General features: G+C 34.7%; 1 protein-coding gene across 1 annotated transcript; it reads right to left on the bottom strand.

The window, feature by feature from the left end:
• Positions 1-36,598: 36,598 nt before the first annotated feature.
• LOC149781475 (transmembrane protein 47-like) lies at positions 36,599-95,300 on the bottom strand. Its single transcript, XM_089935566.1, has 4 exons — positions 94,829-95,300; positions 43,440-43,511; positions 39,833-39,982; positions 36,599-38,014 (listed from the first exon to the last, which is right to left on the bottom strand). The coding sequence occupies exons 1-4, from the start codon at positions 95,025-95,027 to the stop codon at positions 37,776-37,778; spliced, it is 660 nt and encodes a 219-aa protein (XP_089791692.1). The 5' UTR covers positions 95,028-95,300; the 3' UTR covers positions 36,599-37,775.
• Positions 95,301-144,179: the final 48,879 nt, after the last annotated feature.

Genomic DNA, 144,179 nt, shown 5'->3' with positions numbered 1-144,179 from the left:
GATGAAATAGAACATGCCTGGTCATTGAAAATGAAAGGAAATAACCAAAAGTAAAGAGTCACTGGAAGTGAATTAAGATTTACCAAAATTGAACAAATTTCAAACAATAAAGAACATAAGGAAACTAAAAATGAAGTCAAAGGGACATAAAATGCATTATTACTGAAAATGATAATCGAAGTCTAATTCTTTTGCCTGTGAGGTATTGGGGGTGGGTGTGATATGGAAATACCAAAATTAATAAACTATAAAGGTAATTTATCTGGCGATAAAGTTAGTTGGAGCAGTCAGATTTTTGTTGTAAAATTGCTTATAATTTTGTGCATAGATTCTACCATCTGCCGATGCATGCCACCAACTAACAAAACTCTACCCAAATAGGCTTTTTACCATTTTGAGAATGACTGCTCAGCACCATTGTCGAAAGTATGTTTCATCTTTATAGAATGTCAGTTTATGTCTCTGTTCGAACAACATTTTGGAGTTTTTACATTTTTGTTGAAACTTAACTCTGTAAACCACTTCAACTCCTACGTCATGCTGAGTAAATTTATATAAAGTATCCTTTTATATTGAATTGCTTTAGATTAGACTGCATACCAAAGAATCAAGGCATTACTCGATGAGGTGTTGTTTTTTGTTCATTGACCATTTGTAATGTGTGAAGCCCTAATAAAGGAATACAAATTTACTCAAGAAATGTCACAAAGCATAAACAGTTTTACTCTTCATAGTTTGCAAATTCTGAGTTGTGTATGTAATAATTCCATGTAGGAGAATTTAGTTGTGTATGTAATAATTCCATGTAGGAGAATTTAGTTGTGTATGTAATAATTCCATGTAGGAGAATTTAGTTGTGTATGTAATAATTCCATGTAGGAGAATTTAGGTGTGTTTAAGATGGGCACTTAAAAATGATTTGACTGAATTTATGAATAATAACTCATTAATATAGCGCTGTGGCTGGTTAGAAATAACTAATTAAGGGTAATTTGTATTGGTGTTTTTCACAGTTAAATAGGTTATGGACAGTATGAATTGCTACAACAGACAGTGAAATAACAGACTGGAAATGTTTGAAGGATGATTACTTTTCAGCATACATGTATTGATTTTTGCTTGCGGCATTCCAGCATGTTTACTTGTATTGCTGATGTTTACTGTAATCTGTAGTCTAACAAATTCCTTATGTCCTGGGTATATATTTCTTAAATTTGATTTATCTTTATAAATTCTGAGTAGGCGATTTTGAAATGCGGGTAACCATATTCTCTCTCTCTCTCTCTCTCTCTCTCTGTCTCTCTCTCTCTCTCTCTCTCTCTCTCTCTCAGCTCTTCATTCCAAGTTTCTGAGAAAAATTGTATTAAATGCGGAAAGCAAAATATGCATTGTACCCATTTTCCTCACGACCCCTTCTACCCCAAAGAGTGACAATAGAACCATTCACTATGAATTATGAGCAACACCCACCCCCATGCCATAGCATTTATGTGAAGATTTACAGTCTTGTCTCTCATGTAATAAACAACTTTATATTTAATTGATTTAAGTATTTTTTCACATTGTCACAGAAATTAATGTTCATTGTATAAATCAACCATTTTGTCATTAAAACATAACACAGGCATTATGTTTTTTTTGCAACTTCTTAAATATATTGCACTTCCATTCCTAAATTGTAAAGTATTAGTGTGATGTTGTATTTGTTTGCTTTTGCAAGATACAGTCTCTTGGCTTCATATTGAATATCATGTCAAGTGCAAGATACAGTCTCTTGGCTTCATATTGAATATCATGTCAAGTGCAAGATACAGTCTCTTGGCTTCATATTGAATATTCATGTCAAGTGCAAGATACAGTCTCTTGGCTTCATATTGAATATTCATGTCAAGTGCAAGGTACAGTCTCTTGGCTTCATATTGAATATTCATGTCAAGTGCAAGATACAGTCTCTTGGCTTCATATTGAATATTCATGTCAAGTGCAAGATACAGTCTCTTGGCTTCATATTGAATATTCATGTCAAGTGCAAGGTACAGTCTCTTGGCTTCATATTGAATATTCATGTCAAGTGCAAGATACAGTCTCTTGGCTTCATATTGAATATCATGTCAAGTGCAAGATACAGTCTCTTGGCTTCATATTGAATATTCATGTCAAGTGCAAGATACAGTCTCTTGGCTTCATATTGACTATTCATTAAAAAAAAGCATGACAATTACAGTTCATATTTAAATTGGTTTACTTGAGAAATGCTACAAGCACAGTTTATCTCTTGACTACTGAGTTTTACATACATTAGTAAACCCAGATCATGTTTGTTCCATATTAAATAAAAAGAATACTACTGAATATGAGAAATGTCATTGTGACATCATTTTAAGATGAAGACCTAATGTCTGAGGCATCCAAAATACCGTAATGCAGTTTCGTTATTGGGGCTCTGGATGTCTGAGTAGCCTAAGGCACTTGCCGTTATAGAATCACTGACACATCACCTCTGTCTGTGTGGATTCAAGGTTTGGCTGAGTAGTCTAAGGTACTTACCTTTACAGAATCACTGACACATCACCTCTGTCTGTGTGGATTCAAGGTTTGACTGAGTAGTCTAAGGCACTTGCCATTACAGAATCACTGACACATCACCTCTGTCTGTATGGATTCAAGGTTTGGCTGAGTAGTCTAAGGCACATGCCTTTACAGAATCACTGACACATCACCTCTGTCTGTGTGGATTCAAGGTTTGGCTGAGTAGTCTAAGGCACTTGCCATTACAAAATCACTGACACGTCCCCTCTGTCTGTGTGGATTCAAGGTTTGGCTGAATAGTCTAAGGCACTTGCCGTTACAAAGTCACTGACACATCACCCCTGTCTGTGTGGATTCAAGGTTTGGCTGAGTAGTCTAAGGCACATGCCTTTACAGAATCGCTGACACGTCACCTCTGTCTGTGTGGATTCAGGGTTTGGCTGAGTAGTCTAAGGCACTTGCTGTTACATAATCACTGATACATCACCTCTGTCTGTGTGGATTCAAGGTTTGGCTGAATAGTCTAAGGCACTTGCCGTTACAAAGTCACTGACACATCACCCCTGTCTGTGTGGATTCAAGGTTTGGCTGAGTAGTCTAAGGCACTTGCCTTTACAGAATCGCTGACAGATCACCTCTGTCTGTGTGGATTCAAGGTTTGGCTGAGTAATCTAAGGCACTTGTGTTACAGAATCACTGACACATCACCTCTGTCTGTGTGGATTCAAGGTTTGGCTGAGTAGTTTAAGGCACTTGCCTTTACAAAATCACTGACACATCACCTCTGTTGGTGTGGATTCAAGGTTTGGCTGAGTAGTCTAAGGCACTTGCCGTTACAGAATCACTGACACATCACCTCTGTCTGTGTGGATTCAAGGTTTGGCTGAGTAGTCTAAGGCACTTGCCGTTACAGAATCACTGACACATCACCTCTGTCTGTGTGGATTCAAGGTTTGGCTCAGTTAACAGGGGTATGCAATAAAGCTTTCCAGTAGCTTCCTGTGGGTTGGTGGTTTTTCCTTGGGCTTTCCCAGATTGTTCCTCCACCAAATATACTGGCTGCCATTTATAGACTGTCATGGGCTGAAAATGGCATTAATCCTATTAAACAAACAATTTTATTATACTTCATAAAGGGTTGAACAAAAACAATTTAAGTCTCTATTCACCTTAGTTGAATCATAGCCCTGGTCCTGGGTATATGTTGTTTACAGTTTTATAACTTCAGTTTTTTGAAAGGTTTTTGTGGCATAAGACTGCTCCAGTGGCTTAGTGGTTAGAGCATCTGCTTGTGATGAAAGAAGTCATGGGTTCATACCCAGGCAGAGTCATACCTAAAGCTTATAAACTGGCACTAACAGATGCCTCACTTGGCACTCAACATTAAGAGGATTGTGTTAGGACTGGTCAGCCTGGTGTCAGGATAATGTGACTGGGTGGGACATGATGCTACTTGTCGGCAGCATGATGCCCCTGTGCTAGATATCACTATAAACTGCCACACTGCAGACATCGTAGCGATATGACTGAAATTATTTTCAAGTTAATTAAAAATCAAAATCACACACACTTTTTCTGTAGTGTAAAGATGTATCTATCATGACAGAATGCACAGTCAATGAATGCAAGATACAGTCTCTTGGCTTCATATTGAATATTTATGTCAAGTGCAAGATACAGTCTCTTGGCTTCATATTGAATATTCATGTCAAGTGCAAGGTACAGTCTCTTGGCTTCATATTGAATATTTATGTCAAGTGCAAGATACAGTCTCTTGGCTTCATATTGAATATTCATGTCAAGTGCAAGATACAGTCTCTTGGCTTCATATTGAATATTCATGTCAAGTGCAAGATACAGTCTCTTGGCTTCATATTGAATATCATGTCAAGTGCAATATACAGTCTCTTGGCTTCATATTGAATATCATGTCAAGTGCAAGATACAGTCTCTTGGCTTCATATTGAATATTCATGTCAAGTGCAAGATACAGTCTCTTGGCTTCATATTGAATATTCATGTCAAGTGCAAGATACAGTCTCTTGGCTTCATATTGAATATTCATGTCAAGTGCAAGGTACAGTCTCTTGGCTTCATATTGAATATTCATGTCAAGTGCAAGATACAGTCTCTTGGCTTCATATTGAATATTCATGTCAAGTGCAAGATACAGTCTCTTGGCTTTATATTGAATATTCATGTCAAGTGCAAGATACAGTCTCTTGGCTTCATATTGAATATTCATGTCAAGTGCAAGTACAATTTAAAATTGGAAGAAAAAAATGGGATCGAAAGACTAGTGGTTCCAAATACCATTATAGGTCATTATTCAAACCAAGTAAAATATGGTCATTTAAAGATTTTATTTAAATGTGAAATTCAACCAAACACCCACCTTTAATGTGGATATTTTATTCATTTGGATGAAAGTTAACTGGAAGGATAGGTAATTAACTTTACATAAACTTATTAATTATGGTAATTTAAAATGGTTCCAATTTAAAATCTTTCATAGAATAATTTTTTTTCAAAGGTTTGGGTAAGACAATATTATGTTTATTTTGTACTGAAGAAGACAAAATTGTATATTGGGTAAGACAATATTATATTTATTTTGTACTGAAGAAGACAAAATTGTATATTGGGTAAGACAATATTATGTTTATTTTTAACTGAAGAAGACAAAATTATATATTGGGTAAGACAGTATTATGTTTATTTTGTACTGAAGAAGACAAAATTGTATATTGGGTAAGACAATATTATGTTTATTTTGTACTGAAGAAGACAAAATTATATATTGGGTAAGACAGTATTATGTTTATTTTGTACTGAAGAAGACAAAATTGTATATTGGGTAAGACAATATTATGTTTATTTTGTACTGAAGAAGACAAAATTATATATTGGATAAGACAATATTATGTTTATTTTGTACTGCAGAAGACAAAATTGTATATTGATTTAGTGAAGATCTTAATGTTTTTATGGACAGTTTTGCTTCACTGCTTGAGATTACAGGTTTGAATTTATCTTTGGTGGTGGTATAAGCAATAGATAAATAAAAGACATGAATTTTGGAACAACTTTTATTACTCAGGGGATAAAGAGCATAAGTCATGTACGTAATTTTTTAAAACTCATTTTAGAAGTTGATGAAAAGGAGATATGCTATGGATAAATGGATAGAGATGTACATGGCTTATGCAAACAGTGATTGGGAATAATTTTATAGAGGATGAGAGGCATACAAATACATAATAATCTAATACAATTGAGACTTTTTATAACAATACTGTTTGGAGCCAGTAAGCCAATCATTGAGTTGCCCAGGACCTAAAAGTTACATTATTGAACAAGTAATGTTGATAACTCCATACTAGTACACAGATTCATCTAGATATGTTTATAATTGACCCATAAATGTAACATAAAAATTGATTACAACAACAATATGGTGACATTATAAACATTAAATGAAGTTAAATCCAAATTGATAGACATTCATAAAATGTGTTGAAAGCATGTACAAAACATTGTTCATTCCACTCTGTCATTTTGGAACACAAGTAGGTTATTTATTGCAGAGGTAATTGGAGTAAAGTGCCTTATCCAAGGACACACCACGGTAGCTGACCCAGGCTGGTTCAGTAGTAGGATTCAAATCTGCACCCTTTCCATCATGGGAGTGGCACACTGAGCCACCACACCTCCCTCCATCTAAAAGGTCCTGATTCCATTCAGGTTTATTTCCATTCACCCTCAGGTTTGATAGGCAAGGTAATTAGAAGAATTTGTGTCAGATGACTTTGCTATGTCAACATGACAATCATCAAGGGAACCATTATTAAATGCAGCATTGTAAAAACTCTTTTGCTGTTTTCATCACTATAACATAAGTGTCATTTGCTTGATTAGTATTTATTATTGTATCGAGTTGAATAAAATCATTCAGCAGTACCAGTAAACAAAAGACATTGGGGCCCCGAGTGGTCTAAAGCGCTCTCCATTATGGATCACTGCCATCTCACCTCTGTCTGTGCCGGTTTGAGTCTCGGATTCAGCCAGTATGGGTATGTGAGAAAGCTTGCTGGTAGCTTCTTGTGGGTCGGTGGTTCTTTCCAGGGTTTAACCGGGTTCTTCCTCCACCATTAATACTGGCCGCCATGTATAGCTATCATGTGTTGAAAAATGGCGTTAAACCCCAAAACAACAACAATAACAACAACAAAAGACATAAATCTATATATCTGATTTATGATCAGACGCTAATAGGTTTTAATATATATTCATATACAGTGTACACATAGAGTACATGCATGTAGTGTAGTTAATATCCAGTATACATGAATAAATTAATGTATGTGTAATGTAATTAATATACAGTATACATGTATATATTCATTTACATGTAGTGTAATTACTATACAGTATAAGATGTATATATTCATGTAGCATAGTTAGTATCCAGTATACATGTATTATATATGCAAATGATCGTCAAGTAAGGGATAAAGAAACATTTGTTTATCAAATGGAGATATAAAAGAAAGTCAGAAAACTTCAAATTTTTGGTAATTCCTTTTTTAACCCTTTTCTATTTCAAAGACCTAAAGACAAATTTGAGAGCCATGTATCAATATTAATGTTAGATGCTCCATTAAGCCATGTGCAGTGTATAGAGAGTGAGATTGGATACACTGTAAATGTGTATACATAGTGAGGTACTGGATACACTGTACACAAGTATATATAGTGAGATACTGGATACACTGTACACAGGTATTTATAGTGAGATATTGGATACACTGTACACATGTATATATAGTGAGATATTGGATACATTGTATACATGTATATATATAATGAGATAATGTTATACACCATACACATGTATATACAGTGAAATTTTGGATATACCATATCAGAGAACTGGGAATAAGAAGTCATTTGAGCGTTCCCACCATTTATGCAATATTTTAATAAAATAAAATTATAAATAGATTGATTAAAAATATACCCGTTGGTATGTATTTTTAACTCTTGGACATATGTAAAGTTTTAATACAGTGGGAAATAAAAGCAATGATGATATGTATGGAGAATATTTTTTTTAATTATAAGGAAAATGTATTTTCAAGGCAATGACAACATTGTTTAGTAACTGTTGTCTTTTGTTTGTGAGCTTCACATTTCTTGCTATTATCCCATACAATTTTGTAATATACATGTACTCAGTAATTATATTTATTTGCATTAAAGTATTAAATAATTTTATTCATGAATAAATTTTAACAATGTAAATAAATATTATGGCATAGTAGGGTAATTTGGGGCATTAATATTAAATGTACTCATCCATCAATCCTGTATTATCCATTTTGCATCCATCCATAATTGCTATTTTAAACTTCTTAAACACCACTGGACCATTGTCAGCCAGACTTGGCAAAGAGTGTCTTGGGATAAATGATGCTGATTTGCTATTGAATTTGACTGCTGTAATTATAATTATAACCTTACAATTTAAGTTTCTTTCTGAAATTTGGTGAGAAAGTTCACCAAATTTCGCAAAGCAAACATCCTGGTATAAGGTTTATCAATGATGTCAATCTGCCATCCATTATGGCTGCAATGCCTGAATCCTGGGTGAAACCTTTGCCTCCCAGAAAACATCAAAGTAACTCAAATTTCTTGGCCAACTGTCCTGTTGATTGGCTGTCAGCTACAAGTGAATGATCTCAGTCTCACTTGTGCCTCTTGTTACAGGGTGATGAAACATGATGAATGCATTCATCTTGGAGGTTACTGCCTGCAATTGTTCATAGACTGTGCATAACATGGGGATTGGAAACTCAAGAGAGCTGCCTGATATCACTCCCATTTTTCAACATGTGGTTCTCACCAATAGACTTTTTATGTGATCCAATTGGTCATAATTACAAATGGGGACTGCTCTGGTGGCCTAATTGGTTAGAGTGTCTGCCTTGGATGTGGGAGGTAGCGGGTTTGAACCCCAGCCAAGTCATAAGAAAGACTTATAGAAGTGCTACTAGCAGATGCCTTGCTTGGCACTCAGCATTAAGAGATTAGTATTAGGACTGGTCAGCCTGGTGTCAGAATAATATGACTGGGTGGGACATGATGCTGCATGTCTGCGTCATGATGCCCCAGTGCTAGACTTCACTATAAACTGCCATACTGCAGACATCATAGCACTATGGCTGGAACATTGTTAAAGCTACGTTAAAAATCAAAATCACAGACACACACTAATTGCAAATGGTGGGAATCTTATATCAGATATGGCAACCATGATTGCCATATTGTAAATCTCATCACTACTTCTGAATGAGTTGTCATATTGGCATAAGGTTTTCACCAAATGTCTTTGACATTGTCCTTTTGGTCTTAAATGAATATGGTCTTAGATCTATTATGGCCACCAGATTGTCTAAATTTGGCAATAAATATCGGAGAGATTCAACACTGATTAGTTGACAAGAAGACTTAGTCTTGTTTTGAATTCATGGAATTATATTTTGGACAATAGAATGTTAGTCCCTTTAAGGAACTCCTGAGAGTACTAACATACAAATTGTATTTATGTATTTTGCATAAAACAATTTTTGAAGAGGTTTTAAAAAAACCATGGTACATGTTTTCTTTGTAAATTAGAAATTCATTGTTCACCTCTCCTTTACCTAACAGTTTTGCATAAATGTCAGAATGAATGTATACATTCACCTTCACATCCTTTTGCCAATAACCTTTATTTCTATGTTAATGATAAAGTAAAGGAAGAATGCTCCATTTCAAGGTCTGGCCAGTATTATACAAATGCCAGTTAAACTATAAACCTACTGAACAAATAAAACTTAGGATCTTTTTGTACACCAGGAACCTCAAAGGTAGGGGACCCATGTGCTAGTCTTTAATTACGTTTTTGCATTAGCTCAGTTTTTATGTCACTTTTATGTTTGTTCATGAAATGTTTTAATGTATTAATGTTTTGTAGAGTTTCTGGTTATGGCACAACAGGGCAGATGAGATATAGAATTTTACAGCAATTCTTTTTACATATACTGTTAACATTTGATGCATTTGTGAAAATTTGAATTGTCATAGATATGTAGTCTGTCTAAGCTGTATCTGCATAGAGAATTTGCAGACGTCAGTCTGGGGAAATGGTATCCATCTAATACCAATAATCTGCATGGAGATTTTACTGTATTTAATACAGTAAATAAGATGGATTCCATCTCTTGAATTTAGCACTGACATAATTTAGATTTTGACATCATCATGCAGTGTACAACAGTTTTGATCTTAGATTTTTTTTTAGAATAACATGTGTGTTACATGTACTTACCTTAAAGGTGTAAATTGACATGATTGTTTTCATAATTAATTTAATTGAATTTTACTCAGTGTTGACAGTGCCATTTTACTATGTTGTTTTCCCCTGCCCCGGGTTTTCTTTTCCATAGAATATTAATGAAAGCCGCATGAGGATGGGTGACAGGGGTGAATTTATATGAAATCCGTTTTAGTATGATTGCATGAAGAACTCTTTCAACACTTTTGTAGTATGTTGCTGTAGTGTGGGGCATAGGTGTTGTGTACAAACACATTGTCTAATCTTAATATTTACATACAAAAACCCAGCTTGACAGAAGGAATTAAATTTCTTTTCTCTTAAACATGTTTCTTTTTACAGAATAGATTTGGTTAGTATTTTCATGGTTTATTGACAAATTTATTTAGTTGTGTCCCAGTCTGGAGTTAGTTGTTCACTTTGTCATTTGAATGCATTACTGGTACTTGCTATGTAAACATTTTAATTTACACACATGTATGACTTTCACATAAATAAGTATGCATGAATGACCTGTATAGATTTGTGCATTTGCTGTGCAGCTTTTTCATGATGTTAAGCCCATTTTGGGCTAAGAATTGTTTTTTTATATTAATGGAGCATACAGTGGAATTTGCTTTTGCACTGGTCTTTCTTTTCTAGGAAATAACATGTCTTATTCAATCAACTGGTCAAAGAGCTTATGGGATGGCCTTTTGTCTGTTGTCCATTTTCTGGCCATCCGTCCACAAGCACAAGGCTGTTTTCACCTAACTATTGGAAGATTGCCATGAAACTTTATGCATACATTCATTCCATGGTCTAGTTGGCCATAGATGAAAATGGTGCTGCTCAGACATCCAGTATGACTCCCATAGCAGCCATCTTGAAAATCTTTGTATCACTACACCTCCTGATTGGATGGTCATATCAACATGGTTTTTTCACTAAAAACACTTTCTATGATGTCTGGTTGGTGTTACAGAAGCCTTCTTGAGTCTTATTATCATTGCTCTTTCAAGATGTAAAGTCATGTTGAAATGGGGCTTTAACCAAAATATTTTTGATGATGTGTGGGTTGGTCCTGAGCAAAAATAGTGCCAATATGATGTCTAATATGGTAGCCATCTTGAACATCTTGAAATCACTGCTATTCCCGGAGAGAATGTCATGTGAACAGACTTTTTCACTTATAGACTTCTTATGATGTCTGGTTGGTCATAAATGGAAATGGTGCCAATCTGATTTGTGAAGAGACTGCCACAATCACATTCTTGAAAATCCTATTAAGACTACATTTCCCAGATGGCTAGTCATATCAGTATTGTACTTTAATCCAAAGGCTACTTTGTCCAGTTGATCCTAAAAGGAAATGGTGCCAAACTGATATCCAGGGTGGCCACCATGGCAACAATCTTGAAAATCTTGTCATTGTTACTTCACAACAATGGAAAGTCAAATCAACATGGGGTTTTCACCAGAATTTTTATGATGTTGTATTGGTCCTAAATGAAAATGGTGCCAGTCTGACATCCAGAGTAGGTAATTTGAAAATCTTGTTATTGCTTTAGACTGTCAGCCAGTAGAGCATCAGTCATTTCCAGGGACTCTTGTTTGTATGTATTGTATATACAGTGTATTGAGGACTTGTTCATATAGTAGCAAGTATTATTACTTGGCTGAGTTATTTTTTCAGGTTTGCTTGAGAAGACTTGTTGTTTTTGTTGATACTTTTACTCAGTTGCATCATCATGAAAGAGCTGTGTTAATTTAATTTAAAATAAATTTAAAGTATTACAGAAATCTGCTCTTTAATTTTGGAAAATCAGTTGTCTTTGTTACTGGAAATGTAAAACCAAAATTCATGCAAGTTGAATGTATAGTAAAACTGAATGCATGCAAGTCAAATGTAACAATTAAGTTCACTTTAAAAAATGTGTCAAATAAAGTAAAAGCCAGAATCATTTTTATTCACCAGCATATTTTAGATTTTAAAATGTTACTTTTGTAGACTCACATCTGACAGCAAAACCAGTTGTACAATCACATTTCATGTTGGAGAATTAACAGCTCTACCTTATTTTGCAACATTGAGCATTTAGTAAAAACAAAAGTATCATTTTTTTACAGATTATTAAGGGATCAATAAAATAGTGTGTAGAGACAACACAGATTGCATAATTATAACTTTTGTAAATGCTTACATTGGTTTGCTTCTTTGAGATTTGTAGTACTTTGTCATTCTTTTGTCTCACACACACACATAGATATATGTATCTATATATAAGTGTGACATGTATCTATATATAAGTGTGACATGTATCTATATATAAGTGTGACATGTATCTATATATAAGTGTGACATGTATCTATATATAAGTGTGACATGCAGATAATTATTGGTGAAATATTTTTTTATATTTTTTATTATTCCTTTATTTTCACTTGGGAAAATACAGAATATCCCATCATGCCATGGAACACTTGATTGTGTGTGCTAATAAACATTATATTTGCAGCAAGAAAAAAGAAACACTTTGTAAGCTTGAGCAATAAATAGAAACTGCATTACCAATCAGGCATGGAAATAATTTCTTTGTTAAAGATATATGACTTGTCACCATTTAGCTTATTTAGTTATATTCCATTTACTCACTTGCCAGCAGTGTGATAAACCTGGTATGTTGCATCACTTGCCAGCAGTGTGATAAACCTGGTATGTTGCATCACTTGCCAGCAGTGTGATAAACCTGGTATGTTGCATCACTTGATTTGTGGTCAAATAGGGTAAAATAGTTTTTTTTTTAAATATTGAAAATGTAACTTGCTGTTAGTTAATCCCCAAATAATAGTTCTCTCAAATTGTTGACATTTTTATTATCAGTCAATAAATGTTAATGAAATTGAGGTGAATTTATAAAATGTGGTGGGGAAAGTGTGCTGAAAATTAAGTCTAATCTCTGAAACTTGAATTCAGAAGTAAGTATGTTTATACTTAAAAATGCTGGATATTTTTCGTTTTTTAGTACAAAATATTTTTTTTAAATCGTGGCTTTGTCATTCATTAAAATGTCATCTTTTTTTTACTACATGATGAAGTAACTCTAGTACTAACATAGGAAAATCTCACGCTCCGATATGTATATATATATAGAGAGAGAGTAAGCCTGGTACTCCATGGTGTTAATTAATATTAAAATTCTAAATATATAGAAGCCATGAATTGCACAAAAATAGTAGGAAGGCACACCCTTCCAAACAAATGTAAAATTGAAGAGGTTACCCACATACTGTGTGCTTGCATGCATTCATTATCACATAGGTGCAGAAATGTGTATGGTGCCAATTAAATATAAAGTTTCAAATATATACTGCAAGAATAGTACAAAAAACCTAGTTAAATCCTTCCAAGCAAATGTAAAAATGAAGAGGGAAAAGGGTTTCCATTCTTCAACTTGCTGAATCTGAAAGTTCTTTGAGAGTGAATCATCTCTTGGAGGACTGTATTGACTGCCAAACAGTGTATCAGCTGTTGGAGTTCTGTGTATATACCACTAAATAGTGAATCGTCTGTTGGATGTCTATATATACCACTAAATAGTGAATCATCTGTTGGATGTCTATATATACCACTAAATAGTGAATCGTCTGTTGGAGGACTATATATACCACTAAATAGTGAATCATCTGTTGGAGGTCCATAAATACCACTGAATAATCATCTGTTGTAGGTCTGTATATACCAACAAATAGTGAATCATCTGTTGGATGTCTATATATACCAACAAATATTGAATCATCTGTTGGAGGACTATATATACCACCAAATAGTGAATCATGTGTTGGATGTCTATATATACCACCAAATAGTGAATCATGTGTTGGATGTCTATATATAAACGACCAAACAGTGAATCGTCTGTTGGAGGTCTGTATATACCACTAAATCATCATTTGTTGGAGGACTATATATGCCACCAAACAGTGTATCATGTGTTGGAAAACTATATATACCGGCAAATAGTGAATCATCTGTTGGAAAATAGTTTATCATGTGTTGGAGGTCTATATATACCACTAAATAGTGAATTATCTTTTGGAGGACTATTTATACTACCAAAGTGTATCATGTGTTGGAGTACTATATAATACCACCAAATAGTGAATAATCTGTTGGATGTCTATATATACCACCAAATAGTGAATTATCTTTTGGAGGACTATTTATACCACCAAAGTGTATCATGTGTTGGAGTACTATATAATACCACCAAATAGTGAATAATCTGTTGGATGTCTATATATACCACCAAATAGTGAATTATCTTTTGGAGGACTATTTATACCACCAAAGTGTATCATGTGTTGGAGTACTATATAATACCACCAAATAGTGAATAATCTGTTGGATGTCTATATATACTACCAAATAGTGAATTATCTTTTGGAGGACTATTTATACCACCAAAGTGTATCATGTGTTGGAGTACTATATAATACCACCAAATAGTGAATAATCTGTTGGATGTCTATATATACCACCAAATAGAGATTCATCTGTTGGAGGACTATATATACCACCAAATAGAGAATCATCTGTTGGAGAACTATATAGAGCGCTAAATAGTGAATTATCTGAATTGGGAGGGCCCAGAACACTAAACACGACCACATAGCTGGCATGGGAAAATAAATGAAAACTTTATTGTTCTTGATATGCTGGTGTCTTTGATCCATTTCACGGAGTTAGATACCTTTGTCCAGTAAATGCCACCTTGAAATATACTACTTTAAACATATGGTGGTGTAGGAGAGTGATATGTTTATATTTTAGGAGACCATAATTTGTCAAATTTACATCTGTAGAGTGTTCTGTGGGATAAAATACAACAACAACAAAAAAATAACAACAACACAACAACATGTTAAATGTTAGCGATGGTGAATTCACAAATCTAATTGGAAGCAGTAAGTAAGACAGTGACTTTACGACCGAGCACAGCGTACACAAAATCCGTAACACTTCTGTAGTAAAATAAAAGAAATTACATTTTTAGTGAAATACGTGAATCTAAAAATATAACTAGAATCAGCGACTGGCAGATACAATTAATAATTGTTTTAGTGATTCTAACTAGTGTAAATTTGTTAAAGCCGTGCAGGGAAAGTCTAAGAAAAATCGTGTGATTCATTGATTATCAACGGTAACAGATGGAGAGAAAGGTAAAATATTTAACTATTCTTCTGCGTACAGTCTAGAATACAAATTGATTTTATAAGACATAGTACCATCTTGCAGAACTAGATGTACTAAGATTGCACCACCCCACTCTATATCGCATCAACATTGGTGCAGTTTCAGCATTATTATTGGTTTAAATCAATCCATGGCGTGAAGGAAGTCCAGATTTATCGTATCCCAAGCTACTTAAAGGATTGCACATTCATTTGGGTATCCACCGTGTTCCATTTTCAATATTTTTTTTTAATAGCTCAAGATTTCCAGGTTCTTGGAAATTAGCAGAAGTGGTCTCAGCTTATAAAAAGGGATGTAGAACAAATGTCTTAAACTATCGCCCTTTATCACTCCATTTTATTTTGTCCAAGGTGTTTGAACAATGTGTCCACACATATTTGCATAATTATAGTATATAGCGTAATTTGATTTAACCTTATCCATCAGGCTTTACACCCGTTGACTCTACAAATGATCAGTTACTAGATATTTATGATGTCATTTGCTTAGCTCTAGACCAAGGAAAGAAAGTTAGAACTGTTTTCCTTTATATTTGTAAAACGTTTGATTTTGGCATTCATTGTTACACTCTCCTCCGCTTTAAATTATTCTAAAGCCGCTGCCATAAGTACAGGCCATCTATTTTCAAAAATCTTATGCAGGACGGCAACCTTGAGAAGAAACAAACTCTGGAACATCAGGGAACCATCCTGCAGCAACGGGGTGCGGTCCTTGACGACCCTACGCCATTCTGGTCTCTTCCGGACACGAAAATTAAAAAGTATGCTGTGTATTCGTCAAAGTGTATATGGTCGCTAAAGGTTACCCATCGACGAGAAATTATGCAGTACGCCGGGTTTACATTAACTAGTATCACATTGCGGATTGGACCGAACGCGAATTAAATGCAAGACAAGACTAGTCTTCCCACTAGCAACGCGGGTTGTTAACGAGCTGAGAGTCTTCAACTTGTCGTCCTAACCAGTCACAGTTTGATCTCCATTTGAATGACCTTGTAGTGGCTGACTTTATCGATCCTGACAGGACCAAGGAGCAGTCTAGGCGAAAGTTTGAACCGTCCCAACACCTGAGGCTGTGCCTGTTTAAGTTGTCGGAGGTTATACCTTCCCCCATTTGTGGGCTACTAATAAAATAACCTTAGCTGCATAAGGGTTTTCAATTTGCTCAAAAACAATTTTCGATTTAAAAAAAAAGAACCCGGTTAATACACAAATACTATCCATTAGTCAACCGTTCGAAACGATCACTCATATTTCCTAATTATGACTACAAAACATTAATGGGGCACACCGACCTGGTGTTGGATTATTGTCATTACAATAAATTCTAAAATTGCACTGAGTAGGAAATTACTTAACTGGTTAGCGTGATCCTAATCACAGTATGTGGCTTTTACACAATTGTTTTAGGGAACAACCTGAAATTAGATAACTGGGACGAATTTGATCTTCCATCTTTGGCGTTTCGGACGATTTCCGGTGCCTTTTGGGGACTCTAGCCGGATTTATCCTCCTTTTTTGAGTTCAAACATAACAATTAAGAAGTATGCTGTATATACAATAATGCGTGTATCACGATTCAGCTACGGTATTATAAACAATACTGCGGTACATATGCACATTCCGAGCTCCCAATCAGCAAAGCTGACATCCTTAATATATACAACAACTCAAGATTTAATACAGCTTTTATATTTTAAAAGATGTATAGAACTAAATAAATATGTTTGACATAAAGGCTTTCTTTTCTGTTTAACACAATAGGCATGGTAATTGACCTAGTTAGTCCAATTCTCACTGAACAATTCATCATTCGGAATTGTCCTATCTAAATGCGATACCATCACTATTCTATGCGATGTTCGTCCTACTCCTCTATTCATTTTTTCTCCCTCTGTCCTTCCGTTTCCACCTCCTCATCTTTCCACTCGTGACTTCTTCCTCTTTCATCCTTTTACTATTGTGCCGCATTGCGCGTGCTACCTGGAAGCTTCTTTCGGAGATTTTAAATTCCATTTCCCTTTTACGAGAGAATTTCGGAGTAGCCTTCCCTTAGAATTAACTTAACCACATAGTTCCATTTCTTGGACACTGTGACAAGAGTCAGACTCACGCCTCTTTACTGTTTTAAATTTAATAGCACACTGAAGTCATGTTGAATTTTTTCTTTCACAAATGATAGCTGTTCCCGCTTAAAATTTAGACAAGGCATTTCATTCTTTTTGAGCCCTCTAGTCAACAGTATTTGATTGGATCGTTTGAATTTAACTCTGCATCAAACGTCCAACTCTTGGCGGCTTCCAAGCGGGCGGTAAAAGAGCCGGTTATGCCTGAGGCCATAGTCGAATCTGATCAAAGGAATATGTTCTTTGGAAGTAATCTTCGTGCTTCCGTATTGCATACTGCCTACGTTGAACTTTCTTGTTCTCGGGTATGTGTGAATTAAAAATTCTACCACGAAAAGAGTTCGTTACAGCGTGAAATGGGCATCTCCCAGTCGATGAACAATTAAATCAATCCTCGAAGTGTGTGCTTTGCATGTAGCAAGTGTGTTGACTCGTCGAGTGAGTATTTGTTACCCACTCGAGGAATAATTAAGATGTACACTACAAGGCCGAATGGACATACACGATCATAATCATTTAAATCAAGCAAGTCGTGCCATTCATAACCAATCATGTTAGAATAAAGAAAAAAGAAGAGTGAAAACCTCAAAACATTTTCAACTAGGGAAGTTGATGAAAAAATAATAGTTTGATGGAGAGAGTGGAGTACCTCCTTGACGAGGTAAAAGAAATGGAATGTTACCCCAATCAAATTCTGCCTACAGGGAGTTGACTTCACTTACAACAGCCAAGAGGTTTGTAAGATAAGTAATGGAGAACGAAGTGTTGAGAATAAAGGTGACAAGGGAGGAGGAATGGAAATAAAAGATGCGCCAGAAAAGAGAACGGGACTTTCAGCACCTCAATACGAACTGGATGAAGATCCATTAAACAATTTGCCAGCGGGGGCATAAAAATGTATCCCTGATTATGAGAAGAAAGTAAAAAATCATACTTTTAACCTCCACTAGAACTTGGCGTAAACAATGTGCAGCCTTTCGATGTCAGACACGGGCGATGTACTGAGTTAGAGGAGTAGAAAAAAGCAATTCGCATCTTTCAGAACCATCTAGGTCTTGGTAAAATAGGGATAGTAATCCTATCTGGCAATTATTTTGTGTTTGTGTGTGTCTGTGTGTATTTGTTTATAATTTTGTGTATGTATGTGTGTATTTGTTTATATTTTTGTGTATGTCTATGTTCTTTAAAACTAAAACTTAAATAACCCGTTCCCTATATCTTAAATTTGTGTTTGTATTTGTGTGAGAGTATAATAGTGTGTCCATACACATTTCTTATCGTTGTGTGTGATATTATTTATAAACAGCCCTACCCTTTCTGTTGGAGTGCAGGGTGTTCCTGTTTGGATAGTAATTAAAAAGCGAGTGCTTGATTGTAAGGGTTTATGTTTAGAATGTGAACGTGTGTGTTGGATTGTAAATAAAAAAAAAATAACATTACCATTACATTTGTCCCTATAAACATTCGACCCTTCTATCCCTTAACACTTTTAACATTACCATTCCATTTGTCCCCATAAACATTCGACCCCTCTTTCAGTTGACACTTCTAACGTTACCATTCCACTTGACCCCATAAACGTTCGCCCCTTCTTTCTCTTAGCACGTTTAACATTACCATTACCGTTTGTCACTATAAACACTTTTGTCCCCATAATAATATTCCCATACTAAACATATGGAAAAATATAACAAAGGATTGTACGCTTTGCCTCTTATCTTCCCACCGATTTAAGTCTATGGGCAAATGTTGATTCCCGTATGTTCCCCAATATTCTCATATGACTACTCTAGCTACATACTAACAAGAAAATTAAAGTCTGGTTATATGCGAGTAAAAAGATATATAGGTTTGCAGGTTTTCAAAGGAGCAAATATTGTTTTAAAACACCCGATCATGAAAAAGTACAGTTAAAGTTCACATACAACCTGTAAAGCACATATGAGGGGAAAAGCTCAAATTAGATCACCCTTATGTTCTTGTGCCTAAAAATCGCTTCTGACATGTACAGCACAGGGCACATGAACAACACAGAACAAACGGAGACATTTTTCTGCTGAGGTACATTAATTTTGAAAACAGAATCAGAAATTCTAACACTTTTTCCCTAAAGACCCTTCACTTCTCAGAAATTCTAACACTTTTTCCCTAAAGACCCTTCACTTCTCAGAAATTCTAACACTTTTTCCCTAAAGACCCTTCACTTCTCAGAAATTCTAACACTTTTTCCCTAAAGACCCTTCACATCTCAGAAATTCTAACACTTTTTCCCTAAAGACCCTTCACTTCTCAGAAATTCTAACACTTTTTCCCTAAAGACCCTTCACATCTCAGAAATTCTAACACTTTTTCCTAAAGACCCTTCACTTCTCAGAAATATATTGGTCTAATGATTTGTTATTTAACGTTCAAGACAGCAATCAGATCAAAGCATCCCATGCAGGAAATGCAACCATGTTTGCAACCACGAGATGATAACAAGCATTAGCCAGGCACGTTGCTAATGATAGTTTTAACACCGATGTTGAATATTGATCTTATTCTTTTGTACAACTATATTGGCCAAAAAAGGTTTATGCAACTTAGAATGTTGAAATATACCAGTTAAGACCTACACCATTCTTGATTTTTTTGTCTCGAGTTCATGCTTTCCGATTATTTCGATAAAGAACTTAGTTTCTCAGATATGGATTTCCTATAGGTTTACACTGGTGTTTGTGAATAAAGTCGCAGACGCGTAAAACTCATTCAGAACCATAACGGAGACGGTGAAGATCTGAACGATATTGACAGAAATCTCCAAAAAGAATCAGACCATAAAGAAACCGTTTGCTAATTTAAGGACAAACCATTGTGCTGGCCAATTCAAATTTCGCCGTTAAACTCGGTTCTCAAGAAATGTTAGAGAAGAAATGTTTAGATCTTAATTTTGCTTTCCGATTACGTTCACTATTTGGTGCTGACAAATATCATTATCTGGGCAATAAAACGTGATTAACAGATCCTTCCGTCGATAATTAACATATCCTTCCGTCGATAATTCGATAAAAACATCAAAGTAAAATGTAAAAAATGATTGGGTTTTTTTTAAAGGGAGCAAAAATGAGCATTCAGACAAATTTCTATTGAACTTGTGACGAATCTCAGGGTGGTTTTGAATGGAAAAATAAAATGTACCTTGGCACAGTTGCCAGAAATTTACTAAATCTATAAGCAACGGTTGTCCCTTGGCGGAGTTTTCAGTTGTTAATTATTAAAATGAGTTTTTGAGGGGCTAGTTTTTTCATTAGCTAATAGATTCTTTGAGGAACTTGGAATTCTCTTGCAAACATGTAGTATAGGTAAGCTATGGGAAGGCTGCGTGTCTGCAATAAAAAAAACGGGTTTTGCAAGTACCTTCGTCAGAATAGAAACATTGACTAAAGAAATTACTTATGAACGATAACCCGAAATTCGTTGCTTAGTAAATTTTTTGTTGAATAAGGTAGTAGCGACTGTAAAGGAAATTTAATCACTGATTAGGAAATTTAATTTTCTGTCATCTTGTATTTAACAAGGAAATCGTTATAAATATGTTTTGGAATTTGTACAGGTATATCCATTTCAGTGGTACCGAGGGAAATCTTTAAATGGTGGTGTACAATTTTACCATCGTACAATCGGGTATATTCTTTTGAACTAGTACATGTATATCTATTTCAGTGGTAGCGAGGAAAGATTTGAGATGGTGGTAAACAGTTTTACCCTCGTACAATGAGGTATTAGTGATACCTTGGAACGTGGTATTTTAGCACGCATTGCTTCAAGGCTGTGATGATGGTTCAAAAGGCAGAATTTTTATTTTATGATTTCCCTGTTATTATCAGGGAAACACTCCCTATAATTTCCTTTTGAATTCCTTAGCAATAGTAATTCTCTAATTATATGGCCACTTATTGAGAGGGCACAAAATAGTCTTGCTTTCTAATAATGCAACATCTCCGAATGCTATTTATCAATGGCTGCTCCAGTAATGAATTTAATAACGCGTTTTTGCTGCCTTTTGTGACTTACAAATCAAGATTCACCATGTAGCGATTCATGACAACAGGCTACCGATCTCCTGTCAAGATGATATATTGATAGGCTTTTCAGAGAGGAGATTTTTTATAATAGTGAAAGACTATAACATGTAGCAAAGTTCCGAATCGGTCCAGGTTTCAAATAACTAGTAAATCCTCAAGTTGAATTTATTCTCAGCTACTGATTACCTAATGCTATATGACTTGAACTTTTTTTAAAGTAATTTCCTATTTCCATTTTCATTTGTACGTGTCTCTCACATCGTTTACAGTACATCTTTCATGATTTAACAGTGTACACATCAATGATATATGGCATACTAAACAAGAAGTAAAAAGAACAACAAAGAATGCCTTCGCAGAAAGAACTTCTAGAAGTTTAAAAGATCAGTGAAATTCTTTTACTGTAATTTCCGACTACCTTTTTGTTATGAAATGATTTGTATAAAACCTTTTCCTGATGACTTATAAATGTTATATGCTTTTAAACTCAGTCTCTTCCTAAAATCTTTTGATCCTCACACTCTTTTAGAAAATACATTTCTGGTACAAAACTGTTCCTCATAATGCAGTACGTATCACTATGAGGCTTTCCAATTCAAACATTTACTAGTACCTTTTCAGGTCAGCGCCATTAAATGTATCAAAGATCCCTAACTAGTTTTAAATACTTCGTGTGAAACAAAGTACCTGAAAATGTACTGTGCTACAGATAGGATAAAATTCTCAATGCTGTGTGAAATAAACTATGACAGAAAACACTGATCCATGCACATAGACTATAGACCTATACACTTCATAGCCTCCCAGCTCTCTTAAAAACTACGGAAAACTTAGTAACAGTGTTATGTCAAACATGCTTTATTCTAATTTTGTTAAGCATCTCCATTGTGACCCAGTTGAACCAAAAATATACCTACAATATTTAATGAAAAATAATGCACTTACCAGCCAGAAGGAATCATTTATCCGTCCACACATTAATCCACAAGCAAATTTCACTGTAGCACTTGCCATATTTCCAAGACAAAAAAAAATATTTTTTTTTTAAAGAATCCGTGAACTTGAAAGTGTAGCACATGGTATTCTGCTAGGAGGATCTTTTATACACGGAGATAATTTTACAATCACTGTTAAGGACAACACAAGTATGTTACAGAGTTTCACCTCCTCCAAAGAAAATGAGAGATTTATTCAATAGTGACACAGATCACTAATTTCCCATGAATAATCTAATGCAACATAATACTCTTCGTTACAGCTTGTACTAAGTATAACTACACTACAGCTGAATACCCGGTATCGTTTCATTATTTACAATTTAACTTTTCAAAATTAAAACTGATGTAAATGAAACAGTTTCTTGTAATAAATATTAATTATTTAATGTCAATTTTATATAACATCCATATATTAAATGTGACAATACCTCATTAATATGCCACGTTTTGTATTGTTTATTTTTCTTTGCTCTTGCGTATAACTGTATTTCGAATGCAATGGTCACACCACAGACATCATTAACAAATTTGTATTGAATTAGCCACATGTAAACATTTGCACGTGAACTATAGTACACTAGTGAAGAGTTCTTTTAATTTAAAGGAAAATATTGGGTGAGAAAAATAATACATGTTGGAGTTTGGACCGAGTCAAGGAAATCCCAGTCGTGGGGTTACATTATATCTCTCCCCAAGAGGCTTGCCTAGTGGGGAGACACATAATGTAACTCCGCAACCTGGATTTACTTGTCTCGGTCCAAACCCCAACATAAATTCTATATCACTCTGTGACATTTCATTTCCTGTTTGTGAGGAGTTATATATTTTTCATGCCAAGCAATTGTTATTTGTAATACGTTTCTCATTTGTTTTCTTAAGATATTTCAAAATTGACTCACTATGATCTCTTGGAGATATCTTTTCCATATTGGTGTTAGCTTAACATGACGTACATATGTTACAGTTATGCCATGTAAATCTTTCACTTTCCTTCATCTTTAATGCTGATATTCACATTATTCACAGTTCAAACGTTTCAAGTGTGCCTCAAAGCACAAATATTTTCTTCATGGTCGCTATCAGCACTAATTCTCTCTTTGACTTTGCTAATGTTCATTTGAAGGCTATGAAATCCATCTGGAAATAAACCTTTTTTGTATCGTTATTGTCTTTGATGTTGTATCTACTTGTATTTTATAGCTTAATTGAAATACTGTACTAATATTTACTATTAATGTTCTTTGAAATTTATATTTCGCTCTCAGGTTGTCTTCTGGGAGGATAAAATTCTACATTCAAACAGTCAAAATATTTGTTTATAGCATCTCATGTTACGTTGACCTCCATTATCATATTAGATTTCGAGTTAGACGTAAGCTTCTCCAAAATGTCTTTTTATTTTCGTATTTTCCTCTCTTCTATATTCTTTGTGTCTTACTTTCTTTTCACTTATTGCTTCTGCTCTACTCAGTGGCTATCAGAATAAATTCACCATGTCTTACTTTATTATCACATATTAATTGTGCCTTATTCATTGACTATCAGATTAAATTCATCATGTCTTACTTTATCACTTATTGCTTTACTCACCTTTCCGTCAATACTGCTTTACTTATTGCAGAAGTTTTAATCTCGTCGTGGGTTTAAATCTTTCTGCATACAAAGTTTTTTGAAAGCTTCAAAAATGAAACACACCCAGTAAAGTTATACACAACCATCTCAGTGCTAGAGGTTTAATAAATGCTTCTGCTATTCCTGTACTTCCTAAACCATCAGCTGCTATGCTCATCTCACCTGAAGTTGCTGCCAAGCGATCCTGTACCCTACTTAAAACATTTTATGCATGCTTATGCCTGACACTAATTTTCTATTTCTCTGTTTACGTACTTAAAACTTTGCTCTTGTAGCGTCATTTATGGTATTAAATAATCGATTGTAAAATGAGATTATTAAGTCGGAATAATTAATGTATAACTCCTTCAGTGTCCATGTTTGATAAAGAAGGTATGGACGTTTTAAACAGCTTTTGATGTAGGCAACTGTAAGAGTCTAATTTAATGCTGCGTGATAAATAGTGTGAATAAAGGTTTTTGTATCCTTAATTACTATTTATTACTAAGATAATCCAGCACGTTTCGGGAAACGGTTTTCTGTTTTCTTTGTATAATTATTTTGACTTACTTGTCTTTGTTATCATATTGTTTATCGGGTACAAAAGCGTTTCCTAAAAAAATAGCTCATTGAATATGCAATTGAAAGCATAAATTGTTAATGTAAGATAACTACACCATACAGGCTTCTTGTGTATTTCTTTCAGTTTTAACATGTCCTTGCTCGGGTTTTAATTTCTCTACTTGAGCCATGTTAAATTCTGGTAAACGTTAAACAAAATGATTTTTAAGTTCAGCTCCTTGTGGATTTTTGTTCTTTTGGAAAATATTTTTATCAGTTGTTCTATGAATTTAGCAATTTTTATTTTTTAAAATTTCTTTTGGCTCATCAACTGTTTATTTCTCACTCAACTACAGGTTTTTTGGCAAGAAAAGCGATCATAAATCATAGTTAATGTAAGGGGAATTTTGAAATTCGCCATAAGCTATACATCACCATCCCTTATCTATACTTATACTGATCTTAAAGAACATGTTAAATGACTATGTAGCAGCAAAATTTCATGAAGAAATGTCTAAAGTAAACGAAGATCAAGACAGCTCTACCCTCTTGTATTCTTTTTATTTATACCTTTGTATTGCAAATCTATTTTTATTGATAATTTTGGATCTATAGAAAACTTCTTCTCTTCTCACATGCTTATTTGTTATCCTCTATACAGCCCAATATTTTTCAAATTGTCTCGCACAATGAATTAAATTGGCGAAGCATAGTTTCGTAGTTCTGTTTATGACACAGATGATTAGGATAACCTTTACGATCATCTTGTAATAGATGAAATCATATTATAAAAAAAAGTTAATAAATGAGGGATTTGAAACTCATCAGCCAGATGGTGCTTCTATGGGTGTTGAAGAATATAAAGAATTTATTAAACATGACAGGCATAGATGACGCTACACACACACAAACACACACACACACACACACACACACACACACACACACATATATATATATATATATATATATATATATATATATATATATATATATATATATATATATATATATATATATATATATATATATATATATATATATGACAGGAAAACTGACAAACTGTTGTTTGTCAGTTTTTCTGTCTTCTGTCATATCTATTATTTTCCCTGACTAACGCAATCTTTTTGATCACACTTCAGCGCTACCTCTGCAGTTCACATCCGTTTAGAATCTGTAGCTCCAGTATATTTGAGACTCAGCCAGGTGGAGCAATTTTGTGTGAGATTTTCGAAAGACTCATTGCCAACGTGTATGTGTTTTAAAGATGCATTGAGGGAATTTTTGAATCGTTTCATTTGATCACAGTGAGATCGTTTTCCCTCCTTCTGTTCGCCATAGTAGCTCTTCTGGCATCCTGGTGACATGGCCTGCTCATCTAAAAAAAGATCTCGTTAGCAGAGAGTGGATACTTGGAATGCCTGCCCGTGTGAAAATCTTTGTGTCTGGGACCCTCTCCTTCCATCCTCTTCTCATCAGTTTTTCTGGACGCTCATGTTAAAATAGTTCAGCTTGTTGGTATGGCGTCTGTTAACTGTCCAGGTTTCCCAGGCATGCATCAAGGCTGGCAACACTGTGGATCTATAGACCTAAGTATATTGGTAGACGGATACTTCTCTACTCCCACATATTTGCACGTGTTGTGCCAAAGACCACACTTTCTTTAGCAGTTCTGGTATTGGTGTCATCTTCGATGTGGACTGCATGTGACAGTAAACCCTCCCTGCACTAAACTGAAACAGCAGTGGAACTTGGCAACCCCCCTGAGTTAATTAGCACCCCCTTTGAGGATCACACTGCTTACCTCCGTAACATCAGCAAAGGGTTAGAAAAGGTGTCCTAAACATTGACTGTTTCACCGTAACACACACTTCAGTGGACGGGAATCCATTCTGAACGGTCGAAAACTTAACAAGGACTCTAAAGTGACGCAACTCACCATCGGTGCCTGGAACGTATGCATACTTAATGATTGCACATCAACAGATATACCAGAGGTAAGAATAGATTTAGTTCATAGTAAACTGGCCAAATTCAAATTCCAGATAGCATATCTGAGTTAAGCTCTTCAGCCTGAGGAAGAACAAATCACCGAACTAGTACATCACAGCTAGGTAGCAAGCTCAAAAATCTCCCAAACAGCATGAATGACAGAATAATGCAAATGAAAATCCCAAGCTAATTTACAGGTTATGCAGATGCAGTAACAAAAATAATATCAATGAAGTCAGACAATGAAACGCATGACAAATATATTGAAGACATGACAATGGATATCATCTTAGAAGCAGATGCATCTTAAAAAATAAATTTGTAGAACTGTTCTATAATACTTAAAAAAGAACAGATAACTAGGCATTTAACAGATTTGGAAAACTGCTTATGAGAAAATTACAAAGAAATAAACCTATGAGTGACGGAAAAAGTGACCATTATGTGAGGGTTAAAATAATTTTTAAAGAAAAGAGCGAAGCCATTACAACTTTTGTTTTCCAAGCTATAGCGTTATAACGGCAACTCTTAGTATAACCAAGTACAATTTTGTGAAAGGTTTGACAAGTGGGTAGACGAACTGGTTCTGGTGGTTGTGGTGCTGGTGGTGACAGAGATAGTTCAAGCACATCCGTTGACACAAGTAATGAAAAGGTTTACTAATATTTCTTTGAATCAGCTGTACGAAATGCAGAATCATTGCCTGGTATTGTTGACGTTGTAATAAGCTGGCTTTTACAAATTAATTGAGTAAATTGTTTCTGTATTAGCTGATCCTATTGATTTGCTTATTGTAAAATTAATCGGCTTGTTATTGCCAGCTTAGATCAATGGCGTAGGCACATAAACGAAAAGGAGTTTTAAAAATAGCTTCTCATGTGAAAAATAACATAGCTAGCTAGTTAATATTTTACTGTAGATAGTAAGAAATACCAGCTTTTGCAATTGTTGTCCATTTTCACAATATTAACGCTTGCTTTTTCTGGGGTAGGAAGTTGGGGCATGGTGGTTTATTATTATATTTCTTTTAAAAAATACGCATGTTCGGCTGTATGAATTTAAAAAAACAAACATTCATCATTTATCTTTGTTCCCCGTATATTTTGTTCACATTCTCTTCTTTTCTATCGGTTACGTCGTGATTTTGCCATTTAAGAATTCTTACAAACTGTTTAATAGCTGTTGTATTTCTATTATTACCACGTATGTATTTATAGCAGCATTTGTTCCTATCTATAGCACTGTTTCATGGATTAAAATAATGATAATCAGGTAACAGTATTACGCACTCAGAAGTTTGATATCTAAATGTGAAATCTACGTACTGATTTTTAAAATTCCAGTGGTGGGTAGTACGATGTTTACTGTAGAAAAATGAAAATTTGGTGATTTGTAGATGGTTTAGAAAGAACGGCATTGAAAAATATAGTGGTCGGGTGTTGTTGTTGAAAAATATATGTGTCTTGTGGGTGGCTTGTTGTTATTCTTTCAAGGAAACGAAATTAAGGCTGTTTGGTGGTATGCTGTTGTAGACCAATGAGACCATCTTGCATGCACTATATCGCTAGGAACTCCACGCGTTACTCGTACCTCTGGGCAATGCTATCTTCCACGCATGAGTCAGCGATTCTGAAAAGGTCAACAGGCGATGACTACATAGATAACCTGTTCTGACAGGGATTACTACTAAAAGAGCGAGTGCTCTGAATCATTATATGCGATGGACCAAAAGAAGAGGTATGTTGTTTAACATCGGCATACCAAGGTCAGCCAAACTAATTAATAATTGCTAACGAGTGGCAGATAGTCGGAAAGTATTTCGGCGGTAAGATTAATTTCCAATAGTGCCCGCACAGATGGTTTCCATTAACCATTATTGTCAGAAAGAAAAAAAGAGACATCTTTTTGTTGGTCTAAATTGTTGGGATGAACACGTTTGTATTTGGGTCTACATTCCTAATGTTGCTTCTGTATTTGCTGTATTTACTCATTTTATTTAAAATCATATCTATTACGATCCATATTTAAATGAGGCAAGTATGCATCCGTAAGAATTCTTCATTTTTATGAACGATATTTCTGATCTTCGCATGAAAGTTACACCATATCCACTTTTCTCGACTATAATTAAGTTTTTTTTCCGGCAACCTTTGAAATATGAAATAATTTTTATTTATACATAAAACATATACAAATAATATTATTGATACGCTTCCTTTTCTTGTTATATGGGACATTGCTAGTCTAAGTTAATCAAAGGCCAAAGATACCACAAACCCACTGAGTAAATTGGCCAAGAACTGGACATTCGACCATCGTTAAATTGTCTTCTCATACATTATTCGTACTATTTGACAATTTGATTATTTGATGATCTAAGGCATCATGAGTTATTATATTTCCTAAATTCAATCTATTACAAGAATCTCGTATCCGATAATTAGCTACTGGCAAGAAAAGTAGCACGCTTAGTTGTTCTTGCAATACTAGTATGAACATGTACTCCCCCAATCTTCCTCACACACACACACACGAACACACACACATGGAACTACCCGGAAGTTCAGGTTATAAGTCACAAATGTAGCGCCTTGCAGAAGAAAATGGCAAACCTTCTGTGTCGGGATAATTGTGTAATTCTCCTAACATGATTGACTATTCGGGCACTCTATTGATTGATAGACTGAATTCATATATATATATATATATATATATATATATATATATATATATATATATATATATATATATATATATATATATATATATATATATACCTTACCCAGATTTTCCCTCTGCGTTGCAAAGATCTAAGACTTCTTATATATATATATATATATATATATATATATATATATATATATATATATATATATATATATATATGCTTGTGTGTCACCTGGTAAATTGGTTGATATTTTGAAGAGTTTTGATGATTTCGATTATCGATTATATAGTAAAATAGTTAATAATGATTCTTTCTAAAATATTTTACATATGTTGTTATTCTAACAATGCTACGTGTGGCTGTTTAGTGAACTGGTCAACGTAAGTTATATAAGTCACGTAAGCAGTGCTAGGACTACATAGGCGTCCTTCATTTTTATTAATTTTATTTTGAAAATCGATTTGCTTGATTCAATATTCTTTGATTTATGTTCATTATCGAATCAAACTCTGACCAAGACACACACTGTCTGAGATGTCAACGTTACTTCTTTTGTTCTTTTCTTTTCATTTATGTTTTTGTTGAGGGGTACGCTTGCTTTGAAAACAGGGCCAGTAATGCAGACCATTAAAATATCAGACGCGTGATGGATGAAAGTGTACATAGAGTCTTTATTGATTGTGTATTCAGAGATTTATTGATTACTGTAAGTCTTAACATGTATGTACATGTATCATAGCACATCAAAATTCAGTTACATAAGTAATAGATAGATAAAAGTTTGTATCATTAAGGGCAAAATAAGATTTACAAAGTCCTTATTATATATCACAGAAAATATAAATAATGAAAGATTTGAGTAATGGTAAGAATATTGTGGCTTAATTGTGTATAGTATAACACAAAACATTCATAACAATTCAATTTCCAGCAACAATCCTAAATATCACTTCACTATAGTAATCCATTTATAACCGCAAGTTCTTTTCTATAAAACAAAGATAAATTCTAAGTGAAAGTTAAATAGCTTATTTCTTTCATGATAACTTATCCTTTTCACATAGATGCATGCATCTCGACTCAGAAATGCTAATCCAGTGTTACAGAATATCTATCTATATGATAAGCTGAGCTAAATTTCATTGGATTCGCTGTAGAATTCCAACGACCATTAGCCTTGAAAGACTGTATCATATCCATATGAGAAAATCTCGTGCGTAAGAAATAAGAGTACATTAAAATTTGTTCTTGATCTATCAATTTTATAGGAATTTTGAAACTGTAAAAAAAAAAATTCAATGAATCCAACATGAAGAGTTTACAGATAACATTATCAATGTTTTCGGGTGTTAATTTCATATCAATAACTCGAGTTTTTTTAAAATTCTTTTTTTTAAAGACAAAGACCACCTCTTGTACACTGGATAAGCCATAGTCGCTAAAGTTTGATACGGTTTTTAGCGATTACGATTGAAGATTGATAAAGCCTATCTCATCAAATAAAATATTAACTTATGATATGCTCAGGCGGGTGTCGTGCGTCGTGTACCCATCACAAATTATTATCTCAAAAACAATGGACGAATTTGGATCAAATTTGGCACACAACATCCTGGCAAAAATGGTTTTCAAATTTTTACAAACGATGCCGATCCGTAATCACATATGTCCACTGTTTTAAAAAGTGTAAAAACCCTTCAAACGACTTCCTCTAAAAGATGCATGCTGAAACTAATTTGATAACAAGCATCCTGGTAGGAAGACCTTGCAATTTTTACAAATGATACTGATCCAACGTCATATGTGGCAGCTGATTCTAAACCAGGAAAAGTTTCTGTTACTGAAATAGAAAAACCTTTAAACTGCTTCTAACCCACTGAATACTATTTGACCAAAATTGATTGAAATCATCTGGCACAGAAGTCCTTTCAACCCTATACAAAAGACACCGATCCGTCTTCAAATACGTCCGGTACAAAAATCCTTTCAAACCTGTACAAATGACACCAATCCGTCTTCAAATACGTCTGGTACAAAAGTCCTTGCAAACCTGTACAAATGACACCAATCCGTCTTCAAATACGTCTGGTACAAAAGTCCTTGCAAACCTGTACAAATGACACCAATCCGTCTTCAAATACGTCTGGAACAAAAGCCCTTGCAAACCTGTACAAATGACACCAATCCGTCTTCAAATACGTCTGGTACAAAAGTCCTTGCAAACCTGTACAAATGACACCAATCCGTCTTCAAATACGTCTGGTACAAAAGTCCTTGCAAACCTGTACAAATGACACCAATCCGTCTTCAAATACGTCTGGTACAAAAGTCCTTGCAAACCTGTACAAATGACACCAATCCGTCTTCAAATACGTCTGGAACAAAAGTCCTTGCAAACCTGTACAAATGACACCAATCCGTCTTCAAATACGTCTGGAACAAAAGTCCTTGCAAACCTGTACAAATGACACCAATCCGTCTTCAAATACGTCTGGAACAAAAGTCCTTGCAAACCTGTACAAATGACACCAATCCGTCTTCAAATACGTCTGGAACAAAAGTCCTTGCAAACCTGTACAAATGACACCAATCCGTCTTCAAATACGTCTGGTACAAAAGCCCTTGCAAACCTGTACAAATGACACCAATCCGTCTTCAAATACGCCTGGAACAAAAGTCCTTGCAAACCTGTAGAAATGACACCAATCCGTCTTCAAATACGTCTGGTACAAAAGCCCTTGCAAACCTGTACAAATGACACCGATCCGTCTTCAAATACGTCAACCATTGCAAGAGACAGAAAAAAAAATTAAACGACTATTCAAAACCAGCTAAAAAGAGATTAACCCAGTTTTACAGAAGGCATTCTGGCATAGCGGGTTTTTAAGATTTTACAATTGGCAGTCATCTGCCATTAAAGGTTCTACCACGAATATAAAAAGCAAGAAAAATGAACTCTTTAAAGAAAGTCCCCGAACAGAATCTGATCATATTTAACAGAAAGAATTATGGCAGAAGACATTTTAAAGTTGTGCGACTGTTGCCAATCAGCTGTCAAATTTATCAACCGCTAATTTAATTTGAAAGACCTTAAAACGACTTCCCCAAAAATTAGTAAAAATAACATGACCAAAGTCACCAGACAGACGTCATTCTGGAAGGAAGACCTTTCAAATTATACAATTGTTGAAGCTCTGTTGTCAAATACAGACCCTGTTCTTAAATACAGGCACTATTGTCAAATACAGACACTGTTAAAAATACTACAATAAAAATACTTAAATTACGTCTCCTCGAAATCCACACATCTGAATTTGTCTACATTTGAGAGACACTATTCGCCAGTTTAAATATATACAGAGTAGTATTAATTGTGATGTTGTTGTGTTTTACATTCATGCCAACATCAATTACTAAGAAACTTAAACGTCTTAATAAATTACTGATTACTAGGTTTGTAAAAGAATCGGTTTAATTCGGTTTGAGAAAGGATTTACTACCGTTTAAGACATGGTTTACCACGATTTCCAGATACCATATTACTTTAGCTATCTTTTATAGTTTAAAGCAAAAATGTTTTGAAACTTGTAAATTATAAAGTTCAATTATCCTTCCTGGTTCAAACATGCAGGACACAACCTTATAAACAGATACAATTGTACAATTTTCATGTCACTATTTGCAGTACAGATCGTATATGGCATTGCCATAGGAGGATTATTTGTGGCAATGAACACAACAGAAAAAAGCAACCACTCGCACATAGTCCTGCAAGACACCAACAAATGCAAAATACAAATTAAGTCAGAATGAAAATATGAAATTATACATGTTTTATATCTATAATGTTTAAATATGAAGCATACTATCCAATAGTGTGAACTCTGGATAACTGCGCATCTTTTGATCAAATTATCACAAATGTATGTATAAAAATAATTTTATTTAAGTATGGTTTCAAGCTTCATTTTTGATACAATCAAATGTTTCTCCTTCTCAACTGAGTAAAATTCACATTTTTGTCCATGGCAATTATTTTCTTTCCTTTATATTGCAGCATTTTTTTCAGCCAGCTTTAATTGGCTTTATAATTTGTTGAAATGGGTTTCAAAATATTTCAAACGCATATTGTATCATAAAAATGAGAGTTGATGGCAAACAAATAATAGCGACAGGAAATATGTTTTATGTCGGTAGGCAATATTCTGTATCAACATTTTAATAATAAATTAAAAATTCAGAGTATTTACCCTCATTTTATTTAAATTGTCTTTTAATCTAACTTTCGTTTGAGAACTTTCAATTACCTAAAATAATTATCGTTTGTCAACAAAATCAACAAAGTGGTCTAACCTATGACTATTTCGTTACTGTTAAAGAACTAAAAAACATTCTGCTGAAGGTATGATACATATTTTTGGCTTCTAAAATAATTTTACTTTGATTAGATATTCAGTGTTAGTTATCATAGAAAACAACAAAATAAAGTTAGGGTGTCTAGAAGACAACAGAATAAAGTTAGGGTGACTTGAAGGCGACACAATAAAGTTAGGGTGACTAGAAGACGAAAAAATAAAGTTAGGGTGACTTGAAGACGACAAAATAAAGTTAGGGTGTCTAGAAGACGACAAAATAAAGTTAGGGTGACTTGAAGACGAACAAAATAAAGTTAGGGTGACTAGAAGACGACAAAAGAGTACCGATATACATAATATCAGAAGCAACACAATTATAATATAAGTGAAATGTAAAAAAAAAAAACTGGACGAAAGAAGCATGCCAATGTTTGTTGGTGTGTGGGGTTTGGTACAAATTGCATAATTGGGATGGGTGTATGTGTGCATAGTGGATAAATTAGGTTGGGAGTATCTGTACATGATGCATAATCCATTTCATGTAAGTTTAATAATCCGTCTGCTGAAAATATATTGATCAAAGCTTAATGTTTGAACTATTGTTATTATGTTTAAATTGATTCTTCACGCATAAATTTGTATTCGCTGTACTTATTTTCTTCCTTCTTCAAAGGGAGCTTACTGTTCAGTCTAGTTCTGCGGTATGCAATGTGCCGACTATAAAATCATTTTTAGGTCCTTCACCCGTTCCATTTCATGTGCTATTTTACTTCCCTTGTCTCTTTACTTTACTGTTGGTTTTTACGTGTTTTCCTCAACATAGTACAATTTTCGAGTGTCTTAAAACAGGAAGCCTGATTTTATTTGCTTATTGTTCAGCTACATTCTGAAGTTGAAGGAATAGCAGTCAAGTTAGCACAAAATAGCCCTAGCAACCACACGCGTCAGTTGACTAATTCAATATCATTTTCATCTCAAATTCACTTTGGCCAAATGATACATGTTCTATGTAAGATTATCCCTAAAAATGCTTTAACAATATTTCCTTTGTACAACAGAACCATGAGCATGTATTTATACTGTACTTACATCCAATTTATCTTGATACGCTATGTATGTATGTATGTATGTATGTATGTATGACAGCTCAAACTGTATTAAACCGGTGTTAACCGAGCCTCAGTTATCCAGTTTAAAAGGGGTGAAGATTTGCTAAAATATAAACGTAAACAAATTTTCTAAGGAAGACACCGGTAGAGAAGGAGTACAAATTGCAACCTACACAATCTAGAAAAATCACAAAACATTAAATTTGGTTTTAATATGGAACGTACGGATTGAGAACACCGCGGAATGGAGAAAATACATATATTTCATTTTGACTCGAAAACTTGCGTCCCACCGGCGAACCAACATTTAAGTTCTCTTGTAATAATGTTTACAAATGCTTGGATGCTTCTTTTCTTTACTGCAAGGTGACGTTGCTTTTTGAAGCAAATTATTTGTAAAAACGTTACAAACATTTCTCACAGTGAATAAATGATGAAAATTATGTTCTCTGAATATATAACAATCACCTACTCTGAATAAAATAAGAAAATGTTCCGTTATTTAGGGTGGGTTGGGGGCAGTAGGCGAGCGTTGGTGATTATATTAAAAACGGACAAGAGTACAAGACATTTTGCACTGAGCCAGTTTTCCTGCTGCAACACTCGTATTCTTTTTGACCTTACACTATACAGGCTGTACAGAGCAGGAACCGTTTGCAAATGTATGCACCAAGTGATAGCCCTGTATTTCTAATTTGGACGTAAATACAATATATGATGAAAAATCCGTTAGCGTAATAATTAAACGTCCTTTAAACTACAACCTTATTAAGAAAGGGACACACGAGATTATATCAGTCTGATACATTTAGAAACTTTCTGAGAGCCATTGGACTGTTTCTTTTTGCAACAGTTTATAATGACATGGAATGACAAAACTTGAATATTAGATGTCTTTATACTGTAAAAATTACATCTTAATTATCTTAAAGATCAGTTTCATAAAGGTCTTTAATAGAGGAATATAATGGTTATCCACTGTCCTAATGACCAGTCACATAACGGACTCAATATACTGATTATCAAGGAAGGCGTGACGTGAAGATCACTCCCATAATCGACTCTTTAATAGAGGAATATGTTGATTTACAAGAAAGGAGTTTCCTCCAGACCAGTCCCATAATGGACTCTTTAATACAGGAATACGGTGATTGTCAAGGACGGAGAGTCCTAAAGAATCATTGCAACAGTAATATTTCAATTACTTGCATTCATTGGAACATTATAGTAAAGCACAATTAGCACGAACAAGGAAAAAACGATTGTAGGGTTGGAACACAATAATGAATTATACCTGATGGAACGCAGTTTATGATCTATAAGGCTAACATGGGTATCATACCAGAGTCCAAGTCTCATTAAATTCTCCAATAATTTAGAGTGGAGGGTTATTAGATTGTTGACAAATGGGCATTGTTGGACGAAACCCTGATGGAATGGGGTAAGTGGAACCTGAATGAGTACGAAATTCTGATGGAATCGGGTAAATGGAACCTGGATAAATATGTTAAGAATGCTACAGTTCAGGACATGAAACGTGACTTAGACATAAACATGCATATATATATATATATACTTCTTCACACTAAGCCGACACTTCGACACTTTCCCTGCACATTTATAAATACGACTAAGGAAATAATTAAAATAAAGCAAAATTATCGAAATAAATACGTTGACAAAGTCACATTATACTTAATCAAAAATATTGAATCTAGGCATTGGATTTGCTTCTGTGTGATTTGATATTATCAGTCTGAGATGACAGCATCAAGCAAACAGTATATTACATATTTCGATTTTTATTAAAGGGCTATGCATTCCAAATCTTACTCGAATGAAATGTATTGCTCTTCTTACATCATGATTAATTGATCTGAACAATTTGCAAAGAATATATATATATATATATATATATATATATATATATATATATATATATATATATATATATATATATATATATATATATATATATATAGTCAATAATGTTTTGAATTAATACGAATTTCGACTATGTACTGATATTTCAATTAAACAAAGAGCATACATATATAATACATGGCGTAAAATGGAATCGATATAACATGGAGCCATATACATTAAAAAGGAATCGATATATCTTAAAATAGAATCGATATACCATAAATTGGAATCGATATACCGTAAAATGGAATCGATATACCGTGGAATCGATATACCTTAGGATGCAGTCCATATGCCTTGAAATGTAGTCAGGACATTTCTCGGTTCTGGAGATTTTCTTTCTCAATGATAATGGCTATTGAACGTCTGTTACTGATGTTCCCGGTGATAGCATACAATGAATTTGAGATGCTATGTTTAACATAACCCTGTATAGTGCATGATGAATGAAAATAGCTGTGTTAAATGGGTCTATTAAGAGTAAGTGGAATGCTTGAGCGAATGAAACATAATTATTGTGAATTTTTGAGCATTTGGAGAGTGTTAACAACAATACCAAAATATCTTCAAAAGAGAATACTTAGATAAAATAAAATTCATAACAAAATGGGGCAAAACTGTGTTAATTATGCATTTAGACCCACCAGAGACAAAACATTGCAAGATGATCCAATCTTGTTTGCTCAACGAATGCATGCACTTGGTCTTTGTTCTCTTTAGGGTTGTTTTTGATGATTATGTTCGGTTCCTGACACAGGGGAAAAGGTGGAATTATAATTTGAAACATTTCAGATACCTTAATTGTGCGTCTCAAGTTTCCATCCAAAACACAAAAAGGACGGACACAAATCTCCAAAACCATCTGATTAATTGATGATTTATAAACGTTATCTCATTCCCAGATGTGATGTTGATTTTATACTAACTTCCGCATCCGAGTAAAAGATGGCGAGGAATATGGAATTTTGAATTTAGCATATGATTTGATCACATTGTCATCATAATGTTCCAACGTGCACACATCTAACTATTGTCACCACCACTGACAAAGTCACGTGAAAATTTCATATACGCTAATTCTGGGAACTAGTTTCATCTATTTGTGCCAACAAATGCGCCATAATAACAATTTTGAAAATGTAATGCAGACAAAAATATCCCTGCTGTTCTTGCTTTCTTCCATCGATAAACCATTCCTAATATCTACTTAATAAATATATACGTCATACTTGTTGGAGTTCCGTCCTTTCATTACCGCTTGATTTCCAGCAATACCTGCAACACTTGGCATTCGAAGACTCTCTGACAAGATCGTCAAGACTCATACAGAAAGATGCCAAGAAGAAAAATACTGTGCCACCCCATCCTAAACCATAACCAGTTCCGTAAGTGTGGTTCATTATGGTCGGATCCACTTCAATGGCGATTGGATAGATAATTAAGGCAATACAGGAACATAAGGCTGAAAAGAGAATCACACCTATAAAATCTTTTTCACAAGAGGAAGTCACAACGAAGGAACAGAAAACACGATATTATCTGAGCATTCTTTTCACTAGAACTACTGCATTTTAAACACTGGTTAGGTAAGTCTTACCTCCGAATACAAACTATTCAACATACAAGTCATTTATGATTGATATTGAACCAAAAGTGACTGTTCATCAGACAACTCCTTTATGACTGGTATAATATAAAAATGACTTTTCAACGGTCATGTCCTTTATGATTGGTATAGAATCAAAGTGACTTTTGAACAGTCACGTCCCTTATGACTGGTATAGAATCAAAAGTGACTTTTGAACAGTCATGTCCTGTTTGATTGGTATAGAATCAAAGTGACTTTTCAAAAGTCGAGTACTATATGTATGATTTCCATTTTCCCCCACTTTCTTCAATTGCCTTAAAGTGCAAGTGCAAACATAGCTTGTCACTGACGCTTTCTCCATTGAATCACATATTTATTTAGATATCAGTCCATATATTGGCACAAGTAAAAAAGATAATATTTTTGGTCAGACTTGAGAAAGACTTAACATCGTCCAATCGGATTGCTTAATTTCTGAATCAAATTAAACTTCGTATTCTGTTGGTAAAATCAAGTCATGGATTTAATTCTTTTGGAATCTTATATTAGAGTAGAAGTCCTAAACTTGCTGTACAATTGATACCATGGCTATCAATGAGAACACGATCATTAATTTAGCCAACTTTTCGGCCCTCGGCCCTGGTAGTTTAAGCACGTGATTTCACTTGTACCAATACATGGACTGATATCTAAACAAATACGTGGTTCAATAGAGAAAGCGTTAGTGACAAACTATTTTTAACAGATTGTGTGATCGTTTCTGTTAAAATATCTACAGTGTTTCCTATAGCAATTTAGAGTTAGCAGTTTTCATCCTTTTTATTGTCGACAATGTTGTTGTTGCTATTGTCATAGATTTAGCTGTTCTTGATGGTGGTGTTGATGCATTTTCCCCGTTGCTATTGGCAGCCCTGTGTGGGTTTTGCCTTTTAATCACTACCCTACTACACACTTGAAGACTACAACAGTCAACATATTAAAACTGAAATATGTTTTAGGAAAAGTCATCAACCTTCTTGAGACATAAGACCTGTGATATTTAATTACTTTGATATATCACATAATCTAATGTTAAACTTTTTTGCAGATTCCAATTACATCGTAGAATTGCCTTTATTGACTAGATCAATATGTATTCCATTCAATAAAAATGGCTGGTTGTCGTGGAAACCTGTTGAATATCTGTTATGCACAAACCTATTGCGTGTCGGACTGACTTTGTCGTCGATTAAAATTGATTCAGTTTGAGAGAGATGCTATTGCTTCACCTCTCAAGCAATAAGATGCATCACACGAGGTAATATTTATTCAACAACGAAGGCCCTTTGTGTTTAATAGAGCCAGTCTTTCCCTGCCATAGAGATTTTACTGCATTAAATCATTTGATGTATCCAAAAGAAAAAAAGCAGAGCGATCGCTCTAGACTTGATATAAAAATCTTGAGTTGAAAGGATATCTTTTCACAGACGGTCATATATGATTTATAGGCTTCGTGTTGGTCACTTTTTCAAATATCATTTGGAATGAAAATTTACCATGCATATTTTTATCAACGTATGGATCAATGTCCGGAATATTTGTTTTAACACGATGGGCAGGGATTGACACTATGATTTGAATCAAAAGGTTGCTATCTTCTAGAAATAAAGCCAACATGCAGATCTGAATTTAGCCAACATTTTAGCTGCTTACCGGATACAAGGAATATTTCCCCTGCAGAATGGAAGTAGTATATTTTCTTCGGAAGAGGAGACGTACACACCCCACAAAAGGCAAGCACAGCGGCAGTGGTACCAAATGTCAATGCAAAAACCATCATTCCAATGACAGAGTTCTGCCAGTCTGAAAGAATCAGAAAGATGTACGATGGATTGTTCAAAATCCTGTGAGCACTACGTACACATATAAATAACAGCAAAATAAATAACTGAAACTTTATTTTTTTAAATGCCTTTTCTGAACTAATGTTTGAAGTTGTATTGGGAAAGAAAAACAACTATAGCCGGATTATGAAGCAGTATGACTGACGTCTTGCAACAAAACTGTTAATCGGTATAAGTATATAACAGTGAAACACCTCAGAACTGAAAACCATTGGAACCCCAAAAAATTTCGGTTTTCGCTTAACTGAGGTTCTCACAGATTTGATAAAAGAAGTCTTTTATGTAAACACTTATGTGACGAGAGAGAGAGAGAGAGAGAGAGTGCATGAGAGAGAGAGAGAGAGAATGTGTGTGTGTGTGTGTGACAGAAAGAATATAATTCTGAATGAATATCCTTGTATGTGGTTGTAAGAGTTTACAAAATTAAGAAAGCTGCCATTTCTTGTAATGACGAGTATTTAATGAAAATTTAATGGCACAACAAACGCTCCCACCGAAAATCCACCCTGTCACACGAGTAAATACAATTATTGAATATAGAAAGACATTCCTCGCCACAAAAAAACATTTGAGGAATGAAATAATTTTATAACCTTACGAATAATTCGTTAGAATTATGAATCATACTTCAGATCGTTCGAATACTCTGTATAATTTATAACGTTGACAGTTCACGCGCCAATTTAGTGAATCTGACTTTAAACTACTGCTTTGTCTGACTCCGCGTCAAAACGAGGTCGCATGAATGTGTACCAGAGCCCTGATATTAAAAAGCACAAATTTATTCTACTGGTCATGGATACACACGAAAAGGATCTCTCTCAATAGATATTAAGCAGATAAACATAATGTTTCATAAATAGTTTACCTACAAACATTTATCTGTTATTAATTCGCCGTATAAGGTAGTACTTTCTTTTTTAAAGTGCAAATACTACAAATTATCTTATTTAGCCATAGTCTGTGTCAGCACGCGTGTCAAGGATAATTTTAACTTTGGGATATCTCTGGGTTTTTTATCACAGTTAAGCATGCTACAGTATTTGCTAACCGTAATTAATCGGTTCTCAGCGTAATTAATCTGTTCTCAGTCCTGAGAGGAATCCGGTATACTGAGGTTTCGGCATATCTCTCTTATTTAGTGTCCTTTACATGCATAAACAAATCTGTTTAAAAATATATCAAAAAAGCGTTGTAAACTTTAATAAACCGGGTATCAGTTTCATTTCTAATAGAAATAGGGTTAGGGTTAGAGTTTTTCATGGTCTACTGGTTTTGTGTTTGTGCCCATGATACGTACATAATATCAGATTCACATCAGTCCATTACCAGTAAGATAAATTTTCCACTGCATTATATTGATAAAATTTATGACACTTTATATCAATGATATTGTTTTACAACATGTTTCGAATCATGCCGTTTCAACAATTTTCCCATTGATTTTCGTCCCCACCTCAATATTCGGGGAGGCTGCTTACAGAATTTCGGTAAATTTGAGATCATGTCGTAACAAAAATTACCTTTCAAGGACGCTAATTGACACACTCTGTATCTGATCTTTACTTTACTGGTCAAAAGTATTTCCCTGCTAGTCACTACGCAGTTGTCATATTTCTATATGTTTACAAGGAACCTTCGAGCTATAAACACCGCGCAGTTGTCATATTTCTATAAGTTTACAAGGAATCTTCGAGCTATAAACACTGCGCAGTTGTCATATTTCTATATGTTTACAAGGAATTTTCGAGCTATAAACGCTGATCAGTATAATGAAATGAGAAAGTAATTTGGAATGCATAGTACACAGGAATGATCCATAAGGCGTATTTGATTCCCGAAACAAGGAAAGAGGTTTTACCTTAAGTAAAGTATGTAAATTATTGACGTAAGTAAAGGGACTAAACCAAACAATGCACACACACACACAAACATACACACACCATTTAAATAAGAGTTACACATTGAACATACACACACAAAAAGTTTGTACATAGTTACAAATCTTATATGCAAACACAAAACATGCATAGTTACAAACTGCAAATACACGCACAACATATTGTATGTATAGTTATAAATTGCACAATTCACACACACTTCACACACAAAACATATTATGCAGAATTACGCATATCACATACATAAAAATATAACATACACCTCAAAATTGACTTTATTCATGATACTCTTGATGAATGGTAGTGTTACAGAGTTAATGCATATTTTAGTAGCAGTGTTCCTCTGCAGTTCCCCTATTGGCCAGAAGTGTCCCTGACCGTTGTCTTGTCCTTAGGAGATATGTGCCTTATGTATTTTTGTACTTAGCAGTATATATGGCGAAATAAGTGAGCTTCTTTTCCTTGAAAACTCAGATTATGCGCTTTGGTAGCCTAGTGGTCTTCAGTTACTATGGACCTTCAACAGGAGCGTCCTTTTATACTCTTCATTGGCCTGGTTGTCTTTATTTGATATAGCCCTTTGAAAGCGATAATCTGAGTTGGCCCTTCGGTAGTTGGCTTAAACTGCTTTATGCCATTTTCATCGAAAGGCATTTTACATTATCCAAAATAAATGCTCCTTCTTTAATTTTCGTAATACGTTAGGTTTTTGTTTTTGTTTTCTTAAATAAAACAAAGCTGGCACAGGCGATTTTCGTTTTAAAAAATCGTAGATTTGCATAAACGTTGTAAGTGATGTTAATCGTTTTTCTTTAGGCGTGTCAGAAAAAAAATGTTTTTTGTTGTGCTTCGCCAGCTTTAAAGTATTTTGTAAAGGCGTCTGGATAGTTATCGCCCTTTTACACATCTCATGGACAACACGGTTAAAATATATCGCTATAGCTGACAGTGCTTTTGTAGCAGAGTCGTACAGAAGCGTAATATAGACTTACTATCTTTGATATTTATTGATTTTCTTTCTTCCCTTTCTTTTCTCTTAAAATTTTAGGGATATATTGCCTCCATTTTAAATTATATAAATTGTGCAATATCTGTTCAAGAGAAATTTTGTAATAAATTCTCCTTTCCAATTGGAACAATCATTTTTAATTTTCTACACTCTTTCGATTTCATCTTCAGAAAATATGATATGACTTTTAGCCTAAAAAGCAAACTTTCTTTGTGAGATTCAAATCTTTGACATATTTTCGGCATCTTTAACGCTTTATACCTTGGCGACATCATCGCAACATCAGACAATAAAATAGTTTCTTATATAGATCTCAGTGTAGTCATATGCGGCGTGTTTCATTCTTATATCCCACAATATGGCTTAATATGGCCTGTTTCGTTCATTCTAATACATTTAAACTGGGAGTTGGGAAGGGTATTCTGGATTTTTATTCAAGCTTAGATAAGTGTGTTACAGATCTTGTCCTTAACTGGAGTAGAAATATGTGGAGAACGGTGTCATACAAGGACGTTTAGTGAGGCAGCCTTTTTCATTGGTGCTCCAGTAACAGGCACTCCACATACTAGTCTGAAACCCTGGAATGAAATAAAGGGTACATTAATCAGTGGTTACATTAATCAGTATCGAAAAATTTATATTAAAAAAACATGCTGTTACTATTCTATGGTCTGAAACGAAGTAATAGAAAAATGCAAAACCAAAAAGTTTAGTAAAATTCAACAACTAATTTATTTTTCTAGAATACAAGATGAAAATTTAAAAGGAACTTGCATTATTGCAAATTAAACCTCAAATAATCCAAAAGTTATATTAGAAGTCCAAAAGTACAGTGTTCCGAATAATTTCTAGAATTGAATGTACTGATCTACCAATAGTCTTGGATGAACTGATGTGCCCACAGTCTTGCTGTAATACTATGATATGTTTCGCAACTACAATGATTAATTATTAAATGATTTCTCAAATTATGTCGGAATACAACTGAATTTAAAGTATGAATGAAATAATTGTGTTTTCTTCAAACTTATATAAATGCATATGACATAATAAGATGACCCGGGTGTGGCCCATTTTGTCCATCAAAGTCGTAAACAAGTTCTCTTTTAGAACATTGTAAAGCTAGAAATTGCAATTCAAATATTAGCAAACAGCTTACTTATAACTTACAAAGAAAAGCTGATACAGCTTCTAGAACCTTCTAAAGTCATTAAGACCATGTCAATATATTTGTATTATCTTAAAATAGATCTACAATCATGGAAAAAGTTAGCTATATAATATGTTGTTTATAAATGACCCTCAGAATTTATAATCATAGACAAACGTTAAACACACTATATATATATATATATATATATATATATATATATATATATATATATACATAACAATTACGTTCTGGGTTAAGGCAAAGGTAAGATAAATACTCAGTTTTCATAAAGGAAGTTGATGTGCACGAAATATAAGCAGAACTTATGCGATAAGTAGCGTTCAGTGGATCAACTGATATCATATACCCATTTGGAATGATACAGGTTTCCTGATCGTCGTACTATGTTGATAATTCGTGTCTCACATAACTTTAAAATATAACCATTTATTTATTCGATCTGCATGTCGGGGACAAAGACATAGCATATAGTGTACTTGTTTCCCTGTCTTTTCATGAAATGATTATAAAAGAAAAAAAAAAAAAGAAAAAAACAAAAACAAATGAATAATAGGAAACGAAATAAGCAGACAAAATATTTTGCACAAAGATCATTTCTTCTAAGAGACAGGTCTGTTTTTTTTTTACACAGTTCCTGATTGTAATTTTAAAAATCACAAAATGTATATACAATTTTAAACAGATGGTCTCTGTGGAAAAACATGTCAACTCCAACAGATGGTCTCCGTGGAATAACATGTCAACTCCAACGAATACTTTGGTACTGGATGTTGTAAATAAGATTAGAAATTAAGATGGTAAGAAGAAGTATTTACATTCAATGAAATGATTTATACAAGCATGCCATTAAATATACAGTCGGAAAAACGCCATTTCATCCTGCAAGTCAGTAATGTTTCATTCAGGTAGAATACGTAATTGAAAATAACAAGGCGATTAATATGGTGAACAAAACCAAACTTTGCCGTTATGGTCTACAAGATACACGTAAGGAAGTTGTTTACAATGCTTCAAGAATAAATATAACTTCAATTTTATATTGGCGACAAAAACAGTCGTGGCCAGTAGAGGGTATATTGAAAGTGTATTCTTACAGAAATGTCAAAAAGATGTGACAAGTAATCCAGAGAGAAATAGCTACTGGAATGCCGCGAAGACACATATTTCCCCTAAATTTCTGGATGTTTACACGTGTGTTCTAAATCACTGCAACCAAGACCAACTTTATTGTACTTTCTCATAAAAGAACGAATGACACTGAAAAAAATACAGCGATGTACACGGTTACCATGGATGCACATATTTCCCATATTCATATTTCGATGAGACCAATTATTAATTTCCCATAGAAAGTATTGTTAATATCCTAAAAATGTAATATAATTTATGAAATAGATTGGTATATATACCATAATAAGTTCAATTTATGGGAGTTAAAGAATTTTTTCAGCCTTGAAAAAGAGGTGTTTTATTGACTGTCACGATGATAAAAATGTGGACTCTCTGGTCTGCATATAATAACATAACCTCATATCAGGTTTTTCTTTACAGAAACATACTGTAATGACGGGACGCACGCTGTATGTAGTGCTACATGAATTATGGTATTAACTATACACGTCATTTCGCTCAAATAATGATCGAAAAATTCTGTTACATCTCCGAGATGCAGATGTTATAACAATGAGCAAGTGCAACGGCTACTTTCGGTTCAACTGGTTCTGCATTTGGCTCTTCTAATTTAGTTTTTACTTTTGTTGGCTTTCTGTCTTCGGATTTAATGACAGGGTAGACTATACAGGTCATACTGATGTTGACTTTGATCAAGGTTTCAACCTTTGTCAGTTCTTTTCTTCAACCCTCAAACAAATTTCCAACTCTTCTGCATCCAGTTTTACTCAGGACCTGGCACGTCACCTAACCATACAACAAATTTCCAGCTCTTTGGCATCAATATCTAGCATATCAAAGAAAGATATGTGTATGTCATCAATCGTGTTGGACCAAGCTTCTAGCATTTCATTAAACATTTTAAACTTGTTCGAAATATAGCTTCCTCAGTTGAACTGTTCTTAACATTGACTGGACATTTCTCAACAATATTTTGTTGTCGGACTTATTGCTGCTGTTGACATTTAAATGTCAAACATAAATTTTCTTGTTCTTTCCTTTGTTGTGCTTCTTTCGTAATTATGGTTAACATCTTTTCAGGTCTATAAAATTAAATTCTTCTAATTGTGTTGCCTTCTTGTCACATGGCTAACGCACACTAATCCATATATGCATGAGGGCAAGGTTGACAGTGTCTTGGCATTATTAACTATTTAAGTAGGGAACAAACTACATTTCCAGTACCACATACAGAGACTACCTATTCAGTATACAATATATCAATGCAGGAAGTATTGTTACTTTTTGTTACTAAACAATCATTGTAGACAATCATAAACAAATATTTCAACAAGTTCTAATTCAATAAATATATAATTCATAATCGTTAAGGACACTGCCTTTTGAATCTCTGTCGTATTAATTAACTGCGTGATATATTATGGATTAAATACTGGAAGCGGTATGGCGTTAAACATTATTTTGAATTCAAGAAAGAAATGATAGATGGACGGAGAGTAAAAGAAAATGTGCTAGTAAGTAGTTATAGAATGGAAGATGAAAAACACAGAGCCAACAAATAAATGGTGTACTGCAATTGTAGAAGTACGATATATATATATATATATATATATATATATATATATATATATATATAATATATATCCTCTGTTTTTACACAAATATAAAATAACCAATAAAATGATGATGCAGAACGTGTAACTCAGATTCATTGCCGAATGAAGCCTCCTTGGCGCACGTCGTCGGCAGAACTTGAAACGAAATTGTAGCACATTTGTGTTGATATGAAGTTTTATTCATAGCTATAAGAATCGTATTCTTTTATTTTTATTTATTTGTTTGAACGAGGGAAGAACATGAGTGAATCATCAATAAATTCTAGCAGACGAAAACAAACTAATGTCTTGACATGTAAAGGTCGAGCTTTTAACATATGGAAAATATGAACAACAGTCGAAAATTCACATTTTCAAAAGTTAAGAAATCAAAGATGAAACAAGTATAAAACGCAGATTAGTGATGCTTGAAAGTGATACGATGATCAAACGAAAACGTCCTATGCATAAACAACATGATCTAAGAAGACAGAGTTCAAGAAAATCTTATACTAAAGTTGCAAGACTGAAAACTGAAGATCACAAGGAAAAGAAGTGGGTTGCTCGATGTGTTCGAAAACTAATGAGAAAATACATATTCAGAAAAAGTCAATAACGACCTTTTAGTAGATGGAATAATTAGTATCCTTGTTTGTTACTTTATTGCAATGAGCCTAATGCAAACAAGATACTGAAGTAGAAAAATAATTTTTGATATGTGATGGCTCGGTTATCAAAATTGGACGGGAAAACATTTATACAGAGCTAGGCTTTGAAAAAAAGTAAAATAGAATATATTTTCTTTCCTTTTCGTAACTTCACATCACCTTCATTGTCCTATCATATACATATTGGCGACTTAAGACAGAGCTATTGCAGGCTAATCTCTTGCAGTAAATGAACTTTTTTCATTTTGTATACTATTTTGATCTGTCTGATCACAAAGCAAGACGATTCAGCAATGCATCACAGTTGTTTTAAAATTAGTGTCACTTGGTGAGGGAAAATAACTTCATACAGATACGAACGACCTCGAGAAAATTTCTTAACAGAAACTAATCTCCATGTCTGAAAGGCAATGTAGTTTCCATTTTGTTTTCTCTAGCTCATCTTTCTTGCTGCATGTATAAACTTTGTATGCAATAACAATCATGTTTACCATGACATGATATGAACTATTTTATGTTCAAATCTGAATATATATCAATGAAAATATATGAAAACTGATCACAAATAGTCTTTAATACGTCTTGCCTATGTATATAATAAAACCTTATACTATTGAAGTGATTTCAAAGAAATTATGAACAAAATTGAAATGACTGTATTAAATGCACTGTTCGATGAGTTAAGACCTCAATTTCAACAAAGTGTAACGTATTCAGCTACGCTGGCATTTGATAAAATCAAGTCTTTCTGCATAAGTATGAACTATTAAAAGCTGACTCTAGCATACAGTTGCCTAACGGCATGAAGAAAACTTAAGACATCTGCAAATTTGAGGAAGAATTCAACTTATCTGCTAGAATCCATGAAATAGCTAAAATGAAATACGTTAGACCGAGTATAGTGTTAAAAGGGAAAAGGACCAACACCTTGATATTGTTATAGTTTTACGACGTTGATAAATTTCATATTGTTGCAAAAGAAACTTTTTTCAGGCTTGTGTCGAGTCAAATTTGCAAATGCAAGGGCATAACATTTATATGCAATGAATCCTTTTCATAACTTGAAGACACCTAAAAAAATTAAACATAAACGATTGTGTGACAAAGTTAAGATCATGATTGATAATGGCTTAGACGTTGGATTAAAACATTCGTTGCTTAAACATGCAGTTTTTAGACTGCTTATTGTGACATTGTGTTTTCATAAAATAAACTGACAGTAAAAACACACTTTATCTAAACGTACCGATAAAACTGGAAGTCGGAGACAGAAAAGCTAAACAGTGAAAAGTACAGAGCACAATCTTCAGAATTTATTTCACAAGATTTGTAATCAAATTGTGAGCTGATTTTGTTCAAGTATTTTACAACTTATTAGGAATGATTTTAAGACCTGTATATGAAAATCTGTCAACAAACAATGCAAACCCTGTGATCCTTTCATTAGAGAAGGATGATCTATCTGATATTTGTACCTTAAGCTGCATATATGAAACATTTACCTCACTTTTATTCATAACTTCTCTGGCTAAGATTCATGCATATTTGTAAGAATCCTGATTACAAGAGCCTGGTGTAAAAATCATTCATAACGCGGATGAAATATACATTTTTGAAGAATTCATTAATTTATGTATAAGGCATTACACGACAGACCCTATACACTACTTAAGTGCTTCCGGACTTGCACATAATATCTGTCATACCACATTATGTATAGAGCATGAAATGTACAACGGCTTCGACATGTTTCTTACGATCGAGAATATAAATCTTAAGGTCTGAAACAGATATGCAAAAACCAATGAAGAATTCTATGGTGAATTGGATGGCATGTATTATGCGACGAAAGGTAATCATTCAATGTGTACACGTACTTATGAATGGACAATGTGCCAACATTTACTCGTTAAAGTCCTTTAGATCCGGGAATAATAAAATATCTTATATGAATAGGAGACACTTCTAGAAAATCCTCGAGGATATCGAAACAGACTTTATAGTAAAAGCTGTTTTGGAAATTCCCAATCATTCCACGAATATTTACGTACAAACCCTGACAAAATCGTAAGAGGACAAAGTGATGCGTGATCAAGCAAGATTTGAAATTGTATACGTACGAGGAGTGTTTATTAAATCACGAGACAAATATCAACAAATTATATTACTTTGATCACATGTTCGTGTTATGAATAAAATGGAAATGAGCAAAGTGGATCTATCACGTGCAGACGACGAATGTTTTCTCCCACAAAAGTGAATACGCCTATTGACAGTTATTCAGTTAGAGGGCAGCACACAATACTGCATTTAAAATTAAGGATATTTAAAAGAACCCAAAGATAGATGGAACACATACTAGATGTAACTACTGTAAACTATATGTGTCGGAAAAATAACTGTCTAATGAGAAATGAGTATGACATCACTAATCATTTAAAGCTACTGCCATACATATTTTCAGAGCTTGAGAATACATTAATACACAAAGAACTCATAAAACGAAGATGGAAGAAAAACAACAAAAACCATAGATAGTTTCAGAGCATGAGAACGACCTAAATTATACAAATAACTTGTTAAACGAAGATGAAACAAAGGCCCACGTATTACGAGACCAGGAAAAAGATTGGTAGACTATGCTCAATTCTGCCAAAAATTAGGTATTTCAAGGAGAAGGATAAAGGGCATTATGCAATACCTGAAAGAGCTACACGTATAAATGATATTACTGAATGAGTTTTAAGTACAGTTCCCTAAATATTTAATCATATAGGAACACGTGACCATGCGTCTATCACGTAAAACAAAAATGATAAACGAAACAAAAATGCAGCTGAGTAGACATATTACATCACGTACAATTTCAGTAACGATGAGAATGCGAATACAATAATTGACGAAATTTAGAGTTGAATGAATAAATAAAAGTCATAGTTAAATAATATGTTTGAGTTAGTTATGTTATATGTCTGAGTAACTTAAATAATGTCTGAGATAGTTAAATAGTATGTTTGAGTTAGTTATATTATATGTCTGAGTTAGTTAAATGATATGTCTGAGTTACTTAAATAATATGTTTGAGTTACTTAAATAATATGTCTGAGCTACTTAAATAATATGTCTGAGCTACTTAAATAATATGTCTGAGTTAGTTAAATATTATGTAGTTAAATTATATATCTGAGTTAGTTATATTAAATGTCTGAGTTAGTTATGTCTGAGTTAGTTAAATAATATGTTTGAGTTAGTTAAATGATATGTTTGAGTTAGTTATATTATATGTCTGAGTTAGTTATGTCTGAGTTAGTTAAATAATATGTTTGAGTTAGTTAAATGATATGTTTGAGTTAGTTAAATTATATGTCTGAGTTAGTTATGTTTGAGTTAGTTAAATGATATGTTTGAGTTAGTTAAATGATATGTTTGAGTTAGTTAAATAATATGTCTGAGTTAGTTAAATGATATGTTTGAGTTACTTAAATAATATGTCTGAGTTAGTTAAATAGCTAGTGATAATAACATGCTGAATATCCTTAAGGAATAAAGAGCTTGAAATCAAAGGAATAAATTTAGTTTAATCCCGGTACAAAGCTATAAACTTACACAACGACTGAATATACAGTTTCGTTGTACAAACACAGATGTGAAATATAAATCGATGCTTTGAAACAAACAATAGACACACTTGAGAATAAACTAGAATACATTATTCAATTCAATTAAAAAATATTTATTCAAAGAATCTTGCCTTAAATCAAGAAATATGTGCTAAAAAATATTTATCTTTATTTCCAATATTCATGTAATTAGTTCATGATTTTAATGGACACTGAATTTTTTATCTTCTTGAGTTTAAGTACCTTTCTATTGTGTTTTTTTTTTTTTTTTTTTTTTTTTTTTTTCTTGAATCTAGTATAGATCATACTTGTTATAAATTAGCATACACTGAGAGAGTATCGGCGCAAGAGGATGATAGTTTATGAATGTTTCAAAACATTTCCGGGAGCAAGGATATCGGAACATCCTTGGGCATTCGTGATTTTGAAAAGAAGAATACTGTATATCAGTATATAAGCTGAGGTTGTATGATACAGATACTATTTTCCGACTAATGCCTCATTTAAATATATAAGAAGTAATGAATATTTTTAACTATACAAGAATTAATGACTATTTATCACATAAATTTCATATTTATATAACACCAGACTGAAATGAAACTGCACAAAAAGTTGCAAAGCTTTAATTCAGTCTAATTTCTCAAAGCCACTTTAAAAATTCAAAAGCTAATCAAAGTCACAATGGATGGCTTAAAATTTTAAGCTTCTGTACTACTTAAATAAGTTCAAGTATTTTGGACGGTGGTACTACAAAAACAGAACACTCTCGTAGAAGATCACATTGTCAGAAAACGTTTAGCTGAATCTAATTATGATCCATTGTTAGATAACATATAAATCCTCAAGTTATTGAAATCACAATGATTTGGGACCGAATCAGTCATTGTTAAATAACACTGGTCAACAGTGAAATCATTACTGACTTGAAAAGGCCCTAATCTGTAGTATTTTGGTGTGCCGAACACGAATATAACCATGAAAAATTTGTATTGGCTCTCGTTTTGAAGATATTCATATACCTCATTTTCTATGTTTCACTGTGTAAATTTCTCCAGTAGGACTGCAGCAACATCCGGAATAATGATGTAACATTGCATAATACCATCATGCTCACATCATCCATAGTTGATTGCATCATTTTCTGATGCAATGCAATACTAATGCCATGCGGCTGCTGAAGTAAGTTGACGTCAGCAGTGTACTATACATGTGTAGGCCTATTATACTAATGCCAGGCGGCTGCTGAAGCTGACGTAAGCAGTGTACTATATAAAGCCCAATCAGATAGGTTCAGCATTTAAAATATTTTAGACGTTGTGTGAGACAGTTCAAGCTACTGTTACATAAAACTTATTATTTTATCCATTTACGTACAATAAAGAACAGTAATGCCTCGAAAGTGTGTTAATACCGCGGACAATTTTTGCTATATTTGTGGGGAAGTGACATTTGCCAACCAGAAGAAAAGTATCAATTCTCAAGTGAAGAAGGCATATCATCTTTACTTCGGATGCAAGGTTGGTGACCAAGACAAGCCTTGGGCTCCGCATATATGCTGTGCTACATGTACAACACAGCTTTCACAGTGGTTGAATTGCAAAAGGTCATCAATGCCGTTTGCAGTCCCAATGGTGTGGAGAGAGCCAAGCAACCACCTAAATGACTGTTACTTCTGCTTGGTTCCTCCTCTTTCCGGCGGAATAACGAAGCGAAAGAAGTCGAGAATAGTCTACCCAAACATTCCGTCTGCATTGAGACCAGTTCCACATGGTGAGGGACTTCCTATTCCAGAACCTCCAGCAGAATATTCTCTTGATTCATCTGACGAAGACAAAGGTGAGTCGACCTGTTCTTCTCCTGGTCCATCAGCATGCAGTGATCCAGATTTTCACTGTGGTGCATCATCAACTCCACACAGAATAACACAGGAAGAACTAAATGACCTGATTCGTGATTTGGACTTATCAAAGAACAAGGCAGAATTGCTAGGATCAAGACTCCAACAATGGAATCTTCTAGAAGAAGATGTCACAATTACTGCATATCGAAAGCGCCACCAGCAATTGGAGCCTTTCTTCAGAAAGGAAAGTAATCTGATATTCTGTTCCGATATTGAGGGCCTCATGAATGCTTTAAAAATCACTCATGACCCACAAGAATGGAGACTATTTGTGGACTCTTCGAAACTGAGTCTCAAGGCTGTGCTTTTGCACAATGGAAACATTCTTCCATCTATTCCAGTAGCGTATGCTGTCCACATGAAAGAGACATACGATAACTTAAGGCAGCTACTGAATTCCATTGAGTATAACAAGTACAGCTGGCACCTCTGTGGTGATTTGAAGGTAGTTGCCCTTTTAATGGGACTGCAGCAAGGATATACAAAATACATGTGTTTCTTATGCGAGTGGGATAGCCGAGCAAGGGAAATGCACTACATGAGGAAGGAATGGACTCACAGGCAGAATGTAGCCATTGGAGAGAAGAATATCCAACACCCAGCTCTGGTTGAGGCTCAGAAAATCTTGCTACCACCTCTTCACATCAAACTAGGTTTGATGAAGAACTTCGTGAAAGCCATTGACCGGACTTTGCCAGCATTCCGATACCTGCATGAAAAATTCCCTCGACTCAGCGAAGCAAAGATTAAAGAGGGAGTTTTTGTGGGTCCTCAGATTCGAGAGCTTTTCAAAGATGACCGGTTCAACAACTTGCTGGAAGGTGACGTGAAACAAGCATGGAATGCTTTTCGCCTAGTTTCTACAAACTTCCTCGGAAATGTTAGGGCAGAAAACTATAAGGAACTAGTAGAAGACATGTTGATGAAGTATGGCTGCAATATGTCTCTAAAGATTCACTTCCTTCATTCCCATTTGGATTTCTTTCCTAGCAACTGTGGTATTGTTAGTGATGAACACGGCGAACGTTTTCATCAAGATATCGCAACAATGGAACAAAGATACCAGGGAAAATGGTCCACTACAATGCTGGCTGACTACTGCTGGACACTCCTCAGAGATGCTCCCGAACAGCTGTACAAGAGACAGGCGAAGAAATCTAAGATGTAGTCAATGACTTGATTTTTTATAGGTAGGCTATTACAGTTGACCTTTTACTATTGGAATGCATTTCGTTATGTAAACATTAATTTCTTGCAGATTACAAAAAAACTAGAGCCAATTTTGCAATTTGACTGTCATATTCGTGTTCAGCACATAAAAATTGATAAGAATTGACTAATTTTATTTCAGTAACATGACTTTTGTAAAAATTTGTTGTCCAGTGTAATAATTAAAATGCATACCTTAGCGACATAATATCTAGAACACACAGTTTGGGACCGTATCAGTCATTGCTATATAAATAATTAAAATGCATACGTTAGCGACATAATATTTAGAACACACAGTTTGGGAAGTTATAATGTTTCTGGAATATGGAAGATGTTGAACACGAATGCAAAACCTGAAGATCGAATTGTGAATGGTTCTCCAGCAAATATTTGAACTTCCCAAAATAGAATCACAGAATCCACACCCACGACCAATCCCCAACTTCGTGTTCTTGCAAAGTTGACTCCTGGAGCATCCGATACTTGATTGTACGTGTAATGTATACGTGCGACTATTGTATACATATGCTACGTTTGAAAAGTATTATGAATATTTATCTTCCTTCCTATAAGGAAATTTCCAAAACTATCCACATTTTATGTACAAATTCTTGATTACCTCCAGGAAGGTTCCAGTTTTTTCACTTTATGAGCCAAACTTTTAGCATATCAATCAGAACTACCCCGTGATGATCATGAATATCGCAGGTATGTACTAGACCGTAACAAGGGTTAGTCTTTACCTAGATAGATTGGTTTTCCGGATTCTTGATCCATTCTCATGAGAGCATAACAAGTGTGTTCATATTACACAACTCTTAGTACCAAATAAAAAAACATTTAACATTTGTAATTTGCGAGCAATACGTCAGGCATTTTGTTGGAATGTATATGAGAAAACCAAACTGTGATACCACGGGCCTCTGTATAAGCATAGTCATCATATTAACCATGGTCAGTGTTGTATGACGTCGTAACTAATATGAGGACTAAGCGAAGTAATTTCATTCACGCACATTCAATGTGCCTACATGTTGCAGTCAAGGGGATTCAGTGTTTGCAGAAGAGAGAACAGAGTGGTATGATCTGGAGGCTGCATTTTGTGACGCTTCCATTGATCGATTTGAAATTCCGAGACACATTGGGTAAATCATTTTTTTTTTTTTTGCAATCAAAATGTGCGTCTCTTTATTACATATGCATGCTGGGCATCAAGAAACACAAATCTTACTAGATGTTGAAAACAATTCTCTTCCTTGGCCATAGTTAACTGGTTGGTAACGAAATAATATTGATGAACACGTTCGAGAGATGACCATTCACTGATGCCACTATCAATAATGGCAGTTACTTTCTGCCACAAACATAAAAATTTGAATCGATGCAAATCTATCTCAGTTGCTGATGGTGCGTCCATTTATTTGTCGTGTGCAGTGTACGCCCAGCCATTTAACAGCGTCTTCATCAGCAAGGTGCAGAGCCTGCAGTCAACCGGGGAACTTTATCAGTAAACAGTTGTTCACAGTGTGTGACATGGTCTGCAGAGCACCACAAATACATGAAGAGTCAGTGGCTTGGCCCCATAGGACAAGGTTGACTGCAGAACGACCCTGTCCTGTCCGGAAACGGCTCAGCGTGGTCCACAGATCTCGTGGAAGGCTGAAGCCAACAGGGCAGACAGATGGCTCAACTACGAGGGAGTGGTATACAACATATGTTGAATACCACTCATCACTCCATGCCGAAACAACCGTCATATCCTCTGGCAACGGACCTAACCAGTTTGGATGTTCCGAAGTCAAGCGGACTGCTGGATGTGATGTCTATGTACAATGGTAGTTTCTCACTGGCATAAACCATAGCCAGCAGTTTTGTGGTTGCTTCCTGGCGACGAAGATGGTGAGGAGGAATGTTGCTGAATATCCGTCCATAAAGATGTCGGTACAAAGAGCAAGGTATGTTGAAAGGACATGAAATAGTGATATTTGATTATATCGAAAGATGGCCAATTATTTGTAGGCAATGCGAATATTTAGAATAACCGACATATCTGTTTATCTAAAAAAAAATGTAGCACATTTTGTACCATGGACATATCAAGTTAGGACAGAATGTTCGTAAATATATCTGAGTTTTGACTCAAGGATACTCAGGACACTTATACGGAACTCATTTTCTCCGATTAGATATTACAGGTACTTAAGAATGGATCAGATCTTCCATGTGCTAATGTATCCACTGGAAATCTGGACAAGAACATTTGACATGAAAACCTTGATTTCGATAGCAGTACCATATTTAATAAAACACGGAGACGTAATACGATTAATTGGAATATTCTTTCAAGATCATTGTCAAAATATGATTCGACTCTTCAGCAGGTTATAAATTCGAAAGAAAAATATGCGTGGTCGCGCTGGGACTCGAACTGAGGCCCCACATGAGTACATCATGGACAGTGAGCATTCAGTGACATCTGGGATAATAATTGCAAAATCAAGCCTAAAGTGTTAATAGCTGGAACATAGTGGATGCAGCCTCATAGTATTCCGAATGCATATTAGGATAAAAGTGTGTTCATTTGCGTCTTCAAGAAATCAATAGGAAATGTAAAATTTCTCTTGTAGGGCAACAACGTGTCTGATAAAAGGCAGGAGATGTGACGCTAAATGAGTATGGTTTGACAAGCAAATTATCAGGGAAATTCAGATATTTTGATCAATGTGGTGGTATATAATGGCTGGTTGGTTAGGATGCAGGACTCACACATGGTTGGTTGAAAATATGTGTGTGTATGCGTGATTTTGATTTTTTCACGTAGCTTTAACCATGTTTCAGTCATATCTCTTAGGTGTTTGCAATGTGGCAGTTTATAGCGATGTCTAGCACCGGGGCGTCATGCCGCAGATATGTAGCATGATGTCCGACCCAAGTCATTATCCTGACACCAGGCCGACCAGTGTGGTTTATACAGAACAGTTTTGATTATGTGTTTCCCGCCTTTTGCCTTTATCTTTCTTTTGTCTCGTTTTGTGGTAACTTTGCAATATCTTTAACTTTTGTATTTTGTCTCATGTTGCATACTTGCTCTCAGCTGGAGATTATAGCAAGCATTTTGCCATTATCTTTCTTTTGTCTCGTTTTGTGGTAACTTTGCAATTTCTTTAACTTTTGTATTTTGTCTCACGTTGCATACATGCTCTCAGCTGGAGGTTACGGCAAGCATTTTGCCTTTGCCACTCTTCTATCCTAGCTCCCTAGGGGACAATAATAAATCCCCTTCCCTCCATAGACGAGCATGATCAGAGATAACATGACATTGCTGATGTGCTAGTAACATACATACATACATACATACATACATACAATCATGTACATACATACATACATACATACAATCATGTACATACATACATACATACATACATACATACATGCACACATGTACATACACACATACATACACACACACCCGTACGTACGTACACACACACATACATACATACATACATAATACACACACACGTACGTACGTACACACACACACACACGCACACACATACATACATACATACATACATAACAAAGTATACATGCGTACCAGACCGACTAGACTGATGTTATATGCCTATGTTATATTCATGACAGGAGCATATACAAAATCAAGACATGCAAAAAGTTAATTACACTAATAACAGAGTTATCGATTCCAGTTCGGCCAAAACGCCATTAATGAAAATGCAATATCTTCTTTTGATGTATGTAATGACATGATGTAGAGTTCAAGTGTTAAACATCACTAGCAGAAAAATTTGATCCCTTTCGTGAATATTCAAGAGGATTTAGGGCAAATTGGGTCGAATTATTCGTTTTGATGACTCCATACCTACAAATATACAATGAATCGGCGTATAGATAATTGGGTCGAAGAATAAATTTGGATGAATCCATACATATAAATGTAGAATGAAGCATCCTATACAAAATTGGATCGAATTATTCTTCTTGTTGACTCCATACATACAAATCCAGAAAGAATCGGTGTTCAAGTGCTACACAAATGATGTTTTTCTTAGATAGCAGGCACACAATTACACGATATAATTGAAACAGTGTGTAACGTTTCCATAATCATACACTTTACATGCAACTTTTGTCATAATATCAACTGTCATCCAGGAGTGTATCTTAAATATAACTGATGCGTTAAAGGAAATACAGTACCAGATGTGGACAAGTTTTAGTATACGCTGCAAAATCATAACATTTCAACAGTCATAATTTTCGCAGAGAAAGTATAGTAGTGAAGATTTTTGTCGAGTATTATATAATTGAGTATCGAAAAGTATTATTTTGTAGCATTAACTACGCAAATATTTTATGTCCCTAACTTGCTGCATTGGCTGTAATTACGAAAATTTAAAGATTAGCAATGGAACTTTCTGTTTACACTATTTCGTTATTAGCGCAGATATAACTCTCCATCCCCTGTGTATAACCGGAATGTTGGTATTAACAGGCCCGAATACAATTTACCTTGTCCTTGTTGTGCTTCGTTTTTGAGTAGTAATGACGAAGAAAGAATTCATTAGAATATATTGTTTGTTTGTTGTTTTTTTGTTTGTTTGTTTGTTTGTGAATTCAACGTCATTCTTCAGCACATAAGGGGCTATACCTGGCAGTTAGTATATTTGGTGGAGAAAGAGCCAATGGTCAACAGGAAGCGACTAATAAGCTCTTTCACGTACCGACATTGGCTGAGCCGTGACTCGAACCCACGCGGACTAAGGTCAGATGTGAGCGATCATTAAAGACGGACGCCTTTGATCACTCGGCAGTCCGGGACTCCGAATCATTAAAAGAGTATACCTTTGATAACTCGGCAATCTGGGACTCCGATTCATCACAGGCGTACGCCTTTGATCACTCGGCAACCCGGGACTCCGATTCATCACAGGGGTGCGCCTTTCATCACTCGGCAACCCGGGACTTCGAATCATTAAAGGCGTATGCCTTTGATCACCCGGCAATCCGGGACTCCGATTCATTAACGGAAGAAACGCTAGGGCACAATTGTTAGGATAAAATTATCATCACACCTGGATAGTTTGATACTAGAGTAACACGGTAATACAATTAAGACATCTAAACAAACGATCATGGATTCATCAATTCGTCTAGAAGATTTAATCTGGATAAGCTAAATCCATCTCCATACCTTCGAAAAATGATTTTCGAATACATTTCAGGGAGCTAAAGTAAATTTACAATTTATCGTAATGTGCATATTATATTTTGTAAAGTTTTTGCGCTTTGCTTTAATGAGGTATGATGCCATTTTTAGCACATTTTAGTTAAAAGATGACAGCCGTTATTTTGGTGTTGGAAGAGCCCAGGGATAACCAACCCAAGGGGAGCTACGGCCAAGCTTTCTCACAGATCCACGTTGGATCTCGAGACTCGAACTCACAGGGACAGAGGTGAAATGTGTGAATGGTTTGTAAAGGTGAACGCCTTATACCACTCTGCCATCCGGGGACACTATTTTGAAAAGACTATAGTTATGGTTTCTAAATAGTCCCGAATCTGACTCATCTGCCGTGCTCTTACATTTCTGAGATTATAGGTCCAAATACTGATTCACTGTTGAGATATGTACACTGTTAGGGTCTTATGTTAATATGGAGAGCACTCAAAATTTGATAATATTGACACATCGTTAAAAACAATCTATTCAAAAGCAAATTTTGACAATCAAATATGAAACTATTTTAATGTATTGTTTGACACATCGAGTTGTGGCAATGTCTGAATGATTACAGCCGTCCCATTGGTTTTTATTGCTGTCAAAGTATTATTTAGATCTTTGATTGTCATTTCAAATTATTGATTGAATATATTCCATTGAAATTAATTTTAAAGTCGACGACTGGCGTTTTGTTATTGTATGTTGTTTGGCTTTTTTCTATATATTTAAAACTTGGTGTATGAAGAATGGGTAAACATTATGACGTCACAAATGAAGACTGCGGGCATCCGATCAGAACATCGTTTGCATGGACATATGGGTTCGCAAGGTTGTTTGTTGACTGGTAACCATCCAGTGCTAAGTGTATAATGCGTTATCAACAAGGCATCCCCAAACTTCGAACTCTAGTTTTACGAGATTATCCACAACTCCTTTTCATAAAGGTTACTATGTTATTACAGCCCGTCCGCCCTGTCTGATTTTATCTAGAATTAAATTCTATTACACATCCATTTAATGATTAATATGGCGTTCGATACAGCTATTAAATCTGTATTTCCTTTCACACACCCAGATTCGAACTACTTTGGTGTCTTCTTTGACGTCCGCACGTGTATATTTTACTCCCTATGAATTATACTTTGATAAATCGCAATTCGTTTTGAATTTTAGTGATATAGTAAAGATAAATATATTTAGAAAGGAAAAGGAAGGGGTATGTTATGTACACAAAACTGCATTCTTGTTTTGTTTGAGTAGTGGGAATTCATTTGATACGGATTATGAATACGTCACTACCTGATGGCCTCGACGAATCCCCACACCATATAAATCTCTTTATATCCGCCAACTCATCAAAAAACACGTATGCATATATGTATATACTACGCAGCCGAGAACGCACTCGAGATTCAATATATCACGTCTCCATAACGTTTGGCGATGTCAATCAGAACACAAGCTCCACATCTTCATTGACCGTACACCAAATTGTGCGTTACATCATTACAATTCAGAAATAACTATTTCAATCACAAGGTGAAATCGGACCCTCCATTATGATAATGATGTCACTGTTGTATGACTGACATCACTGAATAACCATACTGGCAAAGATTTTTGGCGCAGATATTTTACTTGCTTCTGTTGTTGTTGTAGGGTTTAACGCCATTTTTCAGCACACGATAGGCTATACATTGCGGCCAGTATTAATGGTGGAGGAAGAACCCGGGAAAATGCTGGAAAGAACCACCGACCCACGAGAAGCTACTAGCAAGCTTTCTCACATACCCACATTGGCTGAATCCGAGACTCGAACCTACGCAGACAGAGGTGAGATGGCAGTGATCCGTAACGGAGAGCGCTTTAGACCACTCGGCCACTCGGGGCCCCTTACTTGCTTCTGACCTTTTATACTGTCATACCAGGTTAATACGGGTACTAGTCAATCTCGATAGGCAGAAAGCTTGGTCTTGTTAAAATACGGACAAGACTACTTGCGAGATCGCTTTGCTGCCCCGATTCAAGCACAATGAAGTGCTGACTTTAGCAGATATCTATGATTTAATTCAACTGCGAATTTGTATGACTAAAAAATGAATTTTGACTAGTAAAAGTACACTAACTTTAATATGTATTAAACTAGGGAAAACGAAATTGCCAGCCCAGGCAAATAAAAAATGATAAAATAGTTCAAATGTTATTTAAAAAATATATATAAAAAATAAATGCTAATTTTCTTTTTCCAATTTACCTTTTAAGTCCAGTAAGTTAAAATAACCCAGCAGAGCTATCAGATTTTTGTGTGAGTGCACATCTGAAATAAGGCCGAGCATTATATGCTGCAACTCAAAATACACCCATAATTGATACACCAAGCTAAAGAGAATTAAACATTATTTTGACAATACCTTTGATAAGCATTGTCTCTTTTTAAATAGCTTGAAAAACTGGGATATAATTTTCTTTTAAAATCGAACCATCTGCAAATTATGAAACCCTAGAGCAGAACCTTATACTTGTTACTTTTCACAGTTTTGTACCATAGCGCAAAAGCTCACGTCACTGTATGGTTTCCGTGGCGTTGCATCCATGAATTCAAACATCTCTGTTACAGTCCTCGAACGGTGAGATGTGTTTAGATGCCGTTTAAAGTTTACACCAATGTGTAAACTCGACTTTTACGCTCTATCTAAAGATGCCTTACTGCTTTAAATTATTATACGCATTCTTAAGACGCCAGTTTGACTTCAACCCAACTTTTCGTTCTGGAGACTACAAAACAATACTTCATTATGCATCAATGGTGGATAGAAAAATAAATGCAACCCTCGGTATCAGATTCTTGCGTTAGGCTTGAAGCAAAAATCGGATCCTCTGGTTGAATTTTCCTAAACTAAACTTATGCAGGTGAAGAACTGAATTAATGAAGGAAGCACAAAACCTAACTTCTCATAATGTCACTGACTGAAATTCAGCGTGAACATTGGAGATGTGTCGCAATGCTCTGGCAAAAGAGATTATACGGCATCGTATGAAGTATATCATAACCTTTTTATACATTGTCCATTTTTTACGGAATAAATAATTTGTTATTCCTTCAAACAATATGAGTGGGTTATTTTGGTTTTTAATATTTAGTAGTATCAGTGTATTACTTTGCAAAAGAGTGAGAGTGTATTCAGTTTAACTGAATGAAGACACTGGGCTTTTCCACTTTCAACACTATTCCTATTTCACTGCATACATATACTTGATGAAAGGTTTTCAGAGCAAACAGTATAGCTAATCTGTACCTTGATTCACACGTTAATATGAAATAGACAAAACCAGGAATAATCGAATGCAGCTTAAGCCACATTGACTACAGATTTCCTCGTTTTAAATTTTAATAAATTAAATATATATGTTCGTGTAGTAGCCTAGCTGGAAATTTCGCACCAACCCACCCCGGCAAACTTAATTAAGGTGTCCAATCACAATTTAAAAAATTCGACCAGTTCCGGAAATGTCACTTGTACTAAAACTTCCAGTCATTTCAAGCTAGTGCAATTAGATTTTACTGCTTTGGGAATTAGCTGCGTCATTTCTGGTGCGTGACGTAAGTAATATACTACATGATGCATCTGAAATTACGAATGTTTTATAAAAATGTGAAAAAGTGATGTAAATCAATGAAACATTAGTGGAGTGACCCCTGTTAGGAAATCGATGTGGTATAATGTTCTTATTAAAAGGAATTGGGAAGATACTGGGACAGATTTTACGGATTTCTAAAGTAGTATTGATTCACGTAGAAAATAAATTCAGGCAGATTCAGGATTTAATTTAGTGATCTGTGTGGTTATGATGTTTTTATAATATTGCGTTTGTGAAACTACAGTGGATATTATAAGCTTTCGTACCGGTGTTAGGGAACCCGCTCTTTATGAAGCATTTTAATATGATTGAAAACTCAGTTAAATTTCCTGTTCTTGCAAAACGACCCCGTCATTAGCGTGTTTCGGGGCAAATACTGTTAGAGATAATATCCTTTACATATTAAATGGAAATCAATACACACCCAAATTAAGTTACAAGAATTTTGTTATCCGCAAGCACGCCACACAGAACGAATCTGAATAACCTAATATGCAATTTAGTTTGGAATGTGGTGGCGCCAAGTACTCCTACCGAGTATCACCTGTGATATATAGCTTTCTTACTAACACATAATCACTAGGATTTGTAGTCGATCGTTTATAATTGTATTGACCAAGAATCTACAAATGCACTCTATTTGATGCGCATTGCCTGGCTGTAAAATTAAAACAGAAACAAAATTACAAAACAAGTCTAAAAATTAAGCGTGAACTCTGGCATATGCTTACTGGGTAATTAAATTATTGCAAGTTTTTAAAAAAAAAAAAACTTCTATGATATCATTATATCTTATCATTTTGTATGTTTCTATAGCAACGGATTATCCGCACATCAACTACCACCCATAACAACAGTCTAATAACACTATCAGCGTGGCAAGTGTGGGGTAATCAGTACAATGATCAGAATCGGCACAGCAGTCTCGTGTACGTCATGACAGGTTAATTCTGGGTAGCAGCCAAGCACATATCGATCTGATATCGATCTGATGCTGTTAAATCTACAGAGCAAAGCTTGTTGGATATTTACTCCAAACGTGATTAATTTTGAACTACCAAAATTGAAACACCTATACAAAATTCTGAGAATATATTTTCAAGAATTCGTCTACGGCTAAATTCAGACTCGTGTGAAAAGTAAATTGGATTTCATGATCAGCCAAGGGACAGCCAATAAACCAAAGTGCACAACCTTTTCGGCCAAGGGCCAGATTGCATTTTCTAAGACCACTCGAGGGCCGCAAATACAAATTTCTTTAATATAATGACTGTTCACGGGCCAGATTTCTGTGTTATTTTAATTAGCCCTGAAGGCTGGAAATAACACGTTCGCGGGCCAGGGGTTGTGCACCCCTGCAATAAACTATATTTGCTAACAACTGTTGTTGTTGGGCTTAACGCTCAGTTTCAGCACAAAATAGACTATACATGGCGGCCAGTATCACTGATGGAAGAAGAACTCGGGAAAACACTGGAAAGAAACCACCAACCACCTACGAGAAGCTACTTGCAAGCTTTCTCACATATCCGCAATGGCCGAAACCGAGACTTGAACCAACGCAAAGAGAGGTGAGATGGCAGCAATCCGTAACGGTGAGCGCTTTAGACCACTCGGCCACTCGGGGCCCCCGCTAACAGCTGTATCACTCGACTGGTGCTAGTGAGACTTATGATACCCATCGTCCTCAATCTTCAGTTAAAATACGAAATCTCTGAGCCTTTTCCCCATGATGCACCGCACTTACATTAAGCTACCGAGTTAAGAATCACTGTGAATGAGGGAGAAGTTCCAAGATATGTTGCTATGGTAATTAGGTCCTTGTCGTGCGAATGGTGTCAATGAATAACCAATCGTGAGACACGAATGTTGCTAGTTACCACATGATGTTGAACGCACTGATACAGGATGATTATAAGACTGTCAAGTAAGAAAATAGCATGCTTAATGCAATTACTGGCAACAGTGTAATTGTGTGTCATTTAGGGATAGTTTCTCTTACAATGTTACTCGCAATAACATCGTCAGACGTCAGTGCAGTTATCTAAAAGTAAAATATACTTGCATTACAGTAATTTGTTTCAGATGTGGAAATGCTGGAGTATTAAACTAAGTGAGCCATTACTTTGCAATCGTATTTCTGCCAGAAATGTTATAAATTCTGATAAACGATCCGACTCAGCTTCCTGAACTTTGTTTTGACGTCCGAAATGAGCTGTTTTGGCACGTCTAGCCAAACATTAAAGAGCCTTTTAGCAAAGATTTACAATAATTTGGAGTTATAGAAACTTAAACATGTGTAGTAGCATTGTGATTAATTTAGGGATGATACACGTTTCTTTTTCTTCTTTTCATCAACGTTTTCTGAATCACGAAGGTATCTTTGAATCTCGAATCCAAAGGGTGATTGTACACACAAAGGTTTCGGTAAATGTTGAAATCACAAGAGCAATGAAAAGAATAATAATAATAAAAAAAAAAATTCTGTATGATTGCTATTCTTACATAAAACCCAAAGCCTGTATAATTTTCAGATGCAGTTAAAAGTACGTTGAAGTAACTATTCCTTTTCTTGGGAAGCGCGCGTTACCGAAAAGATTTAAAGCTATGAGCGTCTCATAAGACAGCCAGCTTTTATGATCTATTGATAAATAGCCACTTCAGCGAATTGTTCGAAATAAAATCTTTTAAATAATAAACCAAGTACCAGATCTTTGGCAGGTAATTATGTGAAATTACTCACAGATTCTGATCTGTTTTTTCATTTGTTGCGCCAATGGGAATACACACAGTTACCTTGAAATAGACGAGCTGACGAATCCCTTATGCGTGCAGCAATATTTCTACAACTCTGAATCAATAAGTATACGTACTTGAGGAAAAGGGCACAACGTATTTATCTACTTGGACAACTTCTCTTTTTTTGTGCAGCCGGATTGCATGTATTCAAATTAATGCACCAACGATGAGTCAATGGTTTTGGGTGCGGCCCGTACAAAGCATAAATATAACATCACACCAAGAAGTAAATGGCGCCTGAAATCCGATATTGAATTGGATTCGGCCACATTGATACAAGTTGTACAACAATGCTGCGCACGCATTAATATGAACGAATTAAGTCAGGATGACGGGTAAAATGACTGAGAAAAAAAGTCCCGAGAATTAAAAAAATATGTGATGAGGGTACAGCTATATCAGTGAACCTTTTTGTGTGCTGTCATATAGCAACAGGATGTTATATTTTCTCCATAGAAATAGTTATCAAGCAATTCAATCTGGAAGTTGTCGGAACAAATGAAGGAGAAAGAACAGTCTAGAATATATGTTATATGAACTGAAATATATACAAATAAGCGTGCTGACATTGTGCCATGAACCATATGGTTATCTGGATTAAACTGAAATTGTATAACATGTTGCAACTGCTCAGTATGTTGATCTGTTCTTTTCGAAATAATATGAAAAATGGTGACTGCTGTTTGAAATCTTGAGGGATTCATCTTGTATATATAAAGTTACATTCATATCAAAGAATAAAGGCAAGAATTAGATGCATAGATGATTACATTTTTTTTCTATTTTGAATGGAATTGAAAATGTTTCAGAACTTAAGGGCTCAATCTTAACTATGAAAGTCACGTACAAATTTAAAATTGAATTCAAGATTTAGAATAAAAAATCTATACATTATTTCTTATTCAAATGTAATAAAAAATTCGGTTTCATTTGGATGATGTCCTAATTTGCTTTAACTTTTTTACTTTAAAATGTGAAATTGTTTGAAATCTGGCAAAACATTGGGGCTTCTTTTCCTACCAAATTTAGTGATAAAATCAAGAAGACATGAACGTTGGAAATTGATCAGAAATCGAAGCAAATCATACGAAGACAAAATTTATAGAAATGCATTTGTAAAAGAAAATGAAATGGCACTATGTCAATTAACTGAAGCACTGGTCATGTTTAGAATGGGTATAAATATGATAATCCTATTTCAGGTTTATTTCTGCTGTTATTTCGATGCATTTAATTTTTCCAAGGTACAATATAGTTTATCTCATTGTTTAGTAAACAACCAACATAATCCACAAACGGTTGGGTGATACTGACGCATTGCAATAGCACATTCCGTGGTAGTGTCACATGATCAATTGTGCATACGTGAATTCACTCTGTACCAACTATTTTTTCAAGTTTCCAACCATATTCAAAATATTAGGATATATATATATATATATATATATATATATATATATATATATATATATATATATATATATATATATATATATATATATCCTAATATTTTAATTAAAAAAAACCAGTCAACAATTAAATGAAATTGCAAAACCGATCATTTCATTTAAAATTAGTTAACATTTGACTATCTGAGTGCACGTGTAATTTTGCCTGACAAAAACATTGTTTTCACTGTACAATGGAGTATATAAACTGCAAACAGATCTCCATCCAATAAATGAAAAAAATTTATCATGCGACATTAAGCTCAGCTCTTATGTTGCAAAAAACATGCTTTTCGAAAAGATATTCAAATAACTGACCATGGTTTAACAATGAGCGCTGATGAAACTATTAAGCTCATCGTTCCAGTTTCTTAGACTTAATTAATAAGAGACTATCTTATATCCAATGGGCTTTATACTTGACAAATTGTACAGCCAACAGGCTTTCTACTTGACAAATTGTACAGGCAACGGGCTTTATGCGTGGCAATTTTGTTATATACAGACAATGGACGTTTTACATGACAAAATTGTACAGCCAACAGGCTTTCTACAAGACAAATTGTACAGCCAACAGGCTTTCTACATCACAAAATTGGACAACCAACAGGCTTTCTACGTGGCAACATTTTACAGACAATGGGCGTTTTACATGACGAAATTTTACAGCCAACAGGCTTTCTACATGACAATTTGTACAGCCAACATACTTTCTACTTGACAAATTGTACAGCCAACAGACTTTCTACTTGACAAATTGTACAGCCAGCAGGCTTTCTACGTGGCGAAATTTTACAGTCAATGGGCGTTTTACATGACAAAATTATACAGCCAACAGACTGTCTACGTGGCACAATTTTACAGACAAATTTCTTACACCGTAACTTTGTTGCAAGGAGAATAACGCACAAGATGAATGAAACGAAGATTGATAAATCAACCCCACGCTATAATGATCTTGACTGGTGTTTCAGGGGTTGATATCGCATATTCATTAAAACCTGCAAAAGTCTGCAGACATTTTTGTCTGCACACATCGGTGTGCATTTTATACACTTACCGGTATTTCTCGCGTCTACCGTACGCTGAAGGGTTCTTTTGGAGATATTTGCATACTATTTCCAGATAAAATCCCGTGTTTAGCAACTTGCAAATCCACGTGGAATACCACAACCCTCTGTCCTGGTACCATTTTGAATTCCACGCCAGATATGGCTTTTACCAAATGCCAGAAAGTTTCTAACTGTACCCATGTGTGTTCCGTAAAGATTTGCTTGCAGTAACATTGTGCATTTTGATAAACAGGTGACATCAGACCCACATATCTTCCATCATTATCAACACAGATTTGAGGTTTTGATTTATCAGACTAAGTGGAATGGCGACGAAGGAATTCAATATTTTACACAAACAAAATGTGATCACTCACATCAGTATAAGTGAGCTTTGCTTGCTCATGACGACTGATTTAAATTTGGCATGCTCATAAGATGGTATGTTTCTATTTCATCAAACATAATTGATACGTCAACACGTTGATCTTTGTCTTTTTTCTTTCATAAATATTATTACATATATACCGAAGTCACATTCAAGTTGGACTTTTTGAAACACTGAAATGCTATAGGTCAAACCAATGATCTATCCAACTAAACCATATTTTGAAGGTTCATGCAGATTTATTTGTGAGAGTATTTAAAACTGAATCAGTGAGTTAAACAAAACATATAACATACACCCAGTTCAAGTATTTGCAAGCCTTGTATGTTTAACCCGTTAAGGTAAATTTATATACGATCTGTCAACAACTGTATCATATCAAATATATATTGTTCCTTCTTTTATTTTCTGTCATGCAAAATGTTAAACAAAACGTTTAATTAATCATCCGTTTCGTCTTTCTTCAATGTTCTCATAGGTTCTTATTATATCGTAACATTATATGTATTCAGTCTTCTCACCATCCGGTGTGAGTTGTTTCCTAAGTCAAATAATCAAGTCTTTTAACGTTTACCGTGTCAAAATGACATATTTTCCTGCTTATGATTCTTTTTCAAGTAAGGTTCAATGTCATTTTTTTTTAAAATAATGGATTAAATATTTTATTCCTTTACATTTGTGTTAAAATAATATTTTTTCTGCTTAAATTTCTGTTTACGTTTACAGTTTGCTTATTTGCATATATAAATATTTTTTCTTGTTCTGAGTTCGAATTAAGGGAGATTTCAAATCTTTTCTAACGCGTTTAAGAATAGATTGATCAATTTTCATCCTCTAATCTATTTATCTTGCAAAATTTGAGAATATTTTCCTACTACCATAAAATCGTAACTCTGTGCGTGAAAAACATCTTTGTTATATATTTAGCACAATTCTCTCCAGAGGAACTAAATCCTCTGCTCCTGTGAGTGAACTATAAGCTGTTTACTACCCAGAGCGGGAGGACACAATTCCAAACGCAGACATTTTTCCCATCCAGACTGTCCTCGTCCTCTTATTTCCGACTATATATAAACTCCCAACAGATAGGAAAGTACTATATGGATCCTACAGAAAATACTTGATAGTTGTAACAGTATTTTTACAACAAATTAATAACATTATAATACGAGAGAGAGAGAGAGAGATGGCAGATATAAAAGTTTCCATCATCTCGCGCTAATCAAGTTCTTCCTCAGTAGAATAAACAAACTACGACAGAAACACAAACATTTAACATAAACCGAGAAATAGTCAGAACAGTTTCCGATACTGAATGGCAGAGAAATCTAGAAAAATAGTTTTAAAAACAGGGTACAAACCGTTTCAACAGGCGCAAAATACGTGTCTATTTTGTGTTGGTGAAAGAATAGCGAAATGTTATCAAACCTGATCAAAGGTGGGATGATCCACGTAAACACGTGTTATCCACACGGATAACTAAGAGAGAGAGAGAGAGAGAGAGAGAGAGAGAGAGAGAGAGAACAAACAGGCAGACATGCAAACAGAGACAGAGGGATCAACTGAATATGCGCATATTGATGCTAAATCTATCAAACAATGTATCACCGATGGACCTCACTCCCCACAGTAATCCTCCAGATTGCGCATGCCAACTATCGCCTTTCAGATTTCCGGGTTTAAAAATTGCAATGCCGTCTGAGAAAAGAGAAACCGATTTGGAAATCAATAGTATATATAAAACATACAGCAGGAATACTGGCTGCATTCTATTAAAGTAATTAACCTTATGCTAAACAAGTTTGTCGAAGATGTCCAAGTTTATATGGTCGATACCGTATTAGGTGGTAAGACGCCCTAAAGCAATTTAAAAAAGCTGCCCTATCAAATTTAGATTATATTTTTTTGTCACAAGATGTATTCAAAGAATTTACAACGATGCACTGAAAAAAAGCCACATGTATTCTAATGTTTCGTCACAAATTTCATCATAAATTCACGAACTTCCATCATAAGAGAGAAAATAATTGATTGAATACACTATTTATAATCGTCGTCATAAAAAAAGAATTGAAATAATGTAATTATGAAAACCAAATAATATACCTATGATACTACCGAAGTAAAGTATAACCTTTCTAGATAGTGAACTGAACTGCTTAAAGTACAATTTTGAAATAGATATTTAAAAGAAAAAGAAAAAACCCAATATTCTTCCTATTCGGTTATATTCAAGTAATGGTGTTTCCGTATTAGCCATAAAAATAGCACTTCTGGGTTTATCCAGCAGCCTGATTGTTTAGTGTATCCAGGTTTATCCAGCAGCCTGACTGTTTAGTGTATCCAGATTTATCCAGCAGCCTGATTGTTTAGTGTATCTAGGTTTATCCAGCAGCCTGATTGTTTAGTGTATCCAGGTTTATCCAGCAGCCTGATTGTTTAGTGTATCTAGGTTTATCCAGCAGCCTGATTGTTTAGTGTATCCAGGTTTATCCAGCAGCCTGATTGTTTAGTGTATCTAGGTGTGTTGTGCTGTAGGAATGCGTGGGAACGGCGTTCCGATACTTTTTACGCGTTCTCTTACTTTGTTGCATTCGTCATTGCCCCCCCCCCCGAACCTGAGTAACATGCGTGCCCTTACTCTCTTAGTTTTTAACTTAGTTTTCTTAATTGTTCAGAATTATTTTGACATTATATGTCTTTTTGTTCAAACATTTTATTTACGTAAGTGTTGCAATGGGCTTGGGCTATAAGTTAGAAAACGCACTTTCCCTACAAACGTCATACGTTATTGTGAATAGCAACAAACGAATATTATAATGAGATATTACTGAAAGAAACAAGAACACACATGGTTCATGAGAGAGAGAGAGAGAGAGAGAGAGAGAGAGAGAGAGAGAGAATTCGAAGGTGAAATAAGATAAAGAAATGCTAAATTTTGCAGTATATAGTTAGAATAATCTTCTTTCATACACGAATTATGTTTTTGATTAAGTCCCTCTTTATCTTGTTGTTATAATTATATCTTCTCTTATTATATCTTATCCAGTTTTAAAAAAATCGAAACATTTGCTCAAGACGAAGAATATTTTATACGTATCACACAAGAGAGCAGATTTATTGATGAATTTTAAAGCGAATCTTGACTTTTACAGTAAATCAATAGAAATAGGAAAACTTTTGATTAAAAGCAATAATTCCAACTCTGATAAAAGCCTAAACTTTATAAACAGATCCATTACTGAAACAAATAAATATTAATAATCATTTGACTTTGAAGAAGACCATTCACCAACTAAAACAATGTAGCATAATTGTTTGGAGATATCAATAGCGTGACAGAAAGCAAAGCCAAAAAGCAAAAGCTAAGGCGACTAGGGACAGGGAATGCTAATTTTAAAAGTGAACACATATACTTTGAAAGAGCTTTAACTAATTTTATGATTGACTCGAATGCTGAATGCATGACACATCGACACAAACTCTTCTCTATTAAATTGCAAATAGGTTATCATCATTCGTGAAACTGACAATTTTTGAAGAATCTTTCTCTTGGTTGTTAATGGTGTTGCGGGTTGGCTCTTTTCCATGATTATATATATGCTCTTTATATTTAATTTGTAATGTGTAATTTACATCTGTCTATAATTGAGGGTAGGGGCTGGGACTACTTAATAAATGTCTTGTTATTTTGTAAACAACATATTACAATAACTAAAATTTGATATGATTCTAGATTAGATTTTAAAATCAACATTACTTGGAAGTAAAGATATATACAGGTGTTGAATTAAAGATCTAGCTTCTTTCTTTGAAAATAAGAATGTTTTAGAGGCAGTTTTGTAGAATTTGATGGGAAAATGACCCTCATTCGGTTCTGATATTGTGTTATATCTTTTCATATAAATATTGTTTACTTCAGAATTATTCATTCTATATCTTATCGTCAGTCTTAATGGAATCAATTTAAGTTGTGTTTCAGTTTTAATTAAGATGATTCATTTAAATTGTTTATTGGAATTACAAAGTACATTTTGTCTTCAGGACTAAATCACTATTATGGAATTATTGTGAATTCACTCAAAGACATTTTGGGTTGTATCATTGTGGCAAATCAAGACTGTTGGCACATTGGTACATTCGAGACTATTGGCAAATCAATACATTCAAGGATGGAATTAATTTGGAACACCATAGGACTTCACTCTGAATGCTCTGTAAGTTTGGACATGTAATAGAACTTTTCTACCTATTTACTTTTTGGATTATATGGAAATATTTTATTTGTTCAAGGAAGGAAACAAATACTTGTCCTGGCAGAATTTGCTTCTTTATGTTAAACCACTATTAGATACCGGTTCACTATTGGAAACAACAACGATAAAATACTTCTATCTGACTAACCCTCAATGGTTCTTGACATTTTTAGTTCTATTTTTATCTGATAACACAACTACAAACTGCTTTTGGTATCTAGCTGTCACAACTTTCGATATTATTGCTTTCACTGCTGATCCGTATACCAGTAATGGAGGAGTGCACTCAACAATAATGTAAAGATATCACTTAGATATAACTTCGATCTATCAAATATAAATTCGATCTGTCAAATAAATCTTTGATCTATCAAGTTTAAATGCTTGAGAGAATCAACTCCATATATATCTAAGCGGCTGGTAGATGTGACTTGTTCTGTGGTCAAACATTAATAAGTTTCTCCGTGTACTAATTGCTTCGTGACTACTTATCTTGCATTCAATTAAACTGCAAGTCTAATGAAAACGAAGGTGGTTTAATTTGAACAGCCGATCATTAGACAGAACTAAGCAATGCACAAATGACTAGATAACATAATCAAATTGGAACTTATATTGACGTCACTCAGTTTCACCCAATTAATGAGGAAAGGACGGAAATGTTCTTTCTTCCAGTTCATAAGGCAATACTGTATTGGTCTTTATTTTCATCTCATATGGTTGACGAATAATCATGCAAATTACAGAGATTAGGGAAAAATACTCACTCCATAAATAATTACATAACACATTGTGTGTGCATTTTCAAAGCTCAAATTTAAATCTATGTCCAACTTTTAGGCCACTTTAATTTTAGTATCACTTTTCTGTCTGTGCATTTAGCCTAGCTTTTCTAAAAGAAAACCGTTAATCTATCTGTCTGTCTGTCTATCTGTCTATCTATCTATCTATCTATGTATCTATTTATCTATCTACTATCTATGTATCTATCTATCTACTATCTATCTATCTATCTATCTATCTATCTATCTATCTACTATCTACTATCTATCTATCTATCTATCTATCATGCGAGAGGTCGTGGATTCCATGCCCGGCCGAGACAAATCAAAGACTTATATAAAAATGGTACATGCAGCTGCCTGGCTTGGCGTTCAGCAGTAAGAGAATAGTGTTAGGACTGGTCGGCCTGGTGTCAGGATAATCTGACTGGGTGGGACATCATGCTACATGTCTGCCGAATGATTTCCCAGTGCAAGACATCACTATAAATTGTTACAATGCTGATATCGTAGCGATATGAGTGAATTTTTAAAAAAGCTATGTTAAAAATCCAACACACACACACACACACACACACACACACACACACACACACATCTATTTATCTATTACGACAATATGGCCTTAAAATGAATAATAGCAAACAGCGAAAAACAGCAAGCTTTGTAAAATAACTTACTGTATTGCGAATTAAATCCAAAGTCCTAATGAATAAAGATATGAATAAATTTATGTGGTAATCCAAAATAAATTTAACGCTGAAAATGTTCATGTGCCTGTGATGAAATGTAAAGTGGAGATGTGCCAACAGTCTCTTTTTGAATCATAGTAATATAATCCAAGGTTTTCTTGTTTGAATTCACTATAATTTCCCTTTAATGTATTTCCAAGACTATTATATGGAGCATTGTATTTTGTAGATTGTATTTCCAGAGAATAATAAATAATTTCATCCAAATCAAAATCTGAGTACAATAGTATAAATAAACGATTATTGCCCATATGTTATCTCAGGAGTAAACAATATTCCAGTAAAACAAGATTTTATACTCCTCCACCTGATCTAGGTCACAATTAGCATTTTCTAAAAACAAGCTATTACCTAATGGAAAATTTCATTCTAGAAGATTCCAAATATTTACAAGATAAAATCAGTTACTAAAATTAGAACATATAATGTGGTAAACACGATGTTCTTGACTCAGACCAAGATATTGATAATGATCCTAATATTAACCTCGTGCTCATAGAGAAAATAGCTATGACTTGTCTACACAATAATAAATAAAATCAATTTTTGTCAAGTACGCAGTAAACTTGATTTTGGAGAAAGTCAAGTGCAGGGTACAATGTTACATAACCCACAGCATATAATACATAAAAACGCAATGCCAATTAAACATACACAACACTATCTATCTATCTATCTATCTATCTATCTATCTATCTGTTATGCATATCTATATTATGTGTTTGACTTTTAGTATGTAAATGGATTCTATTTTAGATAGAGCTATTTATAGGTTTTTACTAGTTTTAAACTCATCCTTGATAATGAACCTATTCACAAGTTTATGACAATTTTCTGATTGGAATACTGAGTATTGCGACATAGGTCACGTGGGTTGTATTTCGACATAAATCAAGTAGTGTGAGGTGAGTCGCATGGATACATTGCGACATAGAGTCGTAATAGAGTCATGGAGATTTATATGAAGAGTGAATTGAATATTTATTACTATTCCTATTCCCTAGTATTGTTCTTGTCTTAATATCAGTCTGCAGATGTAATTAACACTGTGTTTTAGATTTAATTTGAGAGGAATTAATTATTTAAATTATATATTTTGTAATTAATGTTAAGCTTATAATTTATTCGAAAGGAATGAATTATTTCAATTATATAGTTTATATTTAATGTTATGCTTAGATTTGATTTGAGAGGAACCAATTTATTAATTTATTTATTGGAATTACAAAGTGCCATAAAGACTGTCTGGACTAAAGCAACATTCTATGATTATAGTGAATTCATTAAAAGAGATTCTGTAAAATGCCATTGTGATACATTCAAGACTGTGGCCACTTTAGTACATTCAAGACTGTGGCCACTTTAGTACATTCAAGGATATTAGTACATCAGTAGATTCAGAATCTGGAATTCATTCGGAACACTCTATTATTTTAGACTTGTGCTATAAAATTTAGAAATATTAGGGGTTCAATTCATAATACTTTTAATTTCCTCTTAAAATTTCATTTCATAACTTGAAGAATTCAATTATTTGTTAAGTTTCACAAAACTTGATGGATTGCTTTTTTCTGTTGCCTAGTTGAAGACCATAGAGTCGTAACACTACCTATCTTTCTATCTATCTATCTATCTATCTATCTATCTATCTATCTATCTGTCTGTCTGTCTGTCTGTCTGTCTATCTCCTAAGTATGTAACAGAGAAAGGTAATCACCTATTTCGTTCCATCTAGTATTAAAAAATGAATCCAAACTACCCACTAATTTAATGTACCAGATATGCCAATCATATCATAAACGAAATTTTAATTAAGTGACCATGAAACGCATGTTGCGATACGTTGGCTTGTAGTAGTTGCTTTATAACTGATACATTTTGATGGTGTATTGTACATAGACTGATCTGCTAATATCTCACCAAATGTGCAGCCAAAAGAAATAGTTCCATACTTTTATCTTGTTCTTATATTTTCAAAATATTTAAGCCAAATAAATCTTCACATGAAGTCATTAAATTATTAATGAATGATTGGCCAATTAGGTTTCCCCAATGACCTTGAGAATTCATTGCAAACAACGTCATTGGAGTAGTACCTTAGAAAATATCCTAGTATGTCCTACTATTTCCGGTTGAAAATGGATAGTTACGGGTAGGACGGCTGTTCTGTAACTGTTTCTGTAGCTAGAATCATGTGATAACCTTTCAAGATGAAGAGATCATGAAAAAGGTTTTCCAGTCCTGTCAAAATTTCGTCTCAAAAAGTCCAGATACAGCCGTAGCAGAAATAAATTACGAATATCCAGTCGTACACACGCATACATTTATATTTATAAAAAAAAAGTAATTCATAGCATTTCTTGACATTGTGATGTTCCTATAAGCGAATACCAAGTACATTCAATCTTTGAGGCAGAAAGATACGAATAATTGATCTGTTTTATCCAATTATCGGCTAAAATAGACTACAATTGCTGGTACCATCATTTAAAAGTAGCTTTTTCTAAAAACGACAGATCGCGTGATATATTGGCCACCATGAAAACAGTCTTAAGGGATTCCAAGATAATTAAGTTCGTTTTGCGCTCATTAAGGGCATGGCTGATCTTTTTAGCTGCCATTTTGTTGAATCGTGTGCTTTCTGATATCATTACTGGCTGTGCACAACTGAGCATATAGCAAATACGGCATTCTCTGAGACAATCAAATGTTGGTACATTGAAATGAAAAATCTTTCTGATTTATACAATGTATACACTAGTATAAATCTGAGATAAAGCAAGACATGTATATCCAAGTATCAGTGGTAATATCTGAGGTATAAACTAATATAAACAAGACATGTATATCCAAGTATCAGTGGTCATATCTGAGGTATAAACTAATATAAACAAGACATGTATATCCAAGTATCAGTGGTCATATCTGAGGTATAAACTAATATAAACAAGACATGTATATCCAAGTATCAGTGGTCATATCTGAGGTATAAACTAATATAAACAAGACATGTATATCCAAGTATCAGTGGTCATATCTGAGGTATAAACTAATATAAACAAGACATGTATATCCAAGTATCAGTGGTCATATCTGAGGTATAAACTAATATAAACAAGACATGTATATCCAAGTATCAGTGGTCATATCTGAGGTATAAACTAATATAAACAAGACATGTATATCCAAGTATCAGTGGTCATAAGGTTCAGAAAAAATTCAAAATACCACAGTTCGTGGTAACTCGTATCCTAAGATGGAATTAATCAGTAGATGGAATAAATCAGTCTGGGAGTCCCTGACTTATTAAGGTCTTGTATTTTCAAATCGAACTCGATACATTACGTATGTGGTCTTTTGTACATCAAATCAACGACCTTCGTTGAATGTATTGGCCTAAAGTTTATTAAATATATAACTGCATTGACATCTGTTTTTAGAGATATACCTTATCACGTTTGGGTGCTGTTGAAGAAATATATAGTGGAAAGATTTCACTGTCTGCCTTGCTGTCTTATAATTATTTAAACGATGCAGTCTATGAATGATGAATTTGCACTATTAACGTCATTTTATTTTCAAATAATGAATTGCTTTTGCTTGATTATCTTTACATCAGGTTGTTAGGACACATAAGACCAACTTGTCGGCGCACCCACTCGTAAGTTACCGAGGAAATGATGCTATTTTTGTACTAATTGCAATCGGTCTGTTTCGATCAGCATGGATACTGTGATAGGCCTATAAGCAGTCTTCGGGGCTAATACGATTACCTGCCTGGTCCTACAAATGCGACACGATGTTTTCGCTTTATATTGATCTGATCATGCGCATAAGCCAGAGAGACATTTGTCATTCCATAAATCAATATGGCGACAAACTTTACCTTATCCCTTCGAGATTTGTCTGATTCTTGTAACTTGATGCCCACAATTTCGCGGAAAACGGTGACTGAAACCTAATAGAAACTGTCAACATTACATGAACGATCAATGATTACATGCCTCGTGCAAACCGAGCGACTCGATGTCCTCGTTTCATATTGATTCAATCATCAGCATGCGCCACGGAGACTTTGTCATTCCATAGATCGATAGGCGACAAACTCAACCACATCCCGCTAGATTTGCCTGGTTCTGTAACACGATGCTCCAATTCCGCGGATAGCGAAGACTGAAACCTGATGGAAATTGTAAAACTGTAAACAGTACAGAGACAATCAATACAAGAGCATATATTATGTTGTAGCTTTTTATTAGAGTTCGTAGTAAAAACATAACTGAAATTTAAATTGTTTCTAACGGCTTGCTTTTCTACGTCAGAGAAAGAGTTCCATTTCAAAGCAGCATTTTCAGCGAATAAAGGGGTGGGGTTGGTGAGTTGCTGGAACATGTTAAGGGTTATATTATGTGAATATATAATATTTCTTCCTACTAATATCATTATTTCTAAATTCTCAATAATAATGAGAATCTGAACTGATCATTTATTACATTATTTATTTATTTATTTTTAATAGAAAGAGTTGGAATCTCTATCAGATCTGTAATGTAATACAAGTTTGTTATGAATTCTTTTTATGAACATTTCTATAATACAAGTTTGTTATGAATTCCTTCGGATTATTAATTCAATAATACTAGTTTTTGTGAATTAATTTTAATGATTAATTCTATAATGCAGGTTTGTTATGAATTAGATGTACTTCTTATGAGAAATTTTGCAATTTCATTAACTGATTCTTTTTATATAGGCTATTGAAATTTCAGACAGGTCTGACATGAATAAATATAAACGTGTACAAGACTCAAATGAATAAACACATACCCTTGTACAACACATATGAATAAACACATACACTGGTACAACACTCAAATGAATAAACAAATACATTTGTATAACACGTATGAATAAGCATGTACACTTGTAAAACACTCCTATGAATAAACACATACATTTGTACAACACACATATAATGTAGTTTTCAAATAAGAATAGTCCATCAATATTGACGACCTTATATGCGCTTTGTCTTCAATTGATGTGGACTCATTTTTCATTCTATCGAGGAAACTGTTATTCTGTACAACAAACTCCGACTGCATAAAACTATTCAATCAGAATACGCACTCAACTGAGTCAAATTTAATCCCTCTATAAAAATTATTTAAAACTATTTGCTGTAAAATTTAGTCCCTCAAACAGCTATTTAAACTATTTGCAGTCAAATTTAAGCTCACTACTTCCATCTTCAATCAAAAATATAAAACTTGCTTTAAAATGTCAATTTAATTAAATTATCTTGTGGTGATTTGAAAAAAGTCAGCATACAAAATTTAAACCATGGATTTGCACAAAAATGATTACCTAAATGGCTTAAAGAAATTGGAACCAGACGTGTTTCTTCATCACTCCAAATGCACGAGTGGCTTATTATTGATTATGATATCACGCAGTCATTCTAAAGAGAACTGGTTGTGTACAATCGATAATGACAAATTACATAAGAAAGAGGCATAAACTGACAATTGCATAGAAACTGTTATTTCGTTGCGTAATGTCAGTTAAGCTTGCAATAGATTTCATCATGCAATTTATCTATTTTTGAACACGGTATTCGATTTTAAACAGTTACTTACACACCCAGTGATAAAATGTGTTTTGTTTTAAGCTTAAGATGCGCGATTAGGATGCAATTAGGATACGATTACCGAAAAAGTCTATGCAATCTTAAAATCAACAATATTTATTGACGTAGAAATAACAGAGAAAACAAAATGAATGCTTTGAAAAAATTGCCAAAGAAAGTGTATGCAATATTTTATGATAAAAGAACACTTGATGAATGAATGAAGTTCCTGGTTCGGACAATATCAAGAATATTTAATTCAGAATACAAAATTATCCATTTGGAATCCCTTTGCACTCTTTCATTTAATATGTAGCTACAGTATACGAAATTTCCGAAATAATTGAAGGTAGTTAACGTGCTAAAACCTTTCTGAAAATGGGACAAATCTACTGTTTATAATACCCATCATCCTCACCTTTAATCGTGTTGGTATTGTGAGGAAAATAATAGTCTTTAAACACATGTATAGTCTTTAAATACATGTATAATCTTTAAATCTTGATAATCTTTAAACACATATATAGTCTTTAAACACATGTATAACTGTATAAGTAATTCAGACTTAATAAAAAACATTAACAAGCAGGGCCGGATGGAAAATCTAGGGCTTCCGCCCCCCCACCCCCACCCCGAAAAAAAATTACGTACACACACACACACACACACACACACACAACGAACAATCATTTGACACTTTAAATTTGAATAATCATTTTATTCTTGCGCACGTTTATTGGGTATTTTGTATACTTTGAGTAAACAGACACTTAGACGTTTGCTTTCTGGCCCTTTCGAAGAAAGTCAGGGCTCTTTAGAAATATTGGACCACCCACACTCACACACAGTTAACCTAATCCGGCCCTGATAGGACAGGTCACTCTCTTTCCCTTCACCTCATGGATATTTACTATTCGTGATGCATCAAGTAGTTTCCTTTGTCTTTTATCGTATCTAAAGGTTTGGATGAGTCTGGCATAAAGCTTGTTATGAAAACTTAAATGTTATGAGATCGATGAAAATCTGTTAGTATGGCAAGTGTATAACAAACAGAACCCAGGCAGCTATCGTTAGCAATGCATATTCGAGTGATGGTCAAGCGCCTGCACGTGACTCCCAGAGATCAGTTATGGGTCCATTTGTATTTCTCGTTTATATAACGTTATAGCTGATATCTTAAATCTCTGATCCACTTATCTGCAGACGACTCCATGCAACAGAAGAGTTCCACCGTCCTATCCTTGTTAAGACAATAAAGATGTTTATTTCAGACATGTTCGATTGCTGAAGAGATGTCAAAGATCCATTAATTAGAGCCAAGTCCATGATTGTTTCCGTATCAGTATTAGAACACATACGCTTGACAAAGACTTCCAGAAAGATCAGTTATTCTTTTTTCCGCATAATGTCTCAATTAAGGAAAATTGGTTTGTTTGTAATTAAAGACTCGTGTTCACTGAAAACGGCTCCCCCCCCCTTCTATTCTGAAGTCTCTTTCGATTAGTTTGATAAAATTCATTCGAGCTATTTCCACATCGGAAGGATATGCCGAAACCAAGGGCAAGCCAAATGTAAAATAGACTTTGGGTAAATCAGAAAACTGTCATGTAATACACTCGGGCTTGACTTTTATGAGTTGTAACATCTAGTTCTTATGCATGATTCCACTGAATACGGTGAACTGTCACAAGACATAGCAGGTTTGAAGTTATTATTATTATTATTATTATCATTATTATTATTATTATTATTATTTATATTACTTATATAATGATTATTATTATTATTATTATTTAAATTATTAGTATTATTATTATTATTATTATTATTATTATTTATATTGCTTATATTATTATTGATATTATTATTATTATTATATTATTATTTATATCATTATTATTATTATTATTATTATTATTATTTACGGTACTGAAGCTTAATTAAATTCACTGATACACAATAAATAGAAATCATTTAGGCGACAGCATTTGAATGGAACTTAAGCCATATTAATATTAAGTGCTAATCTCCACACCTACCATCACAAGTGTCCATCAAGTCAGACGTAAAAAAAAAAAAAACTCATGGACCCGATGACAATACTCTCTGTCTGTCTGTCTGTCTGTCTGTCTCTCTCTGTGCTTGTTTATTTACTTGTTTTTTTACCTAGATGTATGTACTATCTTGTTATATATATATATATATATATATATATATATATATATATATATATATATATATATATATATATATATATATATATATATATATATATATATATATGGTAATTACATAATCTAAAAGACTTTGCCCTGGACGATACGTTTTAACAACATATCTATTTCTTACACAGCTTTCTCAAATAATCTGCACAGATATCTTGAATAATATGATATAATATAATATAATATAATATAATATAATATAATATATATCTGGGTTAGGTTGCTGTCCCTATATTATATAATATTTATTATTATTATTATTATTATTATTATTATTATTATTATTTAATTACAAACAAACCAATTTTCCTTAACTGAGACATTATGCGGAAAAACGAATAATTGATCTTTGCTGGAAGTCTTTGTCAAACGTATGTGTTCTAATAATGATACGGAAACAATCATGGACTTGGCTCTAATTAATGGATCTTTGACATCTCTTCAGCAAAATCGAACATGTCTGAAATAAACATCTTTATTGTCTTAACAAGGATAGGACGGTGGAACTCTTCTGTTGCATGGAGTCGTCTGCAATATATAATATATAATATAATTATGTATTATATTATATAGTATATAATATATATTATATAATATAGGGACAGCGACCTTACCTAGAGGTGATAAACGTATTCTCACCCTCAAACTTATATTCATTCAACTTAAAATTCTGGTGTCTGATAAGTTATTTTTCAATTTTAGCCAAGCTAGTGTTAGCTTGTAGTTCATTTGCATTCAGAAATTGTTCATATCAAAATAAACTGAAAAATACTTATAAGAATAGTTTTTTTTAATTATTTACTACCTTCTATTATGGATATTACATAATCTAAAATGCAAATCCCGTTTTCCTTTGAATCACAGTTTCAAGTTGCACCCGTTAAGTTAAAGAGATATTTAAGCATGAACAAATCTCTCTCTCTCTCTCTCTCTCTCTCTCTCGTTTTATCGATTTATTCAGTAGTTATAAATTTTCTGATGAATTCAAATGTTTAATATGATTGTGTCACCTGTGAAAATTAGCCTAGAAATGAAGATAATTATTGAACTCTGGTATGTATAAATCTGAATAAGAAATGGAAATATATCTACCTAGTAGGTTATCATATTTATTTAGGAAATTACTTGCTATATTCAGGTGCAAGGAAAAGGCAGGTAGTCATAATAGGATTGAGAGAAATCCCAGGCGTTGTGTCTTATAATATTTATTTGGTAGAAGATGAATTCCATTTTGTTTGTTTCTGTCCAGTTTACGATCATATAAGAAATGCACATTTTAATGAAGTTTATTATCTCTATCCGTCTGTAGACAAAGTTGTACTTCAATAATATATTATTTACAAGAAATCGTTCTTAATTTGGATTTTTGACTGAGATAATCTTTGATAAGTCATACGAACGAAGAATGCTACACCTTGTGGTAGTAACAGGTTTGTGTATGCATACGTATGTTGAGCACTACATTCTGTACACCATGGGGCGCACTGTAAATGCTTTCATTGAATTTTGTAATATGGACTGGTGGCCTAAATTACTAAATAAAGCATTCTGTTCTCTCGACATCTCTAGAATCAAAGCACGATCAATGCCATTTTCCATAAATACTTATTGAACCTACCCTTGCTAATATTTTGCAATAGCAGCAAAGCAGCCATGTGTGTGTGTGTGTGTGTGTGTGTGTGTGTGAGAGAGAGAGAGAGAGAGAGAGAGAGAGAGAGAGAGAGAGAAAGAGATTATGTGCACAAAGTCAAGAAGTCTAACAATTGTGTAAAATGTAGAGGAATGAGGAGCAAAAGAAAATGTAGAGGAATGAGTGGTAATGACATCCTAGTAGAGGAATGAGTAGTAATGACAACCTAGTAAGTGAAAATGTAGAGGAGTGAGTAGTAATGACAACCTAGTAAATGAAAATGTAGAGGAATGAGTAGTAATGACAACCTAGTAAGTGAAAATGTAGAGGAGTGAGTAGTAATGACAACCTAGTAAATGAAAATGTAGAGGAATGAGTAGTAATGACAACCTAGTAAGTGAAAATGTAGAGGAATGAGTAGTAATGACAACCTAGTAAATGAAAATGTAGAGGAATGAGTAGTAATGACATCCTAGTAGAGGAATGAGTAGTAATGACAACCTAGTAGAGGAATAAGTAGTAATGACAACCTAGTAAATGAAAATGTAGAGGAATGAGTAGTAATGACAGCCTAGTAGAGGAATGAGTAGTAATGACAACCTAGTAGAGGAATAAGTAGTAATGACAACCTAGTAAATGAAAATGTAGAGGAATGAGTGGTAATGACAGCCTAGTAGAGGAATGAGTAGTAATGACAACCTAGTAGAGGAATAAGTAGTAATGACAACCTAGTAAATGAAAATGTAGAGGAATGAGTAGTAATGACATCCTAGTAGAGGAATGAGTAGTAATGACAACCTAGTAAGTGAAAATGTAGAGGAATGAGTAGTAATGACAACCTAGTAGAGGAATAAGTAGTAATGACAACCTAGTAAATGAAAATGTAGAGGAATGAGTGGTAATGACAGTCTAGTAGAGGAACGAGTAGTAATGACAACCTAGTAGAGGAATAAGTAGTAATGACAACCTAGTAAATGAAAATGTAGAGGAATGAGTGGTAATGACAGCCTAGTAGAGGAATGAGTAGTAATGACAGCCTAGTAAATGAAAATATAGAGGAATGAGTAGTAATGACAACCTAGTAAGTGAAAATGTAGAGGAATGAGTAGTAATGACAACCTAGTAGAGGAATAAGTAGTAATGACAACCTAGTAAATGAAAATGTAGAGGAATGAGTAGTAATGACAACCTAGTAGAGGAATGAGTAGTAATGACAGCCTAGTAAATGAAAATATAGAGGAATGAGTAGTAATGACAACCTAGTAAGTGAAAATGTAGAGGAATGAGTAGCAATGACAACCTAGTAGAGGAATAAGTAGTAATGACAACCTAGTAAATGAAAATGTAGAGGAATGAGTGGTAATGACAGCCTAGTAGAGGAATGAGTAGTAATGACAACCTAGTAGAGGAATAAGTAGTAATGACAACCTAGTAAATGAAAATGTAGAGGAATGAGTAGTAATGACAACCTAGTAGAGGAATGAGTAGTAATGACAACCTAGTAGAGGAATGAGTAGTAATGACAACCTAGTAAATGAAAATGTAGAGGAATGAGTAGTAATGACAACCTAGAAAGTGAAAATGTAGAGGAATGAGTAGTAACGACAACCTAGTAAATGAAAATGTAGAGGAATGAGTAGTAATGACAACCTAGTAGAGGAATGAGTAGTAATGACAACCTAGTAAATGAAAATGTAGAGGAATGAGTAGTAATGACAACCTAGTAGAGGAATGAGTAGTAATGACAACCTAGAAAGTGAAAATGTAGAGGAATGAGTAGTAACGACAACCTAGTAAATGAAAATGTAGAGGAATGAGTAGTAATGACAACCTAGTAGAGGAATGAGTAGTAATGACAACCTAGAAAGTGAAAATGTAGAGGAATGAGTAGTAACGACAACCTAGTAAATGAAAATGTAGAGGAATGAGTAGTAATGACAACCTAGTAAGTGAAAATGTAGAGGAATGAGTAGTAATGACAACCTAGTAGAGGAATGAGTAGTAATGACAACCTAGTAAATGAAAATGTAGAGGAATGAGTAGTAATGACAACCTAGTAAGTGAAAATGTAGAGGAATGAGTAGTAATGACAACCTAGTAAATGAAAATGTAGAGGAATGAGTAGTAATGACAACCTAGTAGAGGAATGAGTAGTAATGACAACCTAGTAGAGGAATGAGTAGTAATGACAACCTAGTAGAGGAATGAGTAGTAATGACAACCTAGTAAGTGAAAATGTAGAGGAATGAGTAGTAATGACAACCTAGTAGAGGAATGAGTAGTAATGACAGCCTAGTAAGTGAAAATGTAGAGGAATGAGTAGTAATGACAGCCTAGTAAGTGAAAATGTAGAGGAATGAGTAGTAATGACAACCTAGTAGAGGAATGAGTAGTAATGACAGCCTAGTAAGTGAAAATGTAGAGGAATGAGTAGTAATGACAGCCTAGTAAATGAAAATGTAGAGGAATGAGTAGTAATGACAACCTAGTAAGTGAAAATGTAGAGGAATGAGTGGTAATGACAGCCTAGTAAGAGAAAATGTAGAGGAATGAGTAGTAATGACATCCTAGTAAATGAAAATGTAGAGGAATGAGTAGTAATGACAACCTAGTAGAGGAATGAGTAGTAATGACAGCCTAGTAAGTGAAAATGTAGAGGAATGAGTAGTAATGACAGCCTAGTAAGTGAAAATGTGGAGGAATGAGTAGTAATGACAGCCTAGTAAATGAAAATGTAGAGGAATGAGTAGTAATGACAGCCTAGCAAATGAAAATGTAGAGGAATGAGTAGTAATGACAACCTAGTAAGTGAAAATGTAGAGGAATGAGTAGTAATGACATCCTAGTAGAGGAATGAATAGTAATGACAGCCTAGTAGAGGAATGAGTGGTAATGACAGCCTAGTAAATGAAAAAGTAGAGGAATGAGTAGTAATGACAACCTAGTAGAGGAATGAGTGGTAATGACAGCCTAGTAGAGGAATGAGTGGTAATGACAGCCTAGTAAATGAAAATGTAGAGGAATGAGTAGTAATGACAACTTAGTAAGTGAAAATGTAGAGGAATGAGTAGTAATGACAGCCTAGTAAGTGAAAATGTAGAGGAATGGGTAGTAATGACATCCTAGTAGAGGAATGAGTAGTAATGACAACCTAGTAAGTGAAATGTAGAGGAATGAGTAGTAATGACAGCCTAGTAAATGAAAATGTAGAGGAATGGGTAGTAATGACATCCTAGTAGAGGAATGAATAGTAATGACAGCCTAGTAGAGGAATGAGTGGTAATGACAGCCTAGTAGAGGAATGAGTGGTAATGACAGCCTAGTAAATGAAAATGTAGAGGAGTGAGTAGTAATGACAACCTAGTAAGTGAAAATGTAGAGGAATGAGTAGTAATGACAGCCTAGTAAGTGAAAATGTAGAAGAATGAATAGTAATGACAACCTAGTAGAGGAATGAGTAGTAATGACAGCCTAGTAAATGAAAATGTAGAGGAATGGGTACTAATGACATCCTAGTAGTAGAATGAATAGCAATGACAACCTAGTAGAGGAATGAGTGGTAATGACAGCCTAGTAGAGGAATGAGTGGTAATGACAGCCTAGTAAATGAAAATGTAGAGGAGTGAGTAGTAATGACAACCTAGTAAGTGAAAATGTAGAGGAATGAGTAGTAATGACAGCCTAGTAAGTGAAAATGTAGAAGAATGAATAGTAATGACAACCTAGTAGAGGAATGAGTAGTAATGACAGCCTAGTAAATGAAAATGTAGAGGAATGAGTAGTAATGACATCCTAGTAGAGGAATGAGTGGTAATGACAGCCTAGTAGAGGAATGAGTGGTAATGACAGCCTAGTAAATGAAAATGTAGAGGAATGAGTAGTAATGACAACTTAGTAAGTGAAAATGTAGAGGAATGAGTAGTAATGACAGCCTAGTAAGTGAAAATGTAGAGGAATGGGTAGTAATGACATCCTAGTAGAGGAATGAATAGTAATGACAGCCTAGTAGAGGAATGAGTGGTAATGACAGCCTAGTAGAGGAATGAGTGGTAATGACAGCCTAGTAAGTGAAAATGTAGAGGAATGAGTGGTAATGACAGCCTAGTAAATGAAAATGTAGAAGAATGAGTAGTAATGACAACGTAGTAAGTGAAAATGTAGAGGAATGAGTAGTAATGACAGCCTAGTAAATGAAAATGTAGAGGAATGAGTAGTAATGACAGCCTAGTAAATGAAAATGTAGAGGAATGAGTAGTAATGACAACCTAGTAGAGGAATGAGTGGTAATGACAGCCTAGTAAATGAAAATGTAGAGGAATGAGTAGTAATGACAACCTAGTAAGTGAAAATGTAGAGGAATGAGTAGTAATGGCAACCTAGTAGAGGAATGAGCAGTAATGACAGCCTAGTAAATGAAAATGTAGAGGAATGAGTAGTAATGACAGCCTAGTAAGTGAAAATGTAGAGGAATGAGTAGTAATGACAACCTAGTAGAGGAATAAGTAGTAATGACAGCCTAGTAAATTAATCTATTAAGATAACCTTCAGTATGTGCACAAAACGTGTAAACTCGTGAGACGCGTTCAATTTCATTCTCCCTTACCCTTACAAAAACATCTTCTTATAGCAGATGCAGACCCGACGTCACACTCGATTGACCAAAGCGCCGAAGCATATGATGAATCTAAACGAATTCCTGCATAAAATTTCCCTCCCTTTCCATCGGTTTTAAAAGTATCTTGGTATACAAACTTCCTTCCCTTTCCATCGTATTGAAAAGTATCTTAGTATAAACATTTCCCTCCCTTGTCATCGTATTTAAAAGTATCTTGGCATAAACATTTTCCTTCCTTGTCACCGTATTTAAAAGTATCTTGGCATAAACATTTCCATCCCTGGTCATCGTATTTAAAGGTATCCTGGCATAAAGATTTCCCTCCCCTTTAATCGTATTTAAAAGTATTTTGGCATAAACGTTTCCCTCCCTTGTCATCGTATTTAAAAGTATCTTGGCATAAACATTTCCCTCCCTTGTCATCATATCTAAAATTATCTTGGCATAAACGTTTCCTTCCCTTTCCACCGTATTTAAAAGTATCTAACAATAAACATTTCCCTCCCTTGTCATCCTATTTAAAAGTATCTTTGCATAAACATCCCCCCTTTCCATCGGTTTTAAAAGAATTTTGGTATAAACATTCCCCTCCCTTTCCATCGTATTTAAAAGTATCTTAGCATCAACATTTCCCTCCCTTGTCATTGTATTTAAAAGTATTTTAGCATAAACATTTCCCTCCCTTGTCATCGTATTCAAAAGTATCTTGACATAAACATTTCCCTCCCTTGTCATCGTATTTAAAAGTATCTTGGCATAAACATCTCCCTCCCTTGTCATCATTTTTAAAAAATATCTTTGTATAAACATTTCCCTCCCTTGTCATCATATTTAAAAGTTTCTTTACATAAACATTTCCTTCACTTGCGATTGTATTAAAAGGTATCTTGGCATACCCCTCCTTTTATCTTTGAAATAGCTTGAAGAGATGGCACTATTCAAAGAAAGAAAACATATAAACAATCATTTATGTTTGTTTCATAAAGAGATAAATCTCTCCAAACATGTCGCAAACCAAGTCACTTCATTGACATTGATCATGATTTAATGTAAAACAGTCCGTGCGTATTCAAAGGTATTTTATTAAAGGAACAGGGCTGTAAAATGAATGCTGTTGCTAACACTGTGTACCTTCATTACCAAAAAGCATTAGATTTAATTATATTTCATTGCCATTTTATCATAAAACTATCCGGCAAAGGAGCATATTTTGATATTATGGTTCATCTTCGCTCATCCTCGCCAACTTTTACTGAATTAATTACATAAGAAAGTACACCGCACTCATTTAATGTTTTAGATTCAATATTTATAGCTTATTTCGAGTTTCGTGATCGAATCAAAATTAGACTGTTTCTAGTTAGAGTGTTGCTGGGAGAAAAAAAATTCCAGCGAGTGACGAATAATTTCATTTCTTTTTATACGAGTTCAGGTGACCTTCAACCATATTTTATGAACATGACCGATTAACTATTGTTAATATTGAACAAAATATAATTTGGTTTATCCATTTAAAAAAAAGCCCCGTGCGAAATAATTCCGTACGCATAACTCTTAGGAGTCAAACCAGTACCGTACGCATAACTCTAAAGAGTCCAAAACCAGTAACGTACGCATAACTCTAACGAGTCTAAAACCAGCATTGTACGCATAACTCTAACGAGTCCAAAATCAGTACCGAACGCATAATTTAACGAGCCTAAAACCAGTACTGTACGCATAACTCTAACGAGTCCAAAACCAGTATTCTAACTCTGTCCATACCACTTGCACATAGAAAATAAGGTTAATAGATTTTCTAACAGCAAACTTGAAACAACTAACCTTAATTTGGAGAGTTTGAAATACTGTCTCTGAGGAAATTTGATTGGAGACTGATTTAAGTTATTGCTTGGGTAATTGTGAATTGGAGGAGAAAGCCACGAAAGTGACATTAACTTTGAGCATGTGCAAGATATATATGTATATATATATATATATATATATATATATATATATATATATATATATATATATATATATATATATATATGATAAGTAGTAGAATTGTTAGCGGACATTTAAGTATCTAAGCAACGTGACTAAAGTAAAGACATTTAAGTACGCAAACAACATGTTTAAGTTGTGTGTAAATGAATATTTAAGCATTTAAGGCACGTAGTATTCATAATTGTCGCTTACTATTTGTACTCTCGTGATACGTCGGTTTGCGCGTTTATGTGCCTGGTCTTATATGCATATTTCGAGTGTTTTATGTGTTTGCGACCAATTATGCAGAGAATCCTCAAAATGTAGTTTGTTAATCCTTTTGTAGAAAGTTAGATTAAAATTCCATTCTTCCCTTACATTAACTCCCAAAACTTACAGGTAAAGTTAATGAAAATCAGATGTTCATAATTACCAACCGCATTACCTTCAGTGACTAATTACGTGTAACGAACAGGCCAGGATTTGTTTTTGGTCCAACCGCAGCCTTTTCGTTCAAGACAAAAGACAAAACAAAAACAAAACAACCAAAAGGAAGAGAAAGCAACACCCTCCCAACAAATAAACAATGCTGCTCCGATGATTAAAAGTGTTTTGATTGCACAGTCATTCCAAGTAAAACTAACGGTTTAGTGCAGTATATGGACATAACTTATGATATAAAACTAACGATGGTCAAAAGATCTGGATAAAATACCCATTACCAAATTGATAGCCAGAGCTGAATCTTTCTACTGGATACTGAGACCACGTACAATATTTCAGTTGTGGTGTGGAAACCCGCGAACAGAAGTATCAATACTGTTTTCCTGGAACATGCAGTACATGGACATAACTTATGAAATATAACTAAAAGTTTAGTGCAGAATTTGGACATAGCTTACGATGTAAAAGCATGAATAGGGTTTGGCTTTCCTTTTATTAAATTTTGAAAGGAAAATAGTGTTCTATCGTTTATACTGCGTCAGACCTTGAACTATTAGGAAGAATTTTCTGAGTAGGCACTTCTGTTGTTTCTTTCTCTCAATGCATATTGCAAGGGACAAATCTATCCTCATAAACTGTTCTAAATGTCGAGAATGGGATTCAGATACAATATTTAGACAATTATTGGGGTGTGGGTGAGAGATACAGAGGTTGACAGACAATTAAGACAAAGACTGAATAATAAGTCGTCCAGTCTCATACGACACAGTAAATATGAACCGCAAAGACATATTTTCCTTCAATCTTTCCTTTATAGATTTATGAAGGAGGAAAAGAGCCAAGATCAAGTAGAACATGGCGACATATTACGTCAGGAGATAGAGAATAACATTTAAAAGGTCGGGGTCCCCAATTTAAATGTATGGGTCCCCATTTAAAGTAGTTGGGTCCCCATTTAAAGGGGTATGGGTCCTCCATGGACTATTTCAAAGAACTACTTTGTTATTTTCAAAGAGTTGTTATCCAAAAGTTTTAAAACATTTGTATTCTTTATATATAGAGATCTGATATATTTATTTTATCAATGTGGCTTAAACAATATACAACTGAAAAAGGACAAGATCTCTCTCTTTCCGTTTCAATACACAATCTTTTCCTAATTCATTTTCAAAAAATCGGCACAATTTGCTTTCTTTTGTTACTCTTGATCAATCGATAACTCTATTGACCGCGGTGTGACATTAGTCATTTTAATGTCTATAGTTTCCATGAGAAAACAAACATTTCATAACCTATCTCCAATTCGAAACACTATTGATTGATTTTAGAGATACACGAGACCCATATACATGCCCAAAGCATGTAATATCACCGACAACATGTGAGGTCATACGTGCCAACACAATTATTCCTAAACGATGCCAATTAAAATTATAATAACAATGAATATGCGATTTACAGGAATGGAACACCCAACAGTAAGTTTAAACTGAAACCTTGACAACTGACCATATGGATGAAAGGAAGAAATTCAAATTAAATTGAACGAAAGACTGATATGTTAAACATAGTATGAAAATCGACACAAGGTCCAGTGTTAGATTAAGGGGGTAGGGGGATGGCTGAGCACATCGGTTTTGGGTGGACAGGCAAGGGAACTTCTCTGGAGCTTAAGGGTGGGGACAATGCACGTGACCCCATGCGCTCCAGCCTTAGTCCGGCAGTGATAGGATCTTACACCAATGCCAGTATCTTTCAGTTGATTTGTGATGTTTTAAGTAAAGATAAGATGCAATATATACTGGCTTATCTGTCGAGCAGTCGAGTCCAACTGCAAAGAAAATAGACTTTGATCTGCCGTCGCAGACTGCGTCAATAAGATTAGAGTCTATGTTGTTTCCTTCTCTACTGAATAATTCCAACAATCTGCGTAGGCCCAGAAATGCTGTTTGGAAATAAGTGTTACCCAAACAGTGTTTGGCACTTTGCAAAGGTAATTAAACATACAGATGGTGAAAAGCTCAGGTCGTTAATGGATGCATTAGAGGGAATATATAATGGTAAATAGAAAACATAGGTCACATTTATTTAATTATATGACTTGAAAGATTGCAAAATTTGGCATGTCCTTCATTTTCGCGACAATAAAATGAGTACTTATGGAAATAAGTGAGTAGATCGAAATTTTGAACAAAATAAATTTTCTCAGTTTGATTGTGCTATCAATAGTGATAATAGATGTAGGTAAAGTGAACGATTTCTACTGAATAACCGGACAAATATCAGCATCGGTAAAAGTCTCTTATCAACCCAAGACATATCTTTGGGTCCAGATCTGCACTCCGATCTCCAGGTCCCCGTCGCTATCAGGCCTACATTATACAAACGCCTCAACGTATAACGCCTTTACTTGTATACGTCTTTACTCCGGGTCCATTACTCTAACCTTCATATCTACCATATTCATCTGGCCCCCATCACTATCATGTCCCTATAACCACCAGGTTCCCATCACTACTAGGCCCCCATTAACACCAGGTTCCCATCACTACCAGGTCCCCATAACCACCAGGTTCCCATCACCACCAGGCCCCCATAACCACAAGGTTCCCATCACCACCAGGCCCCCATAACCACCAGGACCAGAAGATAAAATGTACGAACATTTAGCGTCTTTAATTGTTGACACTTTTACCCCGGGTCCTGATCCCCCATTCTACCCTCACCCCTACTCTCTACCCCAGGTCCCCATAACCATCAATGCGATACTGTAGAGCTGTCTGAATATACCGCGTCCTACATATTGTTATCTAAGGATAGAATTAGTGAGTAGGAGCGTATTAATATACACTTTACAAATTTTGAAATAATAATAATAATTATAATACTAATAATACTAAAAGCTGAACTAATGCATGGAGTCTCAAGTCACCTTTTTATAAATATAATCACCAAAGAAAACAGTTCAGCTTTACTCAATACATACTAGCGGACTCATGGTGTATATATATATATATATATATATATATATATATATATATATATATATATATATATATATATATATATATGATTTGATTGCTAGACATCTCATACATTTGTAAAGATAGCTTCAAATGATGCTGTCCTGATCCATCCAAAGTTTGTTTCTTTGTGTATATTGAATTATCAGCGTAAATCAAATTTTAAGATATTATAGAGCGTCTTTCTTCCTGTTTAGGACAAACTGGTCAGAATTCTAACCAGACTGCTAAGGGCATAGCTGTGATATTAGCACATAATCGAGAACGTATTTTCTAGGAAGATATACCTCGCACATTTTGTTGGAAGATATACCTGGCACATTTTCTAGGAAGATATACCTTGCACATTTTCTAGGTAGATATACCTGGCACATTTTCTAGGAAGATATACCTGGCACATTTTCTAGGTAGATATATATCTGGCACATTTTCTAGGAAGATATACCTGGCACATTTTCTAAGAAGATATACCTCGCACATTTATAGCATCGATACTTGCTGTGGCAGCAAAAAACAGTATTCCGGTCATAATAACAAGCATAAATCAGTTATCTAGCGACTATCGAAAGTGAAGAGGTCGATCAGTGAATATCATTGTTACTGCGGTACCAATACTGATTGCGTTTACGGCCCCTCCAGCTACGTAACGACGTGGACATACTCTTAATAATAATAATAATAATAAGCAACTGACCTTTTCCATGCAGCCAATCTTCTTCTAGTACAGAAGCCAAAGCAAATGACAGCGCAGCCACTGTAGAGAAAACGCCAAACAGTCTAAACGGTCTCCAGAGCTTGGCCTCTCGAAGATAATACTCTTCCCCGTATTTCCTCAAATCATGGGTTTTATCCTCAGTTTTGAATTTGAGGAAGTTTTTCATTTTCGACACCATTTAGAAAATTCAGCCTGACCCGGCGTTGGGGCCGTTTTTGGACCCAAACACCAGTTTTAATGTCTAATCTTCATGGTCGGTTCGGTTAGTATAGTAACTCCTCCCTGAATATATATGTCGCTGACTAAACTTTGCCTTTCTCCTGTCTCATTTTACCAAGTATTTGATCTAAATGAATGTGTCATATTATCATTTTCTTTCATCGATTCTTGTTTTCAATGCATTTTACAAAGAGTACGTGCTGGGTCTAGTGTAATTAAAACAGTCCACACTAGGAACAGCCAAGAGCACTTTGTGAATGCACGTAAATAATTATCCACACACCTTCAGGTGTTTAACATAATTTTGAGGAACGATGATTGACACAAACACTACGGTTTGGAACTGAAACACGTAACATCAGTCAAAACCGCATAATATTGAATAATTTAACAGATTGACAGCGCAAAATAATCAGCGAAACCAGTAAAGGTTCTCCGTGTGGTCTATTAATTATATATTCCATCAGATGTTGATGCAGAACGCCTCACAGAGGCGTCTCCTAGCAACACCATAACGTGTGGACTACGGACGTTTGAGAAATCGCAGGAGGGCACTGATATTTTCAAATTATTATGAAACAGAGACATAAGCTAACGTCGGCTTCGACTATCGAGTATATTAAAGCGTTGAATAAGCTGGTCTCGACCATTCTAACATGTTTTATTCGTATTCTTTAAGTGGATTGAAAGCATAATAGCAGGCGGCCATTTGATGACATTACACCTGATTTTGATTAGAGCATCAAAGTTAGATTCCCACCTAAGCTTTTACTCTGCATAGAAATAGTATCAATTGATTTTTCTTAAACATTTGCCAATTTGTTTTAGGTAGTACCTAATCTATATGAATTCTTTATGCAAAGAATGAGTCATTGTGTTTAAAGATGCTGTGTTCATTCCCCCTTCATGACCGATATTATTGATATGCACACTGAAGTTCACAGTGCTCACTTGACCAATGCAAATCATTGATGTAGAGATATATGTAACCTAATGTGCATTCATTCAGCTTCTTGTGGCATAATAGGTCAAGGACATTTATACGATTTATGTGTCGTGGGTTCGGAGTTAAACGTTTTAAAGTCCAGTATAAACACATATTTACATTACTTTTTATGCTCTGTAACTAATAATATGATATCAATTGTTGACGCTTTGGAAAAGTAATGAATATAACTCTCCATAATTTGTCTGTGACACCTCTGTTCTTATCAAGATTAATGAAAATTTAAGACCATTTCACCAGTTTATGAGATTTTTAAAAATCTGTTTTCAATCTTTTATGTCCCGTGGTAGTTATTTTCTTATAAAAACAAATGATTTTTCTTGTGACACATATTTAACCTGGAAAAAAGAAAAAGCTCTATTTGAAACAAAAGGTTGGCGACGTTTAAATATGAAGAATATTATCAGATCAGGTATGTTGGCCTTTGAACCCACAGGTAAGGCATTTTACTATCAGATCAGGTATGTTGGCCTTTGAACCCATAGGTAAGGCATTTTACTATCGATCAGGTATGTTGGCATTTGAACCCATAGGTAAGGCATTTTACTATCAGATCAGGTATGTTGGCCTTTGAACCCATAGGTAAGGCATTTTACTATCAGATCAGGTATGTTGGCCTTTGAACCCATAGGTAAGGCATTTTACTATCAGATCAGGTGTGTTGGCCTTTGAACCCATAGGTAAGGCATTTTACTATCAGATCCGGTATGTTGGCCTTTGAACCCATAGGTAAGGCATTTTACTATCAGATCAGGTATGTTGGCCTTTGAACCCATAGGTAAGGCATTTTACTATCAGATCAGGTATGTTGGCCTTTGAACCCATAGGTAAGGCATTTTACTTCATTTTTTTTTTTGGACTAAATAAACGTCTTGTGTTGCTGTACCGTAAGCCTCCAAAGCAAAGAAAGCGTGCCATTTAAACGTTCCTTCCGGAAACATGGTCATTTAAGTAAAATTAACTCATAAAAATGCGAGAAGTAAATGTGCTTTTGAACATTGATGAAAAAAGCAAATATACCAAGCTCCCACTCAGTCTTACCGAGCATTTTCTTTAAAATATGTAATGGAAGACACAAGAAATTAATGCTTAAATCAGAATTTTTTTAATGAAAATTAATTTCAGATTCAGTGATCTCAGCATATATGGATTACTTCTAAGAGGCTGTCGCTGATTAGTATGCTTGAAAGAGTTGTTCCTCTTTGATAACAAAAATTGGCATCCCTATCATCGTCACAAAGTACTTCAGATCTGCCGTGCACTTTATAATGACAGGTTTTAGTCCAAAGAGAGATGGCTATGTGGTTTATAGATTTTAAAGTCATAACTGTCACTTTCTTTAACATATTGTTCATTTTAAAAAATACTGGATATAAGTGATAAGTATAAATGTTGTAACTTTAGATGCAGGAGTTAGCAATTTATCGTAAATGTCAGAAAACAATTTCGAATATATCCAATGAAGATATATACATTTTCCATCCTTGTTGGTGAGTGTTTTACCAAGGACTTTGGGGATCAGTTATATTAAATATGTATAAGTACAGAATCTGCCGTCACTATACTTTTAAACATCCTTGTCTATGAGTGTTATTTTTCCAGGGACTTTGGATACCCCATATAAAACATAGCTGTGATAAGCAGAGACCATTGCTACGCTATCCTTGCTGAAGTCTTACCGGTGTATGTATTTTAATAACGATTTTAGGCAATCTGATTTAAAATCAGATCTTCTTTGTCCATTGTGGAGATTTGACGCTTATGGGTCATGTTCTTGTGATCTTTGAATTAGCCATTGTTAACACAGCTTTCAGAAATCTTAAAGTGAATGAAATAGTTCGGTACACATAGATATTCATTAGCAATACTGCTGAGTTCTCCAAACGTCAAACATAAGACTTCATCTGATTGACTGATAAAATTAGAAATTGTGTTGCGATAACAACGTCACTAGGTGGCGCTTCAATCGGGCCGAGTGCCACGATCTTACTATTTTTGTACAGAGAGGTTACCCACCTTTACGGGGCTCCCATTCTTTTACCTCTGATTGGAAAATATCATGGACAGCGGGAAAATTTTAGTTCATAACCTACGCAAAGGAAACCATTTGGCTTTTCTTTCAAACTATACATTATTGGTAAGAATTTGATACGACTCCGAAAAAGTTGTCCTGAAAAATCCACAAAATTTGTGGGAGGGTTTCGCCTTGGAGAGCTTTTTTATGTATCTTAAAATGGAATGTGTCGAGAAATTTTTAGAACTTATCTTCGTTTAGTCGGAATAGCGCTGTATTATAACATTCCCCGTCTCATTTTTAATCGGAAATGCGTGTTAGTTCCTTCTCTTGAGCAGCTGGAAGAGGTAGCAACCAAAGAATCTGACGTTTTGTCAATAAAGCACAACGAAATCTGTGACAACTCGAAATCACCTTATTTGTACAATAAAAAGACATATATTTATAGTACAGATAAGGTGATTTATTGTAAGATACTTTACTGATGAAGCGTCAAACTCCATTGATAACAACTATATATTCAGGGAAGATAAATATCTTTATTACCTCTACCAGTAACCAGCTAAGTTTGTTTTTATCATTACTGCTACAATACAGAATAAAACTGGCTTAATACATTTGGATATGAAATTAATGTAGTAGTAAAAGACTGATATAATATCTACCATCTACTTGTATTTTCTACAGATGTGATGCGAGTGTTTTCTGCTAGAAGCATATGCCCCTCCCCCTCTGCAATTAAAAACAATCTTTAAAAGTTTTAAGGCTACTCACAGCTCTGTCTTATATATCATCCACCCCCACCCCCCGATAAACATCTTCATTTGTCTGTGATTTTATCATTCTTTTAACCTGTTTAAAACATAAATTATTTTCGTTTATGGCACAAAAAACTGATCAATACAACTTTGCAGTAAAGCAAAAAATAAAAATAAAAAGTATATACAGTACTGTATTTAACTTTTCTAGGAAATATTAGAGAAAAATGAATATTTATGTAACCTGAATTCTTAAAAACAATATTTTAGATGAATTAGTCTAAAAAGATTCTCATACAGTGAGGCATTTTTAAGGAACTTATACCTTGCTTGTGTTGTTACACTGTCCTTATAGATTTATTTAAAAATGGAAGGAGGTGGACGTTACCAATCACTTTTGCTTTTCACTTTCACCTGAATAAAGCATGGATAAAAGCAATAATTCGGTTCTTGGACTGGACATACACTCATAATTGCAAATTCAGAATAATTAAAACTGCAAATTCTGGATTGGCCCAGGCAAATTTCCCCAAAATTTCTTTGTAAATACCACATATATTTTAAATTATGCCTCAAGAACTGTATGGTTATATTCACAAGTTACTGTTTCAAGAATTAACTCCCAAAAACATTCCATGGCCGGATTTTATTTCAATATATACACTGTACAAAAGTGTTTACTTGTTGGAGAATTTTTGTGTGCAGGCAATAAAATAACTTGTTTGCACTTGCTGTGCACAAAACCATGAAATGGTTATATTATATTTGTTAATTCGTGATCTCCGATGCTTTGGCCTTCACAAAAATGCAACATTGATGAACCTGAGACGAAATTTTAACTTTGGCCTGTTATCCCTAAATTATGGTAATAACATAGTTCACCTGAACATGATCCCTAATCGGTCACCTTCGCGTAAGACAGTGAAATCAGACTGGGACTTTGGATATCTTTAATGTTAAAGTATTCTGAATAGTTTGTACAACTCTCCAGTGCCAGTGTTGTTGTATCAAGCAGAGTAAGCTCCCTTCTATTTAAGCTCCTGAAGTTGTCATGATTGTGATTGTTGGATGCAATATGTAACTTTACTTAACTTTTACAATTAAATACTTTTTTCCCTATTTTAACATTCAGACTTCTGTCCCTCCTTCGATTTCACCATACGTCTAATCCGTCTGCCTCTCAATTTGAGCGTTTGTCACTTTATCTTCGAGTAACATGTATAGTTCTTGCAACCCTCACTTTAACAATGTCAGCATCCCGCGTGTAGTCATCATCATCACTATTAACATCATATTTTACTCCCGGCTCTTATGCACTTTTTACTCATATCTACTGAAATCTTTCATGTAATAATGATTACATCAATGACGTGCAAGAAAGCGCGTACACTCACACGCACAATATAATGCTGTGATGCATGAATATATGTTAATAATATATAAATAAAAATAAACTACTGCTGTAAAATATAAACCAGGCCTAACATAAACCATTGTAATGTCAACAAATCAGGCCTAGCATAAATCATTTCATTGCCATCTAGTCAGGCCTGACATACACCATTTTGTTTTGCTGTACATTAACCACCGTATTGCCGTTTAATTAGGCCTAATGTAAACCAATGTATTACCGTTTCATCAGGCCAAACGTAAACCATTATCTTACCGTTTAATTAGGCCTAACATTAACCACTGTATTACTGTTTCATAAGGCCTAACGTAAACAATTGTATTACCCTTTCCTCAGGCCTAACATAAACCATTGCATTGCTGTTTAATCGGGCCTTGCATAAACCACTGTATTGCCATTGCCGTTTAAACATGCATGACATAATTGTATTGCCGTTTAATCAGGCCTAACGTAAACCATTGTATTACCCTTTCATCGGGCCTAACATAACTCGCATGAACTACTGTATTGCCATTGCCGTTTAAACATGCATAACATAAACAATTGTATTGCCATTTAATTCGGCCTGTAGCTATCTGATCTATAAACTTGTCTTTATGATTTATTTGTACTAACAATGGGATCGTATTACAGGAAATGAATACGAAATTTGCTATGTCATGGAAAGAATATTACTTTATCATTCACGGCCCGGTATTAAAATCTGTTATATGCTCATTTTCTTATTCTACCTAAGGCTTAATTATGAAAACAAAAATACTCTAAAGGAAACAAAGTTACTGAATGTATGCCGTTTTCCATACTAAATACACAAGTGCAGATTCATTATTACACAACAACAACATTATTAATGCGCACATAACTTAATCCAGATAAATTTGAACTTAGTCGCGCACTAGACATAACTTTCAAAAGAAAATGGCGTTTTGGTCAACTTAAATTTTAAATTTGTAGTCATATTGTGAATGAGTGCGCATTGCAGAAACTTTCCCATTTGATCTGGAATAAATAGACTTTGGTATTTTTATCGTTTCTACGAAATTTCGTGATTATGGACAGTGCCAATTCTACATGAAGTACATTGGATTTCAGCAGCGAAAGAGCGTGTTTCTGTTTTGTCATTGTATATTCGATATCGTACTGTGGGAAAAGAATGAAGTCTTTCAAGTGCATTTATTAAAAAGACGCTATGCAATATAATGTTTATTTCATTTTGAACGCAGTAAGGAGGATGTAATAAGTCACATTTTGAGTTCGAGCTATGTTTATTCTTGTGAAAAATAGATAAAACTTGACCAAAAGGAAACCAGATTAATGTATAGGTATAGCTATTAATAACTCTCAAGAGCAGATTAATGTATAGTTATAGCTATTAATAACTCTGAAAACCAGATTAATGTATAAATCCAAAAAGAAAAGAAAAAAAAAAAGAATCAATCAATCAATCCTCTCTGTGCCGTCTGTTTCTTGAGGCGACAGCAAGGGAGCACCATTTTGGTATGTCGGCTGCTGTTATGGGGGCAGTCTGCAGGGTGAGGCCTCTGGTCTTGAGTTCTCGCTCCACGGTTCGGCGCCAGGTCTCTTTGGGTCTGCCACGATTCCTTTTCCCCTGTGGAGTCCATCTCAGTGCCACCCTTGGTAGTGAGTCAGGGGGCATTCTGCAGACGTGGCCGAGCCATCTCCATCGACGAGTTGCAATGGTCTCAGCGATGGTGCTTGCGCCCGCTCTGTGCCGGAGTTCCTCGCTCGAGATCATGTTTGTCCAGAAGATCCTCATGATCTGTCGCAGGCACTTGGTCTGGAAGACTTCGAGCTTACGTTCTATGTTAGCAGTGGTCTTTCAACACTCTGACCGGTACAAAAGGACGCTCAGCACGTTGCTCTTGAAGATACGGATCTTCGTGTGGGCGCTGAGGTTTGTTGTCCTCCAGATAGGCTTCAGCATTGCGAAGGCCTGGTTGGCCTTGCTGATTCTTGTAATGACTTCCCTTGTGCAATCTCCATCCGTGGCGACCTTGCTGTCCAGGTACGTGAATTCGTCTACTTCTTGCAGAGGCTGGTCGTTGATGGTGATTGGGTCGCCCACTCTAGTGTTCTTCCTCAAGACTTGTGTCTTCCCTATGTTGACTCGAAGACCTATGGTGCTTGCTGTCTGTACCAACTGTTGTGTCTTCTGTTGGATATCCTGGTGTCTGCTTGCCAGTAACCCGATGTCGTCGGCATAATCCAGGTCATCCAGCACTGAGGTCAGCGTCCACTGTATTCCTTGCCTCCTGCCCTCTGTGGTGCGGCGCATGATCCAGTCAATGGCCAGTGAGAAGAGGATCGGCGAGAGAATGCATCCTTGTTTCACTCCGGTTTCCACCTTGAATGGTTAAGTGAGTAGGTTGTTGTGGATAACTCTGCACTCAAAGTTCTTGTACAGGGGCCTGATGACCTTGACAAGTTTCTGGGGGATGCCATAGTGTCGTAGGATCTTCCACAGAGAGGCTCGGTGCAGGCTGTCGAAGGCCTTCTCAAAGTCCACAAAGGATTAATGTATAGGTATAACTATTAATAACTCTCAAGAGCAGAATAATGAATCCATATTTATACAATCAAACTGATGACAAAGATTATCAAATTTTGCACGTCTAGAATGGTCAAACTGGACCTGTAAACTTTCTTCTGTGGAATGGGCACAGACAGCTAATCTATTTCACATATATCGTAATGTTAATGCTTTGAAAAATTACTACACTTTCGTGGTAAGACCGACAAAACATGCTTATATTCTATACGCGATCAATCTAAGAATAAAATATAAAACTGCGATTACTATATGCTGCGCAGCAAGTTTTTCAGGAAAATTCACTTGCAGGTGCCCACTATTAAAATTCGGACTGGTATTGATCTCCCAGTTTACACCTGGCAGTAATTATAGAACCGCGATACAATTAAAATGGCTTTAGGTTCACGCCTACTATTATCTATAAATTACCCACACGTAGGCTTCTTCTGGAACAAACGAACAAAATTACTTATCCCTCTCCGCTAATTGTTACCAGCCAAGTAGTGACCTTTACACACACACACACACACACACACACACACACACACACACACATTAACATAGGATGACATTCTAAAACTGTCCTCTTAGGATAGTTGGAAAAATAGGAAATATAGACCAGAGCAGAAGTAAACCTTTATTTCTATGACTGTATCACAAAGTGACATAGTGAACAAACAAACTTGAAATAATATAAACAGTACCGTCACAGCACAAAGACAATTTAAAAAATGCCACGTAAGGACGTAACACTTCGTTAATGTGAATAGAAGTTGATGTAATCTAAGTGAATCAGAAAGAAGAATATGTGATAGACGGAAAGCAAGTAAACAAGAAACTTGACAGATAGGAGAGGACACAAGTACGTTAAAATCTCTCACATCCGGAAGTGACGCATGTTATTCTTACCTCTCCCTCTTAAGTTAGAGCAGATCGCTGATAACATGTTGTTTTGTAGCACTGTAGTACATTTGGTCCAAAGGCCTTCGTTGTTACTTCGGTTTCTAACTGAAATAAATAAAGTAGCCGAATTTGAGAAATAAATATCGTAAGAAAGTCTTTTATTCCAGTGAAAATAAAGATTTTTGATTGCAGCATTATTTGCAGAAAATGATTTATTTAAAAGAAATACTGCTGTTAAAGAAGCACAACTTACAAGTCTAAAGAACAAGAACGCTGTGGGTATATGATTATATAAAATCAACTGAATCATTTTTTTTTAAATTTATATACTCCCTTAATCAGTCTAGTTTAGATCATGACAATACCATGCACTGTGTCATTACTATAGGCAATCTTTAACAATAAAAGAGGAAAAAATAATCCCTCGGGCTCCCGACCTACTGCAATATTAAATTGTTAATATGCAAGCTTATGCATTATACAGAGACATGGCATAGTTTAAAAGCAAATCAATCTTTTAAAGAGTTGAATAACATTTATATCCTCATACTTTTACAGACATTTTAAAAGCTAATAGGAAAAAGCGTGACTAGGACCATTTGATCATTTCCAAAAGGCATTCGACAGCAATAATGGTAATTTGGTCAACGTAGTTAAAAATATGAATGGTAAATATAAGTCATGTATATATATATATCAATTAGTAGTTACTCATTTCTTTGCTTGCCAGAGTGGAGCAATGCATGGGGTTGTAGTTGAAGTATTGTTAGCTTGTACCCTGAAGTGCCAGAGCGGAAGCAGGAGTGGGGAGACGGGAGGGGGTTGGTGCTGGTTAGGTGGGGGAGAGCCAAAATGGAGGTTTTACATTGCTGTCATTCCCCTCACTTTGAAATGAAACAAAGGAAGGAGATCAAAAGCATATAGTAAATGTATCCATTTTTTCATTAAGAAATATTGTCACAGTTTGTATAATCCGATTGCTCAAAGTTTGCATACGCGGGGAAAAAATTGTGTTGGGCTACTGAATGGAAATATAGTTCGCTGTTGCCATCAGTGTGCTGCAATAGTTTACATTAAACACGCCGCTGCTATGTGGAAAGGCATCATGATGTTTAGAGGATTTTGGTTTTGGGAGGTTGGGTACAGCTTGTCTGGATTATGTCGGTTTTTGCAGGTTGGGAAAACGGTTAGCCTTTAATGTACTTGATGTGGAAAAGTTATAGAAACACATGACGAGACAATGACAGACATGCGAGGAAGTAATTTGGTCGAGTGATTTACGTGCTAAGGAGAATTACATTTCATTCAAGACATTTCTTAAAACTTAAATTTTTCATACAATAGAAATAAGTAAAGACTTTGAGCTACTAATAATCGAGCTAGAGGGAATAACCTTTCAATTGAGACATTAGTTTAAAAAAGTCTGGTAGATAAAGCAGTTTGGGAACTTGCACACCCACTACTACTATTGCTACTACTACTACTACTACTACTACTACTACTACAATAAAGCGTAGTGACTATACCTGAGACCTATGCAAAATTGCTTGCTTCTCTTCCTGCGTCCGTCCATCTGCATATTTTGGCACCAGATCTTAAGCTGAAGATGCTTTTTGCAAATGACACCTTCGACGATTTGAAAGACGAGTTGCTTAAACATGAGTAACCAGAAGAAGCAAATCCAGCTATACAACGTTACTGCCATGATTACAAAGGAGAAGTAAACCCAGCTATACAACGTTACTGCCATGATTACAAAGGAGAAGTAAATCCAGCTATACAACGTTACTGCCATGATTACAAAGGAGAAGTAAATCCAGCTATACAACGTTACTGCCATGATTACAAAGGAGAAGTAAACCCAGCTGGGTAATGTCAATGCCGCTTTTTCCGTTCTTTTTATTCACAGTATGTGTTGCATTTGCCTTAGCACACCTAAACTATTACACCGAAAAGAAACAAAGACTGATACGTTACTAACAAGATACGTGTGGTTTTAAGAGCTTCTTTTCGGTGTAATAGTTTAGGTATGTTGAAGGCATATGCGACACATACTGTGAATAAAAGGAATGAAAAAAGCAAATCATTCAACCAATCGTTTTGATAATATTGAAAAAGAAACAACATTCCAGCCCTTTTCTTTTACAATAAAGAAATTATTAAAAATGATTCAGTTATTACCCCTTCCATATTTCTGGTCAGGTATCCAACAGGGCAAAATATTGTTCTACCTAATATAAAAGTTGACTTATGCAACGACCAAATAGATGATTATATTGGTTGTGCCTCTATAGCGACCCTACGTCCAACTGAGGCTAAGCCTGTGTCGCTATTAGATGACAGATTTTCTAGGTTGTGCCTATATAATGATCAATATCGTATTGTCTAGGCTTGACATCTATTCATGACCATATGTCGGACTGAGGTTGCGTCTGTGTCATTGTCATATGTCTAATTCTAAACGTTGTGCGTGTACAGAGATCGATATTGAATTGTCTAGGCTGTATCTCCATTATTATCATAAGTAACAATGAAGAATACGATGCTGACCAATGGTGCCCTTGTCGACAAGGAAATTAATATTACGATCGCCATTTTCAAAGTATAACCATATCTTATGTACAAATGTCCGGTTTGTTTCATGGATGTCCGATGTGCTAACCTAATCAGGAACTGAAAGCTTCCATTACAGAGTCAACAATGAAAGTCTGTAACAACCAAACCTGACTATGACGCCAGAGTTTCGAAACGCAAGGATATCGAATGCTGAAAATGTAGTATAACGATTACGATCGATCTTCGAAAACAGATCCAGATGTATGATGCACCATCGAAGACTACGATTTGGTGTACATCTGACCTTTACATTCTCATGGCATCCAGTTTTGATGAATGATCAACACCACACGCTCATTGTACGAAGTGTCTGTTGTATCTTTGGGTGTGTAAACATGTTCAATTTCTACCATTTACCCTGAAATGGTGGCAGATCATCGACGCCGAACACATTTGCCGGTATAAACCCTTTAGCAAATAACGTTCTTCCTATGACAGCCTTGTACCATCCCTTTTCGCCATAATGTTGCGAAAGAAAACTTATATTTCCTTTAAATAGTACGTGTTTAAAGGTTGAAGCAACACGAACTTCGTCACGATTACCAAGAACGTTCCTTGACAGTAAGGTCAGTGAGTGTCGAATTGTGTTTGACTCTCGATCGTGATAACTAATCATTTAAAGGTTACGAAATGTGTCACTTTGTTATCACAGAACTATACCAATTGGACGGCAGATCCAGCCAACAATCTTTATTCAGGCTACTTCAACGAATGTCTCAACCTGGAACAAGAAGCGATCGGTTATTCCTCCTGTTGTTACATCTTAGAAGAAAGGACCAATTCAACCAATGATACCCATTCACAGATGGTATCGTCTTGGAACACAATGAATACAATGAAAAAAGTCGTCGATCACTTGCCTACGTTATGCTGATTTGTTCGAAGGAACAATCTTGCTCAGCATTCCAAGATACAGAAGGCCATAGATTCAGTTTAATACTTTAAGCTCATCGACGATAGAGGAAAACGTCGAAATAGTTCGTGAAGACTTGATTCTGGTTAAGTACGAAGACGTTGATGAGAATGCTTCACTCGACTAGTTTCCAGTGTCATCTTACTTGACAGCTTGTACACGATGTTGGAACCTCTGGGAGACAGACCACATAGATTTAGTATTACAACATTTGTTGCATCTACTTTGGCCATCCAGGATGATCTGACAACGAAGACAAATGTTTCGGAACAGCGACTGACGAACATCCGAAAACTTTAATCTGAGTTTTGCCAGTGGCAGATCTAAATATTACTGCTATTAGTACCGAGATAAGAAACGACACCGTCATGCAAAATATAAAGGAAAAGGACTGCCACTGAACTATAGTTTGAGTCAAATTACGAAATCTGACGTTTTAAAAAAGCCTTAAAGACAAGGTAAGATAAAACTTTCGCGTCAAAACGTATGACCCCTACAAGACTGTACTTTTGTGAGATCATCATGTCATCAGTCGGCCCTTGGAAAAAGTGTACCAGATTGTACACTGAAAAGAGGGTGATTTCTCATTGACATCACGGTACAGAACGCTTACAGCTCTTCAAAATAAAAGAGATGAGAGTTGGGAGAAAAAAACTTGCACCAAATTCCAAGGGAGAAGGTCAATTAGACGATTCAAGACAACGGATTACCAAGTGGTTTAAAATGAACACATTCCACAATACGATTCGAATCCTCTGACCCGGGACGACAAGTAGTATGTATATTAGTGACTGAATTTTTGGCTCTCGTTTGCTGACAGATTCACCTTGATGTATGGGTGATATTTGCAATTTTCTAAGTTACCGATGGAGGTTAGATACGAAAATAATTTTAATGTGCTACATGTGCGACTGCCACTGAAAACTCCCTCTCTCTTTCCTTCTATCTCGTACAAAATTTGATTTGTTTTCAAGACTATCATTTTTTAGTCACAAAATGCTATTGTTGATAAAAATCAAGCACTACATTAAATGTGTAACAAAGTGAAGACCCTACATGTTTTGCCATCGATCAATCATTCAAGCAGCGGAAAAACGTATGCTGTTTGCTGTTTAGAAGAAACAAACAGAAAACATAACTGTCATAATTACAATAAAATCTTACCGTATGCCATATTCTGACTTTGTCTGACAGTGTCTTACTGTTTTAACGCCAATCATCCATTGTAGAATTGGAATGTTAAAGTAAGTCAATGCCTGACGTTAAATATGGTTTTTGTTTTATCTACATCTTCTTTAATATCTGTTAATATCTTTCGATATGTTGACACTAATTTCCCAAAAGGATCATAAACTGTATTTCTGAATTATTCTTCGATTAGATAGTTCCTCACAAGGAATAACTGTTTTAATTGGCATATAATTTTTACATGAGGAAATATATGAAGATGTGGGTCAAGTAATAAGAAACGTTAGATGTTTGTCGATGACACTGAGCTATCCAGATTTGTTCAGCTATCCAGATTTGTACAGCTATCCAGATTTGTTCAGCTATCCAGATTTGTACAGCTATCCAGATTTGTTCATTAATCTGATATTTAGTTTACACCATATCTACTGCACATATTGCAATCAGGAGAGCTTAGTACAGAATATAAGCGTAGGATCTTGACACAAACGCTCAAAGCACTTGTATAAATAAAAAAGAGTATACAATGACAAAAGAACACACATTTCGTACAGAATTCAAATAAATATTCCCTATAGAGTAAGTATACCTTTATACGATTAATATAAACATACTCAAGTTTTACTAGATTATACAAATAATAGATAATATACTATACTATAGTCCTTTGCCCCATGAATCTTGTCTATGAGTCTTATGAAGCTTTGTTAAATACAACTTTTTATTTTAAGTGGTTTTTTTTATATACAGAATTGAAATGAATGCACGTAACTTTGAACCGAGAAATTTAGTTTCAGTTATTTTACGACTGAATTGCACATACATACAAATTGTGTTCTAGGATCGTTGTACGGTTTGTTTCGTCATGAAATATTTGCTGTCATGTCGTGATTAGTAGCATTAAACTCAATGGGTCCTATGTCTGCTTTGCATCATCCAGTAAGTGTTTCATAAAGCACAAGTGAAACATATAATGGATCATCACAAGCAATGCATATGCCTAGGAATCCGTGGCCTGGATGAATTAAACTGTCAATACATTCAGTAAACATATTAATGAATATTGGGGCACTGCGACATATTTCTGTATGTCGTTTATCTGACTTTGTGTATTTTCGCTACTGTTAGCAATACTTTCCATAACGTGTATAATTTCATAAATATCCAGGCTGACTGACTTGAAAGTCTTGGATAAATTTCGTAAATACATTCGTATTCATTTGGACACAAAATTAGTTATGAACCTCGCTTTCTGATTATATGTCGTTTCTGCAATTACATAATACGTTTTCCTTAGTAGGATCCCATTAAGCGTCCTCAAAAGTTTGAATTCAATAATCCACATAGAAGAGAAAATATCTCTTGACTGCTGTATATTTTAGCAGATCTAAATGATAATTCCAAGGTCTTATAATCCATCAGTTCTGTAATCTATACTAACAAGTCTCGATTCTCTTTGTCAGCAGGATGAAGGCTTGCCTATATAGATTTCATCTTGTATGCATTATAGATTAATCAATAATCAATACAATGTTGTTTAAACGGTGCACAGTGCATCCTTTTATGGTCCAATGATGGGTTACTCTCTGTTTACTGCTGATCTCTGCAAAGACATGATGCCACCTGCAACCAGTTCTTGTTAATAAGCTGGTAACTAAATTTAGAGGCCAAAAGCTTGCACCTATTGCAACATAATCATACAGTCGAGCCTATTATGTTCCACTAAGGTCACAGTGTTACTGAACGGTTGTCAATAACGAAAGTGACATGCCAAGCCTTGTAATTCTAAAACTGTCAGTCATACTGCCATGGAGTTTCGTCTAGTAATGCTGTTTAATGGAGAGAAAAAATAAGCAACACTTTCCGTGAAACCAAAATGATGACGGACTAACAGTTTGTTTCTTATATATATATATATATATATATATATATATATATATATATATATATATATATATATATATATATATATATATATATATATAAGAGAAATACATTACCGAAAACATTATATGGCAAATACTCTAATACAAAGAGACTCATCATAGATTTTTCAGCCCATTATAATACTCAAGAATTCTCGATCCTTGATAGCTTGCTTATTGAGAAAGAATTTAAAATAATCTATGCCATGAGTGACGATGCCGTAAAATAATTAGAAATGGCACATATTGGTATTTAGTTATGTAAATTTGACATTCACTGCAATATTTTGCCTTCTCACAGGATTAAATTCAGCCACTGTAATCTGTTGCCTTGTCACAGGATTAAATTCATTCACTGTAAGCTTTGCCTTGTCAGATGATTAAATTCATTCACTGTAATCTGTCGCCATATCATAAGATTAAATCGAACAATAACTACTACTTATATGAACGGTTGATATTTGGTTTTGGTTTTCACCAACGAATTTACCAGTTGGATTACAATGCATAATTACTGCATTAAAACTTTGTTTTGTCAACTGGAGGACCTCCTTAATACTGACCACCCTCACCACATGGCTGACAAGATATGACCATTATCATGATGCATTTCACACTTTTCTCATAAAAAATCTTTGCCTGATCACATGCTGATACTATTTATATATGTTGTAAGAAGCCCTAACTATTCAAGCAGATTTACCAATAAGGAAAATAGTCAAAATTAAAAGCTTTTTGAATAAAGTCTTTAAAAGAAAATTAGTAACTACATCTGAAGGCTTGACGTTTCTCGATTATTTGAATCTTGCCTGTCACGTAGGTGTACTAGGCATGCCGTCTAACTTCTATGTTTCTATGGTGGGAGCTACAGCATCATCATCTGCCTATGAAACATATTATATTCCATTGTGACAATGAAGCTACGGTTGCCATAATCAAACTAGGGAGATCTAAAATCTGGATAGTATAAAGGTAATGCGTTGCCTGACTTGAATTGCTCAAACCAATGGCTTGGTTTGGTATGCATAATAATGCGTTGCCTGACTTGAATTGCTCAAACGAATGGATGGCTTGGTTTGGTATGCATAATAATGCGTTGCCTGACTTGAATTGCTCAAACTAATGGCTTGGTTTGGTATGCATAATGATGCGTTGCCTGACTTAAATTGCTCAAACGAATGGCTTGGTTTGATATGCATAAAATGCGTTGCCTGACTTGAATTGCTCAAAAGAATGGCTTGGTTTGGTATGCATAATAACGCGTTGCCTGACTTGAATTGCTCAAAAGAATGGCTTGGTTTGGTATGCATAATAATGCGTTGCCTGACTTGAATTGCTCAAACGAATGGCTTGGTTTGGTATGCATAATAATTCGTTGCCTTGCTTGAATTGCTCAAACGAATGGCTTGGTTTGGTATGCATAATAATGCGTTTCCTGACTTGAATTGCTCAACGAATGGCTTGGTTTGGTATGCATAATAATGCGTTGCCTGACTTGAATTGCTCAAACGAATGGCTTGGTTTGGTATGCATAATATATACCAGGAAAGAAAAATGATATCTCTGATGTATTATCTCTACTACAGATCTCTTGATTCCAGAGATTGACACTCAAAGCAGAAGAATCAACCCTGAAGGCGCATTGTCATGAAAGAATTTCACAGCTAAACAAGTGTAAATGTCTGATGGAAATCTAATATGGTTATTTACATCAGATATGCTTATTCTAAAGGCTTCCAAACCTTCATCTCTTTCTTACTAGTGATTTGATTTTCGATTCCAGTGTATAGTTTACTCCCACTTGTGTGTGAGGCCCACTTTTTGTGGCATAATATATAAATATTTGTAAACATCACTGACGGCATTTGAATGTAATATTTGTCCTTGCTGCCAAGACGACACTATCTTGAATGCTTATCAGATTTACTCACAAACTGGGTCATTAAATGTTTCCATTAAGCATCATATAAACCGTCAAATCCAGTTTATAGACTATGTGATGTTGTATAAACCTTTCATTTCGCTGAGGCACATCTTGTATGTGTGTGTTTCTGTGTCAGAAAATTATATATATATATATATATATATATATATATATATATATATATATATATATATATATATATATATATATATACCCCTAAATCGCATTAATTTGGAGGGCCTTTGTTACAGACACACTGTTCCGTAGTCACAGTGCTCCCTTTACTTCGTTTCATTGCGGTATCGGACACTCTTGACAACTCTTTAAACTCCCAAAAGTCTTTCTTCCTCAGGCATTTGTCTACACAAATTCAGAGTCCGGCTGGTGAAAGTGTACTGTAACGAGATTTGCTTCCGTGATGCAAAGGTTATTTTCTTTGTTCAATAAACCTGACTTGTGTATTGCCTAAATTATCTCCTAAAAATCTTAGGTTGTTCTATACCGTTTCAACTTGATCGCAAATATAAATGTAGAAAAAATAAAAATAGTGGTTGTGTCATACGAGTCTCTGCTACACAAGTGATTTATGAATACAATCATAGTGCATCTGTAGTTTGCATTCATGTTAGTGTTTATTATACGCTACGTTTGAGCGAATATCCTGTTGTCATAGTCTTTTAACAGGCAATATTTATTGATTTATGGATACTTATAAGGATCAGATAAAATGTAAATGAAAGCTGCTTAGGGAATCATCATCATCATCATCATCATCCCTAACTGAGACTTTCCGAGCTAAGTATAATCGCCATTAATTAGGTTTCAGAATCGAGTCATATCATGGTCGTTTGTTTATAGTGTATGTCACACAGCAAGCTCTGTCTGGTGAACAAAGTTAGTCCCGGTAATAATGTAGTCAACATATCTCATTTTAATGTATAATTTATTTACTAGCATACACATAAACATGTATAAGTATGGAATCAAATATTACTCATTACGCTAATGATCCTTTCGTTTTAAATAATGGAGCAATTTGGTTTGGTCTCTGGATGGCAAGCCGTGTTCTTGCAACGATATCACACCTGGGAGATTCACGTTCTTCTGATTAATAAAATATTATAATTTCAAGAAATGCTACGAGTATTACACGACGAGACCGTAACTGATTTAGGGATTAAAATATATAAAATATGTTTGAGATTATTTAAATCAGCAAATCGAACATTGGTCGGTGTTGTAAACTGCCTTGCAGACAAGTACAGGTCTGCGCTTTAGCTACAATGCATACGTGGTTCCAGTAGCTCACATACGTGCTGTCAGCGTCCAGCCTACAGCAGTACGTTTCAAACGGTACTTTTTAATACCTCTCCAAAACTCTCAGTGTCTCACGTGTGTTTAGTTATATAGTTTCAGTTATTGATTTTCGTCAGGTTGTAAATTACACCAATAAAACTTATGCCATATTAATACGGAGGTATGGATTTCAATGCAGGTAGCTGCATCAGTTGACTATAGTGTGAAAATGTGTGGGTTTTCTTTTTTTGTAACAGTAATTTTACCGCATATTGGCTATATTATGATGTGGAAATGAGATTCAAGTGCGTTTCCTAAGGACATACTGAGACAGTAGACCCTTGCATGTCAAGGCGGTCATCGAACAGTTGGATCACGAGTTTGACACTCTACTAATTGAGCCATCAGGGCCCTTATATAGAACACTAGCTTGGTTCTTACGATTTAAAATAAAAAATGATTCCTGCAAAGCGAGACCTTTGAGATTAAGCATTTCATTGGACTAAAAAATACAAATTGAAAATGTCCCTCTCTGGATCCATTACAAATACACCACCAATACAGTTTTCATTAAATACACGCAGAATAGTAACATACATCGTTTATAAGTATAGCTCCTAATTAGATATTTTTGTGTGAAAAACATACATAACCGATATAGAAATAAGTAATGCGTCACGTTTCAAAGTAAAAAAAAATAAACTAAATAAACGTTGTTACTCCTTTATAAGTTGAGTCCGACTGCAAACAAGATAAAATTGATAGTGAACTCAGTAATGAATCTCTTTTAAAACTAAAATATCCCTAATAAAGTTACCGCTTTACTCGTTTATTACTCGATTCCAAGAAGAATCAGGATAGACCTGATAAATGCCGTCGCATAATACATGAACATATCAGGGTATATCTTTATTTGTTATCTACTTATTGCTCCAAACAAACAGCATAGAGCCAGTCATGCAGGCACATTCATGCAATTTCAAATAGAGCCAGGTCTGCAGGCACATTCTGCAATTTCAAACAGCAATTATGCAATTTCAAACAGCCAGGTTTGCAATCAATTATGCAATTTCAACTAGAACCAGGTCTGCAGGCAGTTATGCAATTTCAAACAGCCAGGTCTGCAGGCACATTAGGCAATTTCAAAACAGCCAGGTCTGCAGGCAATTATGCAATTTCAAATAGAGCAAGGCCTGCAGGCAATTATGCCATTTCAAACAACCAGGTCTGCAGGCAATTATGCAATTTTAGATAGAGCCAGGCCTGCAGGTAATTATGCAATTTCAAACAGCCAGGTCTGCAGGCACATTAGGCAATTTCAAATAGAGCCAGGTATGGATGCACATTATACAATTTCAAATAGAGCCAGGTCTGCAGGCACATTAGGCAATTTAAAACAGAGCCAGGTCTGCAGGCACATTAGGAAATTTTAAATAGAGCCAGGTCTGCAGGCACATTAGGCAATTTAAAACAGAGCCAGGTCTGCAGGCACATTAGGAAATTTTAAATAGAGCCAGGTCTGCAGGCACATTAGGCAATTTTACAAATGGGTATAGAAGGTACGCTTGCTATTAGGTTACGGGTAACAACCTTAAATGACCGATTATATTATTCACAAAAATCGAGTATTACATAGAAATAGAAATACATTTTCATCATCTTTAAAGAAAAAGGTGCGTGACTACTTTAAAGACAAAAAGTGCGTGACTACTTTAAAGACAAAAATTGCGTGACTAAATTCTTGATTATCATAACATTGTTACGAGTTTCTCGCAGCAAATTATTTTCGTTGTAAATGAAATTAATCCTTTTGAAAGTAAAGCATATTTTGTCCTAAAGTTGCCATTGATAAAGGCAAATGACAATTGATAAGGCAATGTGCAATGTAGACCGCTTGGGATAGCAAGTGTGCGTTAATATATCTGGAACTAATAATTACAAAAATTACCATATACAGCATGTAGTCAATCAACACCAATTAATGCAGGTTGCCTGTCACTTCTATCCAAGTAGTAGGCTTATTTACAACATTATTTCAATATCTCTGGGGCCTCAAAATTGATTCAAAGAAGAGCTTAAAAGGTAAAATGTTTTTATTGGAGAATTGTTTGAATATCATTTGTCATTCGACTACTTGCAATAACGTAGGAAAATGTTTCACAATGATGGCAAATGTGTCATAATTATGTGTAAGAAAATGTCTAACTACGATGTTAAATGTGTTATAATTATGTGTAAGAAAATGTCTTACTATGATGGCAAATGTGTTATAATTATATGTGAGAAAATGTCTTACTATGATGGCAAATGTGTTATAATTATATGTGAGAAAATGTATCAAAATGATGGCAAATTTGTTATAATTATGTGTACCAAAATGTATCACAAAGATGGCAAATATGTTATAATTATATATAAAAATGTCTAACTATGATGGAAAATATGTTACATTTCATTATTTAAGTGTTTTAAAAATCACTTTATAATATGGAGTTTAGAAAATGTAGAAGACTACAGATATTAGGAAAGATAAAACAAAGCAAATCAATTGAAATACTTACAGTTGAAGGGCAAAAACAGCTTTTTATGACATTTGTATATATCAACATAAAAGAAATTATTGACTCATTTTGTAATCTTGGAAAGGATTGCCCTCATTCTGCTTATAGGGTTGATTTTTAACGGCTTAGATGGCTTAGGGAATGACAAATTACACTAACATAATAGATTCAACTCGCGACACAAATGTGAACACAATGCTTTTCTGATTTGCACACGTATTCACAATCGTCGATTCTCTTGAGTGTGATACTCTCTAATCGGTCTGATGTCTTAATGTGTAGAATGAGAACATTGATAAGATCCATTTGAGTGGAAACTGATTCAGATTGTAGGTCATGCAAAGCTAAAGGTGCATCTTATTCCAATGAGGGGGAGTTTCAATATGATTAAAGCTTGAATTACTTTCAGGGGTAATGGGGTTATATTAAATAATGTTATTAAAGCCACATCTCAGCTAACTTTACGTTAAAACCAGATCGAAGTGACAATAATCTCAATGAAGTATGACCTGAAGATCAGGTGACAGGTTAAAACGGAAAAGGTCACAAATCGGTTGGAATTATAAAATGAATGTGTAGAATTTATATCCGATTAAATGAAAAAAGAACAGGAATTCTGTTGAATATTTTGAAACTTGTGATAACATACAAACAGGATAATCTCACAGAAACGAATAATTAACAATTACTAGCTTACTTCATTTAGTCAAATTTATAGGACTGAGGAATTATTTTATGTTTGTAGCTAATTTTGTTTTGTTTAATGCTGAAACCTTAAAGCTACTTCGTAAATAGAAGACAATAAAATCGTCTTCACTCTGAACATAATTTCAGTAAATTCTATATCTGTCTTTAGCAAGAGATCTTTCAAAACTATATTCCACATTTCAAGACAGATGAAATGATTTAAAAAGGTGGTTGGTTGTCGAATGTGAAATAAAACCCCAGTTTGTACATTACAGTTCCTATGATTTTACTGATGAAACTAAAAGATTATTGAAATATATAAAATAGCTCTTTAGTCAAATTAATGTTTTTAATCTCGTGTATGTTGTAGTCCAAATTTTTATGTTACACATTACTCGTACATCCTCCAAACTTAGGAATAAAAATATGTCAGATTTTGCTAGTAAAGTAATGCATACAAATGCATATCGATTAATTCTCCAAATTATGTTAACTAAACACGTCGAACTCATTAAAATGTGTAATTTATTTTTTTAAATCAATGAAAGACAGACTAGAGTATGGGGTATTTGTACAGTGGTCCCGAGATTGCTATCGCATCACATTTTATTGTCAGTCGTATATCGCAGGAAATGAAATAAGTGAACTGAAAGAGTGTCCTTCATTACCGTAAAATGCAGCTTTAGCTGCAATTTGTTTTAAATTGACAAAGATATATAATGACCTATTGTTTGATATGAATGAAAGTTAAAATCTGAAATAGAATTAAATATTATTCGCAGATTAAAAGCAACTAACGGCTTTGGAATGGACTTTTCAAATACTTGAATAATTCTGTTTGGAAAACAGAGGGGAAAAAAATGACAAAAAAATTGTAAAAATAGGCACCGATGAAAACAAGTTAGCAATGCCAGAAATAAATAAATAAATAAATAATATATATATATATATATATATATATATATATATATATATATATATATATATATATATATATATATATATATACTTTGTTTAAAAATACAAAATCAGATTAACCAAAGATTGACAGTACTGGTTGAGTTACAGCTAAACACGTGGTGTTTAATGTACTGAGTGAAACACAACAAGTGAAGAATTCCTTAATGGGACAAGGCTCTGTCAATTGAAAGGTAAAGATAAACCGGTTTCTTCAAGATAACTGTTTTGGATTCAAACCAACACTCATAGTTATGAAAAACTGCAACAGGCACAGCAAGGTAAAATTTTATAATTTGGAATTAACATATTCAAAAAATATATTTAAGTGCAGCGCTTCATTCTTTGTAATGTCATATTACCATGTACTGGATATCATGGATAGAAAAAAAAACTGAAGTTGTCTAAGACAACGTCAAGATAAAGTGATACAGTATCAACAAATTGGCTTGAATGGTACAGCCAAAAGCACGAGTCAGTACCTTTCACCTTGAAATCAGTGTCTTAGTCCAGTCATGAGCAATAGTAATATAAAGGATTTCAGGATAGCCGTCTTTAAACGAATAGCGAGAACAACATTTTCAAGATGTCTGCCGTTAACACCATATTGAATCTCAGATAAACTACATTTTCATGTAGGACCAAATTGCCAGCATAAGTTTTGTTTTGAAAATCCCGTGTCGATATCACCATTGAGGAGAAGTAAAGATCAAACGATTTTCAGTACGACTCGTTTATATCCAAGTTTGTAATAAAGCTACAGATGACACACGTCACACACGTTTTTGTATCCTTTCTCTCAACTGCACCGTTTATGTTAGTTTGTGACACTCACCAAATATACTACCATCTTGAAATATTGAAACGTAGTTTGACATCCCTACATTTTATAATGGAAAACTTTAAAAATAGTATAGATTTTGTTGATTCTGTTCGTACCTAGGTTTTCTGAAAGAAAATAAATATATATGTTTATTTAGCATCTGTGTTTTCTTTTATGGTTTATTGCAGTTGAATACCTTGATGAAAATTAACAAATTTATGACATGTATCATGTAAGCTATTATCATGCAAATTTATGACATTTATCAAGCAAGCTATTATCATGCAAATTTATGACATGCATCATGCAAGCTATTATCATGCAAATGTATGACATGTATCATGCAAGCTATTATCATACAAATGTATGACATTTATCAAGCAAGCTATTATCATGCAAATTTATGACATTTATCATGCAAGCTATTATCATGCAAATTTATGACATACCATGCAAGCTATTATCATACAAATTTATGACATGCATGATGCAAGCTATTATCATGCAAATGTATGACATGTATCATGTAAGCTATTATCATGCAAATTTATGACATTTATCATGCAAGCTATTATCATGCAAATTTATGACATACCATGCAAGCTATTATCATGCAAATTTATGACATGCATCATGCAAGCTATTATCATGCAAATGTATGACATGTATCATGCAAGCTATTTTCATACAAATTTATGACATACCACGCAAGCTATTATCATGCAAATTTATGACATATCAAGCAAGCTATTATCATGCAAATGTATGACATTTATCAAGCAAGCTATTATCATGCAAATTTATGACATATCATGCAAGCTATTATCATGCAAATTTATGACATACCACGCAAGCTATTATCATGCAAATTTATGACCTATCATGCAAGCTATTATCATGCAAGTTTATGACATATCATGCAAGCTATTATCATGCAAATTTATGACATGTATCACGCAAGCTATAATAATGCAAATTTATGACACGTATCATGCAAGCTATTATCATGTGTAATCCTCTAATCAAACGCTCCGTATAAACACGTTTTGAAAGTTACTGTAATGAAATCCGTATTCTATTGCTTGTCAAAACTATTTAATGAGAGCAGAAAGTAAATCTAATTATCACGTTGGGGAATGAACCTGGTTTGTCAGACTCACGTGCCACCAGAAAATAGTGACCGTACTAGTTCGGAGAAATATGTTGTGGCTTATGTAAATTATTTCCTCGTTATGCACATGACTAAAACATTTTGGATAATCATTCAATGCCAAACATTGTCTTTGCTCTGGATGAATTGAAGCAAAAGTCCATTTGAATTCATTTGTGCTGAATCAAGAGGAAGAAGTTATTCGATGCGTATGTATCGACATATTCTCATACAATGTTGTTTCCTTGCGAATGACTGCACCGTATATACACAGATAATATAAAGAGAAGGCTTTATCAGGATGAAATGTAACGCGTACACACAGGTTTCAGCTCGATAAAAAAGCCCCAGAAACCTAGACGGTGCATACACTACTTTTATTCGGCTCATGTTTGAATTCGTGGATGAGGGTTCGGACTATTGCATATGCATAAAAACGATATAAAATGGAAGACTTTTTATGAATTAAAGTAATGCATACACTCATATTTCAGCTCGATAGAAAATTTCTACACAACTTTTAGCAACTCTTTCATGAAATATGGGTATCAGGTTTGGGATAATTGTACACAATATGCAATACAAAGAACTCGAAACATACAACATGAAGCAGTCAAAATTGTTACCGGTTTAACCGGACTAGTATCCACTGAGGCACGGTATTGAGACAGAGGATGGTCAAAATTTGAATCCATGCGATCAAATAAAAAATATTATCTTTAACAAATGACAAATAGTTTAAATTTTTCCTATGTTAAATCTCTAGTTTATTTGGATGGGCGCTAACGTAAGAACTGGTATATATATATACATATATATATATATATATATATATATATATATATATATATATATATATATATATATATATATATATATATATATATATATATATATATATAATTTCATTTATTCCCTCTGTCCTTCGGGAACAGGATGCTCTAACTGCTGAAACTCGCCAAGAGTATTCCTTTAACGACTTTAAAATTATTGAATAATAGTAATGAATATGTTCCCATACACTGGTTATAGTAATGAATATTTTAATTCATGGTTATCTTCAGAAGAGTATGACAACGTTTCTTGACTCCGATACGAAAAAGATTCTCTTTGTTCTCCTAGCACGTAAGCAAAATGTTAGCTGTTTATGTCAAAATCCGATGTTCACGCCTAGCAAATAGGTGTTAGAACCAGCGTCTGTGTACAGTTTGATATAATGGGATAATACTCGGTTTTAATTTAGGTTTTTTTGCATATCGCTTACAATCGTAAAGTTTAAATTATATTTTATCATATTTGTATGATAAAATCTATGTGTAGAAGCTATTGTTTCTGATATATAGTTAAGTCTATAAGCAGAATCTATTTTTCGAGGTATAGTTAAATCTATAAGTAGATCTATTGTTTCGAGGTCTAGTTAAACCTGTAAGTAGAAGCTATTGTTTCTGAGGTATAGTTAAATCTATAAGCAAAATCTATTGTTCGAGGTATAGTTAAAGCTATAAGTAGAAGCTATTGTTTCTGAGGTATAGTTAAATCTATAAGCAACAACTATTGTTTCGAGGTATGGTTAAATCTATAAGTAGAAGACATTGTTTCTGAGATATAATTTCAGCATTTAAAATATTTAATAAACCATTTATTTCTTTATTTGTTCCACGAATACTACTAGTTTCCAGTATGTCTTTGCGACTGCAGAGTTTGTTGGTTTTTGTTCTTCAACAGACAATCTAACACCATTTGGATACCTACATATTTTGTACACTATCAAAGTTTTAAAAAAAAACAACATATCTACTTGTAAGATGGTTTTGTTGTCCAGGTCTATTTCTACTTATCTTCTGTTTTTTTTAAATACATACTGTTACATGCGATACCATGCTATATATGTCCGTTAGGGTTCAAATAAGTTTTACACGTTCCGTTTAAGTTTTTTCTCTTCTGTTTGGACTTTGATTGTGCTATGCAAGATACAAGAGTACTTTTAAAATCCTCTTCTGCGATAGTTGTTTCCGCTACTAAATTTTCCCCACAATAAGATTACTTTTTTGAAAGTTTACTCAGTAACATTTCAAATTGTTCCAATGCATCTTGTTCTGTTCTTCTTACTCAGCATAGAACCTGTCACTAAAATCATAAAAGGTAACTTTATTAATCCAATTTTTTTATCACTCATGTAAGTGATTGATATTTGATAAATTTAACAGGATCAAATATTTTTGTAATGTGGTGATTACTCAAGTGTCAGTCCCATCGGATATATTGCTTATAGGGCGAGGACCAATATAATATTTAGGCTATTTTGATAATTAATATACATATAAGCTATATTTTAAGTAAATTACTTGATAGATATTATACGTCTAAAACATCTTTTAAGTAAATTACTTGATAATTAATATATGTCTGGGCTATATTTTAATCAAACTACTGATAGTTAATATACTTCTAAACCATCTTTTAAATAAACTACTCGATAGTAAATATACGTCTAACTATCTTTTAAGCAAATTTCTTGATAGTTAATGTACGTCTAAGCTATCTTTTAAGTATATTTCTTGATAATTACTATACGTCTAAGCTATCATTTAATTAAATTACTTGATAGTTAATAAAAGTCTAAGCCATTTTTCAAGTAAATTGTTGTTGGTATTCATGTCGCGCTTGCAGACATATTTGAAGCGGAGATGCGGCCGTCCGATTGATCTTTTGACAGAAGCAAGTTCTGAATAATGAAGATCTTTGAGGATCCGTCCGTCACCCATCCGACGTACACGGCCCAACCATCTGATGCGACGTTGGCGGAGGAGTGTGGCCATGCTGAGAAACTTGGCACGTTCAAGCACCTCGCTGTTTGTTACTCGATCGCGACATGTGATCCCTAGTATGCGTCGGAGATAACACATGTGAAAGGCTCTCAGTCTTTTCTCTTGTGAGGCATAAAGAGTCCATATTTCACTGTCATACTGGAGAGTGCTTAACAGGCAGGCACGATACACGGAGATCTTAGTGTTCAGGGTAAGCATGCTGTTGTCCACACTATCTGTGACAACCTGGAGAGAGTTGTTGGTGCCTTTCCAATCCGCTTGTTGAGCTCAGCATCGAGGGATAGGTTGTTGGTGATGATGGAGCCGAGGTACGTGAACTGACTGACTACCTCAAGTTCGTAGTTGTTGTTGATGATGCTTGGTGGGTCCGCATTTTAAGCCACCACGTTTGTTTTCTTTAGGCTGATGGTCAACCCGAATTCATCGCATGCATTAGCAAAGAGTCCATCAGGTGCTGTAGCTCAGCTTCTGTGTGAGTGGCTAGGGCAGCATCGTCTGCGAAGCATGTCCCTGATGGTTACTTTACGCACTTTTGATCATTGCTTTAAGTCGTGCCAGGTTGAACAGTATGCCGTCTGATCGCGTGTGTAGGTAGATCCCTTCTGTGGACTTCCAAAAGGCATGCTTGAGCAGAACAGCGAAGAAAATGGCCGAAGAGCGTGGGGGCTAGGACGCAACCTTGTTTCAATCCGCTGGGGATGTTGAAGGGTTCGGAAGTTGAGCCATCGTACTCCACTGGATCATGCTTAGCAGCTTTGGAGGGCATCCGATCTTCGCCAGGATTGTGCAGAGTCCGTCTCTCTGACCAGATCGAACGCCTTGGTGAGGTCTATAAAAGGTCAGGAAGAGGGTCTGTGTTGTTCTCTGCATTTCTCCTGCAGTTGCCGGACGGAGGAGATCATGTTGATTGTGGACCACTCTGTCGGCAAGCGTCTGCAGTCTGTTCAGGATGACGCGTGCGAAGACTTTACCCACGATGCTGAGAACGGATATGACCCTGTAGTTGTTGCAGTCATATATATCATGTCTTGAGGCACTGCACCCTCATCCCAGCACTGGCAGAGGAGGTCGTGCAGATGTTTGATCAGCACGCTGCTGCCGCACTTGATGACTTCTGCTAGGATACCATCCTTCCCTGGGGCTTTACCTAAGGACAGTATCTCTAAGGCCTTCTTTAGTTCTGCCACAGTAGGTTTCTCGTCCAGTTCGGCCATGAGCGGGAGGTTTTCAATGGTGTTGAGGGCATAGTTGGTCACGTGATTCTCTCTGGTCAATAGTTCAGAGTAGTACTCCATCCATCGCGCAATCTGCTTGTCCTTGTCGTGGATGGTATCGCCTGCGGTATACTTCAGTGGTGATGTCACTTTCTTCGTGGGACCCATTGCTCTCTTTATGCCATCGTACATGCCTCTGATGTTTCCGATATCTGCTGCTGACTAGTTGCTCTGACAGAGCTGAAGCCAGTATTCTTTAGCGCACTGCCGTGCTAACATTTGCACTTTGCTTCTGGTACACCTGTATGCCTGTAGAGCTCTCTGGCAAGGAGATCGCTTGTATTCCAGGTGAGCACTGCGACGCTCTTCTATGGCTGGCATGAGTGTGGCGGAGTTAGCCTCAAACCAGTCGTTGTTCTTTGACTGCTTCTTACCAAAGATAAATGTGCCTGTGCTGTAAACAATTTCTTTGATATGGTCCCGTTTCACTTTGGCACTGCCGTTGGGAGGTTCTGAATAAAACGTCTTGGAGAGGGTATAAGTGAATTCCTCAGCCTTGTCTGGATATGACGTCGTCCTCACGTCAATGCGTGGTTTACCCTCTTGCCTAGAGCGGTGTATCTTCTTTGGCTGAAGCTTCCTTTTGCAGCACACCAGCGAGTGGTCAGTGTCGCAGTCAGCGCTGTGGAAGAAGCACACCCTTCATTGCAGACTGTCTCGTGATAATCAAGTCCACTTGATGGCAGCGTTTGGAACGGGGATGCCTCCATGACACATTATGCTGTGGCTGTGTCTGAAAGAATAAATTGGTGATCCTGAGGTCGTTGTACGAGCACATTTATAGGAGTCGCTGCCCGTTCTCATTCATCTTCCCAATACCAAACTTGCTAAAGCAGGAACGCCAAGAGTCATGGTCGGCACCCACCCTAGCGTTGAAGTCGCCCAATAATATCAAGTTCTCCTCCTTGGGAATTTTGTCGATGAGCGAGTTTAACTCGTCGTAGAACTCATCCTTGGTATCTGCGGTGGCGCTTAGTGTGTGAGCGTAAACGCTGATCAGGTTTACAGGTCCGGTTGTGGTGTGGAGGCATAGGGATAACAGTCTTCCGTTTCCTTGTTGGCAGGGTTCCATCATCCCCACTGCAGGGAGTTCCTGACGGCGAATTCAACACCAAACTCTCTGGCTTCGTCAGCGCTCTTTCCTTGCTAGAATATCATGTGGTTCTTGTCTCTGAGGGACCCAGAATCTGGTAGCCGTGTCTCCTGTAGTGCGGCGATGTCGACCTGGAGTCTTGCAAGTTCGTCGTTGATGACAGAAATCTTTCGAACATGACTGATTGCCTGAAGATCATCTGAAAGTCCAGTCAGCGTGGTACGGACATTCCAGGTACCTAGATTGAGGATTGGAGGTTTCCTTGTTGATTTTCGTTTGTTATTTCTTGGTGCAGTAGTTGCAGTCCGCTTTGTCAGGTACTCGCGTACATTAAGCCTTACGCACCCAGTAAGGCAGACGAACTGTGGCGGGACGGCACCTTATTGTCTCGGGTCTGCCCAGCTTGAGGCGGGCTGCAGCTGTCCAGTGAGACTTCCACTCGAGCGATGACTTATAACCGGTAAACTGCTGATTCCCGTGTTATGTCGACGCTGTGAAGCGAATCTGGCGTGTCCTCTATAGGGCGCAAGCCTGGGCAGGATGATATGGAGAATCAGTTGTTGCCCATGTAGCTGAATCCCCTCTCTAAGCAGCTGATGGATCCAAAGGAAAGGACAAGCCGATACGTCATGGCACCAGGGACGTCGCAGGAGTTGCCGAGATGACACTAAAAATAATGCCAAGTCGCCTTATGGACTCCGACTCCAAATTTCCTGTTAGGGTTTACTCCCTTAGCCTTTCCCATGAGAGGGTATAGTCGCAAGGCAGCGAAGGTTTGAAGTCAGAGTTTACCTTCCCCTACATGAGCAACCACTCAAAGTTAAGGAGCCCCATCTGCCCGAAGCGTCTGGTTTTGAAGCGCCAGAAACTAGCCTGTCATCCCTTCTCCAGTCAGTTTAAACAGGTTCCGCCGGGCTTAGTTAAGCTACTAGTGAAGGTCTGGAGCTGGATTTGATTCTCAGAGGCTCTATAAAATGCAAGCCATTGGGGGTATTCCAAGGGAAGTGGGTGCTTATCTCCCACATCCACCCCCAGCGATAACAACCCTTGGAAAAACTACTTGATAGATAATATACGTCTAAGTCATTTTTTAAGTAAATAACTTTATAGTTAATATACGTCTCAGCTATATTTAAAGCAATGCCCTTCCTATTTTAGTCGTATTTATTGTGATTTTGAAAGTTTACTATAATGTTATCTGAGCAGACTTTGAAGATTATCTGTAATGTTATCCTAACATGATTTGAAAGTTAGTTATAATATTATCTTAACATATGATGAAGGCTATTAAAAGCTATTTACAGTTATCTTCAAAGTAACGTTAACGTTGATATCATCTTATTATTATGTTGAAACAAACTGTAACAAAATGTAAATAGTAGAAAGTGTGATGAATACTTAATGAAGTTGACAATGTGAAGAAGAAAATGTTATAGCTGAGTTTATTATAGTTAATGGTTAATGAGTGCCTTATCATTGTAAGTATATGAAAAATTGAAATACGAAAATAAGACTGTTACCAAAAACAGAGGTAGAAAAAAGAAGACACAGGAAAGAATATATGACAATCTACAAGAAAGAAAGATATCATGATGTGGGAAAATGCCGAATTAATTCATATGGCGTGTCAGAAATAAGTCAGATACAAGATGAAATTTCTGGGACTTCCGGCTATTGTCCTTTACCGCAGATGGCTGAATATGCATATATGTTAGTATTATGTTCTCTTTTCTTTGCTTTAATTCGGTGAATTTTTTAACTTACTTTGCTTCACCATAAACAATTTTACACTCATGAAGATATCAGTAACCCTGTGTATATTATTCATTTAAACTATAAATATGAGGAACTTCCACTCATCATACATGCTAATGTTAGGATGACAACATCCGATTATCATCTATATATTTTTTCTTATCTTCCGTTGATGACGTTAAAGTTTTGCCAGCTATCTCTCTGTAGGTTCAACTTGCTATATTAATTCCAACTTTTATTTGTTAGTTTTAATGGAAACACTGCTACTGGGAATTTTCTCTTCCAAGAAACCATTTTTTTCAATGTTTTGATTTATTAATTTAACGTAAAAATGACAAACTATAGCAGAGACAGTTAAGAGCAGACCTGAAAAAACCTGTTTACAATGAAGCTAAGTACAAGATATAACTTACAGATGCAATAATTAAAGCCGGTTTCAATAAAATTAATAATCCACGGAGAGAGTGAAGCTATTCTATCAATGACTATAGCAGATGAATGACAACGAATGTTTGAAACGCTTTTAACATTGACGATACAAGCTATTAAAAATTAATCCTAGCCTAAGAGAGTGGAGATATTGTATTACCATGACATGCGTGGAAAATGAATATAAATTCATTACAAAATCGATATAAATGCATAGAAAATCAACATAAATGCGTAGGAAAGTAATCCAAATAGCAGGTAAACACGAAAGTGAAAGGAACTTTGGAACGTTACTAGACTGGAGGAAATAAGAGAAATAAAAGTGAACATCAAGAAAAATCTTTTCATAGGCGGTAAAGGTAACTTAGAAAAATTCTGAGTTAAACAAACGAATTAATGAGTGGATTGAAAAAGGAAATACCAATCCGATATCTAGACGAAGCTTTCAGAAATGCACCATACAGTGATACCGCTGCAGATCAAGACTGAATTGTCCAAATTTATATGTATTGCAAGAAGTAAGAGAGATTGCAGGTTATTAAAAAATAACTGCTGAAATCGCCCCACCAAAAGTAGTTTTCAAAACAGATCTAAAATATTATGATGAACAGAAAGAGAAGAAGAAAAAAGTGATTTAAGAACCCAGTGATAGAGAAAATATGTGTTGGAAAATGAACAAGAAGTTCAAACTGTATGGATGAAAATATAAATGAAATAAAATAAGCCATACAAAATACTTTTCCTCTTAGACTATTATTCAGATAGAATGATGTAATAACGCCTACCATTATTCAGATAGAATGATGTAATAACGTATAACAATTCACATAGAATAATGTAATAACATCTATCATTATTCAAATAGAAGGATTTAATAACATCTATCATTATTCAAATAGAAGGATTTAATAACAGCTAGCATTATTCAAATAGAAGGATTTAATAACAGCTAGCATTATTCAAATAGAAAGATGTAATAAAGTCTATCATTATTAAATGGAAAGATGTAATAATGTATACCATTTCTCAAATAGAAAGATGTAATAACATCTACAACTATTGCAAGTATAGATTTGACTACTGAGTATCACTACTTGCAAAATGTTGCAGTGGATGGTGGACGAACCAGTAATGGTCGGTGTGGTGGTAAGATACCACAAATTTGTTCTTGGACGAAGCCAAACAAAGCATGAAACATATTGTCAGTAATTTACTAGAACTATGCAAAAGGAAATAGCAGCATTATCTGTTATCACTGGAATGGTTGTTATACTGAGAGCTGAATTTGACATATGATTTGATCCATTATTAATTGGCTTTATGCTCTCATAATGTTCTTTCTTGCCTTACCTACATTCACTAATTATATTCAGTTTCCGGATTGTTATAGAATTTAGTCATCGCTGGAATTACATTCTTTACAACATATGTATACCAATGTTTAGTTCTAGTGTCTAGAATAGTGTGTAACAGATGTGTAACAGATGCACTGTTTTGAACATATCTATCTGTTGACGTTCAGCACCGACAAAATGTAAAGTGTCAACACGGTATGATATCTATTTGTTGACAGTCTGCACGTACAAATTATAAAGTGTTAATAAGGTATGATATCTATATGTTGACATTCAGCACTGACAAATTATGAAGTGTCAATACAGTATGATATTTATCTGTTGACAGTCTGCACAGACAAATTGTAAAGTGTAGCCACCAAAACTTTTGAACGGCTAGTATGTAAACTAGTTTTCACTGTGGTATATATATTTTAACCACATATAATTAATGTACTAGGTTACTTCCCTGTGATGGCCAAGAGACACAATAGAACCAATCCAACTAAACATGAGTTGTTTGCTTTCATTGTTGCCAAAGCAGAATTTACAGGAGAACCATAGAATCGTGGTTGAAACGTTGTAAGGCATCTAAATATTGCATGTGCTATGTTACTAGTTGATATGAGTATGCATTTTATTGTGGTAACATATTTTTCTATCAAAACATGCGTTAAGTAAATTATGAATAGGCTATGATTTGATTTCCTTAATAAATCTATACAGATAGTTTTAGGGAAGAAAAGATTATAATGTTTCCAAGCAAATATTTCAAAGATTATCGCATGGGTTAGGGTTACAATCAATAAAAGGAATGACCGTCTGTTCAGTAAATTTTGGCCGTTTTATGGGCTTAAGAACGGAGGTTGGATTTAGTGCCGAGTAATGCAGAACTCATGTAAAATATGCTTCCACATTTTGTTTGTATGTAGGAGTTTGTTTTATCTTTTTAAAAGGGAGTTTCTAATATACTAAATATATTTCCTTTGACAAACAGCGGCTTTATCTTCACTAAATATATGACGTACTAGAACAGGGCCAAACATTACTTGCTTTTCAGTAATTAATGCTAGTGTATTTGTTGTTCGTTTTCATACATATACATTTATATTCTGAAAATAGAAGAATAAATCAAACTGTATAATTAATGTGTACATATGTAGTAAAATCCTGTGAAAAACATCCAGAATCAAGACGAACAACACTGAATTTTCCGCATGCGGTGTGCTTTCAGTAAAGATAAAACATGTTCATATCGTAATTGCAAGATGTCAGCGTATCCAACGGTCCCTAAGACCTTTGCTCTAAGCCCCGCCCAACACAGTGTACAATAGTTGTTCGTTCTTAGCCCCGCCCACCATAATCTACAATATGTTCTTACGCATTCATCTACACTGGACCTATCTTAAATTGGTTTCATTCTAAGCTCCGCCCATGCTTTTAAACATCAGAACATATATATGATGCAGCAAAATGTATGAAATGTTTTCGGACTTATCACTAGAAAAAAAGAGGCAAAATTCAAAGTATGAACGAAATCGTACATAGGGACTTTTGGTCAGATTTGTTATTCAGTAGTCTTTAGCATTATCAATGTTCTACAATTCTGATTGAATGAAACAAATATTTCTATTTTCATCAGTAGGTTATCGTACTGTGGTTATCGTTACGTCTAAGACAATAACATGTAATGTTCGATGACGACAGCGAAATGGGTAGCTAACTTTACTTTAGTTCAGAATACAGTAGACCTAAAGATTGTTTTTGATGCTGGAATATTTTTTGTTTTACATCCAGTAATATTTGCTTAAAGTGTGATGTGTGTAAAATCGTTCGTACTTATGAACATTATTTAAGGTGGCATACTTTGTATTGAACAATGCTTATAATTTTAGAACGTTTCTCAAAACCCCTTTTCTCCCGAATATACTTGTGATAAAAACGCCGTGTGCTGTGAACAAACTGCTTCGCTCAGACCAACCGTTTTTCGTTTAAACAATCTCTGGAAGAGACGGAAGACACTTGTCATAATAAATGCATCGATACATAAATATAATCTTGCACATAGAAACCCAAGAAACTTCAAGTTATATAAAAGTCACATTTTCTAATTATCTCTGTTTTGCATTAAACGAACCTTACTTTTGTAAACACATTTGCTGGAAACAGTCTTTGATTTTGATTTCATAGATGGGTAGTGATAGACAACAAGTATACTTAAAGACAGAGATCACTCACTATAATGTAGGAACGAATACTTTTTCTTGTATTAAACTACAAATGGTTTACATCATTTCTTAAAATCCAACCAAATTTGCAAAGATCTTTACGCTCTGTGGAAATTTTTAGATATTTCGCAAACTGATCTCTTCATTCGTAAGATGAGGCTACTTTTTTCAATAAACAAGAGGGTGGTAGATGTACTTATACCCGGAATTAGTATAGTCCAAGATATTAGTCACAAAGCTTTTGCCTTGTGTAGAATACGCATAGATCTGATCAGTTTAAGAACTTTATTAGGTTGCAGAGACTGAACTGATGTAAGTGTACTATAGGAACTATGTGTCTAGCAAATTGTAAGAAATTATTAATAAATTTGCTCTAATAAGTTACTGAAATTTATATGCGAAAGAAGATGGAACTTGATGTTCTTTTTTGAACCAAATATCAACAATGGACCATGCCCTCGCGTAACAATGGTGCATAGCTCGAATTTCTAAGGCAGTTAAGACAAATTCAAATACCAGTATGCCATATAATTTCACGTATTTGGGCAGTCAGTAAGTATCACAAGCAGGGTCAAGTAAAATTGAAAGTTAAACGCTAATATTTTTAAATTCCGGTCTTTATTCATCTCACACGCATTATTCTAAGGGGAATATTAACGGACTGTAAGTTTCCTTATTGTGTGTGCTAATAAAATGAAAATTATCGTATACTAAAATGACGATTGCTGCCAAACTGAAGAGTATAGTCGTATTTTCAAGAAGTGCATATTACTTAAGCATTCCCCTTTTATTTGATAAACTATATGTTTTAAACACTCCTGGTAGGCTTTTCTTTTGCATCACTTATTTAATCTCTGTGTGAAGTGATAAATTCACCAGCTGTTTTATATATCACCATAAGCAAAAATTGCATCATTCATAACTGAAAAACCTACTTTGGTTTGATATCGTCAGTGTGGGTGTTTTTAACAAAAGCGTAGCAACACAATAACTTGATATGGTAGGTAAAACTGTAATTAAGAATAAAATGCACTCAGTAAAATACAATGCAGACAATACACTAAATAAAATAAATAATGTATAGGGTACAGCAATGTGCCAAGCTGATACAGATAGTGTGGGATTATTAGTTATTTTACGACCCCACTTTAATGTAACTCAAGAGAGAGATTAAAAATGGTGCACGAGGATGAACAATACGTAAAACTCCATCGATATCAAGTAGATTATTAAATTTGTGTGTTTGTGTTCCTGTGTAAAACACATTAAACATTAATTTAGTGCAATGTTTCCAGTCAACCTTACGTATGGTAACTTGACAGATAAAAATAATTAAAGACCAATAAATCTCATAACGATTATCTCGAAAATATTTAAAAGTATTGTGCTATAACTATGTGACATCACAATTTCTGATAATCAGTTTGGTTTTAAGAAACAACATTCAACAAACTAGCCTCTAAAGAAACCATCAACTATTATATAAAAAATGGTATCCTTTTGTTTGCATGATTTTTTTAGACGCTGGTAAGGCATTTACTAGGATCAGTCATTTGACACTGTTTAAAACGTTGCTCAACAATCAAATACCCGTCTACATATTTCATACTCGAGTTAACTGAAATGTGCACCGGGAAGGCGTAGAATCAAATTCCTTCCATGTAACAAATGGAGTGTTGTGTTCTTCTGGCTTATTATGGTGTGTCGTGATAGAGACTTCAACTATCGACATGTAAACAATGGAGTGAGGCGTTCTTTCGTTTGGTCACAGTATATCACGATTTAGACTCCAAGAAATGATACCTAATCCATGGAGTGATGTGTTCTTAAGCCTTGTTATACTGTATCGCGATAAGCTCTATCAGCTTACTACAGCGTATCACAATAGACTCCAACTATCAAAACTTAACCAAAAGAATCAGCTGTTCTTTCACCTTATAATAACGTATCACGATAGACACACCAGCTATCGCCTTGTTACAGTGTATCATGATAGATACTTCACTTATCGCCTTGTTATAATGTATCGCGAAAAAGACTCCCACAATAGTCTTTATTTTTTTGTATATCATGACAGAGAAAGGATCATGGTATACTAAAAGATAAACGAAATGATACGAACCTTCCTGAAGTAAACTTTATTTTGTTGATGTCAACACAATTTCCCTTTGAATAGACTAAACAACAAAGTCCCATAAAATAAATAATCCTTTTATGAATGTTTGCTCTGGTTATATTTGCAACTGAACATGTATTGTTCACTATCATCACAATTCCTGTGCAGGATTTAAAGAAAACATTTTCGAGAATTTTGGAATATTTAAAAATTAAGTTAGTGCGAAGGTTTATATAAAAAAGGGAGAGTTAATGCTGAGCAACATTGTTAAAACCTTTATAGGAGTTAAATCGCCAACAGAAACAAGATCTGATAAAAATATTATTACATTTTAAGCACAAACAAAGACTGGTCACGTGGAGACGTGATCCTGTGAAACTGGATATAGTCCATTGTAAGCTTTCCACTAAATTGCATCATCATAGAAAGGCTGCTTTTGTTATTGTAATTTAAACTATATGTTGAAAATGAAATATAATTTTGTTGGAAGCACATACTTTTGGCTGGCAGAAATTTGTGAACATCACTAATTACATCGTTAGCTAGAACATCGTGATCAAGAGACATTTCTAGCCTTTGTTCAAAATGTCTGCAATACAGGTAGATTTGATTTAGAAAGATGCTTCAATTTGATATTCAGTTAAGAAAGTAAAAGCAAACTTGACTAATACAAAAATACAACTTGTTTTATTCTATCCACTTTATCTACACACACTTTGAAAAATAGATTTTTCTTTAGTTCATATGATCATTTCTTCATTAGTATGATTACCCAATCACACACACACACTTATATATAAAATATCTTTTAAGATACTGTAAATGAGATTCCCCTGTACAGGGCCATCGAAAGGAGCAGGCCATCATTGAAGAATTTAAGAAGTATCTCCATAAGGAATTCAAGACCTATCTTGTTGAGAAAACGGTTGAAGCTTTATAAAATGCTACTTGTACAACTGACGATTAACCTAGGACTCACACACATCTTCATTTGTAAAGTCAAACGAATAATTAAATCTCAATCTGGCACAACTTCTAGAAATCAAACTTATGATAAAACTGATCAGAAATCCTTATGTCTTTCTATGTGTGCTTATTGAAAATAGGCGTCATTTCTAATTTATACAGGTTGATATATAAGAAACAAATTAAAAGAAGAGCTATTCCAAATATTCTTACTTCAAAGAGGTCAAGGTTACTGTATTATATTGCAAGAAATACATTGGTGGGTCATACAAAGCCCCCGTCTGATTCTTTAATCCAGATTTAGTAACGTTCATGTCGAAAGGATTCCATATAACGTACTTGTGATTCTTTCAAGCATATCCCTATTAAAGATATTAAGGGATATTAGGGGCTTCTAACTTACAAACCTTGCCTTGCTTGGTTCAGAAAGTTGATCCTGTTGATTTTAAATCCCTAATTTATACCCATCTTGTGCAGTCTCAAGAGCTATGGCAAAACGAGCTCTACAGAATGGCGTTGATCAGGAAATTATTCCTTTAGCTTATAAATCTACTGGACATTCTGTTGGTAAGGTCACTTTAGCTCTTGGCATGAATCAATCGAAAGGTATGGATCACAGTGGTCCACTTTTTACTACTCATTCGCTTCATTCTAAGCAGAGTGAATAAAGACAATCATTCATTGTCTAACATAAACAATATCCTGACATCTTCTCTGTTCAGAGTGTTATTAGCGAAAAAGGAACCACACACGTACCCATGTGTAATTTTGTAAACAATGGGGAAATTCTTAGTCTCGTCCAAGAAATCCCTTTGTTTGGCCATTTAGGTGTCAGCAAAACGTATAACAAGATCTTGAATCATTTTGATCTGCCGAAAATTAAAAGTTATGTTTCTATATGCTGTTGATCTCGTCACATTTGTCAGTAGGTAGGAAAACCCAATCAGGAGATACATAAGCGTCATCTGAAACCAATGCATGCATTTGACGAACCCATTTAGCAGAAAATGGGAGATTGTGTCGGAACTTACCTAAGACCAAGCAATGCAACCTATGCTTGTTGACCATAATATGTATGTTCACAAGATTTCCAGAGGCAATTCTTTTGCGAAATATTGAAATTAAAACCAAAGTAATATCTTTAATAAAGATTTTTTTTTAAAAAATGCATATTTTTGGTCTTCCTATATATGTCCAGTCTGATAAAGGGTAAGAATTTATGTCTGGAAAATTCCTGCAAGTTATGCATGAATGAGACATCCAACACTTTAAATCTTCTGCCTATCACTATGATAATCAAGGAGTTTGAAATGATTTCATCAAACTTTGAAGAGTAGTATTCGCTTGCTTGCTTGTTTGCTGCTTGATGCTGTTAGGGAATCTGTTTAAGAATAATTGGATTTTAATTCTTTACAACTAGCTTTGGAGACTGTCCGTGGACCATCGAAGGTATTAAAGAGAAACATTTTTCAAATGAAAAGTAAAAGTTGAATCTGCTTGACCATGCCACTGGTTTCAAATACAAGTTGTCAAAGGTTTGTAAAGTAGCAAAAAAATAATCTGCACTCTACTTAGTCAAAAATGAAATTAAGTATGAAAGAAAAGGCGTTGTCAGCCTAGTGATAAAGTTATGGGTCTCTTGCTCATCACTCAAAATCCCCTTGGTGCTAAATTCAATGGTACTTATATAACAATATACAATCCGGACATAAGTCTTCACATTTGCAACCAGACAAAAAAGTGAATTTAAACAGATATTATGTAAATGTGAGCACTAGTTTCTTGATATTCCAGCTCGAACAAGTCAACGTTACCCTGACGTTAAAATTGTACATTCTACACTTACGAAACAACATCCTTACAGGAATAATCATCTTAACTAGAAATGTTTGAACAAAGGAAATTAGTTAAAAGTAAGCTTTGCCCTGATTCTTTCATATTGTTTTGACATTATACTGGACACGGCCAATTTGAACTTATGAAGTTAAGGTCAAATTCTGAATACCCTGTGCCTTTTAGTAAAACAGCTGATGCGATTTTTAGGTATGGCAGGATATTATCGGAAAAATTGGTTTTGGTTTAATTTCTGAATAATTTCCGTGTCTGACAACTTTTTTGAGAAAGAATTCCAAATTATATTAGTTTGACAAGTTCCAGGAATCTTCTGACAAATCAGAAACCAAACTTAAAGCTGCACCCGTTGTTTCAGTCTAAACTTCAGTCAATTATTTAAAACGTATGTTGACGCATGTGATTTACAATTTGATTCATTATTGATTCAAGAAGACGACAATGCTGCGGATAATGCAGAGTGCTATGTTTCTAAAAAGCAATCAAACGCCAGAGAATTATTCCACAATCGAGGGGGAATGTTTGACTTTGATATTATCCTTGTACCACTTTGAGGTGTATATTAGTTTAGCTCATCCGATTATTGTATTCAGTGACAAAATGAAACAAAAATCAAAGATTGTTGAGTTGCAGTTTGATTTTGCAGGAATACAACATTGACATCAAGGAAAAATACACTCTGACTGAAGATGCACTGCAGTCTTACTTGCACAGAAGTATTATAGTGCGTTATGTATATTTTGTGTCATCCATAAGACATCTTTCTAAGTAATTTTCATTATTAATGTATTATATGTATGTTTGACAAATATGTAAAAGAAAGCGTTCTTGTATAAACTTTTTTCTCTATGTAAGAAGGTGTTATGTATATTTAATTTATATTGAATGTCCTGAAAGAGAACGTGTGGGTCTTAACCTGGGCATTTTAATTTGTCTTTGGGCAAGCGAAATTAGTATGTAAGGATGTGGCAAGCAAAAGTATTCATTCCTATTTTAATATCAGTATGTGGAATAACTTTCAGTTAAAAATTTGAGAGAAAGTGCTCATTGAAGTTTTGGACTTGAACACTAATTTGGGATTATTGAGGACTTAAACACTAATTTGGGATTATTGAGGACTCATTAAAAGACATTCAAGATTATATCAATGTGATACACGAAGACTTTTGGTACATCAGCTCATTAAAGACTATTGATACATCAGCATATTCAAGAATATTGGAATTGGTTCGGAATATTTTAGACTATTGGATTTGTGATATAACATTTATGGTCATTTGGGAACTAATTCACAAATATTGTAAGTTCCTTTTAAATTTTCAGTATTATATTCTAGGGAAAACATGTTTGTTGAATTTTACATAATATGTTGGTTTTGTTTATTTCAGTTTCTTAGTTTAAGACCCCATAGTAGTAATAATACGTGCGTGTGTTTGTGTGTATGGATGGATGTATTGCAGGTTATTGTAATGAATTCGTTCGTTACGAAGTAATGATACGGAGTTGAATTTATGACTGAAGATGTAAATATTTATAAGGCTTAAAAAGCATCAGTGCAAACATGACAGTGAGGACAAACCAGTTTCTTTTCATTATAATATTTGGAATGAGCGGCGAACCATCTTTTGCGCTTCGCTCAATAGGGACTGAAACGCTGCCTAACTGCCCAATCGTACTTAAGTGGAAAAAAGCTCGCGTGACAACAAAATGTGTACTACATGCCATTAATACGTTTCTAAGAATTCATCAGGTTTCTGCAATTTAATATTGTGAACCATAATGAATGACATATCATTCCTTAAAAGAGGCTTTGCGTGTGTACTTTGTTTTGGTTTTTTTTAATATTTTGTCTCACATCAATAGAAGTAGATGATTTAGTACCAAGGTGATTGGTATAAAGAGCCTTATCCGATGACACAAAACGATAGCAGACAACACGTTAATTCGATAACCATCGGATCCGACTATGCACTCGTTCAGTCGCGAGTTTGGCAATATAACTACATAGCCTCCCGGCTCTTGTCTCCAGTAGTCACTTCTTACTACGTGCAGGCATATTCTACATCCGACACTGATGTTCTTACATGAATGCTTATCTGAAATCAAATTTATGAACAATTCGAAGAATTCTTTTTCCTTGCATTTGCAAGCCTTTGTAAACAAAAGTTTTAAAATTTTAAACGAGTAATTAAATTTCATTTTGAGCAAGGAAACATGTAAGATTATATTTTATTATATGACACACTCAACCAATTTGTTTTATCGAGTTCATTTTCTTATTGTTGACGAAACCTGAGAAAAGTGGTGTGAAAATTATTTTACTTTGGAACACAATCAAAGTTATTGAGGCAAGTTATGTTCAGTCTGAACACCCTCTGCCTTTTCCGTCAGGTTGATAAAGAAACCTCGGATGCAATTCGTTGCAGCTGAGAACTATATTCTAAACTACTTTCGTAAAGATGGAACAAGATGACGGGGGAAGTAAACAAAGTTACAATCGGAGCATTATTTGCCTTTGTTGTCGTAACATATTACGTACACTCCACCGGAGATGAATCACCAAACATTAGATTGATGTGTACTCCTACAATGGCCTTTAAGGTTTTTTCACGATCTGCCGGATATTGCCTGACGATGCTCCGATCGAACTTTATAGATATAGATTGTGCCAAGAGTTTTGGACGTTTGGTTCATCGCTGAAGGCATATGTTAAAGAGAAACAATTTCTGAATTGTTGGTCTCTCATATATGAGAATTGGCATGTGTGGTCCATGACCAAGTGTCAAAACAACTCATTCTGGAATGTCTAAACCTTAGTCCCTCCCTTCTCTCCCAGACTTTTTCCCTGGGCCATAAATTGGAAACTATTGCGATTCCCATACTATTCATATTTATACTTACAATATATAGATACAAATTAAAACTTACTAATGTTTCCATCTCAGTTCGCAGGAACCCCTAATGAATTATAACTTGGAACTTCTTGGAATTCCCACTCAATCACCGTGTTATATGTACGGTGAATGTAAAGCCAAACTCGACATACCAAGCTGACATTTGCCCCTGGGCCGTTCTTTACCTCAAGAACCTACCAAAGAGGTTCAAACTTGTTCGTTGGGCTCCAAACATGGAAGAGGGGATGATGCATGTTTTACAAACACAGAATTCCGTTAAAGTTTTTCCATGCATTTGAAGAAGAATGTGCTTTGAAGTCAAAATATTCAGTGTGCTTTCAAGTCAATATCTTTAGCGTGCGTTCAAGTCAATATATTTAGTGTGTTTTCAAGTCAATATATTTAGTGTGTTTTCAAGTCAATATCTTTAGCGTGTTTTCAAGTCAATATATTTAGTGTACTTTCAAGTCAATATCTTTAGTGTGCTTTCATGTCAAAATCTTTAGTATACTTTCAAGTCAATATCTTTAGTGTGCTTTCATGTCAAAATCTTTAGTGTACTTTCAAGTCAAAATCTTTAGTGTGCTTTTAAGTCATCTTTAGTGTATTTTGAAGTCAATATCTTTAGTATGCTTTCATGTCAAAATCTTTAGTATACTTTCATGTCAATATCTTTAGTGTGCTTTCATGTCAAAATCTTTAGTATACTTTCAAGTCAATATCTTTAGTGTGCTTTCATGTCAAAATCTTTAGTGTACTTTGAAGTCAATATCTTTAGTGTACTTTGAAGTCAATATCTTTAGTGTGCTTTCAAGTCAATATCTTTAGTGTGCTTTCAAGTTAATAACCTTAGTGTGCTTTCAAGTTAATAACCTTAGTGTGCTGTTATTATGAGGAATAGACAGTGTTTGCTGTTGTACTTAATTGCCACTTAAAACTACGAATTATATTTGTTTTGTAAAATTTCTCCTATGTTTTATACGTACTCATTGTCAAGATGCTAAAGTTTCTAAGGAACGTGATTTTGACGTAAATAGTGGCAAGAGGTAAGTTAATATCAGTTTCAACCAATTTATATACAAGGGATACTGTGTTCTCCTCCCTCGTCCACAAAATAACCTAAACAGAAACAAAAATTAAAAACTCTCCAAAACCATAACAAGAAAACTTCTCCCCTCCTCAAAAAGAAATAAAATCTTCAAGTTAATCTAAGTATGAGTATCCCAAGAAAACTTTTCTTCGCCATGATGGAACAGAGTGTATGATTGTAAGTGTCACACAACCGGTGTTTGATATGATGGAACACAATGAATGATTTAAAGTGTCGCACAACCGGTTTTACGTGTCGCACAATTGGTGCTTGCCATGGTGGTACACAATATATGATTTTAAGTGTCGCACAACTGGTGTTGGCCATGATGGAATACAATGAATGCTTTTAAGTGTCATACAACCGGTGTTTGGAATGATGGAATACAGTATATGATTTTAAATGTCGCACAACCGCTGTTTGTCATGATGGAACACAATATACGATTTTAAATGTCACACAACCAGTTTTTGCTATGATCGAACACAATGAATGATTCTGAGCCTCACACAACCGTCGATTGCCATGAGGGAACACAATGAATGATTTAACGTGTCGCACAACTGGTGTTTGCCACAATGGAAAACAATATATGCTTTAAAGTGTCGAACAATTAGTGTTTGCCATGATGGAACACAATTATGATTTTAAGTGCCACACAGTCAGCTCTTGCCATGATAGAACACAATGAATGATTTTACTTTAAGTGTGACACAACTGGTGTTGGCCATGATGGAACACAATGAATGCTGTTAAGTTCCACACAACAGGTATTTGCCATGATGGAATAAAATATATGATTCTAAGTGACGCACTACCGGTGTTTGTCAAGTTGGAACACAGTATATGATTTTAAGTGTTGCACAACGGCTGTTTGCCATGATGGAACACAATATATGACATTAAGTGTCGCGCAACCAGTTTTTTTGCTATGATGGAACACAGTGAATGATTTTAAGTCTCACACAACCGTCACTTGCCATGATGGAACACAATAAATGATTTAAGCGTCACACAACCGATATTTGCCACGGTGGAACACAATATATGCTTTTAAGTTTTGATCAATCAGTGTTTGCCATTATGGAAAACAATACATGATTTTAAGTGTCACACACCTGTTTATGACATGATGGTACACAATATATTATTTTAAGTGTCGCACAACTGATATTTGCCATGATAAAACACAACATATGATTTTATATGTCACACAACCGGTGTTTGCCTGGATGGATCGCAATATGTGATTTCTAGATGTGAGTACAAGTACCAAGTAAAATATTTACTTATTTATTTTTGTATTGTTAAATTTAGAAGATACATTGATAAGACAGGTTTCTTATATATTAGTTTTCATAGTGTCACAGTTTTTAACGCCATGAGTCTTGTCAAACACTGCATTGTTACGTGTTTATGCTATACTAAACAGTAACAAGAAAAGAGTGAAGACAACAAGCTTTGTACAATTTAACAAATAATTTATTTCCATAGAAGAAAAAAAAAACAAGGTAAAAATGGAAAAAAGAATTTACGGTTTTAAGAATCAAATCCAAAAATAATCCAAGGATAAAAGCTATTAGTTATAGTAATAAATGTTCTACTGATTTCGAGTTTGAGTCCCGACGAAAATCCAATATGGAAGGCGATGACGTATATTGTTACCTGGAAAACCAGAATTTCGAAATAGAGGCTATTAGATGTAAAAGGTCACGTACACCACAGTACAGCCTCAATTTAACTATAATTTCATCACTCTATAAATCACATTAGAATGAATACAAAGAAAGTTGTTTACTTGATTCTGAGTCAAGGCCAAGAACTAGGTTAGCGTTTAGATACAAAGTTCTATTTTAAGTGTTTACGAAATCAACAGCCAGGTGAAACTAATTTCTGGTAAATGTCAAATTCTAGTAAACAAAATTACATTACTTTAACATGTAATATAATATACATAACAATTTGTAAAACTAACAAACAACCAATTAAGTTAAACCAAATATCAATTAAGTCAAATATACATAACAGCATCCCTTCGCAGTATTAAACAATTCAAATGTGAGTCATTATGTGGAGCATTGATATAAGATTCCAAACTTTACAGTTCTTTGGATTTTATTTTTTATTATGATATTAGTTTGTCATGCGTGACAAAAGTTGATGTTTTAATATGCCTGTAATTTTGCGCTGTAGGTAACCGTATGTACTCGCGTAAAAGTCGGATAGAACTGTAAGCAGCATAGAGACAAATTTGTCGACGAATAATGCATCCGCAGATCAGGGTCGTTGCCGTTTAGTCTACTTATTAATTATCATCATTATGCGTATGCATATCAGGGTTAGACTGTTAACATGTTAAATATATATATATATATATATATATATATATATATATATATATATATATATATATATATATATATATATATATATATATTAATATATTAACATTGTTTTAAATTCTGCGCCAGATTATTATTTTCTGAATCATTTTCAGAGTATATTACTCCGAAAATAATAAAATTGTAACTCATCGATTCACGATTGGAAGTATTTTAAATATGTCAATAAGATAGATGTTGAGTTAATGATAACTTCTCAGAATGTTCCCTTCAGCAGTTTGTTAATTCTTACTCGACACGTTAAGGCACGTTAAGCTTCGTGAAGTGAGGATTGTTTTTTGTTAATTATATGATCCAGCCAATTACGTCAATGTAAAAAATGAAAATAAACAAGTGGCGTTGCCGTAAACTGATACCAAATTTTCTTTCAGATCTATCGATTATTTCTCTCTGGTATAACATGTCTTAAATAATTGATAGGTTTGGTTTTGTTTCTTTGCCGACGTGTATACTTTATACTGAACAGGCAAAATGCAAACCCTTATTGTCAGAATTCATATGCCTAAGTGAAAAGGAGTGCCTCCAGGTAAGGCATAACAGAGATATGCATATTCTAAAAAGTACACCACTGGGAAAAGTAAGTCACACGATTTGTCCACAAATCATTCAAACGTTCTTTAGCACAGGTTTATGATGCCTTGAAAAATATTTTAAAAAGTTACTCTTCTTCTTTTACCACTTCTATTGCTTATATTAGTCATAACTTCACTTCCAAAAATATTTAATCGGTGTCGAAGGAAGCAAAACAATCTACAAATAATAATAATACCTTTTTTAAAATAATATCACACCAACAAATCAATGAACATTGATATATACAACACCAGCTGACCATGACACTGAGCAAACCACCACGCCAGCCGAAATTAACACATATATAAATAACACAGCACCAGTTTAGTGCACATAAAATACTACCACATCATTAGAACATTGTACATGAATAAATACCACACAAGCAGATCATTGTACATGAATAAATACTACACAAGCAGATCATTGCACGTGGGTAAGCATCACATCATCTGATCGTCTTAACTAAGTGCTAGAAAAGAGTGAAAACCACAAATGTTTTGTAAATTTCAACAAATAATTATTTCCTTGAATACAAAGTGAAAACAAAATAACTTATTGAATTGTGAATAAAATCTCAAATAGTCCTAACAGTCCAAATGTATCAAGTTCCAATCGAATTCCTGCAGTATTCCAATTAAGTTCCAATATTAAATGTGTTGATGTGCTAATCCGGACTGTGGCGATGTGCTCAAAGTCTTTTGGTGTATCACAATAATATTATCGAAATTATTCTTACCTTATTCACGACAGTCAAAATTAATGTTCCAGTCCGAGATTATTATTGATGAGTACTTCGTAGTTCAGTGAATATTAATTTGAATAAATAAATCACCACAAATGAAGAAAAAAAGAGCACAACACTAAGATTGATTCTTCTTCAAGATGTTAAGACAAGAATGATCAATTTGTCAAGTAAATAACATCACATAAAAGTAAGACACGATAACAGAGCCAAGATGTAGGTCAGCCTCCTCTATAAAACATTCAAAAAGTTGTCAATAAGTTTACAAAATTTCAAGAGGAAATCTAATGTCTTCCACCCAAACCCAAACGAACATTTTTACATCCATTGATACGGATTTTAAAATTTAATCCATATATGTACAGAAATATCAGCTATGTATTATTTTGTTTATCAAATAAATATCCCTGGCCAGGTACACAGTGAATTTGATTTACAGAAATATCAGCTATGTATTATTTTGTTATAAAATAAATATCCCTGGCCAGGTACACAGTGAATTTAATTTACAGAAACATCAGTTATGTATTATTTTGTTTATAAAAAAATATCCCTGGCCAGGTACACAGTGAATTTGATTTTGGACAAGGTCAGGGACTAAATGTAAATGTATATAAGATGTAATGCTTAAGAAAAGACAACAAATAATACAAATTAAATATGCACTACGCCACACCAGTAGATCGTTCCACATAGAAAACTACCACAGCATTACAACAATGCACATGAATCAATAACACATCATAAGATCAATACACATTAAAACAATAGCAGATCATTACAAATGAAATTGTAAAACAAAGCAACAAAAAATCATGCCAACAGATCATGAAAAAATACCACGCTAGTA

The sequence above is a fragment of the Sinohyriopsis cumingii genome, chromosome 15 (assembly GCF_028554795.1).
Source record: "Sinohyriopsis cumingii isolate HCF-2022 chromosome 15, ASM2855479v2, whole genome shotgun sequence".
Taxonomy (NCBI): domain Eukaryota; kingdom Metazoa; phylum Mollusca; class Bivalvia; order Unionida; family Unionidae; genus Sinohyriopsis; species Sinohyriopsis cumingii.
This window is presented reverse-complemented; position numbering and strand designations above follow the sequence as displayed.

Excerpts from the sequence above, each read along its gene's own strand:
- LOC149781475 (XM_089935566.1), bottom strand. The coding sequence starts at position 95,027 with ATGGTGTCGAAAATGAAAAACTTCCTCAAATTCAAAACTGAGGATAAA. Across the intron at positions 43,512-94,828 it reads AGATTGGCTGCATGGAAAAG|GGTTTCAGACTAGTATGTGG; the intron begins GTCAGTTGCTTA and ends ATTTCATTCCAG. Across the intron at positions 38,015-39,832 it reads GGAAATATTCCTTGTATCCG|CCTTATGTTCCTGTATTGCC; the intron begins GTAAGCAGCTAA and ends TTCTCTTTTCAG.